This window comes from Leiobunum rupestre, chromosome 10 (assembly GCF_980474605.1).
Source record: "Leiobunum rupestre chromosome 10, qqLeiRupe1.1.hap1, whole genome shotgun sequence".
NCBI lineage: Eukaryota > Metazoa > Arthropoda > Arachnida > Opiliones > Sclerosomatidae > Leiobunum > Leiobunum rupestre.
Window position 1 is genome coordinate 33,019,005 of NC_143393.1, and position 144,179 is coordinate 33,163,183.

The 144,179-nt window shown below is 37.5% G+C and overlaps 4 protein-coding genes across 5 annotated transcripts; 1 reads left to right on the plus strand and 3 right to left on the minus strand.

Moving 5' to 3' along the window:
• Positions 1-42,384: 42,384 nt before the first annotated feature.
• LOC149925441 (cytochrome P450 4V2-like) lies at positions 42,385-103,331 on the minus strand. The gene is made up of 10 exons (XM_090161755.1): positions 103,050-103,331; positions 68,513-68,601; positions 68,172-68,362; positions 68,039-68,108; positions 66,170-66,302; positions 56,182-56,364; positions 54,460-54,633; positions 54,304-54,370; positions 43,665-43,844; positions 42,385-42,572 (listed from the first exon to the last, which is right to left on the minus strand). The coding sequence occupies exons 1-10, from the start codon at positions 103,329-103,331 to the stop codon at positions 42,385-42,387; spliced, it is 1,557 nt and encodes a 518-aa protein (XP_090017881.1).
• Positions 103,332-110,614: 7,283 nt separating this feature from the next.
• On the minus strand, positions 110,615-120,061 carry LOC149925442 (alpha-N-acetylgalactosaminidase-like). 2 transcript variants are annotated; one of them, XM_090159918.1, is made up of 10 exons: positions 119,992-120,061; positions 116,428-116,548; positions 115,504-115,551; positions 115,259-115,433; positions 114,135-114,309; positions 112,622-112,716; positions 112,431-112,550; positions 112,313-112,354; positions 111,968-112,165; positions 110,615-110,973 (listed from the first exon to the last, which is right to left on the minus strand). In XM_090159918.1, exons 2-10 carry the CDS (start codon positions 116,535-116,537, stop codon positions 110,689-110,691), a joined length of 1,248 nt encoding a protein of 415 aa, XP_090016044.1. In that variant the 5' UTR covers positions 116,538-116,548; positions 119,992-120,061; the 3' UTR covers positions 110,615-110,688. The 2 variants fall into 2 exon arrangements, with proteins under 2 accessions (XP_090016044.1, XP_090016045.1); XM_090159919.1 differs by lacking the exon at positions 119,992-120,061 and adding an exon at positions 117,794-118,052.
• Positions 120,062-124,062: 4,001 nt separating this feature from the next.
• On the plus strand, positions 124,063-125,106 carry LOC149925443 (uncharacterized). The gene is made up of 2 exons (XM_090161756.1): positions 124,063-124,733; positions 124,812-125,106. The coding sequence occupies exons 1-2, from the start codon at positions 124,063-124,065 to the stop codon at positions 125,104-125,106; spliced, it is 966 nt and encodes a 321-aa protein (XP_090017882.1).
• Positions 125,107-127,466: 2,360 nt separating this feature from the next.
• LOC149925444 (uncharacterized) lies at positions 127,467-138,850 on the minus strand. Its single transcript, XM_090161757.1, has 4 exons — positions 138,714-138,850; positions 135,106-135,218; positions 133,117-133,529; positions 127,467-127,821 (listed from the first exon to the last, which is right to left on the minus strand). The coding sequence occupies exons 3-4, from the start codon at positions 133,515-133,517 to the stop codon at positions 127,467-127,469; spliced, it is 756 nt and encodes a 251-aa protein (XP_090017883.1). The 5' UTR covers positions 133,518-133,529; positions 135,106-135,218; positions 138,714-138,850.
• Positions 138,851-144,179: the final 5,329 nt, after the last annotated feature.

Genomic DNA, 144,179 nt, shown 5'->3' on the forward strand with positions numbered 1-144,179 from the left:
TCTGGCGGCGTTTCTCGGCATTACCAACAAACTGAGTCAAGGGGATAATGAAATCGTTGGAAGGGGAAGGAAAAAAAGTTGAGAAACGTCAAACGTGTGAAAAATGTATCCCCTTAGTCCATGCCTTAATTAAGCTGCCGTGATTCAAGTTATTTCATGGAGTAATTTTTTTAAATAATGAATTTTTCGTCCCATACATTTGAAGCTTTGTTAAAATATCCCCGAAAAAAAAGAGGAGTAAAAACGATGAATTAACTGACTCTGATAATTGTAAGTGAATATTTAAACCAAGGCTTAGTTCACTTTGTAAAGTTTCTATATTTTAAATTTATTGTACCCATAGCAGTGTTATAAAAGGCCATCTTAACGCTTAGGTAACATTGATTTAAAGTATAATAAACTGCTGTTGTCTTAGTTATTTATATTGTAACTCAATTTTAAAGAAAGCCAGCCTAAAAAAGCCGTTAGAACTCGACTATTTGTCTCGACTTAAAAAAAATATATATTTTTGCCGCGGAAAGATGGCAGTACCTTTTTCCGTTTTGCCTCGGCTACCTTCAGTCGCGGAGGGGTAAAAAGGGGATGGTTTCGGTAAAGCGAAAAGCCTTGATCTTGAGGGCGACTTCTGAGAGTCCGAGGCCCCCGGAGTATTTGGCAAGGTAGAGACCACCGACCAAAGACGTTATGAAGACGAGTTAGAAGATCTGGCCAGTTCGTGGCTTCGACTATTTAGAGTTTCCTAAGTTAGTCCCTAGAAACCGCCATCCGAACGAGACGGGATACCGAGGGGAGTATCGAGACGCCCCTTCCACGAACCGCACCAAAGGGTGAGAGATTTGTTGAAATTAACCACCGCGCCCGAAGCGTCGCAGTATTTATCCAAACAGTCCTTGATCGTAACGAATTCTTCGTCATTTCGTAGAAAATTGTTGGAGTCATCAGCAAACGTACCATTGATAATTCGAAAATGATTAGGCCCAATCCGACCTCCAATTCGGGAATGAAGAAGACTCAAAAGGGGTTCCAATGCCAGGGCGAAAAGCAACCCGGACAAGGGACAACCTTGGCGAATTCCTCGATGAAACGGTATAAGGTCGGTCACAGTATTTTTGAAACACACGCGAAAAACCGAGTTAGTGTAGATCACCTTCAGCGAGTCAATAAAACACTTCGGAAAACCGAAGCGATTTTGTATCGTCACTTTTGTCTTGCCCTGCAAGTTCAGCAGGTATTGAAAGATTGTTCTCTATGTATGGACTTGCTTGGACCAATTTGAGAAATAGATTAGGATATGTAAAAGTAGAAAAACTTGTGAAGATAAAGAGGTATCTTAATACTCAGAATACTGAAAAATTAATATTGATTACTGACACAATTAGCGATAGTTCCATAGACTAAACTGTTTGTTTCCCCCAATAAAAAGCTTTTTTTGGCGTAATATAGAAAAGTTTATAGGTGATTTTTTAAAACAATGATTTTTTCATTGATTTTTCAACGTGGATTAATCCGGTTTAAATCACGTGGCTAAATCTTGACTGGTTACCACCGTGCCAACCCTGCTTGTTGTTGACCTAAATACGTAATCAAAGACCCGATGACAAAAACAATAAAGAAAGAAACATGAAAGATGTGTAAATACTACGATAAACTTTTTATATCGGCAAACAACTAATTATGTAACTAATAGTATACCTCTTCATAAGTAAATAAACCATTAGTTTAATGTCATATGTAAACTAGTCCCTTTCAATTACCGATAACCCTCAAGCACAATAAATGGCTACGGAGATGGGATAGAAAATTAATGTTTAAAAGGTATTCCTCTATCACCACGATACGGGTACGACTGAACATATCAACTCATTTATTGGCATCAACTCTGATGACCAATTCGTCAACCGTCGAGTTATGGCGACAATTGGGATTACTTCCTTGCGAATGGCGTTACTGATCTTGTGAATCGACCTACATTCCTGACGGTAATTGGAAAATAGACTTACGGGTTACAAACAAATATTTTAAATACAAAACTGATTGAAGTCTTAACGAATCATCCGAGCCCAACACCATCTGAAATCATGGAGACCTACCGGTTCCATAAACGAGACCAGAAACCGGGAGAGTCAGTTACGGCTTACATCGACGAACTTAGGAAGATGAATGAAGGTGCCTGAACATTGCAATTTTCATGCTGCGCTGGAACGAATGCCCCGGTATAGACCTGTCTGTGGTATCAGATGCGAAGCGACACAGAAGATTCTTCTGGAAGAAGAAACCTTAACTCTGAAAACGGCTATTTCAACAGCAGTCTATGGAAACGGCATCGAGAAACGCTACGGACTTGAAAGGTCAGCAAATACCTTGTACCGATTGTTGAACGTCTGCAAATATGTTTTTGTTCATTGCTGTAACGGTTCACTGGGTGGAGGAGCTTTGGCATTAACATGACGCCTTGTTAGGTTTTATATATTTTCCCGGACGTCATACAGGGTTAAATATTGGTAACGAATTTTACTACTAAGCGACCGTGAAATAAAAAAGTAATATCCTAAAAAACATTTTCCACTTACAAAATGATCTATTATTGTCACTTATCACTATTTCTATGCTAGCCGTGACCACGGATAATGCGGCGAATAAAGACACGTTTACCACAGAATTATCAACCCGATCCATTGAGTTGGGTTTCCGATTTACGTCTGAAAATAGCATTCGATGTTTCGCACACGTGTTGAACATAGTCGTTCAAGACATTCAAAAATTCTTGAAGTCCGATGCCAAACACGACACCGACTTCGATTCGTCGTTGACAGACTCGAATGAACCACCTAAAGCCCCTGACAATTCACAATTTTTTAAAGGGGCGATCGTAGCTAAAGTAATGAATTACTTTTTTTACTCAACATGCAGGTCTCCCACCAGGAAAAAAACCTCGTGAGGTGGAATAGTTTCATGTGAGAAGCCAAGAATGTAACAATGTCTGTAAACGTATTCCACGGAAGAACTACGCGAGATGTAGACTCAACGTTAGCCACAACTGTTCGAGTACCACAAGTTAGAGTCGAGAAAATTGCCTTTACGACAATGTCTGTATCCTGTAATTCATCTGCCACTTCCACTGGAAGAGGATGACGGGAGTCAAGAATAGCAAGAAGGGCACCACCTCCACGCGTAGGATAGTCGCAACGAAAATAACATAGTCTGAATAAAATATTTCTGAGTCCAGAACAGAAGCTTCTTGTTGCAGCATTTGCAGAGTGAGGTCGAAAAAGTTTGCATAGAGGAAATACTGCATGGTCTACAGACAGATAGCAATGATCTTTCGACGTTCGACGAGTTTAAACTTGGATAAAATCCATTTACGTCCACAAAGCGTCGGCCCTTTCCCTACGTACAATTTGAAGAAGAATATATATATTTTTTAAATATACGGTTACTTGCGCTTGCCCTATCATCTGGATTTAGTCCCGAGAACGAGGTTAAGCGTTGCTGAAACGGATTTAGAGTTGTGGCATTTTTCATTTTTGAAAACGTTGTTGTTGGCATCAGCGAAAACGCCGAACCAGTATCTAGTTCCATTCGTGTTGCTTCCCCATTGATGGTGCAATATACGTGAATCGTTTTCGTGCTTTTTCGTTCTCCGTTCTGGATATGGAATAGCCTGTATTCAGACTGGCAACTCGGATCAAAAAATAGCCAAAAATCTTAAATCAGTAGGTCTCGATCCTATTTATCTCCCACCACCCAAATTGTCAGCTTTATTATGTAATAACAAAGAACCAACTGCCCTCCTCGATAAGGCCATCATTTATAAAATCTCCTGTGAATGTGGTGATTTTTACATTGGGCAATGCCGTCGCCCATTTTATCAAAGGCTTAAAGAACACAAAAATATAAACAACCCGTACAATAATTCTCCCCTTAGCGAACACATCCGTGTTTTTGGCCATAATACTAGGTGGGACTCAATAGACATACTAGCTCAACCTAAATTACATAAGACTCATTTTAATGTACGCGAATCTATCGAAATTTAAAAAAATAAATCTGCGCTATGTTTAAACCGTGACGATGGTCCCTTTAGCTTATCCACGTTATCTCCACTTTTTAAATGTTTTTATGGTCCTCACTAGAGTTCTTAAATTACGGTAATTTAGGAAATCAGTAAATTACGCGGTAATTTACCGTGTTGCAGTAAATTACCGTAATTTTCTTTTTTTTTAAGTTTTTTTTTACAATTAAAACAAGGAATAAAAAGAAGAAACCGTTTGTTGCTCAAAATATTTCTGAATAACTAGGTCTACTTTCTTTTTTTTACCCATTTTTACCAAATAAAACTTTAATTACTTATTTAAATGATATGAAATTATAGAAAGAATACTATATTCTTTCGCTAGACTACTTCGAAGTAACGCTAAACCAACGCAGATGTTCGGAATAACCAAGTAAAAAAAAAACTAACATTTTAGCAGAGGACAGATGAATAATGAATGTGATTTTTCTTAAACAGGGCTAGACATAAGTATTCTTCCTATTAAACGTATCAAAATATTCTAAGTCGGCCTTCAACTCTTTGGAAATTCGCAACCAAAACGAATCGAGGTGGCGCAGCGGTGACTAGCTCTTCGAGTTAGTGCGTAACGCCTATGACCTAGTGTTTGCTGGAGTTAAATTACATTCTTAAAAGATGCAAAAATACACTTAAACGCGAATAACGTTAGGTTTTGAGTTTTGTAATCTTGTGCGACGTATTTTAGGTACATTTTAGTCCGAAAGATCAAAGAAAATTGAGAAAGTGAAACACGAGTACGATGGTAAATTACCATGGTAATATACCATTTTCGTAATTTACCTGAGAAAATTGTAAATTACTGTTACCAGGGTAATTTACCGCGTAAATTACCAGGGTAAATTACCGATTCGTATCTCTAGTCCTCACCCTCTCCCACACAACAAACCAATTCCTCCTCTCGCAGAATCCCCCATTCCGACAATAGTAGCCTCGCGCGCGAACGAAGATATCGAGCGCGTTGCTCATATAACCCTTCGACGGTCGACTCGCCTTCGGGAAAAACGCTCACGGCTAAAGAACAGTAGCCACTATATGTATAAAGCGCATAAATGTTTTTTCGTTCCAAAATTTTACCAGTATACTGTAAGACTTGTAAAAATCCCTGAAGAAGGAGGAAGAGTTCCTCCGAAACGTTGTATTTTTAAATAAATAAATTGTGAATTTTAAAACCGTTTTAAGTCTATTTTCATTTAGTTTTTCACAATGTGCTTCTCTTCTTTTCCATAAACAAACAAACAATATTCACGACTATGATTTTATAGGTTTACAACTGGGGGTTTTAATTGTTTATATTATTTAAATAGGATATATATATCTATACTATATTCCTAAGTGTCTTCTGTCTCTCTGTCTGTCTTGCGTCTGTTTCTCTATAGACGTCCGAGCCGTTCAACTTAGGACTTCCAAATTTCTCACAGCTATTTATTATGGCGCAAAGGCAGCGAGTCGCGCTATTTTCATCGATTTCCAATTTGGGTTAAGTTAATTAATTAAATAATGTTAAAAAGCAAGTCGAAATCTATGTATTTTTGCCCCTGGAAAGGTGCCGTGAATCCTGCAACCTACATACACATAAACAACCAATATTTTTCTGCCTCAGTCAATTTCGCGGCTGCGTCATTGTCACTTGGAGAATGGAGACTGGGGGGGGGATAGGGTTTTGTTTATGACGCAGTCTTCACGAGATTTTAGTTCTATCGATTTCCAATTAAGTTAAGTAATTAAATAATGTATTTTTGTGTATTTTTCCCCCTGGATAGGTGACGTTAATTCTGCAACCTACATACACCTATACAACCAATATTTTTCTGCCTTAGTCAATTTCGCGGGGGGGGGGGAGGAGAAGGGTTTTGTTTATGGCTCAGTCTTCACGAGATTTTAGTTCTAGCTGGTGTAACATTTAAATTTCATGCATAACTTAACTTGCGCCATCTACTTTCAAATATTTAGATCATGTGACTTCCGAAATATAACCTATACACTATGGCAATCAGAGTGCGGGTTATGGAACGGACCAAGTATAATTTTTGTAACCAAGCTAATAAAAAGAATTTGTTTATCGTTGCACCGTAGACCTTTTTAATTGAAGTAAGACATTACATTAATGGCGACGGATTTGTGAACCGATCTCACTTTTGTTTATGGAACCGACCGTGTTTCTTTGACCGTATTTTATTTGTACAACTATCGCGCTCGACCGAGGCTTAGCTTGAAACAATGGCTACGACGTCGCTCGTTTCTCTCCCTCACTATGAGCCATTTCTTTTTTATGGCGCATCACCTGAAACTGCCTCACGTTGAAAAAAATGGTTACGGCGATTTGAGAATCTATTAACAGCTATGGCTGTCACCGACGACGCCAGAAAAAAAGCTTTATTGCTACATTATGCTGGGGCTGATGTAGAGGAAATTTTTGAAAACATCAACGTTTCAACCGACCCGCAAACCTACGATCATGCCAAATTAAAGCTAAGTAACCATTTTGCTCCTGCGTGTAATACCGATCACGAAACTTTGGTTTTTCGCGATGCCAACAAAGGGTGGAAGAAACTATGCACTCGACTTCATCGCTTGTCCTCAACTTGTGGTTTTTTGGATGCCGACAAGGAAATTAAAATACACAATCATTCATGGCTGTTTATCTTCTTCACTTAACCTGTTAGTAGGCCAACGACCAACCTGATATTAGATTTGGAAAGTGAGAGCAGCTCCTTAGCTCTCTGCCTAGAGGGGCCCGAGATTAACTCTTTAGCCTGCCTTTGGCCATCCATCTCAAGTCAAAGCTTGAGTTGACGTTCAGTCATGGAGTTAGAGATAAGGCCGCGAACTATGCTAGAGGGGATAGGAACGGCAGGTTCAGGACCAAAGAACCCAGCCTCTGCCCCCTTCTTGGCTAAGACATCGGCCCTCTCATAACCATAGTACCCCCGATGGCCAGGAACCCAATAGAGCTGAACTTTATTGTTGGTGCCTAGCTCCGAGAGGAGGTTCAAACAGCTGTAAACCAGTTTAGAAGAGACCTGAAACTGGTTGAGAGCCTTTAGGGCTGCTTGACTATCCGAATAAATTTGGATAACCTTGCCATGAAGCTTCTTTTTAAGACAAAAGTCAACACTAGCATAGACACCAAGGCTTTCAGAGAAGCCGAGATTGCTAGTAAGACAATATATCCCCGAACCAGAGCCAGAGCGGGTCTTAGACCCATCGGTAAACCAGACGATTTATCCTCTGGCCCCGAGGGTACTATGATTGGCCCACTCTGTACGGCTTGGAAAATAAGTATTGAAAGACTTACTAAAATGGATAGTTTCGTAGTCATCATATCAGAACCCATTAGGTAGACAGGTAACTGACTTGAAATTTCCCGAAAGATCTTGGTGTGGCTATTATCCCAAGTATTTGCCTTCCACCAACCATTCTGGTTGAGCCTATAGGCAATGTTCGGTTGTACACATCGTAATTTTGTATAGTACATGTACCTATATTCGTTTTCAAATGTTTATATAGCGCACGCGCGCGTGAAAGTGAGTTTTTGGTTGCTGTTAAAAAAGGTGTTATTTTTTGCGCGTGTAAAAATAAATTAACGGCCAGTTCTGTTTTGAAATAAGAGGAAAAAGGTTTACCGGTTTTTATGTCGGAAAAGTTCGCGTCTTTTATTTCGCTGTACACGACATTTTTTGGTCCGTCGAGCCGGATACATTCGTCAACTTGATTATGTTCCTCAACTAATCATCGAATCGGCTATCTTTCCGTGAGAGACAGTGAAAATTAGCGTGGATTCTCCGTTGGAAACCGTTTAAACCATCTATCATATCCCGATCGTAAACGAATCAACATAAGTCATCATGGATGTTCTGGTGAGAAGAAGAGCAGCTATCAAGGGACAGATCACCAAGATTGAAAATGCGGTGGGTCAAACAGCAACGAATCTATCTGACGTCGCCTTGAAGCTGTATGTAGACAAGGTGGAAAAACTTTCGAAAGACTTGGATGAGGTTCACGATGCCGTAGTTGCAAATGTCGATCTCGACGACGACGATTTCGCGGATCACGAAGATGAATACAACCCCCTAATCGCTCGACTCGAAGATCTGACAATCCTACTCGTCACTGAATCGAATGAAAGAGCAGCAAACATTCCAGTGAGACAAGTCAGACCAGCTAGTGATGTACGTTTACCTAAGCTGGAACTTCCATCATTCAGCGGTGGTTACGTCGATTGGCTTCCATTTCATGATCTCTTCACGGCCACCGTACACAACAACGAATCGCTCACCGGAGCTCAGAAGTTTCAGTATTTGAAGTCATCATTACGAAACGAAGCAGCGCTCCTAGTTCAATCTATTCCGGTAACTGACGCTAATTATCTGGAAGCTTGGGATATCTTAAACAATCGGTTCAACAATACCCGGGAAATCATCGATGCACACGTAAAACGTCTCTTCAGTCAAACTAACGTCATCCAAGAATATTCATCCGCTTTACGAACGCTCATCGATACCACCGCCGAATGCATAAGGGCGCTCAAGGTTCTCAAAGAACCAGTACAACATTGGGACTCCATACTACTTCATCTTGTAAAGGAAAAACTGGATTCAGAATCTCGCCGACAATGGGAACTTTCCCTGAGGGGGACCGAAAGACCAACTTTCGAGGATCTCGTTACATTTCTTGAACAACGGGCCAGAGCCTTAGCAGCAGCTCCGCCTACAACTACTGCAATCAAGTCGAAGCCTCCATTACATCAGAGACCGAGTACAAAGGCTCATCATGGTGCTCTGAGCGAGACGTGTCACTTTTGCAACGAAACACACTCTGTATACAAATGTACCAATTTTCTGAATGCATCTTCGGACGAGCGTTGGAACATGGTCAAGAGGAGTGCCATGTGTTTCAATTGCTTACGAACCGGTCATCAAAGCAATGACTGCAAATCTGGTCATTGTAGGAAATGCAACGCACGACATAACACACTTCTACATCAAGAAAAGGAATTAACGAAGACGAAGGCAACCTCCGGTGTAGTTTCATGCCCATCTCGTGAAATAATTGGATCAACCCAAGTTATCTTGGCAACCGCAATGGTCCAAGTCAAGGGACTTGACGAGCAACTTTATCCAGCCCGAGCGCTTCTGGACTCGGGTTCTCAAGCCAGTTTCATCACGGAACAATTCACGAGGAAACTAAGATTGAAGCGAACACGTTTCAACGTCTCAGTTGACGGAATTGGAGCAACCGGAATGAACACCTCTCAAGGCAGTGTCATGGTGAATATTCAGTCAAATATCATTAACACGTCGGAGGTCATCGTCGAGGCAATCGTCCTGAAAAAGGTCACGGATTATTTACCTAACAGTCCGTTCGATCCTGGAAATTGTCTACACTTGAAAGGCTTAACACTTGCTGATCCAACTTTTCATAGCCCTGGACAAGTGGATATTTTACTAGGTGCTGACGTGTATCTAGAGCTCTTACAAGATGGCCTTTAATTCAACTTGGTCTACGGATACATTATGGATTAGCTCAAGTATTTCAGGGCACGGGGTCGTAGGCTAAGTCGATGGTCACCGCCTTTCACTGGTTCACTTTAAAAAGATCCTTATTTCCCACCCTGTAAAGGGGCTCACTTTATTTTCCGTCTGCTTGAGATTCAAACCTCGCCTTTAAAGTTCCAAATTCAAGCCAACGCCGGGAGAAGTGGCTCACTCCTGTAATCCCAAGTGTCAGGGAGGCAGAGTTTGTGGATGGCCGTGTGAGGACGACCACCAACGGGTGGTCGGCATACTTCCGCCACTGGTGTCCCCACCCTTGTTTCCACATATCCCCCGTTGGCGTGGCCGTTACACATACCTAGCCCTGATTAATCAAATGGACGAGAGGACTGAAGTAGAAGGAAAGTAAGGGCGAGGCTCCGATCCTAGGATCGAGGATCGAGGATCCAGGATTTTAGGGGTGAAATGGGGGTAAAATCGTTGAAAAGTCAATGTATTTCTGATATTTTTCGCGACGATTTGTTTTCTCATATCAACATATTATGTTCAGGCCAACTTGTTTGTTTATATCCGCTTATCTCGAAGAGTACACTTATATGGTACTTGAACGTACGGCTTGTTTATCTCGTGTTTTATCATATGGAATAAGTTGAAATTATGTAAAAAGTGATAACCTAGGCGGGAGATAGCGCGCGCGCGTGCGGATTACCTGGGACGCGGTTAATTTGAATTTAAAACATGGAGTGTTTTGACGTCATGGAATATTCGTTGTTAAAGTGACGTAGAATGGAAATATTTTTAAACTTCATTTTAATAGCATTGTAGTACTTAAATATGCATAACACTTGAACCTATATCACGAGTATTACTTAAAACGAATATCTAAAGTTTAAGTATGAGAAACTTTCGTTCTCAAATGATACTTGAACATGCTACAAAAGGGGTTGTATAGGGTTGTGGGATGTCATTCCACGGTTAACTGCGGTAGCTATATTCAATATGCCTAAAGCTCAGTATACATGTCCTACGTGCGCGAAAAGTTTTTCTATCAAATCAAATTTAAATCGGCATGTTAGAGAAGTACACGGCGATAGACATAAGTTTGTCTGTGAAGTATGTGGTAAGACTGTTGCTAGATTGGAATATTTTAAGAAACATCAACGAACTCATGACTTGAACGCACCCGGCCCTTCTGAACCCATGGACCTGTCTCGCACACCGTCACCAGCATCTTCCCGTACACCATCACCTAGTCTGCTTCAAGACATTCAACTGCAATCTATCCAACCATCTGCATCAGCTTTACCCAACAGCCCAACACCATCACCTGTTCATGCCTCACCAATACTTGATGAAACGCCGCCAGCATCCCCAAGTATGGTCCAGGCCCTAAATGATACGCTAGCGTCTATCTGTTACAATGCCGAGGTCTATGATATTGATGCCTCGCACACCGTCACCAGCATCTTCCCGTACACCATCACCTAGTCTGCTTCAAGACATTCAACTGCAATCTATCCAACCATCTGCATCAGCTTTACCCAACAGCCCAACACCATCACCTGTTCATGCCTCACCAATACTTGATGAAACGCCGCCAGCATCCCCAAGTATGGTCCAGGCCCTAAATGATACGCTAGCGTCTATCTGTTACAATGCCGAGGTCTATGATATTGATGCGGCTATGTTTATTAGACGTTATCGAGCTGCTTTTCGTAAATTTCTAATGGAAAGACTTGCTAGTAAACGTGGAATTAAGTGGTTCTTACTCGTAAGATCGATTTATATGAGACCTTTGGGAGGTGAAGAGCAAAGTGCGGAAGTGAGACCCTATTTCCGGAGCACTATGCAAACAACATTAACGCTCGATGTAATTGAAGACCAGCTGAATGACTGTATTGAAACAATACAGTCAGCAGCGGAAAACTTTGAAGCGACAGGTATGTACTAAAATTTATATTTAAGTTATATTTTGAACTAAAACATTATATTTTTGATAGGATCGGGTTGTGTAATTAACCTTGTTCTGTATGTAGAATTAAATGTAGCATCTTACCAACCGTTGCGGGGGTCATCGTATATGGAACTACCTGAAAAACTATCTCGACGTCACGCGATTCTTAATATTAGAAACGAAAATGATGAGAAATGTTTTCTCTGGTCAATTCTAGCTAAACTTCACCCAGTTTCTAAGTTTCATCACCCTAACAGTGTTTCCAAATATACACCTTATGAAAATGAACTTGATACCAGTGATATAAATTGCCCTTTCAAATTAAACGCTACGGAACTTCAAAAATTTGAATTAATTAATAATTTATCAATATCTGTGTTCGGCTTCTCGGGAGATATATTCCCTCTTTGCGTAAGCGTTAACAAGTGTGGTAAGGAAAGGGAGGTTGATTTGCTATACATCACCGATGAAACTAAAGATATTGACGATGGGAATAGACATTACTGTCTTATACGAGACCTAGGAAAACTGCTACAGCATCTAATAAAAAACAGAAGCACAAGTTATTATTGCAGGTATTTTAGTTTCCAATATATTAGTTTGCAATCTACTAATTATTTTCTGTATTAGAATGTGTCTTCACCGATTCAGTGGAAACAACGCGGAACAGCGACGTGATGCGCATATTGAAGAATGCGCCACCCACGGCGTCCAAAAAACAGTTTTCCCTACCAAGAAGAAGACGGTTTATTTTGATAAATATGAGTGGACGGAAAAAGTAAAAATAAAAATTATTTAATTTAACTCTTAATGAAATGAAATTATTAGGTGCAGTATGTATTTTACGCCAATTTTGAAGCAATCCTACCGAGAGTTCAAGGATGTGATCTAGATCCCGATTTAAATACCAGCAAAGTAAACATGCACATCAGCTGCGCGTATTCGTGGGTGCTTGTTGGGCCTAACGGTAAGTTATTTGATAAAATTCCCTTTAGATATATTACAATAGGATACTTATAGGTGTACCTGTTCGAACCGATTGCTATCGAGGACAAGATGTAACTCGAAGATTTCTGGAGTCTATTATGGAATTAGAGAAGGAGTTGATGGAACTCATTGAGACAAATGTACCAATGATTATTACCCCGGAGGAGGAGGAACAGTTTCAAGCTGCTACGCATTGCTACATTTGTCAGAAGCAGCTAAATCAGGGAAATATGCCCGCTGTTCGAGATCATTGTCATTTCAGCGGCAAATATAGGGGGCCAGCGCATAACGTCTGTAATCTTCAAAAGAAAGTTCCAGAATTTATCCCTATTTTCCTTCATAACCTTAGCAGGTGAATTTATTAAGTTAATTAACCAGGAAATAAACCTAATAATAATAAATATTCATAGGTACGATTTACATCTTATATGTCAGGAGATTGGTCATTTTAAGGAACAGACACTTGACTGTATTCCTTCCACTAGCGAAAATTATATTTCGCTGAAACTAGGTAAAATATATTTAATTATGAATTTAACCTTAACATTAATTTTATTGTTTTTTAGGGAGATTTCGGTTTTTAGACTCTTATCGATTTCTAAGTGATAGCCTCGATGCTCTAGTATCTAATCTCGTTTTGGAAGGAGCCAGTAAATTCCAGATTGTTAAGAAATATTTTGAAAGTGAGAAAGTTCAACTGCTTTTGCGGAAGGGGTCTACCCGTACGAGTATATGGACGATGAAAAGAAATTTGACGAGACGATGCTGCCACCTAGAGAAGCGTTTTTCAGTTCATTGAAAAATCAAAATATTTTAGAATCTGATTATTTACACGCCCAAAATGTTTGGACAGCGTTTAATATTCAAACATTAGGTAAAATTACAATAGTATAAATATTTCAAACTCGGTTTTCGTAGGAGAATACACCGACCTCTATGTGAAAAGCGATGCGTTGCTCTTAGCCGACGTTTTTGAAAATTTTAGAACATTATCTATAACTCATTATAAACTAGATCCCGCTCACGCTTACACCGCACCAGGTTTAGCCTGGCAAGCAGCTTTGAAGATGACCGATGTTCGCCTCGATCTCATACTTGATATAGATCAACACTTATTTATTGAAAAGGGTAACGCTTTTGTGATATTTTAAATATTATTGTATTTACATTGAATTTTTAATTATTTTAATTTTAATTATATTAATTAACTTAATTTAACTTAATTGAAGATGCTAATAATTTGTACGGTGCTGTTATGTGTGAACCACTACCGCTAGGCGACTTCCAGTGGGTTCAGCGAATCCATTAATTACTGTAATCGAAAATCACGGTTCGATTTTTATCAATTTCAATCAAATTTTGAAACTCAGCGTAAATTAGAATGGAAATCGTCTCCGGTAACGGTTTTGCAAATTTTAATTCGAATCTCAGGTTACTGTTTTTTACAAGATGCAAGTGATTAGCGTTGTTATTAAGATCCGAGGTTAAATTGTACGCGAATAAACAATTTCCGTTAGGGTAATCTTCCCGACTCATCTGATTCCCTTCATCTACGTTCCACTGATTAGTTTGAATGAAAAGATTGCAATACGCTTGAATATATTGATTTTCCTCAAAGTTTAGAGATAACGCCTTATGAGGTACGCTGCTACCGTCAATGTACAATCCAATGCTTGATAAATCGAAATGTTGAAAGTTGTACGGTGATTTTTTCAAATCTCCTAGAAACGCTTTTTGTTCCACAAACCCGATAACAACTTTCTTGGGTGCTTGTCCGGTAAATAAATGATCTTGCACACTAGCCATAAGACCAGCGGGTATAGAAAATGAGGTGCACTCCGAACGAGTTACAGGATATTTAGCGGTTCCATATTGTAGCGCCTTGGCTTGAGCGAGCGATAGTTCCGGTATCACTTTAACTTTCCTCAGATAAAGGGAAGCTGATAAAATCTCCACTTTACATTTTACGTCGGAGTGAACGCAAAAAGCTGCTCTATTTTTATCGAATTTAAATTTCAAATCAACCATATTTAATAAAAAACGTGGTTGTTGACATAAATCAGTATGGACTACGCCTAACAAGTCAATCGCCCCTTTTTGCGCTAAACTCGCTCGTTTAGAGAAACCATCGTTATCGAAAAATTAATCGAACTTCCCAGGCGTACACGATAGAAAAGTGAACTCGTTAAATAACTTTTCTTCGCAGAATCTCCGAACGTTAATAAAGTTTGTATCATACTTTTATAAGCGTAATTTTGACTGGAAGGTGTTACTGATCTTTCATTAAGAAATACGTGGACGTCGCTAAAAAGCGAATGAAGAAACAAATTCTCGGGGGCGATATTGTCGGCTGGAGTTCCGGCGGCCCCACCCGCAACACCTGGAACCGCGGGTTGCGGTAGTTGACCATTATCTTTAGTTACCTTAACTCGAACGTGCAGCAAAGTTTGTGAAAGGTCTATATACGTTTCAGAGTTACCGTTGATAGAAAATGTAATTGATGCGTTATCAACTATATTCGATATTGGATTATACTCAACCCATTCTCCACCAATAATCGAAGATTGTGTCATAGGTACTTGAAACAAATCTAGCTCGGAATTTATACACTCAACTGAGTGCGGGTGTAAAAGGGACATTATGAGAATATATCGGAACGCTTAGGGAACCGTCCTTTCGCTATCCTGCCTGCTGTTGAAATGGCGCTTTTCGACTGAGTTCGTTTCCTTTTATTTCCGGAACCCGTCATTCTTTTAATATGATCCGTAGCTGAAGATGTAAGCCTCATGGCTTCATCAGCTGCTGAAGCTAATGTTTCCCTTCCAGCGTTAATAGAATGCGATTTAAGCGCTGTTTTAATTGGGACTCCGCTAACAACATCGGTCGCTACTTTCGCTCCGGTACTTAAAAGTTTTTTTTCCCAAGTAAGAAGCGCCTTTCTTCAGTAAAGGTACCGCGAATCTAAACGCTGAAGATTATATATTTCCTAGTCCATGTCCTCTTTGCACAGCTAAACCTCTATATACAGGTATTCCACCGAAACCAACCTGGTTTAAATAGTAACTTTCATAATCAGTTCTTGAAGGTGAATATTCAGACCTCATGATGTTAACTGTTCGCTCTCTTAAGCTAGAATGAGGGTGTGTCCTGAATGATTAAAGGTTTATAGTGAAGTCCACATTTTACGGGGTTTAAAATGTAATACAACGTGAGCTTTTCCACTATGAAACTGTATTGGCTCACCTAAATCATCTGTTATATTAATCTCTATAGTCTTAATATTATTACACACGACTGGTAGGTAATGAGGTTGTGAAAATATTTTTGTAGCTGTTTTCCCATTAGACTCGGCTTTCTCTTCGACGCTTATGATTCTTAATGGAGGTGCTAAACTATCCCCAACAACGCTATTTTCAACCAGATCTGAATAAACGAATAAGGAATGTAGCCCAGCGTTCATATCAACTGGGTAGGGGTTTATCATTGAATTTAAAATGGTGAAATCATTATCTCTTCTATCCTTAAAACCTAGTAAAATCGATAGATCGGGACCAATTACAACTCTGATTTTCGGTTGCAATTTAACTTTAATTCGATTAGAATAATTTAAATAAGCGAATGTAACTTGTTCTTCTTGGTTGTGGACGTTCATAACATAGTAATAGTTCTTCCGGAGTTTTATAAAAACCCGCGGGAACTTCAATTATTTTATCATATTCGAGAGGGTCTTTAACTAGAGGGTTATCAGTCATTTTATCATATTCGAGAGGGTCTTTAATAACCAATAGATTAGATTTTCGAACGTTATGCCATGTCCGAGGATAGCTTATTTCCGCTAACCCAACTTCGTACTGTTCCTCAAATCTTAACGGTTCAGCTAAATACGTTCGAAATTTACCAACGCTATTATCTTAGTAATATAATGACGAGGAATCTGAAGGTAGCGTTACGTAAAAACTCATTTTAAATCCACTTCTTGTATCCAAGAATTAAATGTAGGGTCGTAATCTTGCCACTTGACATACAGTTCTACCCGGCCGTCCGATTTTTTCCTCTTTTTTATTACTTTTTCGATTATGAAGTAACAGTCTTTTAAATCTCGACCAACAATCTGAACCTCCTCTCGATAGAATACTCCTAAAATGGGGTTAGAATTTAAATCCATCAGCTTATATACAGGTGGGTCACGTGGTAGTCTCTCAGCTATTTTAAACAATTCTGTAGTAAAATTCGGGTTATATTTCTTAACGAAAATTGATAAATTTCTACTTATTCTACAAATATCTCCAATTTCAAACGCGTATGTTAACAGAGGAGAAAAATTTACCGAACCGTAAAGATTTTTCCATATTTTAGCAGAGTTATCTAGAGTAACTTCCGCGGGTTTACATTTAATTGATCTGTGATAACTATTGTTATAAGCGTTTATAATATCATCTAAAACGTCGATATATTTAAGGGTGTTATTCTGCGTGAAATAGCGATATAAACGAGATTTAAAACTTCTAATGAATCTTTCAATAATGGACGCTTTCATTTCCGATCGGGTAGCGAAAAATTTAATGTTCCTTCTTTCTAATTCACTCTGCACTTCTTGACAGACAAATTCGTTTCAATGATCACTAGAATTCTTTTCGGTTGGCGGCCTTTTTCAAAAATGTTACGTAACGCTTCTAAAATTGTTCCACCTTTCTTATTTTTAACCGCTACAGCCATAGCGTATTTGCTAAATATGTCAATAATACATAATACGTAGCGGAATCCTGAATTATATTTAGACAGCTTCTGAAAATCTGCCAAGTCCGCTTGCCACTGTTCGTCAATTCCATAAACAATAGTTCGATTTCGTTTGAATCGTCTTCTAGCAGGTTTATGCAGCGTATATGTATCCTGCTTTATTAGAAATTGTTTTACTTTTTCCAATGAAACCTTTAAACCTTTATGTCGAGCTGAATTATAGAGCGTTCGAACTCCAGCGAATGACCCTGGGTCTGCGGGATTAGTATAGATTTTCTCAAGTTCTTTCTCCATATCGGGTAATATTTTGATGTAATGGCATGTAACGCCAAAAAAGGAAATTAAATAATTATAATATTATAATAACTATGATAATTAATACAGCTGTGATAATTTTCGGTGATTTTGAAAATGATTGTGATAAATAGGCTAAAAGTCCCAAAGAGACCGTTTCTGTACAACCTTCCATTGTAGGCTTATACTATGAAATGAGAACAACATTATCAGGTTAATATATTTTATTTAGTATGTATCCAAGGTCTTAGAGGACTAGGTGAAGATGATGATAACATTGAACTACTTGGTGGTGTATGAAATACAGCGAATGTTTTTAACAGTGTCAATCTTACAGGATTTTTAATTAAACGTTTTGAAATATTTGACTTTGAATGCCCTCGTAAAACTCAGTAACTCCTATAGGATCAATCACTGTTCCAAGCGTTTTTCTCACAGCGTCATACAAAAGATCGATTATATTAGATCCTCCAATCACCTGCCCTCGAATAGAAAGCTCTCCTGAGTTAGTCCATCTAATATATCTCGGATCTTCCGTAGTCGCTCGGTATAATGAAATCTATCTGTGTTTAAAATTAAGTAAAAAAAATTGATTGACCCATGGTGACATGAGTGGTTGAAATCGTATGGAATGACCCTACTTGAAAATGGCCTTCTTTAGTTAACGGCCAATAACTCTAAAACTATTAACCAAATTTTTTCATAAAGGTGTCATTCTTTTTCGATTTGCAAAATCCACGGTATAATCCTAAACTCAAAACGAAGATATTGTTAAAAAGGCAAACGCCAAGGAGTAAATAAGCTAATTTTTTTTTTTTATCAAGCATTATAATGGCATTTTCCGGCATTTAGATGGTGAAATCAGCTTATTTACTTATCGGTGTTTGACCTTTTTACAATATCTTCAGTTTATAGCATGGGTAACGTAGACCTGGAATTACTCTATACCGAAACGTGAATTTGTCGTGAAGAAACCGCCGAATACATTAGTTCTATGGGAGAGTCTAACTTATTAAAATTATTAGCTTACAATATTAATCAAAACGAATTAAATTGGATAAAGCGACCAAATTCAATAGTCGGGAATATTAAAATTAGTACTCGGAATTGATTATTCAGTATTGACGAATTTTCCGATAAATAAATTAAGAACATATATATATATATATATATATATATATATATATATATATCAGAGAATATAACCTGGACATAGATAAGCAGATGATAGACCTCTAGTATGGATAAGTAGAATTATAGATACTTATCCATAATCCTCATATCCTTAACCGACGTATTTATAGATCCAAAAATTATGGAGCCCTGAATTTATAAATCCAAAACTATGGAGCCCTCTAACCTCGTTTGCCTTTTCACACCGCGAATTTTATCCGTATTAACTTCGCCTCTCTTACCTTTCTCTAGTGATGTAAATTTACCGGTAAAAATAAAAACGGTAAATTTACTGGTAAAATTACCGGGAAATTTACCATTAGCTTTTATATTTAATCAAAATAATGGTTTGATGTCACAATAATTATAAAAATAGTATTTTAATCTTACCAGAGTCTTAGGTTACGTTAAACTTAGAGAAACCTCCTAGATAACCCCTTAGAAATACATTTAAATGTATGGAACGTAAATCACTGTGCCGGGAATTCGGAGTCCTTAACGGGGCCGCTGAATAGTCTCGCAAATGAGTAGTCTCGAATGTGAATAACACCGAAAGATTGTAAAAAGTGTCCTAGCCTCGAATCGGAATAGTCTCGAAAATGAATAACCATGAAACTGATTAGCGTCGAAACTGACTAGTCTCGAAAGCTCAATGTGCGGTACTGGAATAGACTCGAAACTGAACAGATCGATTCTAATCTGAATAGTTTCGAAACTGATCAGATCCACTCTAATCTGAATAGTTTCGAAACTCATTTAACACGAATCTGACTTCACTCGAAACTGAACAGACTTGAATCGGAATAGTTTCGAAACTGATTTTAGTCGAATCGGAATAGTTCCGCCACATGCACATAAGGAACAGGGCTGAGGGGCGCCGGTCCACCCAAGTGAAAATTATCACTCCCGACAATACTTGGTGCGTAAGGCTAGGTACTGTTTCCCTTCCAACAGATTCGATTGAAATCAGTTTCTAAACTATTCTGATTCGTGAAAAGTCAGATTCGAGTGAAGTTATTTTCGAGGGAAGTCAGTTTCGATGCTAAACAGTTTCATGTTTAATCTTATTCGACATTATTCAGATTTGAGACTAGTACACTTTGTACAATATTTCGGTGTTATTCACATTCGAGACTAATCATTTTCGGGACTATTCAGGCGTCTCTCTTTAACAGGAAAATGATTTGGTTTTCTGGTCCAATGTAAAATGCAATTATTTCTTTTTTATTTGAAGTTTAACAAAATATTTTTGGGTGTTTTTGCTTTATGAAAATAATTGGTAAATTTACCGTAATTTTACCATTACCGGTAAATTTACCGGCTCACATCTCTACCTATCTCATTATATGGATACCTTGATCTTCACTTACCTATCGAGATAGTAGACAAAGAGGCAAGGAATTAGTGTTAAAAATGGATGCGGCGGTTATAGCGCATGGCGCGGAAATGAAGAATGAGTCGAAAAGGCGTAGGCACTGCGAAACTCGAAAACAGATAACCTTTTCCGGCAAGGAGACGAGCGCGAGACCCCCGGTCTCGCGAGGCAGGACGCAAGTGTCTCGCGCGACCGAATGCACCAGGTCCCAAAAGAAATCGGTTAGGAGACGTTGGCAGCGACGGATAAAAGAAATTGGCGGTTCGAGTACTTGGAGCCGGTGCCAAAGCACGGATGCGGCGAGGCTATTGGCGATTAGAACTCTGCCAAATAGGGAGCAGTGAACTTTTAATGGGCGCCATCTAGCTAACACTCGAGAAAGCTTTTCCTCAAGGTCGGTCCAGTTGCGATTCAAGAATGCCGCGTTATTTCCCAGAAAAACACCGAGAAAGCGAGAGCCGTCTGAGTTGAAAGTTAGGCCGAGTGGAGAATCGCTCCTGCCGATCCATGAACCGCACCGCAGTCCGGTGGACTTGGTATTATTGACGCGCGCACCCGAAACTCGGGAATAAGCATTGACGAATTCTCGTAAAACGGCGAATTCGGGGTCCGACGTGATTAAGGCGGTGAGGTCGTCGGCGAAGGTGGAATTGGTTAAATCGTGATGCGGTTTGGGAGAGGGAGGTCGTGAGAGGCGTCTATCTAAAAGACGGAGAAGAGGTTCCAACGCTATAACGTAGAGTAGGCTCGACAGGGGGCAACCTTGTCGAATGCCTCGTCCGAAAAGGACGGCAGTTTTGAGGCAGTCATTAACGCGAACGTGAACGCGGGAATTCGTGTAAAGCGTGGTAATCACGTGTATGAAAAAAGAATGGAACCCCATTGTAGAGAGCTCGCGGTGGAAATAGGCGTGATCGACGCAATCGAACGCTTTTTCCTGATCGATATTGACCAAAGCCAATGGTTCGTCATTGGAGGCGACCAAATCAATGACATCGCGTAGGACGTGGATATTATCGGAAATGCGACGACCTGGTATGGAGCACGTTTGTTAGGGGGAAATAACTTCTTGGAGAGTCGGTCCTAAACGGATGGAAAAACATTAATTTATATTCGGAGTTAGGCAGCGATATGGGGCGTTTGTTGCGAAGAGATCGCTGATCGCCCGTTTTCGGAAGAAGGCACACTACCGAGATTGTAACAAGGTAACGACGGTCTTCGGAATTTCAAAGCAGTTCGCGATAAATTGAAACAAAACTGGGCCGATGAGGTCTCATAACTTTGAGTAAAACTCTGTGAGGATTCCGTCCATGCTGGGGGCGCGACCATGCGGCAGCGTGGATAGAGCGTGGGTAATTTCATCGAGTGGTAAGGCTTGGCCGCGAGAATCGACCGAAGCTTCCGAAAGTCGGGATAAATTGTCGAGAATTTCGCTGATTAGGGTGGGTGGCGAGTCGACGGTAGGGCAGTGGCGTAGCTGAGAACTCAGAGGCCCCCCCCCCGCAAAAATCTCTATGAGGGCCCCCCTTTTTAATTTTTTTATGGTTAGTGGGGCCCCCCGAAGCTCGAGGCCCCTATTGAAGCTCGAGGCCCCCCGCACCGCGGGCCCTGCGGACTATCAGCTACGCCACTGCGATAGGGCTGTAAAGGTCCTCGTAATAAGAGGCGACAATGCCGCGCGTGGCCGCTGGGGACGTCGTAAAGCGAGTCGATCGTCGTAGATTGTGCCGAGCGGGAGCACCAGCGAAAAAATTCTTCCGATGACGAATCGACGTGACGCGTGAAAAATACCCTGGAGTTGAGAAGGGCTAAGCGCTCTCTGCAATCGACGATATCGGCGAGCTCGCGACGTAAAACAGCTGAGCGAGCGGGGTTTGAATCAGAAATGATGACTAATTCGCGTTCGAGGGAGCGAAAATGACTCCGCTCAGTCGCGACGCGGACGGACCAATATTCTTTAGCAAAAACGCATATTCTGCGTGGGGATCGGGACCGACCTTGAGAGAGGTGATAAGTTCGCTGATGAAATTGCGCGTGTCGTTGATGAAGGCCTCGTCTTCGAGGGATGAAACGTTGAGTTTCCAGTAGGCAGGGCGGGGCTTACCTACTCGGACTGAGGTTTGAAATTTCGCGAAGATGGCGTCGTGATCAGAAAAACCGCACGGAACGTGAGTAACGGAACGAAGGGTGGTAAGGGCGTCGAAGTATATCCGATCAAGACGGGCGTGTTATCGAGACGAGGCATCGCCCGAGTGCCACGTGAATGGTGCTAGAATGCGGAAACCATCGCGAGGGTTGGATGAATTGACGAGATTGCGCAAGGAGCGGACAAATGCGACGCGGCGCTCTCCGCAACCGGAACGGTCGATAGAGGGATCGAGAGTGCAATTGAAATCTCCCGCTAGGGCTACCTGATCCGTGCATGGAATGTTGGCAAGATGGGTTGAAATCCACGAAAACAAATCGAGGGCGGCTTGGTCGTGACGAGCGGGGACGTAAATGTTAAATATGTGAATGAAAGAGTGGGAAGGGAGAACCAATTTGACGTAAATGCCGTTTGAGGCGAACGTGTCTCTGAGAACGATACTTGAGAATAAAGATGGGGAAAAACCGATTGATACGCCCGACCCGGAAGGGGTCGGACATGGTAGGTGAATAAATTGTAGAGACCAATCGGACCAAAGAGGAGATTTTAATAACGCGTCGTGAATATTGGTTTCCTGCAAGCAGAGGATGTCGGGAGCCAAATCCCGAACAAAGAGGTGGGCAGCCGTGTTTGGGGTTGGGGTGCCAACACCATGAGCGTTAAGCGATAAAACCGAAAACATTAAAAATACAAATTTTGAAGAAAAAAAACATGCGAGTTCCAAGGAAAACAGATAGCAAATAGCAAACAAAAAGAATATTAATTTGTAGAGGGGTGCTGCGTGCTGGGCCCGTTCCGCCCTGAGGGCAGCGGTGACCTTGCGTCCCCAGTGGTAGATGGCGCCTGGGGTGAAATTGGAGAGGCCGCGGTTCGCGTGTGTGGGGCCGTGGCGTCGAATGGCGTCCAGTTGATTTATTAAAGCCGGAATGTTATTCGTGTAGGTGCGAACGTGTTCCAGAATCGGAGTTTTGGAACGACAAGATATATCGAAAAGAGAGGCGAGGTCGGATTGCTAAAGGTGGTTGGCGGTCGGGTCGAGATCGCTGGCACCCACGAAATTATCCATGTTGATATCGGAGTATTGACTAACCACGGAATGCCCGTCGGATTGGGCCTGGGCTTTAGGTGTGAGGACAGTGAATTCGGATGGAGCGGATTTCTTGTGCGACGGACTGTCGGACTGGCAGTTTTGAAGAATTTTTTTAGTGGAATTGGTCGGAGAGTCGACGATCATTGGTTTTCAAAGTATGGTGGAACGTCCGAAACGGTCAGGCGCGCGCGCGACAGAGAGAGGGAGAGAGAGAGAGAGAGAGGGAGAGAGAGAGAGAGAGAGAGAGAGAGAGAGTTTTTTTGTTTTCAAACATGGCCTTTATTATGGCGGCAACAGCATTTACATTAAATCAAATACTACACATACAATTGTTAAATTTTACACAAAAAATCGTTCACTTTACATTTTGGGTACGTCCCATAAAGATTTAAAAAAAGTTTATTTGTTCATTAAAATCGCAAAAGCTTTCTGCGACCGGTATCGGACAAGTACATACTCTTATTTTACATTTATAAAATAGCCATTTACAAAAGAAATTATAGATATTACATGGACTAACAAAACGTAAGGACGATTTCCAGAGCAAAGTTTGCGGCTTACGATCGTTAAATGTGCGCTCTGGCGGCGTTTCTCGGCATTACCAACAAACTGAGTCAAGGGGATAATGAAATCGTTGGAAGGGGAAGGAAAAAAAGTTGAGAAACGTCAAACGTGTGAAAAATGTATCCCCTTAGTCCATGCCTTAATTAAGCTGCCGTGATTCAAGTTATTTCATGGAGTAATTTTTTTAAATAATGAATTTTTCGTCCCATACATTTGAAGCTTTGTTAAAATATCCCCGAAAAAAAAGAGGAGTAAAAACGATGAATTAACTGACTCTGATAATTGTAAGTGAATATTTAAACCAAGGCTTAGTTCACTTTGTAAAGTTTCTATATTTTAAATTTATTGTACCCATAGCAGTGTTATAAAAGGCCATCTTAACGCTTAGGTAACATTGATTTAAAGTATAATAAACTGCTGTTGTCTTAGTTATTTATATTGTAACTCAATTTTAAAGAAAGCCAGCCTAAAAAAGCCGTTAGAACTCGACTATTTGTCTCGACTTAAAAAAAATATATATTTTTGCCGCGGAAAGATGGCAGTACCTTTTTCCGTTTTGCCTCGGCTACCTTCAGTCGCGGAGGGGTAAAAAGGGGATGGTTTCGGTAAAGCGAAAAGCCTTGATCTTGAGGGCGACTTCTGAGAGTCCGAGGCCCCCGGAGTATTTGGCAAGGTAGAGACCACCGACCAAAGACGTTATGAAGACGAGTTAGAAGATCTGGCCAGTTCGTGGCTTCGACTATTTAGAGTTTCCTAAGTTAGTCCCTAGAAACCGCCATCCGAACGAGACGGGATACCGAGGGGAGTATCGAGACGCCCCTTCCACGAACCGCACCAAAGGGTGAGAGATTTGTTGAAATTAACCACCGCGCCCGAAGCGTCGCAGTATTTATCCAAACAGTCCTTGATCGTAACGAATTCTTCGTCATTTCGTAGAAAATTGTTGGAGTCATCAGCAAACGTACCATTGATAATTCGAAAATGATTAGGCCCAATCCGACCTCCAATTCGGGAATGAAGAAGACTCAAAAGGGGTTCCAATGCCAGGGCGAAAAGCAACCCGGACAAGGGACAACCTTGGCGAATTCCTCGATGAAACGGTATAAGGTCGGTCACAGTATTTTTGAAACACACGCGAAAAACCGAGTTAGTGTAGATCACCTTCAGCGAGTCAATAAAACACTTCGGAAAACCGAAGCGATTTTGTATCGTCACTTTTGTCTTGCCCTGCAAGTTCAGCAGGTATTGAAAGATTGTTCTCTATGTATGGACTTGCTTGGACCAATTTGAGAAATAGATTAGGATATGTAAAAGTAGAAAAACTTGTGAAGATAAAGAGGTATCTTAATACTCAGAATACTGAAAAATTAATATTGATTACTGACACAATTAGCGATAGTTCCATAGACTAAACTGTTTGTTTCCCCCAATAAAAAGCTTTTTTTGGCGTAATATAGAAAAGTTTATAGGTGATTTTTTAAAACAATGATTTTTTCATTGATTTTTCAACGTGGATTAATCCGGTTTAAATCACGTGGCTAAATCTTGACTGGTTACCACCGTGCCAACCCTGCTTGTTGTTGACCTAAATACGTAATCAAAGACCCGATGACAAAAACAATAAAGAAAGAAACATGAAAGATGTGTAAATACTACGATAAACTTTTTATATCGGCAAACAACTAATTATGTAACTAATAGTATACCTCTTCATAAGTAAATAAACCATTAGTTTAATGTCATATGTAAACTAGTCCCTTTCAATTACCGATAACCCTCAAGCACAATAAATGGCTACGGAGATGGGATAGAAAATTAATGTTTAAAAGGTATTCCTCTATCACCACGATACGGGTACGACTGAACATATCAACTCATTTATTGGCATCAACTCTGATGACCAATTCGTCAACCGTCGAGTTATGGCGACAATTGGGATTACTTCCTTGCGAATGGCGTTACTGATCTTGTGAATCGACCTACATTCCTGACGGTAATTGGAAAATAGACTTACGGGTTACAAACAAATATTTTAAATACAAAACTGATTGAAGTCTTAACGAATCATCCGAGCCCAACACCATCTGAAATCATGGAGACCTACCGGTTCCATAAACGAGACCAGAAACCGGGAGAGTCAGTTACGGCTTACATCGACGAACTTAGGAAGATGAATGAAGGTGCCTGAACATTGCAATTTTCATGCTGCGCTGGAACGAATGCCCCGGTATAGACCTGTCTGTGGTATCAGATGCGAAGCGACACAGAAGATTCTTCTGGAAGAAGAAACCTTAACTCTGAAAACGGCTATTTCAACAGCAGTCTATGGAAACGGCATCGAGAAACGCTACGGACTTGAAAGGTCAGCAAATACCTTGTACCGATTGTTGAACGTCTGCAAATATGTTTTTGTTCATTGCTGTAACGGTTCACTGGGTGGAGGAGCTTTGGCATTAACATGACGCCTTGTTAGGTTTTATATATTTTCCCGGACGTCATACAGGGTTAAATATTGGTAACGAATTTTACTACTAAGCGACCGTGAAATAAAAAAGTAATATCCTAAAAAACATTTTCCACTTACAAAATGATCTATTATTGTCACTTATCACTATTTCTATGCTAGCCGTGACCACGGATAATGCGGCGAATAAAGACACGTTTACCACAGAATTATCAACCCGATCCATTGAGTTGGGTTTCCGATTTACGTCTGAAAATAGCATTCGATGTTTCGCACACGTGTTGAACATAGTCGTTCAAGACATTCAAAAATTCTTGAAGTCCGATGCCAAACACGACACCGACTTCGATTCGTCGTTGACAGACTCGAATGAACCACCTAAAGCCCCTGACAATTCACAATTTTTTAAAGGGGCGATCGTAGCTAAAGTAATGAATTACTTTTTTTACTCAACATGCAGGTCTCCCACCAGGAAAAAAACCTCGTGAGGTGGAATAGTTTCATGTGAGAAGCCAAGAATGTAACAATGTCTGTAAACGTATTCCACGGAAGAACTACGCGAGATGTAGACTCAACGTTAGCCACAACTGTTCGAGTACCACAAGTTAGAGTCGAGAAAATTGCCTTTACGACAATGTCTGTATCCTGTAATTCATCTGCCACTTCCACTGGAAGAGGATGACGGGAGTCAAGAATAGCAAGAAGGGCACCACCTCCACGCGTAGGATAGTCGCAACGAAAATAACATAGTCTGAATAAAATATTTCTGAGTCCAGAACAGAAGCTTCTTGTTGCAGCATTTGCAGAGTGAGGTCGAAAAAGTTTGCATAGAGGAAATACTGCATGGTCTACAGACAGATAGCAATGATCTTTCGACGTTCGACGAGTTTAAACTTGGATAAAATCCATTTACGTCCACAAAGCGTCGGCCCTTTCCCTACGTACAATTTGAAGAAGAATATATATATTTTTTAAATATACGGTTACTTGCGCTTGCCCTATCATCTGGATTTAGTCCCGAGAACGAGGTTAAGCGTTGCTGAAACGGATTTAGAGTTGTGGCATTTTTCATTTTTGAAAACGTTGTTGTTGGCATCAGCGAAAACGCCGAACCAGTATCTAGTTCCATTCGTGTTGCTTCCCCATTGATGGTGCAATATACGTGAATCGTTTTCGTGCTTTTTCGTTCTCCGTTCTGGATATGGAATAGCCTGTATTCAGACTGGCAACTCGGATCAAAAAATAGCCAAAAATCTTAAATCAGTAGGTCTCGATCCTATTTATCTCCCACCACCCAAATTGTCAGCTTTATTATGTAATAACAAAGAACCAACTGCCCTCCTCGATAAGGCCATCATTTATAAAATCTCCTGTGAATGTGGTGATTTTTACATTGGGCAATGCCGTCGCCCATTTTATCAAAGGCTTAAAGAACACAAAAATATAAACAACCCGTACAATAATTCTCCCCTTAGCGAACACATCCGTGTTTTTGGCCATAATACTAGGTGGGACTCAATAGACATACTAGCTCAACCTAAATTACATAAGACTCATTTTAATGTACGCGAATCTATCGAAATTTAAAAAAATAAATCTGCGCTATGTTTAAACCGTGACGATGGTCCCTTTAGCTTATCCACGTTATCTCCACTTTTTAAATGTTTTTATGGTCCTCACTAGAGTTCTTAAATTACGGTAATTTAGGAAATCAGTAAATTACGCGGTAATTTACCGTGTTGCAGTAAATTACCGTAATTTTCTTTTTTTTTAAGTTTTTTTTTACAATTAAAACAAGGAATAAAAAGAAGAAACCGTTTGTTGCTCAAAATATTTCTGAATAACTAGGTCTACTTTCTTTTTTTTACCCATTTTTACCAAATAAAACTTTAATTACTTATTTAAATGATATGAAATTATAGAAAGAATACTATATTCTTTCGCTAGACTACTTCGAAGTAACGCTAAACCAACGCAGATGTTCGGAATAACCAAGTAAAAAAAAAACTAACATTTTAGCAGAGGACAGATGAATAATGAATGTGATTTTTCTTAAACAGGGCTAGACATAAGTATTCTTCCTATTAAACGTATCAAAATATTCTAAGTCGGCCTTCAACTCTTTGGAAATTCGCAACCAAAACGAATCGAGGTGGCGCAGCGGTGACTAGCTCTTCGAGTTAGTGCGTAACGCCTATGACCTAGTGTTTGCTGGAGTTAAATTACATTCTTAAAAGATGCAAAAATACACTTAAACGCGAATAACGTTAGGTTTTGAGTTTTGTAATCTTGTGCGACGTATTTTAGGTACATTTTAGTCCGAAAGATCAAAGAAAATTGAGAAAGTGAAACACGAGTACGATGGTAAATTACCATGGTAATATACCATTTTCGTAATTTACCTGAGAAAATTGTAAATTACTGTTACCAGGGTAATTTACCGCGTAAATTACCAGGGTAAATTACCGATTCGTATCTCTAGTCCTCACCCTCTCCCACACAACAAACCAATTCCTCCTCTCGCAGAATCCCCCATTCCGACAATAGTAGCCTCGCGCGCGAACGAAGATATCGAGCGCGTTGCTCATATAACCCTTCGACGGTCGACTCGCCTTCGGGAAAAACGCTCACGGCTAAAGAACAGTAGCCACTATATGTATAAAGCGCATAAATGTTTTTTCGTTCCAAAATTTTACCAGTATACTGTAAGACTTGTAAAAATCCCTGAAGAAGGAGGAAGAGTTCCTCCGAAACGTTGTATTTTTAAATAAATAAATTGTGAATTTTAAAACCGTTTTAAGTCTATTTTCATTTAGTTTTTCACAATGTGCTTCTCTTCTTTTCCATAAACAAACAAACAATATTCACGACTATGATTTTATAGGTTTACAACTGGGGGTTTTAATTGTTTATATTATTTAAATAGGATATATATATCTATACTATATTCCTAAGTGTCTTCTGTCTCTCTGTCTGTCTTGCGTCTGTTTCTCTATAGACGTCCGAGCCGTTCAACTTAGGACTTCCAAATTTCTCACAGCTATTTATTATGGCGCAAAGGCAGCGAGTCGCGCTATTTTCATCGATTTCCAATTTGGGTTAAGTTAATTAATTAAATAATGTTAAAAAGCAAGTCGAAATCTATGTATTTTTGCCCCTGGAAAGGTGCCGTGAATCCTGCAACCTACATACACATAAACAACCAATATTTTTCTGCCTCAGTCAATTTCGCGGCTGCGTCATTGTCACTTGGAGAATGGAGACTGGGGGGGGGATAGGGTTTTGTTTATGACGCAGTCTTCACGAGATTTTAGTTCTATCGATTTCCAATTAAGTTAAGTAATTAAATAATGTATTTTTGTGTATTTTTCCCCCTGGATAGGTGACGTTAATTCTGCAACCTACATACACCTATACAACCAATATTTTTCTGCCTTAGTCAATTTCGCGGGGGGGGGGAGGAGAAGGGTTTTGTTTATGGCTCAGTCTTCACGAGATTTTAGTTCTAGCTGGTGTAACATTTAAATTTCATGCATAACTTAACTTGCGCCATCTACTTTCAAATATTTAGATCATGTGACTTCCGAAATATAACCTATACACTATGGCAATCAGAGTGCGGGTTATGGAACGGACCAAGTATAATTTTTGTAACCAAGCTAATAAAAAGAATTTGTTTATCGTTGCACCGTAGACCTTTTTAATTGAAGTAAGACATTACATTAATGGCGACGGATTTGTGAACCGATCTCACTTTTGTTTATGGAACCGACCGTGTTTCTTTGACCGTATTTTATTTGTACAACTATCGCGCTCGACCGAGGCTTAGCTTGAAACAATGGCTACGACGTCGCTCGTTTCTCTCCCTCACTATGAGCCATTTCTTTTTTATGGCGCATCACCTGAAACTGCCTCACGTTGAAAAAAATGGTTACGGCGATTTGAGAATCTATTAACAGCTATGGCTGTCACCGACGACGCCAGAAAAAAAGCTTTATTGCTACATTATGCTGGGGCTGATGTAGAGGAAATTTTTGAAAACATCAACGTTTCAACCGACCCGCAAACCTACGATCATGCCAAATTAAAGCTAAGTAACCATTTTGCTCCTGCGTGTAATACCGATCACGAAACTTTGGTTTTTCGCGATGCCAACAAAGGGTGGAAGAAACTATGCACTCGACTTCATCGCTTGTCCTCAACTTGTGGTTTTTTGGATGCCGACAAGGAAATTAAAATACACAATCATTCATGGCTGTTTATCTTCTTCACTTAACCTGTTAGTAGGCCAACGACCAACCTGATATTAGATTTGGAAAGTGAGAGCAGCTCCTTAGCTCTCTGCCTAGAGGGGCCCGAGATTAACTCTTTAGCCTGCCTTTGGCCATCCATCTCAAGTCAAAGCTTGAGTTGACGTTCAGTCATGGAGTTAGAGATAAGGCCGCGAACTATGCTAGAGGGGATAGGAACGGCAGGTTCAGGACCAAAGAACCCAGCCTCTGCCCCCTTCTTGGCTAAGACATCGGCCCTCTCATAACCATAGTACCCCCGATGGCCAGGAACCCAATAGAGCTGAACTTTATTGTTGGTGCCTAGCTCCGAGAGGAGGTTCAAACAGCTGTAAACCAGTTTAGAAGAGACCTGAAACTGGTTGAGAGCCTTTAGGGCTGCTTGACTATCCGAATAAATTTGGATAACCTTGCCATGAAGCTTCTTTTTAAGACAAAAGTCAACACTAGCATAGACACCAAGGCTTTCAGAGAAGCCGAGATTGCTAGTAAGACAATATATCCCCGAACCAGAGCCAGAGCGGGTCTTAGACCCATCGGTAAACCAGACGATTTATCCTCTGGCCCCGAGGGTACTATGATTGGCCCACTCTGTACGGCTTGGAAAATAAGTATTGAAAGACTTACTAAAATGGATAGTTTCGTAGTCATCATATCAGAACCCATTAGGTAGACAGGTAACTGACTTGAAATTTCCCGAAAGATCTTGGTGTGGCTATTATCCCAAGTATTTGCCTTCCACCAACCATTCTGGTTGAGCCTATAGGCAATGTTCGGTTGTACACATCGTAATTTTGTATAGTACATGTACCTATATTCGTTTTCAAATGTTTATATAGCGCACGCGCGCGTGAAAGTGAGTTTTTGGTTGCTGTTAAAAAAGGTGTTATTTTTTGCGCGTGTAAAAATAAATTAACGGCCAGTTCTGTTTTGAAATAAGAGGAAAAAGGTTTACCGGTTTTTATGTCGGAAAAGTTCGCGTCTTTTATTTCGCTGTACACGACATTTTTTGGTCCGTCGAGCCGGATACATTCGTCAACTTGATTATGTTCCTCAACTAATCATCGAATCGGCTATCTTTCCGTGAGAGACAGTGAAAATTAGCGTGGATTCTCCGTTGGAAACCGTTTAAACCATCTATCATATCCCGATCGTAAACGAATCAACATAAGTCATCATGGATGTTCTGGTGAGAAGAAGAGCAGCTATCAAGGGACAGATCACCAAGATTGAAAATGCGGTGGGTCAAACAGCAACGAATCTATCTGACGTCGCCTTGAAGCTGTATGTAGACAAGGTGGAAAAACTTTCGAAAGACTTGGATGAGGTTCACGATGCCGTAGTTGCAAATGTCGATCTCGACGACGACGATTTCGCGGATCACGAAGATGAATACAACCCCCTAATCGCTCGACTCGAAGATCTGACAATCCTACTCGTCACTGAATCGAATGAAAGAGCAGCAAACATTCCAGTGAGACAAGTCAGACCAGCTAGTGATGTACGTTTACCTAAGCTGGAACTTCCATCATTCAGCGGTGGTTACGTCGATTGGCTTCCATTTCATGATCTCTTCACGGCCACCGTACACAACAACGAATCGCTCACCGGAGCTCAGAAGTTTCAGTATTTGAAGTCATCATTACGAAACGAAGCAGCGCTCCTAGTTCAATCTATTCCGGTAACTGACGCTAATTATCTGGAAGCTTGGGATATCTTAAACAATCGGTTCAACAATACCCGGGAAATCATCGATGCACACGTAAAACGTCTCTTCAGTCAAACTAACGTCATCCAAGAATATTCATCCGCTTTACGAACGCTCATCGATACCACCGCCGAATGCATAAGGGCGCTCAAGGTTCTCAAAGAACCAGTACAACATTGGGACTCCATACTACTTCATCTTGTAAAGGAAAAACTGGATTCAGAATCTCGCCGACAATGGGAACTTTCCCTGAGGGGGACCGAAAGACCAACTTTCGAGGATCTCGTTACATTTCTTGAACAACGGGCCAGAGCCTTAGCAGCAGCTCCGCCTACAACTACTGCAATCAAGTCGAAGCCTCCATTACATCAGAGACCGAGTACAAAGGCTCATCATGGTGCTCTGAGCGAGACGTGTCACTTTTGCAACGAAACACACTCTGTATACAAATGTACCAATTTTCTGAATGCATCTTCGGACGAGCGTTGGAACATGGTCAAGAGGAGTGCCATGTGTTTCAATTGCTTACGAACCGGTCATCAAAGCAATGACTGCAAATCTGGTCATTGTAGGAAATGCAACGCACGACATAACACACTTCTACATCAAGAAAAGGAATTAACGAAGACGAAGGCAACCTCCGGTGTAGTTTCATGCCCATCTCGTGAAATAATTGGATCAACCCAAGTTATCTTGGCAACCGCAATGGTCCAAGTCAAGGGACTTGACGAGCAACTTTATCCAGCCCGAGCGCTTCTGGACTCGGGTTCTCAAGCCAGTTTCATCACGGAACAATTCACGAGGAAACTAAGATTGAAGCGAACACGTTTCAACGTCTCAGTTGACGGAATTGGAGCAACCGGAATGAACACCTCTCAAGGCAGTGTCATGGTGAATATTCAGTCAAATATCATTAACACGTCGGAGGTCATCGTCGAGGCAATCGTCCTGAAAAAGGTCACGGATTATTTACCTAACAGTCCGTTCGATCCTGGAAATTGTCTACACTTGAAAGGCTTAACACTTGCTGATCCAACTTTTCATAGCCCTGGACAAGTGGATATTTTACTAGGTGCTGACGTGTATCTAGAGCTCTTACAAGATGGCATTTGCAAGGGGAAAGAAGGTCTTCCAGGTGCCTTTAATACTCTTTTCGGATGGGCAGTTTCCGGTCCATTGCTGATGGCCGGAAGAAGTTCGAAAATAAAGGTCCACCATTGTACATTGGAAGCAGATTTGAAACATCTTTGGGAGCTAGAAGACATCCAGCCTCGAAGAATACTATCTCCAACAGAAATTCAATGTGAAAAGAACTTTGAAGAATCACATACACGTGACTCTACAGGAAGATTCACTGTGCGATTACCAAAGATAAACGATGCACCAAAACTTGGAGATTCTAAACAAATGGCAATCCGTCGATTCTCTCACTTAGAACGACGTCTACGTGTTAACCCGAATCTCTATGAGGAGTACCGCAAGTTCATGGGGGAATACATTGCCCTTGGACATATGGAACTCATTCCCTCGAATGAAATAAAAATCGAAACCAATCCATCTTACTACGTGCCTCATCATGCGGTATTCAAAGAAGACAGTACCACCACGAGAGTTCGTGTGGTGTTCGACGCCTCTGCCAAATCTACAACTGGAGTTTCCCTAAACGATCATCTGCTAGTGGGGCCAAAACTTCAAGATAATTTGGTCAACCTCCTTATTCGCTTTCGTCAACATTGCATTGTAATGAAAGCAGACCTTGCCAAAATGTTTCGTCAAATTAGAGTACATCCAGACGACTCCGATCTTCAAAGAATTGTTTGGCGAAACAACTCACACGAACCCTTGCTCGAATACCGTTTGCTAACGGTTACATATGGAACCGCATCAGCGCCATACCTAGCAACTAAAGTCTTGAAGCAACTCGGCCATGACGTGAAAGAGACACTTCCGTTGGCATCTTCGGCTTTACAAAATGACTTCTACATGGACGATCTAATGACAGGAGACGAAACGATTGAGAACGTTTTAAGACTTCAGTCAGAAATCATTCAAGCTACATCTCAAGCAGGATTTGAAATAAGGAAATGGGCGTCGAATGAAGCTGCATTATTGGATACACTACCAGCCAACATGAAGGATTTACAAAAGCCACTATGCATCGAGAACGACGAATCAGTCAAGACTCTCGGCCTATATTGGACTCCTTCGGCTGATAATTTCTCGTTTATGGTTACTTCTCCAGCGTCAAGAAGTTCAATCACTAAACGTACGATTCTTTCGGATACAGCAAGGATATTCGATCCTCTGGGACTGTTGGCACCAGTAACCGTTCGAGCGAAACTGATGTTACAGGAAATGTGGCAGCTAAAATTGAATTGGGATGAGCAACTTCCCCAACCACTTGAAGCTAAATGGAGGTCGTTTCGAACCGATTTACCAGAAATTGAAAACATTACGGTTCAACGGCACATTTCGCAAGCTAATGCTACAGACATTAGCCTGCATGGATTTTGTGACGCATCGGAGAAAGCGTACGCAGCTGCCGTATACCTGAAGACGGTGAATAACAACGGACAAATCAAAATACAACTGATCGCTGCGAAAACAAGAGTCGCTCCGCTCAAACAAATCACACTTCCGAGACTGGAATTATCTGGTGCATTACTTTTGGCTTCTCTGATTCAACTGATCAGGGAGTCATTGAGATTGGATATAGCTGATGTTCATTGCTGGTCGGACTCAACAATCGTCCTAGCTTGGTTGAAAGCTCCACCGCAACGTTGGAAAACGTTCGTAGCCAATCGAGTGTCAGAAATCCACGAGAAACTACCGAGAGCGCAATGGCATCACATTTCAGGAGACAGCAACCCTGCAGATTGCGCTTCTCGAGGAATATCCGCTAGCGAACTGGGAAATCATGGTCTCTGGTGGCATGGACCGCAGTGCCTTATTTTCGCCGCAACAACGCAAGAACTACATGAACTCTCAGAGCCAAATGAATGTTTATCCGAGGAAAGACGAATTATTTCGTTAGTAACACATCATCAAATGGATTTCACGCTCCTTTCCAAATTTTCAGCGCGTAAAAAACTCATTCATATCACCGCCTACATTCTACGTTTTGTCTTCAATTCGCGAAATGCGACAGAATTGAGGATTACTGGACCTTTATCGAAGGAAGAGAACGAAAAGGCGCTATCCCATTGGATTCGGGTCGTCCAAAGCAATAGTTTTAACGAAGAGATAGCTTGCCTTAAACAAAACAAGGAATTACCACGGAAAAGTAAAATCCTTTCGATGCGTCCGTACATCGATCAAGATGGGATTCTTAGAGTTGGTGGCAGACTTTGCCACTCCAACTTACCATACGAACAAAGGCATCCGGCACTGTTACCGAGACAGAGCAAATTAACAGAACTTCTAATACAACACGAGCACGAGAAACATTTTCACGGAGGTGCTCAACTACTAACTTCTGTCTTACAGAAACGTTATTGGATCGTCGGTCTTCGTGATGCCATACGTTTCCATATCAGAAGATGTGTTTCATGTGTACGACAGCAGGCAGTCACTGTAAAGCAACTTATGGGCGATTTACCACCAGCGTGAGTAAATCCTGCTCGGCCATTTTTGAAGTGTGGAGTCGACTACGCAGGACCATTTACCCTTAAACTAATGAAGGGACGAAGTCACCTCAGGTTTAAGGGATACATTGCCGTCTTCGCTTGCTTTACCACAAGATCAATTCATCTTGAACTTGTCAGTGACATGACCACCGAAGCATTTCTGGCAGCATTGAAACGCTTTGTTGCTCGACGAGGAAAATGCGCCGACATTTACAGCGACTGTGGAACCAACTTTACAGGAGCCGATCGAGAGATGAAAACATTCATCAAATTCATAGTCTCTACAAACAATAACGATCAAGTATCACGATGGCTCGCAGACGAAAGAATTAATTGGCACTTCAACCCGCCTGCAGCGCCACATTTTGGAGGCCTCTGGGAAGCCGGGGTGAAGTCCGTCAAGTATCATCTGAAACGAGTTCTTGGCACCATGGTTCTAAACTTTGAAGAAATGCAAACGCTTCTTTGCCAAATCGAAGCTTGCTTAAATTCACGTCCTTTAACGGCGTTAAGCTCGGATCCAAACGACTTCAATGCGTTGACACCTGGACATTTCCTAATCGGAGATGCACTCACCGCAATACCCGAACCCGATCTCACTTCTGAAAACGTCAACCGCCTGTCACGTTGGCAATTGGGCCAACAAGTACTGCAGCACTTTTGGAACCGTTGGCGAAATGAATTCCTCTCTCGCCTTCTACAACGTCCAAAGTGGACTACACCAAAACCGAATCTACGAGTCGGCGACTTGGTCTTGCTCAAAGATGAAGATTTACCTCCAACCAAGTGGAGAATGGCAAGAATCACTGAACTTCATCCAGGACAAGACAATCAAGTTCGCGTCGTAACTGTCAGAACCTCTGACAAATCACTGAAAAGACCCGTAGTTAAATTATGCCAGTTACCACTAGACTGATTTTAATTGTATTCAAACTGTTTACTAAGGGTTATTTATGTATGCAAATGTAACTTTTCGGACTTTTACTATCTCATTTGAAATTCGTTATTTCAAGGCGGGCGGAATGTTCGGTTGTACACATCGTAATTTTGTATAGTACATGTACCTATATTCGTTTTCAAATGTTTATATAGCGCACGCGCGCGTGAAAGTGAGTTTTTGGTTGCTGTTAAAAAAGGTGTTATTTTTTGCGCGTGTAAAAATAAATTAACGGCCAGTTCTGTTTTGAAATAAGAGGAAAAAGGTTTACCGGTTTTTATGTCGGAAAAGTTCGCGTCTTTTATTTCGCTGTACACGACAGGCTCCCATAGCAGCAGCTTCCTCTATGAAAAGATGACGATGAAGAATGTTCAAGAGAATATCTAGAGAAGCTGACACAAGATAAGTAAGTGCCACACTTTTTTTTTAACCATACACGGTTTCGATAAGAAAGTGCCACACTTATTTGTTACTTCTGACCATACACGGTTTCGATAAGAAAGTGCCACACTTATTTATTACTTCTGACCACACACGGTTTCGATAAGAAAAATTGCCACAATCCACCTAAGAAGAATCTATTTCCGTTTGATTAATCCATGATAGATCCTTCTTAGGTGAAAGTTGAACATGGATCTATCACCTGCAGCTTTAGCCAGTTCAAATTTTTATCATGAGTAAACAGTAAACACGATAAAGAAAATCTTTACGCCCAGGAACTAGCATTTTGTAAAAATATTTTTGTTTAAAGAAGGCCATTGTTCTAGGGTAAAAGTTCAAGCATGAAATTCGAAGAGGATGGCGTAACTCGGTTGGTAAAGGCGTCGGTTTTGGAGGTTACGGGGCCAGCAGCTATCTGGGTTCGAATCCTGGCGTCGCCAATAATATAAATATATATAAATTGTTATATTAATTACTTTTCGCAGCTCCATCTACCATGTCGTCGCTTTCCACGACAAACAAACAAACTACAACACTTAACGACATTCCGTCCATAGCAATAATCCCACTTCGATATATATATATAAAATCTGGTAGCCCTGTTAAAAAATATTATAAACCATCAGCGGCGTACCGTGCAAAATTGTTCGGCGGCGGCGCAAAAAAACGTACGGGGTCGGAGTCTATTAAACGCACAGTTGGTGTCACGTGTTAATCGGAACGTGCCACCGAGGGTGTGTCTCGCGCTGATATTATCGAGAAAGTCGCTAGTGTACTGTAGCGCATAGTCACGGTCCCTGGAGATTGCTCGCGCTGCTGCTCGCGCCCGTAGCGGCCGGGACAAAGAATTCCTTTCCCGTGTATTTCGCCGACCACCGCTTCATGCCGCTAGAGGCACTCGCAGCACCGGCGTTTCTGTGAGTAAAGGCGGGAAAATTTAAATATTTTTAAACTGAAAAGACGGCGGTACAGTGAGGCATTTCGAAACGTTTTTCAATTCTTTTTCTAATAATTTTATGTAGTTTACCAAACAAAACGTAGGATTTCACCACGAATATGTTTTCACTTTTTACATTTTTTATTACAGAAATATTGCTTATATTTGTAGTATCAGTATCTTAATAATAAGCCTAGGCTTAAAATCTAAGTCAACAAGTGTTATCCATTGTTAGCCCATATTTTTTTTTTAATATCACCTTATTTCATTTTTAGATATAGACGCTTGGATTTCATCAACTTTGGAAATCATTGGCAGTTAAATTGCGGAATATTTGTTGTGTTCCAGTCTGTCCATCTGTTACTGGTCAAAAGAACAATGTACCATTTCATAAATTTCCATCCGACAAGAATTTATGCAAATTTTGGCTTAAGATCATTTCTAGGAAAGACTTTGACACTAAAGAAGCTTACAAAACAAGCAAAGTATTGGTTTGTAGTTTACATTTTCAAGAATCCGTTTACTCCGAAGATCTCAAAATTCGTAAGCTAAAAAACGGAGCGATTCCCACCATATTCACTGGTTATCTAAAATATATGCAACCGAAACAATCGCATACCAGGAAGACTAACAGAGACAAATATGTAGAAACTCCCCCATCTAAGATCTTTAAAGGGGCATCGACTTCAACTTTAAAAGAAGCCAGAGATTATCACAATACTTCTAACAATGAAGATCATTTAGTACACGATGAATCCTTAGCAGAAAGAGACGAGGAAGTTTCGGCAAACGAAAAGGACAATCAACAGGTTAAGCTGTCAAGTGTACCGTCAAAATAGTAAACGGCAGGATCTCCAAGACAAAATAAACTCTCTGCAGACAGAACTTAAGGAGCTCAAGAATTAATGGCTTATGCTGATGAAGAAATCAAAGAGGCTATTTTCTTGATAAACATAATATATAATTACCGGAAAAATCATCCTTCGTGGAGTGATGCTGTTGTGAGACAATGGGCTTTATGGAACTTTTCATCTCCTAAAGGGTATAACTATCCCCGAAGAAATGGAATCCTTTTTTGCGGAGATTTGTAGGAGGTATCAACGGTCCAACAGGTGTCTCGCCACCCATAAAAGAACGACTCAGATTAGAAGCGAGCCATCTTGATACTCATCAAAGATTTGTCTCCTTGATTATTGATGAAATGTCTACCAAGCCCCAACTTATTCTTTACAGAAAGTTAGAAAGAATCTTTGGCTTGAAAGATACTACAAAACACAGCGAAGCGACAACTTCTGCAGCTGCTTGTACATCCGATGATCTCCAGATAAAGAAACCAACTAACCCCGTGGTTGCAAATCAACTGTTGTGTTTCTTAATAAGTGTTTTGTCAATCTCCTTTAATATATCAGCGGCGTATTTTTTTCAAAACAACTCACAGGTGATGATTTCCACAAATTAACCCTTTTGGTCATCAAAGAAGTTGAAAATTGCGGTTTTTTTATCATCAGAGTTGTAACTGACAACCACAAGACGAACTGCACAATGACGCGTTTAATGGGTGATGGCTCACGTGCCAAACTTAAGCCAGTAGTACCACACCCTTATGATGAAAACAGAGTCTTGCATCTGAGTTTCGACGCTAGTTATATATTAAAGAATAACAAAAACAAGTTTCTAGAAACTGAGAGTGCAGAAGGTTCCTCAGACGTCTCTGGGAAATACGTCTTGTACCTGTACGAGCTTCAAAAGAATGAAAAAATTAAACCAGTTCGATGCTGTTTACCCAAGAAATATTGAGAAGATTAGCGTAAGCCGGGCCAAATTGTTTTTTTTTACCTCAAATTATAGCAGCTCTGGAATATCTAATGACCTATTAAGGAAGTCATCCAGCAACACACAAATTTAAAACCGGCGGACCAACGATCACGTATATGAAGGCAATTCAAAAGTGGTACGACGTTCACAATATGTAGCAACGATGATTCTTGAATATGAGTCCAGAAATACCAACAAGTACCCGTTATTCTCCGAAGACGATGAGCGATTAGACTGGCTTAAAAATTATTCTCTACAGTATCTGAAAATCGTTCAGTTGGAAAGCAAAACACAAGTTTTGACAGCGGAAACTTATGAAGCTATCAAAATTACATCCCTTTCAACAGTATCTTGCGTCATACCTCCTTGATAATGGTATTCAATTTGTATTGACAAGAAAGTTAACAAGCGATTCCATCGAAATGTTTTTCAGAATTTTGAGGCAAATGTCTGGAGCCAATGATTTAAAAGATGCCAGAGCGACAATTTTCAGCTTGCAATCAATCCTTAAGAAAGTCATTCTTGAGTTCAGAAAACCAAAAACTTCCAACGTGCCACAAGACAGCATCGTTGATCTACTAGCCAGCGCTGATGCAAACCTAGACGACTTTACAAATATTTTAAATACAAACAAAATACAACTACCGTCTGAAGTTACCGATATATTAAACGCTCTAGATGAGCGCTCAGAAACACGGAGGACAACCTTACGGCTAGCAAGCATCGCGTACTTGGCTGGTTACGTCGTGCAAAACCTGGACGAAAATACATTTTGTCAGCAATGTTTGGAAAATGGGTCACAAGGCGAGCCTAATTCACCCTTAGTCGGACTAAAAAAGTTGGCAGACAGAGGAAACCTGATGTATCCCCAGCAAGACTAATGGCAAAAGTAGTTACATTTGTTGAAAGAACAGGGTGACCATTCTTCCTTTATTTTACAATTTTTCCTATATTTAGTTAATATTTTGTATTTCGCGCGGTTTTTTAGAATTTCCGGCGTACCTAATTAACTTTTCGTAATACAGATGGCGCTCAATGTACTAAATCCCTTTGATGAAATGTAAACTGCTACTACAAAGAACTGCACTGAACTGAATTAAGAATATCATCGTCTGCTTATTGATCTGACTTCACTATATTGAAACAAATATAAATTTTATTTATGCAAATTTTCCTATATGTTCCTATATTATCAAAGATAATACTCCTATATTTTTTCCTATAAATCGACTGTTGAATTTCCTTTATTCCTATAAATTTTTTGGGGTTTTTTCCGGGATTCACCTGGGATATGTAAAAACCTCGTAAATCACTTGTTTCCCAAAATTGCCCCGTGCCCTTACATCCAGTGCGATTTTAGTAACGACCACTCCGATCAGCTTGCCGAAATAATTTGCCGAAAGGTTGTGCCTCCAATTATTTCTAAATTCTAATATATGAAACACTCAATCCACGCGATTTGAGAAGGTGAAAGAACTTGTTCACAAGTCTTTATCTCGAATGGTTTTAATATTTTAAGGGGCACCGTTTTTTTCTGCACCTTTTTAAGTCATGAAACATTTCAATTCCAATTAATTTCATTCCATGTTTTTTAAATGTAACATTTCAATTCCAATTAATTTCATTCCATGTTTGTTAAATGTATCAAATCAATTTAATTTATGAATTCAATATGCATCAAACAATAATTTTACTTAGATGGCGCCACGTGCTTCATAATTTATTTGTTTCTCGGCGACCGGTGAATACGGTGTCTGCGCGCACTCAAATACAAACAATCAGCTGTTCAGCTAGAAGCGACGGTTAAAAATTGCAAATCCATTTTTTTTACCGTCTAAAGACCTTTTCACACGAGCCAACTTTTCAAATCAAAATGCTGAGTCAGCAAAAATGGATCAGTGTTCCATTTTTTTCTCGCGTACTTTTTTGGTGGATCAACTCATCGAACTTTTATTCACACGAACCAACTAGTTTACTCAACTCAAAGTTGACTCATCTAGTTGGGTCAAAAAGTTGGCTCGTGTGAATAGACCTTAATTACAACTTCGCGAGAGTACAGAATTTACAGTTATAGTTTAAAGTTGATTACGTCTGTCGTCACACCTTGGAAAATGGAACGTCAATTATCGGGTTGTTAATATTTATTAGATCCGTTTATGCAAATAAAGCAATAACAAAGACTGGCGCACCATCTACAATCATTAAAGAGTAATTGCAATTTGATTTGTCTACAAAACTGAAATAGTAGGCGCCCCAATACATAACGAAGCGGTGGTTTTCAAACTAGCTTCCCGTTGTTGTATTTCTGCGTCGTGCTCTTTCGGTGAATTTCAGCCGCAGCGGGATCGAAGTGGACGACGTGATGCCCAAGGAGAACACCAGCTTGTCTCTCTGGTCCAAGGATTCGATCCAATAAACTCGCAATATTGCGCTGATCATGGTCAACATAGCTTTCATGGCGTAAGCAGACCCTGTAACAATATAATATTCATTAATAATTATATGAATCAGGAATCCATACCTCTACTTGGAATGCTTTTCCCGGCAGATTTTCGTCTCGATGTGGCCGATGGTTTTTTTTGACGTCATTATGTTAACTTAACAAACTACTACGTGTGGAGGGTAGCGCGCAGACGGGATTTTTTTCTTTCGTAGGCCAGGCCAAAGCCAAGTAGATGTATGGATTCCTGCATGAATCAATTTAACCCATGAATAATCAACTGGAATACACTAGGTCACCTCCAGCGAGGCACTGGGCGGGGTCAATTTAGTGGAAATAGAACTCAGTTTTTATTTATAAGCAGTCGAAGCGTTAGTTCCTAAAATATGGTTAGGTTTCCTTTTTGCAGTATTTATTTAATTAAATAGATACATGTATTTATTTAATATTATTCTTAGAATAGTTATATTATTATTATTATAATAAAATTATAACAGAGCATTTATTATTAGCCCTTCAGACATAATTATTATGTTTAATTTGTTAAAAACCTCACAGGCACTCGATAGAATCGCTTTCAAAAGATGGGAGTTACATTCCTTAATTTTTTTTATTCTAGAAATATTTATAATTGTAAACCATATATTTAATAAAACAATGAGCAATCATTTCGGAGTAATTCTGCTCTCGTAAACTATCTTGCCCTAAAATGACATCATTTCCGAATTCGTTCTTGTTGGCTTAAAAAGTAAATCACTCGTGTGGCGCGAAAATAGTTTCGCCCCACACTCTCTCAGAGTATAACGTAGCTAATGATTATAATAAAAATCAATTAAGCTAATACCCAAGGAACTACAAGTTAATCGCGAGAAAGGGACACATATGGTATACGATCCTACAATGGCGTTTGAATTATAACAGTGGCTTCCCACCAATGTGGCGCCATCCCAATGTTCATTGCTGAACAATTAATAAGAAAAAGCTAGCGAGATTTTAGGAATTGTCGTTTCCCTACTTACATAGTGGTCTAATCGCCAAATTTCGTCTACTACGACAGGAAATTACCGTAGGCTGAATCTTACCATAGATTGGTAGTGGGACATATGTCGTAAGCATTTCTTACCAAGGCAATTTCTGGGACCGCTGGCAAACGGTATAAAGGCGTAAGGATGCATGTTCTTCCGGTTTTCGGGGAGAAATCTTTCAGGAATGAATTTCTCTGGCTCTGGGTGGTGCTTTGGGTTCTTGTGGATGGCCGAGATGATAATGGCCACTTCCGTTCCTTTCGGCAAACGGTGACCTTCTACAATATTTAATTGAAACATTTTCAACATCGTTAACCTCAATTTGACTAGCTATTAGCAAGTAGGTCTTTATTTCTACTTCAGGAGGATGACTTTGTTGAGACCATTTTTAGCTTTGCTCCTAATTGCCCCTCATGCTCCCAGAGTAAGCTCCTTCTCTCATTGGCTCCCTAAATCCTAGGAATATGAATGTCCCCTGGTACGGAAAAATGTATTCCCCCAACACGGGCTCTAAGTTCTAGCTATGACAGCGCGTAATGCTATACAACCTTAGACATACGTCTTAGCGCCACCTTGTAAGAAACCGATAAACTACATTTATACATTTTTTTCGTAGGCTAGAAACAGTAGCAAAGGTTTTTTACGTTCAAACTTAGTTGCATAAAAAATATTTTTACTAATTTGAGTTCATTCAATATGTTTCTTAATTTGTGAGATGGGGAAATATTGTTGTTACGACAATTGCCGAAGAAATTCCAGGTGTCATAAAAATAACTTTCTATCCAATTCCTAAACCTGGTAAGAATAACCAAAATTTTTATATTATCCAAAAATTGTTTGAAACCATCAAACGCGATACCATTACTGTGGCAAATTTAAAACAGCATCACAATTTTTGTAATTTGCATTTCGTGGATGGCCAACTAAGGAAAATCCTTTTAATTCGCGATTGTCCAACGAACTAGTGCGGGAACCTCTGTATTTAATAAATTTTAACAAAACTGGTAGAAAAAAACTATTTAAAACAGCAACCTATGGTTGATGATGCATTGTTATCGACACGAGTGGAAAACAGTGACGAATTTGAACTGATACCAACAACCGACTCCACCAAATTTGTAGATCACACGGAAATACCTGTTAGAGTAAGTATCAACCTTTTTTTTCGATTGCGGCTAATGCTAGATAATTGAATTATCTCATTTACATTTAGGAGGAAATTAATGTAGTACCATTTGAATCCAACTTCCAAGACAACGATTCTAGTCCGACAGGCCCGTAGCCAGCGAGGGGGCCTGAGGGGGCCTGGCCCCCTTAAAAATAATTTGTGCCCCCTCAAAAAATCTGAGAGTGCCCCGTGGTGCCCCCTCAAAAAGTCTCGGTACCCCCTTAAAATATTATTGTGCCCCTAGAAAAATTTCAAAGTAAGTAAACAAAATCAATAAAATATGTCCTATTTACATATTATATTTAGTTCAGTCCAACTGTACAAAATATATTATTACCTTTCGTGTACCTCGCTTTATTATATTAGTTCCCTTCCACGTGCTCCAAGTTGAAAGTTTAAGCTGTAGTAGAAACAATAATATGGGACGTAATCTGGTACAAATATTGATTTGACTATACTAACTAAGGTTAATTTCCAAAAGCACTGTAGTCTAACTGCTAATGGTCGTCGTCGTCGTGTATTCAGTTGTATCCAAGTTATCCAACTTTAAATGGCGGGGTAATTCACTTTATTCCCTCCGCGTAGTTCTCAGTTTACAACGGCTTTAAAAAAACACTGTCGAAGAACGGACTTATCTTTATTCGATCTCGTTGGCAATTTAATCAGTATATAATATTAAATTATCGGTAGAACAGAACCAACGACGTAAGAAGTAAGGATGAAAAGCAACTTGTTTGTTGTGAAATTAGTCCAAATCGTCAATTTAGAATGTAGTCTATATCGAAAAGCCATTGTGGAGATTTCTAGTTGTTTAACAGACTTTAACAGAAGGAGTCTCTTACTTTTATAAAGAATTTTATCAAGAATTCAGAAGATAATTATAGGTACTAATCTATTAGGTGTCAGTTTCTGTTACTTAATATTTTTAAAGTTCGTAACAAACCATCAAAACAAAATCCAAATTGGGGCAATCGATTGAAAAGTAAGTTTATATTTGTGCTATTGTTACATGATTATCGTTTATTATAAAAGTTATGATAGCAAAACTATTCAATGTGCCTAACATATTAGCATATGTAACATAATTACTCATAAGTATGCCTCTGTATAACATTTCCATTGAAAAAAATTCAATGAGACCTTGTTTCAAGCGGAACATACATTAAGCGGACCCAAAAATGCAAAAATGCTTATAATCCTTGCGCTATTGAAAAGGTTACCATGTGATCGCGAGGCACGAACTAAACTTGACATGGGCAAAGCCAGAAACGCGCGAGGAATTCTCACTAACTTCCGTTTCCCATCAGTAAAGTTGATGACGCGTATTTCGTCACGGAATTGTAAGTGACGTAATTTACGTCATATCCCGTGAACAAGGTTTCATTAACGAAAATGATTTTATGGCATACTTATGAGTGATTATGTTACATATGATATTAGTAATAAAAAAAACTAAGCATTTCACGTTAGTTTTGGTAAAATACAACAAACGGTAAAAGTTAGGAACAGTGTCAGTAATAGTCCTATTTATAAAACAAAGTTACAATTTTTAAAAACAGGACTATTATTGACACAGTTCCTATCTTTAAATAAAAGTGTTTTAGTAGAAAATGTCTTAACGTAAAGCAAATGGCGATTATTATCGGAAAAGGAAAAGAGATGCCGATGTAGAGGCTTCTAAATCCCGTAAATTCATCGTGTTTAAATCATTTATATTTCAATATAATTAAAGTAGTGTGTAAGAATACTTGTTCCTAATTTACTTTAATTCGGGGCGCCATATACACATTTTGAACTGGGCGCCACAACCCTCGGTACGCTACTGAGCGTGCCCCCTAAGGAATTTTTCAGGCCCCCTCAACTGAAAAATCCAGTTTCCGAGCGATAAATTGATCAACCTATTCTTAATACTCTACATACTACATAAATATCTCTTACAAGGAGAGTACCCGAGGTGTTTATTGCCGATTTAGTTCAAAGTCGGCCGTAATGTGGACCTATATGAGATATGAAATTTCCCAAAAGGAGACGTTGCACTACCCATTCGATTTGCCGTGGCAACCGAACCGAAAATGTTTTTGACCACTTACAACCAAAATAAGATTTTTCCCTTATTTTACCCAGAATTTGTTACAAATTTACCCTAAAAATGTTTCAATTTACTCAAACTTGATGAAATTTACCTAAATGTGGTCCAAATTACACATTTCGTGATTTTAAAATTTTTCCAAATTTTCGTAGCTAGGATCCTGTGAAACCGAGAAAATCCCATGCTTTTTTAAATGGAGATCTTATTGTTTTAAGTGATCAAAAACATTTTCGGTTGCTATAGCAAATCGAATGGGTAGTGCAACGTCTCCTTTTGGGAAATTTCATATCTCATATAGGTCTACATTACGCCCGACTTTGAACAAAATCGCCAATAAACACCTCGGGTACTCTCCTTGTTAGTCATCTTAAAAAGAATAGCGTTACATCAAGAATAACATAAGGATACATTTTTCTGGACCATTGCCGTGTTATTATTGTCAAAACGTAACGGAAGTCTTTTGTCAGTTAGGATTGAAATTAATGAATTATTGGATGTCGAGATGTTTATACTGGAAAAGAGATTAGAGAAGACACACCAAATTTTTTCTAATGGTTGGTTAATTAATTCTTCCGTTGACTTATTAAATATTATATCGAATTTTGATTCTAACTGGAGCGTGTGCTGAGGTGTATCCGAAACTACGTTTGATATATTTTTCAATCAGTCGCACAAGTCTGCTAAGTACTGTTCAAAATCAAATTTCCTAAGACTAAATGCTAGTATATCAAGAAAAAGAACAGTGAATGGTGCATAAATCGTAATATAATATCCAGAAGACTTACACGAAAAAAAGCAAAGTGTAATTTCTCCCAAACAAACCACTTTGTGCAATCTAGATTTAGGACAAATAAGATTAAAAAAATTTAGCTTTAACCAGGAAAAATAAAGCTCTTAAGAAACAAATTGACAATCTAATTGCCACCAATGTTGTTCAGCTAACTAATGAAGAAAACGCCGAAGTATCTCAAATACTACACGACAATCCATTTGAAACACCAATGAAATTTCGAAATTTTTTACGGCATCAACAGCTTCAAATAGCGAATTCACACGCATCACGTCGAAAGAAATGGCACACGGCCATCATCCACTGGTGCCTTCATATCAAAAGTAAATCGAGGTCTGCTTATGAAGCCTTGAGAGTAGCTATGCCGCTACCAACAACGAGAACCTTGAACAATTATTCTAAGGACATAAGAAGTGAGAGTGGTTTCCAACCTGGAACAATTGAAGAAATGAGAATTGCAATTAATTATGACAAGCTTGAACCACATCAAAAGTACATTTCTCTAATGATCTAAATTATCGTCACAGTACAGGTGAGGTTGTTGGAGTAATTAATTCAAATGACTACCAAAATGAAATTATAAATTTAGTTGAAAGTGTTGAAGGAAAACAAGTAGTTCCGCAGCTTGCAACACACATCAAGCTGTTAATGATTCGCAGCTCGAACGGTAATTTTAAATTCCCCTATGCATTTTTTCCATGCGACAAAATGAAATCAGAAGAGCTTTACAGTATTTTGTGGGAAGCCGTTGAGAATATCCAGTTGGAAGGGTTCAAAGTATTAACAGTCGTTTGCGATAAAGCTGGAATCAACCAAAAATTCGTCAAAATATGTTGTCAAGATGAAGAAAATATAGCTGGTGTTGGCTACAAAACAAAAAACCTATTTTCTTCCGGAGACCACATTTATTTTGTGTCCGACGTACCACATTTGGTTCAAACACTTGGGAATGGACTAGAGAGTAGTGGAAATGATAAAAACACGCGCCTTCTGGAAAAAAATAGCAAGCATCTATTATGGTCCCACATTAAAGACACTTTTACGCTGGACAGTGAAAATGAGTTTGGTTTAAAATTAGCCCCTAAGATTACGTGGGACCATGTCAATTTATCATCATTTTCACGAATGAATGTAAATTATGCTGCACAAATCCTAAGCCATACGATGGCCAAAGCAGTTGATCATCTTGTAGGTCCGGAGGCATCCGAAACTGTGCACTTTCTCAACAATATGAATAATTTCTTCGATGCTTTAAATGTAAGACAATTGACAGCTGGAAAACACAAGCGAAACCCTTTGCTGGACCCTTATAGGAGTGTGGACGATTGGTGCTTCAAAGTAAATCAAATGAACAAAAACTTGCATCATTAAAAAATTTAAAGGTGTATTTTTGTTTGTAGTGGCTGAAAGAAACCTTTCTAGGCTACCTAGACGAATGGGAAGTCGAAGTGGAAAATGTTGTTGAAGAAAACGGCTTTGATAAGTCAAAGATGCTACTTAGCCACGAGACAAGGGAAGGATTGCGAATCAATAGTATCGTTTATCCGTACTTTTCAAATTCAAATAAATTGTTTTGTATTTTATTTTATTTTTAAATTAAATGGAATTTACTATATAACTTTTTTTTAAATATTATAGTACATTCCATCACAGAAGCAACTCCGGTGCTTTTGAAAGCTGGAGCAAAATTTGTCTTAACAGAACGTTTTAATCAAGACCCATTAGAGAGGTACTTTGGGAAGCACAGAGCAGTGACTGGAAGTAACGATAACCCCAATGTAATGAACAATCAACAAAGTTTACCTAAAATTAAATGTTAACAAAAAGTAATAGTACCTTCCCGTAACGGAAACATCACGTTAAAATCTAAAAGAATTAAGAGACTAAGAAGATTAATTTTAGAAAATGAAACGTAATGAATTTCTTCCACAAAAGGTTTTATTCGATTAAAAAATATAACAGCTCAACTGTTTTAGTTAAATAGTGTAGTATTTTTCATTTTGTACTTTGGCATCGCTTTCACGTACGCTTAGAAATATCACATATTTATTCCAGGAAGCCTTTTGCTGGTTTCCGGATTCGTTTTGTGTTTTGGGATTTTCTTTGCATTTTCAGCATGGTTTTTGAGTTTTCATTTCTTTTCACATGGCTGCCGATCGAGGGATGCCCTCTTGTGTTCCCGAATTTCCGTCTTGACTTTCCCAATGACTCCCTTGCCCATGCAGTTCATCGTGACTTTGCATGCTTTGCGTAGGGATTTTTTGGCAACTTCACACTCGGAACCCCACAATTCAAACCTAGCATTAATTTAAAAAAAAAAACCTTCAAGACGAGCCTGCTTCCAAACTGTTATTTGTTTTTTATCAAAGAACTTTTTTTGCTTCACTGTGTAGTTGCGAAATGAAGGAAAATGCTTATGGTTTAAGTCTTAATAAACCGCCCTTCTTGAGGTCTTCGGTCCACTTCGCATAATCAGCTGTTTCCCCTTGTTTACGTTGAACAGTATTCTTTATGAAAAGTTTTAGAATCGGAACCAAACTGCAAGATTATCTGCCGGGCAATATACCCTCCAATGTGGTGAATAACGATCCTTTCTTTTTTCAGACTCTGATTTCCAGTCAGTAGCCGTTGCGTTGGCTCCGTCGAGTCTTGCGTAGATGTACTTTCTTCTAGTTCATTGCTGGAAGAAGCCATTTCCACAACTTTCATAAATGCGTTATTAAAGAATCTTCTCAAGAAGCATTGGTATAACTGGTATTTTTCACGTTCTTCTAATAGATGATATTCCTGAACAATTGAAAATAATTGTTAAAATAAATCTGAATATATTAGTAAATGAATAGATTCATTACTTTAATCTCGAAACATTTTCCAAATTCATTTAAAAACTGGTCGTTTGTCATCAGCTTATGAATGCGTATAATGAAATCAGATCTGCTCGTAATACTATTGTTGGAAAACATTTTCAGGGTGTCAGACACATTTTCGGATAAAATTATTTTTTCTGGATGGTTTTTCACTTCATTTAAGCTAGCCTGAAATTTAAATATGCATTTACAATAAACTGACTGCAGACAGTTGATAGCGTTAATGAATAACCACCACCAGCTAGGCTAATAACCTAAGGAAATGTGTACCTTATATTGAGGAGACAAACTGGTAGTTATCTCAATTCCCATTTCATTTGCGGTGCTTCCGATGAGTTTTTCAGAACAATCAGAAAAAAACGAAGATCTCATTACACTTTTACTGGCTTAGTTATACTTTTATCATCATCATTACTACCTTTTTTAGTTTTGTTAGGCTTGAATTCTAATTTTCAAAACATTTCTGTTAAAACTTATACAAAATAAAGAAAAACCGAATATATACCTTATTCCTTTCCATCCTCAATGGGATTCAAGGGCTTCGACACTATAGCTGTGTTCTTTTAAAAAGTGATAAATTTTAGCTAAATTGGCAGTCCGCTTAATTTTCTTATAACATTTATTTTCTAAATTGATAAGCGTTTTAAATCTTTCAACACCCATTTTTACTAAAACACGAAAAACATTCAGTTCAGTGAAGTACAACCGAGGGGCAGGTCACTTCCTTGATTAACGACGCACCCCTCAAAAGATTAAAACCAATTTAATCGTGATTATTTTGATTAAATTCAATTTAATCACGATTAAGTTGATTAAATCACGTTTAATCATGATTAGAATGTTTAAATCTGATTAAAATGATTAAATCTGTTTAAAATCATTAAATCCTGATTAAAAAATTATATCGTGATTAGTATGATTAAATCGTACTTTAGTTTTAGTTTTGATTTTAATGATAAATTCTCGATACGACCGATTATATTGATTAAATCTAATTAAAATGATTAAATCTAATTAAAATGATTAAATCTAATTAAAATGATTAAATCTAATTAAAATGATTAAATCTAATTAAAATTATTAAATCTAATTAAAATGATTAAATCTAATTAAAATGATTAAATCTAATTAAAATGATTAAATCTAATTAAAATGATTAAATCTAATTAAAATGATTAAATATAATTAAAATGATTAAATCTAATTAAAATGATTAAATCTAATTGAAATGATTAAATCTAATTAAAATGATTAAATCTAATTAAAATGATTAAATCTAATTAAAATGATTAAATCTAATTAAAATGATTAAATCTAATTAAAATGATTAAATCTAATTAAAATGATTAAATCTAATTAAAATTATGAAATCTAATTAAAATGATTAAATCTAATTAAAATGATTAAATCTAATTAAAATGATTAAATCTAATTAAAATTATGAAATCTAATTAAAATGATGAAATCTAATTAAAATGATGAAATCTAATTAAAATGATTAAATCTAATTAAAATTATTAAATCTAATTAAAATGATTAAATCTAATTAAAATGATTAAATCTAATTAAAATGATTAAATCTAATTAAAATGATTAAATCTAATTAAAATGATTAAATCTAATTAAAATTATTAAATCTAATTAAAATGATTAAATCTAATTAAAATGATTAAATCTAATTAAAATGATTAAATCTAATTAAAATGATTAAATCTAATTAAAATGATTAAATCTAATTAAAATGATTAAATCTAATTAAAATGATTAAATCTAATTAAAATGATTAAATCTAATTAAAATGATTAAATCTAATTAAAATGATTAAATCTAATTAAAATGATTAAATCTAATTGAAATGATTAAATCTAATTAAAATGATTAAATCTAATTAAAATGATGAAATCTAATTAAAATGATGAAATCTAATTAAAATGATGAAATCTAATTAAAATGATTAAATCTAATTAAAATTATTAAATCTAATTAAAATGATTAAATCTAATTAAAATGATTAAATCTAATTAAAATGATGAAATCTAATTAAAATGATGAAATCTAATTAAAATGATGAAATCTAATTAAAATGATTAAATCTAATTAAAATGATTAAATCTAATTAAAATGATTAAATCTAATTAAAATGATTAAATCTAATTAAAATGGTTAAATCTAATTAAAATGATTAAATCTAATTAAAATGATTAAATCTAATTAAAATGATTAAATCTAATTAAAATGATTAAATCTAATTAAAATTATTAAATCTAATTAAAATGATTAAATATAATTAAAATGATTAAATCTAATTAAAATGATTAAATCTAATTAAAATGATTAAATCTAATTAAAATGATTAAATCATGTGTTTAGAAATTAGCAGACGAAATCTACTGGAAATCTATTCAGAGCTTCCAATTTAATCCGCTAGTGGCCTCTAGCGTATTGTGTCCAAGGTCATTGTGCTGCTGCGCATCTCCCTCATAATTCCCCTCCAGTTAACATTCATGATTTATCCTCCTAACTAAAGCCGTTTTCTAAAGCGATTGAAGCGCACGCCAGTGACGTTTTCCCTTCGCCCCTTTTCGTGTTGGGGGTAAATTCAACCATTATTCTTGCTAAATAAAATTTGTACGAATTTCAGTCTAATTCAAAACGTGTGTTAAGACAAATACTAATCCAAATGTTCCATCATCAATTATTAATTATATTTTATAAGTGTGTTAGTTAGTCGAAATATTTTCCGGTTGCATAACATAATCACTCTTAATTTTTCCATAGAAAATATTTCAATGAGACCTTGTTTCACACTAAAGTTGTTAATTTTCCAGAAAAAACATAATGCGAAAAATAGGCCGGAAATCGGAAAAATAAAAAATTTAAACATATTTGTATTTTAGACTAGTCTTGATGTTTAGTTTTACTTTTGGATTCGAAAAAATTCCTCGAAATTTAAATTGGAGAACAATATTTGACTAATCATGGAATGAAAACCTTTTTTTTTTCCTTTTTTCGGAAAAATACTGAAAATATTCCGGAAAAAAGGCCTCGCTAAATTACAAATAGTGGACCGTAAATGAAAAATTCAGATATTCCTTGTGCTATTGAAATATCGTGATCGCTAAATACGAGCAAAAATAATATATAGGCCTAACTCCGTATCCTATAAACACGAATTCTGAAAGCTTTCTGATTGAAGGTTTTGTAACGAAGCGTTTACCCACTTCTGGCACGTGACCTGTATTGTTCTCAAAGTTGGCCGTCGCCTTATCTATAGATGGTTAACATGGTAATTATGAAGTTCATTTTCTCGGAATTCAGGCAGGAAGTGGGTAAACCCTATTGGCTACGCGCGAAGCAGTTATTTCAAGAGTACAAGGTTTATATTATCTTTGATCCGAGCTAAAGTACAGATTACAAAGAACGCTCGAGGAATTTTTCACTGTTTCTGAAAACACATTTTTCGCTACGGAGTTCAAAGTGACGTAATTTACGTCATATTCCGCGAACAAGGTTCCAATAAAGAAAATTCTTATGGTAACAATGTGTAGAGTGACGTTAAATTGACATTTGTTATGATACCCAAAAAGGTAAACGCCTCTAGCGAGAATAATACGCCAATTCCAAACTATCACGACGAGACAAGCAGCGCGTATTAGGCCTTATGACCAATGAAGTCCACCCAAAAACGTCTGGTTATTCTAGAAATGGTTCATCAATACCGGTGGAGGACAATGAACTGACACAATTATACGTGAAATGTAATTACAAACTTATGATTAAAGGATTTGAAGAAATTCTAACAAATAAATGATTATGTACTAACTTATTTCAAAATCAGATTTTAATTTCCTGGCGATCATTGGAATGACGGGGTAAATTCGCATGGATTCCTAAGCAATGACGCAAAAAATTAGTGTCATTTTCAATAAACTCGAAAATAAAGGAGATGCTGAAAGCCGAAATGGAAAATAAATTTGACCTTCACGACGCAAGAAAGATAAGTCATTCTCGAAACATCTTCCGAAGTAATTTGCCTGTCCTTCTCCAGGCCAAAGATCTCGTCCAGTTCTTCGTGGATCTTGTTTTGCACCTCGGGGTGATGGCCGATCAGAAACAGCGCTCCAGATGCAGCCACGGCCGTCGTTTCGTATCCCTGGAAACAGGTTACAAGGATAAACATTTCACGTGCTAAGCCCTATTGGAATTAGGCCATTCTGGAGGTCAACATGTCAATATATTTTTACCGCTGCGTTTTCACAATAACGGTATCTTCACACTGCGTGAATTTTTTCGGGCAACTCGTCTGGCAACCTTGTCTTACAGCTTATTGCATAGTGTGCCTTGATTGCCCCTATTTCTATCATTGCAACGTTTTTATAACTTACAACTTATCGAAGTGCCAACAAAATGCAATTTTAAGAACCTTATTGGCTAAATTAATTAAATTATTCCGCAATCTGATGAATAATCAAATAACTAACAGAAATAAGTTGTCTCGATCAGTTCCGTTAACTGATCTGGTTATTCATGTAGTAATTTTCAAATATCTGAAGGTAACCAGTCAGTTCAGACTAATAATTAATATTCCTTTCACCCAGCAATCTGATTTCAAATGTATCTGTTTCATTATCTTAAGTATATATCTGGCCAAATCATCTATAATAAATATCGTCAGAAGTTAGCTGAACAGTTATCTGAAATCTACATGTAGTATACATACAATTTCGTAAGGAACTTGATTGAGGGATATGTAAAATCGATAACTACCTGGCATATAAAAAATGGTCATGTTCTGTCTTTCGGATTACGTTGAATTCAGATAATTAGTTTCGGTTTTAAGCTATCTGGTTGGCATCTTGACCAGTATCAACTGATCTGATAAAATCGGAGTGTAAACGCGGACCCGCTGATATCTGATCTATCGTAAAGATTAACCTGGCACAAACAACGCTTTTGTTATCTGAGAAGCGTTTGGAAGCGGGGGTCGGAATTAAGTTTTAAAAGTTTTTGGTGGATATAGCGGGGGCCTTCACACCAGGCGCGCAATTTAAAAACAAACAAAACAAAAAAGAATAACAATAAAAAGCCCGAAGAACACTGTACAAATGGTAGAATTACACCAAAAACAAGGGAAAACAAAATAAGGAAACCGATCAGAATGTCAATGCACCGCACGTCGCAGAATAGCACAGGTGGCAATAATAATGTCCATATGACCTCCATGTACGGCTTTAAGAACCCCCACGAGAGTGTTCGGAAGATTGCGCTTCTGGAGCGCTGAAATCAGCGCTGGGCGACGCCCAGTAGCGTTTGGAAGCTCTAACTTAAACCGAAAGAAATTCCCGAAATCTTTCCAGAAGGCGGTAACAGTCTGACACGTAAATATTTTTAATTTTAAAATATTATTTTGGTTTCTTTTCATTTCGAATTTTCTACGAGGTTGACTTTCGTTTATAGTTTTTACATAAAACAACGCTTAACAATAGTTTTGGAAGTATTTTTTTTAATTATTTATTCTTTACCCGCTCAATAGGTTAAATTGGTGCCATCTAGTGTAAATAAAAGTATTAAATGTAACCTCTAAGGGCTCCCTATTGATGTTTGTTTCCCTGTACGATATTTGTTCCAGTCGACAAATATTACGTAGTGTGAACGTAGCTTTAGACTGCAGAAATAAAATATTTGAGTTTCTTAATCCTACCGCCGTGATGACTGTGAAAGCTTCGCCGTAGATTTCTTTGTCCGTGAATGAGCCTTTGTTGATCATTTGCTGATGGAGTAGAGCTTCGATCAGACACGGCCGTTCCGAGCAATCCTCGTAAATCTCGCCAGACTTGGTGCGCTCGATTCGGTCGAGAACCACTTTTCTCCGCTCATTCAGCGCCTAAGGAAAATACCGTATCTTCTTCAAAATTGGTTCAGTATTAATATACCCGCGCACCTGGGATATCAATCATCCTACATCGACCAGAACCATGCCAACCACGGGGGCAGCGGGGGTGACTTGCCCCAGCTACTTTTTTCCCAGGGCAGACTTTGCGCAGAGTTGTAGTTCACCCCATGTTTACGGCATTGTTCATGCGAGAAGAAAATTAACGTAAGACGATATTGCAGTAGCGACATCTTTTTCAAAATTTCTACATTTAAAATATTATCTTACTTGGTAGAGCAGCCACGCTCGACTTAAAAAATGCCACACAAAACGCGTCTAAATCTCAAATTTGAAAAATAAATACCTTCAGAAACGCGACTCTTATTTCTAATAGCCGGTTTTAGGTTCTGATGAATCATTTTGCAACGATAGGTAAGTGTTAATTTTAAGTTTGAAAGTGAAAAAATTGTGAATAAGCCTTGGCTACGGTGCTAAGGGCTCGCGGCGGAGATTTCTCCCGCGTGGTTCTAACAAGGGAAGGTCTTGGACTGTAAGTCTGGGATTCGAGAAAAAGTTATGGCAACCTTTAGACCATGTCCCAGGAAGGTACCAGAAGGGCGGATTTTTAAGCAGAGTCAAAAGGTCAAGTTTTATGACCTGTCGAAATTTTGACCTTGGTCAAGCCGGAAATTCCTTTGCAAAATTTTGAAATTTTGACTTTTGTGATGCTCATGTCAAACATGCATAAAAGTGGTCATTCAAAGTTAAAATGAGGAAAATGGTGGTAAATCAGCAGTCTCGAACCTGGATGGTTATTATAAAAAAAATAAAAAGTGAAAGAATGAACCGGCGAACGATATAAGTTTACCGCGATATGCTGTTTTCAAGAAGTGGTGCTAAGTTAGTAAAGGACGAAAGATCCCATGACGTTCCAGAAAGAACTTGAATATTCCGAAAGGAGAAGGCCACAGTGCCGTCAAAGTGACCAGGACTCACCGCCAAGGAGTCCATGAGCGTCGATCCAACCGGTGCCTCCGAAGAATCGAAAATTCTTGTTCCGACGATGCGCGCCAACGTCTCAATCTGACCATTTTGAAACATCCTGACCACTTCCATAGAAAACTGACCATTTTGGACCATATTGACCACTCCCATTGCAAACTGACCATTTTGGACCATATTGACCACTCCTGATTCAAACTGACCATTTTTGGCCATAATGATCACTCCTGATTCAAACTGACCATTTTGGACCATATTGACCACTCCCATCGCAAACTGAGCATTTTTGACCATATTGCCCACTCCCATCGCAAACTGACCTTTTTTAACCATATTGACCTCTCCTGATTCAACTGCCCATGAAATTAGCATATAAAATCCCATGAGGAATTTCCGGCTCGACCAAGGTTAAAATTTCGAAAGGTCATAAATCTTGACATTTTGACTCTGCTTAGATACCTTCCTGGGCTATGGTCTAAAGGTTGCCATAACTTTTTCTCGGATCCCAGACTTACAGTCCAAGACCTTCCCTTGTAAGTTTAAAAACGTTCGAGCACGGCGTTTACGCATTCATAATGCATTTCGCGAAATTTAATTCAGAAATGCATAGTTGAGGACATAGCCACTAGGAGGTGCAGATTTTGCATATCTACCTCTTATAACTGGTATGTGATCGTCCAAAATTTGACTTAGTCCTTGGCTTATGGGGACCTTATGATAGGCTTATGGGGACCTTATGATAGGCTTATGGGGACCTTATGATAGGCTTAAGAGGATACTCATTTGCCACGGGCGGAATGCAGTTCAAAAGGAGAAAAAGTGTCGCCCAGTGAGAGTTTCGAGAACTAAGGAAGCACTGGAGAAGGTTAGTAGTTTTATTGATTTTTTAGCCACTCGACGGAAACGCTACCGCCACCTATCTACGTTTTAATACCAAACCAGGAAAGCGTGCATCGTTAATCCCATTCTAGCCTTTATGTGGTCTATCTTGATAACAGACTTCAGTAAATCTTTAGCAATTGGAAAGTTTAGGAGCTTGTAAACTTTTGGTTATTATGTAACTTTTGATCATCTTTAGTCCTATCATAATGCCACACGAATGACCAACAGCCATGACCTGTAAGAGAACCCTACCGCTGACAGTGGCACCTTGACGCGAGCGAAAGGCGCAGCAATAAGACAACCACTCCCCACTTTGCGCACAGCCGTGGGATGAGGATAGATAGGACCACCGACAAACACCCAACAAACAAAAGAACGGGAGTCAACCCCCGGAAGTGAAGGTAGCAATAGGTGGACAACTGACACACGGCGTCCCAGCGCACGTCACACAGCTGGAGTATTGTAATCAACTCCGCCAGATCGCCGGCAATGCCAAGTCGGACGGGGTATCATCTCCCAGTGCGCCACCGAGCTTATGGGTTACAAGTGCCGGACCCCGACACCCCGGTATATATCCACCAGTTATTGCGCCCCTTGGCACGTTAAAAGCCCTCTTGTTTAAAATATAAATACTTTACTCTTGGACGAATTAACTACTGGACTCTAATCTAGATTGGTTTTTTTAGAGCAGCGCCACGGTGTCCGATATTGGAACGAATTCCACCCACGCGATATTGTGTTTATCTCGTTCTAGCATTTTTTCTTCTGCGAATATAGACTCTTAAACGCGCCTTCGCAATCGACCGCCATTACCTTACAGTCTTCTCCTCCAAGATTCAACGATTCTTTAAATTCCTAGATTTTAAAGCGTTTTGGATAACGTGGGGCTGATGACGAAAAAGAAAAATGTGGACATGCAAAACATAACTAACTTACTATTTTCGGTATTTTCGTGGTATTTCAACGAATTTTAGGGGTTTTGGTGCGGAAAATAGGTTAGGTTATTTATATTATTAGGTTAGTTGTATTAATATCGGGTTGACGATACTTGATGCGTCAGGCTTGGTGCTGTCCTCTAGGTTGCGTTATAGATTACCCATAGCTTTTTTTAGTATGGGGTTGGGGAGGCGCCGCGCGCCCCCAGCGCGCGAGCGAAGCTAGTGCGCGGCGCCGTCAGGCGCCATTACTTAGAATACATTACGTTGTATAAGTCAACATCACACAGAAGACATATAATATGACATAGTATGATTAAAAAAGCCTTAAATGCGTTGAAATCCGGGGGAAAATCCCAACCCTTAAAAGGTAGTACTGTTTTGCATTTCAGCCTTCTTCTTTTTCGTCATCAGTCCTACGTTGTCCAAAAGGTATTAAATTCTAGGAATTTAAAGAATCGTCCACGTCATCAGTCCTAACTCATCCAACACCAGTGCGCGGCGCCGTCAGCCGCCAAGGTATAGTCTTTGGGCATTTTTTAATTAACTTTTTAAATAATGCTTTGCGGGGAATAATTTTCGCACCATTGGAATCTCCTTAAAAAGTACTTTAAGGGGGGTCGAGAAAGGGGGCAAAGGGGGTGGCGGGGCTATTGTTCCATTTTACCCAAAAACGTTTTAACGTTTGGGTGGAAACGTTTCGTGATTCTGGAGCATTAACGGGTGATGCCATTTGAAGAATGTGAGTTTTGCTTTTGATTCGGCTGATTAGCAGTGATGGGCGCGCTCGTATCTTTGGATACTTTTAGGATACGAGATGATACTTTATCCGAAAAAAAAAAATAAAATTATACGATTTTGATATGATCTTCTACATTGCAAAATGATCGCGATAGAATTTTAAAGGAAATAAATCGGGAGCGAACTATATTTGAAAAGATTCTTCTCTTACCTAGCCTAGCGAAAAAAAGAGCGGAATAGAGCTAGTGCTTCCATTTGTTGTATTAGAAATTACATGATAGATTTTTTCTGGTTTCTCTTTAATTTTTTTTTGTATTTGAGAGGAAATATTTTAGCGCCATCTAGATATGCCGATATACACTATTTAAGCGGCGAACCTATCTCACGTGATACTGAAATATAGCCAAACCCGAAACACTGTTAAGTGATAGAAGGGATAGGAGCGGTCAAAGGTCGCACAGTTTTTATCGCTGTTTTTTAACGTAGGGGTGGCGGTGGGGGTGGGGGGGGCGAATAGGCGAAGGCAAGGGGGGGGCGGAAAGCGGAGACTTTGATTCTGCGCCGCGCAGCCTGAAAGGCGATTTCAAAACTAAAACCAAAACTCCCAAAAGTTATTTTTCCCACCGTCCCACGCAGACGCCGTTAGAGTCATGTGTGTTGCAAACTGGCGGTGTGGGCTGTGGCGATGCAATAGCTTTATTTATTTTCCATAATTTGGTTTTTGAAAATACTAAAATTAAAATCGATTCTAATCCATAAAATCAAAATCAAATGTTGAAGCATTTACTACTGAATCAATAATCAAAAGATAAAAATTGAAATATTCATTTTAATACTTAGAACTTTTGATATGAAAAAAATTTGATTCTACTTTATCGTGGAACGTTTTTGAAATATTTTGAAATATACGTTTCATAATAATTAAAACTAAAGAATTATTTGAAATGATACTTATCCAAATCATTAAAGATTTCTATTGATATTTTTCAGGCAAGGGCAAAAAAGAATTGAAATTAATTGAAACTCATATCTTTAAAGAAATTTGAAAGATCGTGAAAAAATCAAAGGGCCAAAACTAAATAAAATGAAAGATTGTGAATGATTTTGTCGCCATCTTTGCTCAAAAATATCAAAAATAAAATGATATTTTATAGAAATTTCAGAGGGAAAAATTGATAGTATAGTATAGCTGCTGCCATCTATGTAAAAAGATACGAAAAAGATAGATAGAAATTTTTTTGTGCATCACTGCTGATTAGTTTATTCGTCCAAGGTTATATGGCGGACATGTTTTAAAATGACCCAAAGAGCCAATAGAATTGCTGGAAACTCGTGTTATTTTATAAAATACTCTAGCCTTCTAGAGGCTTTTTGGGAAGAATATTCAAGAATTTGAGGCCTGATAGATATTTTTTTTTAAACAATTTTGTAGTTTGATTAGTTTTAAAAAGTATATATCCGGGTTAGCACAGAATATGCAGCCGCAACTCTAGCTGCTATATTCATGATTCCAGGAAGATAATCTCCGCCTAAAAAGAGCTTGTGCGCCCCCACCCCCCCCCCCTTACCGGGAAAAAGGGAAAATGATTATAAGGCGAAAGGCGAAGGGGCATAGCTTTTCTTCGGGGAATTCTGTTGGAAGCACTAGGCTAGAGTTGCGGCTTCACATTCTTTGTTAACCCGATTTTAATAATGGATAGAAATAACTGTGTAAAAAATGAAAGGTAATTTGGTTTTGCCTTACTAATGACTACTTTCTATCGCGACGGAATACACGTTTTCAGAGGCGTACCGAGGGTATATGGTGCCCCTGCACCCGGTTACAAATTTTCAAAATGGTGCCGCACTATATACCAAAATAATTATAAATAGCTTTGATTTTTTATAGATATAGTGTTTTAGGCGCCCCCTACACGAAAGAGAGCTTAGCGCCCGGTTCAAAATAAACCCCATGAACCCTGGTCGGTACGCCTCTGCACGTTTTAATGAACACGAAAAATAGTTTTCCCCACAAAAAAGCTCGTCCAATTTCAGTGATCAGCTTTCGAGAAACTGCCGTAGATGGCGCTACAATTAACACTAAAGTGGTGTATACGGGATTTACCACGTATTTTCGAAGGGCGCTGCCATTTTATGTCGGCACTCATAGGGCGACTGTGGTGCCATCTGCCACCGGTTGAAGAAACTTTATAAGATCGGTTGTTATTTTTGTTTGGTTCGTTCTTGGAGTAGATAAACTCCAAGGTTCGTTAACGAGTTAGACGTAGGGCTTTTAACACTTTAAATTAATTTACATCGTAATTATCATTAGTATATAACATGAGAAATATAAATTCTGGAAGGTATTGTGCAGTTATAGGCTGTGAAAGTTCGGATTTTAAATTGAGATGTTGGAAAAGCTCCGAATGTAATCTTCATCCTGACTGGCAAGGCTTATTTGTAAATAAAAGAGATTGCCCCTGCCTAGTACCTTACAGTTTTCATGGTTTTCCTCGGGAAGAAGCTGATAGACTAAAATGGATCTGTGCCCTACAGAGGAAGGATTTTATTCCAGGGAAAAGAGCTGTGGTAATTATCAAGTTTAGTGTACACTTTGGTTTAATAAGATTTCTATTTACTTAATTTATACTTAGATTTGTTCCCTGCATTTTGTGGAAGGACGGCCAACGAAGAATTACCCATATCCAAGCCAACATCTTGGTCGCGGTTATAAGTTTTCACCTGGAAGGCGAATTTTGAAAAGAAAGGCATCTACACCTCTAAATTCATCGGAAATAGAAGCTAAACTTTGCGCGTAGAATCTATCCGGAATTCAGATAGAGATCATACGTATAGTATGAGTAACGAAGAAGAATTGAGTGAAAATTCAAGTTCTGGTAAAGGAAAAAGTTTTCATTTAAATAATGAAATGCAAGTAGACATTGAAACCTGTTTTAACACAAGCACGGACAATGAAATCAGTTTTATCGCAAGCACGGACAATGAAATCAGTTTTTTATCAAGCACAGACATTGGAACTACTTTAAACTCAAATAGCAATGTGGAACTAGTGTTCAAGAGATAACCACCGGAACTTGTGAAATTGAAGAAAATTTACTTAACAATTCAACAGAAGCCATAGTTGTATGCGAATGCAAAAAAAGAGGGAAGTACGTAACCATTGGTACACAATGGGAAGATCCAACTTTGTTCGATCACGGTTATTTCAAAATTAAGCCTAGTAATCATCAAATACGTAAATGCACTCAGAGTACCCAGATTGATATGCACAATTACGAAGCTCGCCTGACTATCAAGGATTGCAAATTTTTCACTGGGCTAGATTTGACTCGTTTTACTTTGTTAGTCGGTGTTTTAACTAACCTAAACTTAAAGCCACCCTGTTCTATGAACATCACTGACCAAATCCTTCTCGTGCTGATGAAACTGAGGCTCAACCTGCTATTTCAGGATTTGGGTAGAAGATTCTATATTTCTGGGTCATTGGCTGGAAGAATTTTTAAATTTTGGATAAACATTATGTATGAGAACCTTGCCGATATTGTTTGTTGGTTACCAAGGGAGACTATTAAAAGTACTCCTCCTGCTGCATTTAAAACTAACTACCCGAGGACAACTTGCATCATAGATTGCACAGAAGTGTTCGTGCAAAGGCCCAGAAAACTCAGAGCTCGGGCTTTAACATACAGCAACTATAAAAGCCACAACACATTAAAATTTAGTACCATCATCGCACCTTCAGGCTATATTATGCATGTTTCTCGATGCTATGGGGGTCGTGCAAGCGATAACTTCATTACAAGAGATTCCGGTGTGCTTAGTCTACTTAGGCCTGGTGATGAGGTAATTAAACATTTCAAAATACTAATTTTAGTAACTAATTATTCTATTTTTGGGGAAACATAGGTGATGGCTGATCGTGGTTTCACAATTTCAGACGACTTGGACTTCATAAAGGTAAAATTAAACATTCCTGCATTTACTCATAAAAAACAACATTTGGAAGAAGGGGAAGTTACTCGAACAAGAAGAATTGCAACGGTCAGAATAGAAGTAGAAAGAGTAATTGGTAAACTTAAAACCTTCAATATTTTAAAGTCAATCCTACCATTGCATTTCTACAAAAAAGTTGATAAAATTGTAACTGTTTGTGCGGCATTATGCAATTTACAACCAACTATTAGCAAAAAACAAGACATTTAGAATTTTAATTTAAAATTTATTACCTGTATTGTTAAGTCGTCATATTAAATGTTTTAAAATTTGTACTAAATTTATTGACAACATTTTTAACTGTTTAGGAACTTTCAGACACAACAAAATTAATATATTGCGCTATTTAAGAACTTTATTAGGGTGTGTAAATGTAATTTACCTCTAGCTTTTGAGTCAACCAGGTATGGCAACATGTGATTGGTGTAAACTTTGCGCATTTTTTTTAAATGTTCCAATATAAATGCTTCATTGTAGGGGACGATCACTCTGACATTTTCTGTCATTGTATAAACAAAAAAATTGCATATGGTTCTTTTCGTACAATATAGCTGAATTTGGGCCTGAAGATAGTAACCATTTTTGCCAGTTGGATGTAAAATATATTCGCCATTTACATTTTTCCTTACATCGTATTTATTACCCTCAATTAATTTTCCCAATTCATTAGTCATAGGGCATTTAATTTCAATTAATTCGTCAGTTCCTATATAACCATCAGGGCTGGCGGACAGCCATGGGTCGTCCTTAGAAATTATTGTTCCAGCAAGACCAACTCTAACTCCATAAATATCTTGATAAATATTTCTAGCAAGAGGTTCTAGATCAGACCCATGCCTCGTTGCTTTATTTCCTTTAAATTTTGAAAAAACATGATTTCTCATAAAATTTTCAGGTGAAGTGGTGTTACGTTTTGGAATATTTTTGGCAGTAGATGCTGTAATACGCACTACACGACAGTCTTTCCATAAGAAACTATCACTCTGAGAAACTGTTTATTTTTCTACCAAATTAATTTTTTCTTTATCCATTTCAATGAACTTCTTGAAGAAACCTTTACAAGATTCACATTCGAGCGAGTTGGAAGTTATAGATGTATCACAATTGACAGAATGATTTCCATGCTGGATCTCTTGACTAGATTTATTTAAAAAATTGCTATTTTCACTTAAGCCAAGAACCCTAGAGGGTCGTGGGGGAGATGGTGGTAATATCTTTGCGGTTAGTGTGTTACTGATGATAGTTCCTGGCGCAAATACTAATGGTGCTAAAATTGAATTTTTAAATTTCAATTGGAAGCTTTCATGTGTTTCAAAATAAACTGGTATCTTAATAGGTGGAACTGTATCTTTGATAAAATTTCTGTCACTGAAGAAAGGAATTTCAACAAACTTTTCTGGTTCAATTTTCGTTTTAGTAGTATTATTCCACTCATTGGCAAGGCTAGTGCATGCTGGCCCCTTTCTCTCTTCACTCTTCCAAAATTCAACTTTGAACAAAAGGGCCGCAACGTGACTGCAGACTCTAGCTAGTCCAGCGGTGCAAGTGCAATAGCCAAAAACAATATCTCCATCAATGGTACAAACAAATAAAGCTTGATGATCTTTTTCCGAGAGAGTCTGGGATCTAGCAACTTCTCCGCGACAAGCTACCAAAACATCATCCAATTTTGCGGTATAAATGGTTCCAACCCATCCACTTTCGAAGTAATTGCCTGCTTCCATACTTTTCCGTGCGTCAGCAGCTTGATTATCGCTTGCGATGGAATCTATGAGATAGCTTTTAATTTTTTGCTTTCGACACATTTGGCCAGTTAATAGTTTTGTCTTCCCACTCTTTGGCTGGTAATAAACTAGGATTTCGAAACTTCCATTCTCCTAGAAATAATTATAGACTTATAATGGAGTTGTTAGTAAGTTGATTAGCTAAAAGCATAATGGGAAATTCTAAGCCTTGTTGTTCGCTAATCAAAAAATGAAATTTATAAACTCTCTGTTATGATTTAAGAAATTTTTAACTTACCGCAAGTTATAACGTCTTTATCCATTGTTTTGTCCACTTGTCCTAATCTCAGTGTCTTTTAACCATTAAGTAAGAAATTAAACTCCTCGATATATCACAGTAAAAACGATGCCCTACGGATGAAACCATTAGAAAACTAAAAATCGTCTGAATTCGTGCCGACAATCAATGTCGCTCTAAGATTTCTGTGACGTCACACCAAAAGGGGTGGGAACCTCGTAAATCGCGTATAGGTAACTCACTTCTCGATAGTAATTCCTGAGATCCGTCACGGTATTTTTCAATTCTTTTCCTACTTTGGTCAGGGGTGTCAAAAATGCCATGTCCATTTTAAGCCAGACGTCGAACATACTCTCGACCCACATTTCCAGAAAACTGTCAAATACGAAAGACAATTAATTACGGCTTTATTCGTGACCAAATGTAACATGATCACTCGTAAGTACGCCTTTAATGTATTTTTTAACGAAACCTTGTTCGCAGGATATGAAGAAAATTACGTCACTTCCGACTCCGTGACGAAATCGCGTCATTAACTTTGCAGATGGGAAACGGAAGTTAGTGAAGCGGATTTTGAAAACGCCCAGAATTCATCGCGAGTTTCTGACTTTGATAATCCATAGCTTAGCTCTTCCCTCGCTGTCACTAGATTTTGTTTTATGGTAACCTTTCCAATAGCGCAATGATTGTAAGAATTTTCCATTAACGGTCCACTATTTCTATGTTCCGTGTGAAACAAGCGCGGTCTCATTGAATGTGGAAATGTTATTCAGAGGAATACTTATGAAATTGAATGTATTCATTTTAACCATGAATATTGAACTACATTAGGTATTCTGGCCTCAGTCGCTAGGATGAGAGGGGCTTAGTTATTATGACGTTGGTCACGCGCCACCGCCCTAAATTGTATTGAAGGGCAAGGTTTTGAAACTTGACTAGATTTCAGTGCCAAGGCTTAGCTCGAAATTTAGTTTCTAAAATTTTAAAACACATCTTTTTGATTGAACGAAAATAAAATAAGTAAATTTTGTGATAACTCTCTCATTCCCATTTCTAAAATTTTAAACTCAAACTCATCTCCTCTAACCACCGCAAATTAACTTTTTATCTCATCTCCTCTCATCGAATTTCGCTAATTAATCTAACCTCGCGCACACTCCCGCTAGTTTTGCTGTAAAATCTGATCTCATCTCACGCTCTTTTTCGTTTATGGAAGTCATAAGATATCTCCTTTCAATCTCCTCTCTCTGAAACGCGTACTTTGTGAAACTCCTCTCACGCTCCTCTCCTTTTGAAGTTTCGCGCATCTCACCTCTCAGATTCTAACACTGTTCTCACAGGGGTAGAACAACGACCATCACTGGCCGGTGGCCACGTTAGATTTACTGTCTTTAGTTTCTTTATAGCTTTCTAACATCAGCGGCTTCGGATATTACGTTATTGTACGTTTGGTCTTTGTTATTGGCTAAAGTTAGATAATTATTTCCAAGAAGGTCATGTTTTTATATTTCCTTTGTTTTGGTTTTCGTACATCTAAACTCAAACTCACCTCCTCTCCCCACCGCGAACTAACTTTTTAGCTAATCTCCTCTCATCGCATTTCACTAATTAAATTAACCTCGCTCACACTCCAAATACATTCTTTGAAAAATCTTATTTCCACTCACTCTCCTCTCACTTAAATTCATAGCTTGGAAACGCATCTCACTCTCCTCTCCATTTGAAGCTTGAAGCATCTCACCTCCTCTCAATTGCTCTCACTATTCTCACGGTGAGAGGAAAGTACCCATCAGTGGGTGAACGAGACCGATTCCCTCGTCTTACCAGACGTTTCAGACCGAAATCCGAAGTACATGTTTCTATCATTGGTGTTTACGTCGCTCTTATAAAGGGAATATAACTTCCGGTATTCGGTTTGGAACGCCAACGTTTGCAGCTTTGGCTTTAGAAATGTTTCGCACCACTGTACAGGGTAGTTTGAAAAATTGAAGGGGTCTTCCATAAAGATTGCTTTGCGGGTTATATTCCCTTTAAAAATATTATTACAAACTTTTGATAGTATGAAATAATACCAAAAGTTATTTTGTGAATAATAAAATAATAATAATTACCGTTTGGAAGATCGAATAAATTTCAAGTTTGGATTTTTTTGGGCGTTTAAATTCGTTCCATTAATTGATTCTGTAACGAAAATGAGCGTTAATGAAATAGGAAATAAATGAAAGAATAAAATAAATACGTCACCCATCGAGACGTCGAACGAGCATAGATCAATGTAAGGCGATATTAAAAAAGGTTGATCTTTGTCAACGGAAGACAATATTTCGCACAAGACCGCCGCCTTTTCAGCCATGATGACCTGATATCGGTCCAACATTTTCCCGCTGAAATTTGGTCCGATGACTTTACGATGAAATTTCCACACCGAGTCCCCACTAAATCGAAAAATTGTCGTCATTCGATTAATTTCATCCCCAAAACAATTGCTAGGTAGATTAAAAGCTGTTTTATCTCGAGTAAAAATGCAACTACGACGAGTTGACGCTTAAATTCCAGTTAGGCCTAATGCCTGTCATGAAACGCACTCTGAGGTGACGAGACCATTTCCACCCATCAATTTGCCGGTTTCGTAAACAGACGATTTTTTCAGTTCATGTTTATCGGACAAAATTACCTGAAAAAAAATATATATTATTCACGACCAAAATCTATCGCTACGACTTCTTTTGGTTGCCGTAGGATAGGTATAGCAGTAGCTATTAGGCATTTTTACGCTACCCAATTCCGTATTAGAGGGCTATGGTGCGTGAAATAGAAGCTATAGATGGTTAATATTTGCATTTTATTATAATTTTACCCTGTTTTGAATTTTATTATAATTTTACCCTGTTTTGAATTTCCTCCGTGGTAACGCAGAGCAATGGAATTTATTCCTATTTCCTCCAAGTGACGGATTTTGGAAGCTGATGAATAGAATTTCGAAAGCTGACGATATTTAAACAAGTTTACATGCATTTTTTGCTCTAATTTACTTAATTAACACTGAACATTTTAAGGTCATTGAAGAATAGCCAGTGGCGTAGCTAGTATGGGTGACACCCGGGGCGGATATCATGGTGTGCTACTTACTAGTCAAAACGCATTATCACGAGTTTCATCGTCAATAACAGAGTAAAAGCCACCGATTTCTTAACTTCTTGGACGATGGTTTTCCTAGCTTAACTATAATTAATATAAATTAGTTCGTTCTGAATAGTACTATGCATATATTTGGCATACTCTCGCACTTAGTCTTTAAATCAAGACATTTCATTTTCAATAATTCTAAAATTTCAGCCAAATTCTCTTTATTTTCATTTTTGTAGCTAGCATGGGTGGCACCCGATGCGGGTACCGTGGGGTGCTACTTACTAGTCAAAACGCGTAAAAAAGTTGTTTCGTATTTCTCTAGATTGTGTAAGTTTTTATTTTTTTCACGGTCGGGTGTCACCCCCAAATCACGCCCAAACGGGTTGCACCCGGGGCGCCCCCGTCCTAGCTACGCCACTGAGAATAGCATCATTTCGTGTTGAAGTGCATGGAAACCCTGTTAATAATTCAGTGGCGGCGCCAGGAGTTTTCGCGACCGTAGGCAAACCAAATAAATGGGCCCCCGACCCGGGACCACCTTTTCTCAACGAAATACTTCAATAAAATAAAGTAGTGATGTACATGACGAACAAAAAAGTTCTAACAACAGTAAAACGAGTCCAAATATAACAGAACGGGTTTTATTTACTAGGAGATACCTCAAAAATTTCTAAATACATTATCAACATTTGTTTCATTGTTATTTATAAATAATTTTATCTCTTGGGACAATTTTGAGACCCTTTCTAGATCAATTTGGGGCCCCTTATAGGGTGATTTTGGGGCCCCTCAAAATTTTAAGGTAGGCAGTGGCCTACCTGGCCTACAGCCACTGGTTAAAATATCGTCTACTTCGCGAATTCCATTCATCAGCTTCCAAAATCTGCCACTTGAAGGAAATACGAATGACGTCCATTACGACGCGCAGATTTAGATATTTTTCTCTAATTTGACGGTAGCAGATGCCAGTTCATAGGTGGACCTCGTAAGAGTATGTCGCCGCAGCACCACCACCACCTACACTCATTTCGGTTGAGAATAAATTTTTTTAACAAGCACTTGTTAAAGATAATGAATGCGCTAACTCCGAGGCTAGCTCCTTCCTAGGTACTAACGTACATGTATATAACCCATGGCTCGTAAGACTAATCCTATTTTCCCAATGATAATTAACGTATTGACACGCTTTTTACTTCATATTTATCACAAAAACCGATTGTTCTTCAAAACATGTCCAACAAAATTCACACGGAGCCAAACGGTTTGCAAATCGTGGTTACCAATAATGTTTTGCAAAAATGTTTGGTCATGCGAATAGACGGTAAACTAAATTCGAATGGCTTCCCGGATTACAGGGCCTAGGACGGTTTTTTGAAGTTGGGGTAGAAACAAGTCGGACCAGGCCATAATATTAGTTCCACATCAGTGTATTCGAGTGGGCAAACCCATACACCATTAGTAGACACAGGTAGGCAAACTAATACAAAAACTGTTGAGGCTACGTGATTTCTTATCGTTTGATATATAAATTGCCATCCTAAGTTAAAGAGTGGGTGCCGCCCACCCTCAGGATACCCGGGTGGGCAAACCAATTTAAAAGCTGTTGAGGCCATGTGATTTCCTATCGTTTGATATATAATTTACCATCCTATGTTAAAGAGTAGCCACCGCCCACCCTCAGGATACACGGGTGGGCAAACCAATACAAAAGCTGTTCAGGCCATGTGATTTTATATTATCTCGGTGATTAAATTAGTATTTTCTTAGAGCAGATATTTAAAATGGATTATTAACAACTGCATAAATCATATTATTGCAAGAATGTATTTATGTACTAAGAATATGGCAAGACGGAGATTCTGTCCCCATGGTCGCATACTTTTCAGCTTAAGGGCCTGTGGCCAAAGCCCTAGCCAAAGTGCTAGCCCATTGAATTTAACATGTTTGATTCTAGCAAAGCAGACTTTTGCAACACGCCCTAAGTTCGACTGCTTTGGATTTTTCGGTCTCACTCTTTCAAGTAGACGCTAGCGTAGACGATTCCAATCTTTTACTTTTATTGTTCTATGAGACCAAATTGTTTTTTTCGATAACTCTCCCTTTAAGGGGGTTGGTCGGAGGGGGCGGAAATTAACGGCACTGCGTGCGCGTCAAAGAGTTCTATCGTATGAGACCAACTTGTTTTTTTCGGTCACTTTCCCTTTAAGGGGGTTGGTCGGAGGGGGCGGAAATTAACGGCACTGCGTGCGCGTCAAAGAGCTCTATCGAATGAGACCAACTTGTTTTTTTCGGTCACTTTCCCTTTAAGGGGGTTGTTCGTAGGGGGCGGAAATTAACGGCACTGCGTGCGCGTCAAAGAGTTCTATCGAATGAGACTAAATCTCTGGACCAACTATACAAACTTTACAAGTTCGCCAAGAAGGCGATAATATTATTTTGTGCCACATCTAAACGACTTATTATTACTTCTGACCATACACGGTTTCGATAAGAAGGTGCCACACTCATATATTACTTCTGACCATACACGGTTTCGATAAGAAGGTGCCACACTCATATATTACTTCTGACCATACACGGTTTCGATAAGCAAGTGCCACACTTATTTATTACTCCTGACCATACACGGTTTCGATAAGAAAGTGCCACACTTATTACTTCTGACCAAACACGGTTTCGATAAGAAAGTGCCACACTTATTACTTCTGACCAAACACGGTTTCGATAAGAAAGTGCCACACTTATTATTATTATATAATATTATATGCTCTCTGCTGCAATGTCCAACGGATCTATCTCTCCTGCCTTTACGGGCACTACTAGTTAACAATCTACTTGTACCGCTATAGAAAGTGCCACACTTATTTATTACTTCTGACCATACACGGTTTCCATAAGAAAGTGCCACACTTATTACTTCTGACCATACACGGTATCGATAATAAGGTGACACACTTATTTATTACTTCTGACCATACACGGTTTCGATAAGAAAGTGCCACACTTATTACTTCTGACCAAACACGGTTTCGATAAGAAAGTGCCACACTTATTACTTCTGACCAAACACGGTTTCGATAAGAAAGTGCCACACTTATTATTATTATATAATATTATATGCTCTCTGCTGCAATGTCTAACGGATCTATCTCTCCTGCCTTTACGGGCACTACTAGTTAACAATCTACTTGTACCGCTATAGAAAGTGCCACACTTATTTAATACTTCTGACCATACACGGTTTCGATAAGAAAGTGCCTCACTTCTTACTTTTGTCCAAACACGGTTTCGATAAGAAAGTGCCACACTTATTATCCCCAGTCCGACCCGCAGACCGCACCGTCAGCGGGGGCTCGCGATTCAGGGGCGAGGGAGAAAATTGACCGGCGAAAAAGCCTATGTGATACGAAAAGAGAACGGAATATGGTTGTCCGCAAATCCCCAGTCCGACCCGCAGACCGCACCGTCAGCGGGGCTTCGCGATTCAGGGGCGAGGGAGAAAATTGACGGGCGAAAAAGCCTATGTGATACGAAAAGAGAACGGAATTTGGTTGTCCGCAAATCTCCAGTCCGACCCGCAGACCGCACCGTCAGCGGGGCTTCGCGATTCAGGGGCGAGGGAGAAAATTGACGGGCGAAAAAGCCTATGTGATACGAAAAGAGAACGGAATATGGTTGTCCGCAAATCCCCAGTCCGACCCGCAGACCGCACCGTCAGCGGGGCTTTGCGATTCAGGGGCGAGGGAGAAAATTGACCGGCGAAAAAGCCTATGTGATACGAAAAGAGAACGGAATATGGTTGTCCGCAAATCCCCAGTCCGACCCGCAGACCGCACCGTCAGCGGGGCTTCGCGATTCAGGGGCGAGGGAGAAAATTGACGGGCGAAAAAGCCTATGTGATACGAAAAGAGAACGGAATATGGTTGTCCGCAAATCCCCAGCCCGACCCGCAGACCGCACCGTCAGCGGGGCTTCGCGATTCAGGGGCGAGGGAGAAAATTGACGGGCGAAAAAACCTATGTGATACGAAAAGAGAACGGAATATGGCTGTCCGCAAATCCTCAGTTCGATCCGCAGACTGCACCGTCAGCGGCGCGCTCTCCTGCCTTTACGGGCACTACTAGTTAACAATCCACTTGTCCCGCTTTTGAGTAGACGCAAAATTTCGTCCAGCCGCCAATGGAAGAAAAAAACTGTTCAACGGTAAAATTTCAAGCCGATATTTATTGAAGACGGCGTGGCTAGGTTGGTAGGCCGTGGGGTTATTTAGAGATTGCGCGGCGAGCGGCTGTCTGTGTTCGAGCCCCGACCAGGCCAGCAATTTAAATTATATTAATAAATTATTTTTCGCAGCTCAATCTACCGTGTCGTCGCTTTTCCACAACAAACACACTAACACACAAACACACAAACAACAACACTTAACGACAATTCGTCCATAGCAATAGTCCCACTTCGATATATATATCTCGATGTGGAAATAACAAGTCGGCCCAGGCCGTAATATTAGTTCCACATCAGTGTATTAGAGTGGACAAATATATACACCCTTAGTAGACACAGGTAGGCAAACTAATACAAAAGCTAATGAGGCTACGTGATTTATTATCTTTTTATAAATAAATTGCCACCCTTCGTTAAAGAGTGGATGCCGCCCACCATCAGCTGACCCGGGTGGGCAAACTAATAAAAAATCTGTTGGGCCCAGGTGATTTCCTATTGTTTGAAATAAAATTCACCATCCTATGTTAAAGAGTGGCCACCGCCCACCCTCATGAAATCAACTTTTTTCCCGGTAACTCTCCCTTTAAGGGGGTTGGTCGGAGGGGGCGGAAATTAACGGCACTGCGTGCGCGTTAAAGAGTTCTATCGAATGAGACCAACTGTTTTTTTTCGGTCACTCTCCCTTTAATAAGAAAGTGCCACACTTATTTATTACTTCTGACCATACACGGTTTCGATAAGAAAGTGCCACACTTATTTATTACTTCTGACCATACACGGTTTCCTTAAGAAAGTGCCACACTTATTTATTACTTCTGACCATACACGGTTTCGATAAGAAAGTGCCACACTTATTTATTTCTTCTGACCATACACGGTTTCGATAAGAAAGTGCCACACTTATTTATTTCTTCTGACCATACACGGTTTCGATAAGAAAGTGCCACACTTATTTATTACTTCTGACCATACACGGTTTCCATAAGAAAGTGCCACACTTATTTATTACTTCTGACCATACACGGTTTCCATAAGAAAGTGCCACACTTATTACTTCTGACCATACACGGTTTCGATAAGAAAGTGACACACTTATTTATTACTTCTGACCATACACGGTTTCGATAAGAAAGTGCCACATTTATTACTTCTGACCAAGCACGGTTTCGATAAGAAAGTGCCACACTTATTATTATTATATAATATTATATGCTCTCTGCTGCAATGTCTAACGGATCTATCTCTCCTGCCTTTACGGGCACTACTAGTTAACAATCTACTTGTACCGCTATAGAAAGTGCCACACTTATTTATTACTTCTGACCATACACGGTTTCGATAAGAAAGTGCCACACTTCTTACTTTTGACCAAACACGGTTTCGATAAGAAAGTGCCACACTTATTATCCCCAGTCCGACCCGCAGACCGCACCGTCAGCGGGGCCTCGCGATTCAGGGGCGAGGGAGAAAATTGACGGGCGAAAAAGCCTATGTGATACGAAAAGAGAACGGAATTTGGTTGTCCGCAAATCTCCAGTCCGACCCGCAGACCGCACCGTCAGCGGGGCTTCGCGATTCAGGGGCGAGGGAGAAAATTGTCGGGTGAAAAAGCCTATGTGATACGAAAAGAGAACGGAATATGGCTGTCCGCAAATCCTCAGTTCGATCCGCAGACTGCACCGTCAGCGGCGCGCTCTCCTGCCTTTACGGGCACTACTAGTTAACAATCCTCCGCAAATCCTCAGTTCGATCCGCAGACTGCACCGCCAGCGGGGCTTCGCGATTCAGGGGCGAGGGAGAAAATTGACGGGCGAAAAAGCCTATGTGATACGAAAAGAGAACGGAATATGGTTGTCCGCAAATCCCCAGCCCGACCCGCAGACCGCACCGTCAGTGGGGCTTCGCGATTCAGGGGCGAGGGAGAAAATTGACGGGCGAAAAAACCTATGTGATACGAAAAGAGAACGGAATATGGCTGTCCGCAAATCCTCAGTCCGATCCGCAGACTGCACCGTCAGCGGCGCGCTCTCCTGCCATTACGGGCACTACTAGTTATCAATCTACTTGTTCCGCTTTTGAGTAAACGCAAAATTTCGTCCCGCCCCCAATGGAAGAAAAAAACTGTTCAACGGTAAAATTTCAAGCGACTGCTTATTGAAAACGGCGTGGCTAGGTTGGTAGGCCGTGGGGTTAATTCTAGATTACGCGGCGAGCGGCTGTTGTGTTCGAGCCCCGGCCAGGCCAGCAATATAAATTATATTAATAAATTATTTTTCGCAGCTCCATCTACCGTGTCGTCGCTTTTCCACAACAAACACACAAACAACAACACTTAACGACAATCCGTCCATATATATATATCTCTCGATGTGGAACTAACAAGTCGGCCCAGGCCGTATTATTAGTTCCACATCAGTGTATTAGAGTGGACAAATATATACACCCTTAGTAGACACAGGTAGGCAAACTAATACAAAAGCTAATGAGGCTACGTGATTTATTATCTTTTTATAAATAAATTGCCACCCTTAGTTAAAGAGTGGATGCCGCCCACCATCAGCTGACCCGGGTGGGCAAACTAATAAAAAATCTGTTGGGCCCATGTGATTTCCTATTGTTTGAATTAAAATTCACCATCCTATGTTAAAGAGTGGCCACCGCCCACCCTCATGAAATCAACTTTTTTTTCCGGTAACTCTCCCTTTAAGGGGGTTGGTCGGAGGGGGCGGAAATTAACGGCACTGCGTGCGCGTTAAAGAGTTCTATCGAATGAGACCAACTGTTTTTTTTTCGATCACTCTCCCTTTAATAAGAAAGTGCCACACTTATTATCCCCAGTCCGACCCGCAGACCGCACCGTCAGCGGGGCCTCGCGATTCAGGGGCGAGGGAGAAAATTGACGGGCGAAAAAGCCTATGTGATTCGAAAAGAGAACGGAATATGGCTGTCCGCAAATCCCCAGTCCGACCCGCAGACCGCACCGTCAGCGGGGCCTCGCGATTCAGGGGCGAGGGAGAAAATTGACGGGCGAAAAAGCCTATGTGATTCGAAAAGAGAACGGAATATGGCTGTCCGCAAATCCTCAGTCCGATCCGGAGACTACACCGTCAGCGCTCTCCTGCCTTTACGGGCACTACTAGTTCACAATCTACTTGCCCCACTTTTGAGTAAACGCAAAATTTCGTCCCGCCCCCAATGGAAGAAAAAAACTGTTCAACGGTAAAATTTCAAGCGGATGTATATTGCAGACGGCGTGGCTAGGTTGGTAGGCCGTGGGGTATTTTAGAGATTACGCGGCGAGCGGCTGTCTGTGTTCGTGCCCCGGCCAGGCCAACAATATAAAATATATTAATAAATTATTTTTCGCAGCTCCATCTACCGTGTCGTCGCTTTTCCACAACGAACACACGAACACACGAACACACGAACACACGAACACACGAACACATAAACAACAACACTTAACGACAATCCGTCCATAGCAATAGTCCCACTTCGATATATATATCTCGATCTGGAACTAAAAAGGGAACATTTCGTGACAGCAGGGCTGCCAGGCTCAGCGCTTCACGACTTCCAATGTCAATGAGGTCATTTCTATCATTTTCACGTCTATGACGATTCATTTGAAAAATTAATTTACGTTTTAATTCAACGAATTAATAGCTATAGCTAAATATACAGTTAAACGACCATTTAGTCAAGTTTTTTTTGCCTGAAATATAATTATCAGTTTACTTCGATGGCGCCACGTGGGCCATGAGTTTTGAAAACTAAAACCAAAACGCACTTGTAGGGAGAGCTTAAATTAACTGGCGATTAAAGCGGACTGAAACACTCCAATCGCTGATTTCTTGACCTGACACGATGGGTTACGTGAGAATTAAAATGAATTGAAACCAAACTTCTTTAAAACAAAACAACTACTTTATTTAAACTGATTTTACTAAGTTTTTTTACTAGTTGCCCTGACACAAGGGGCGCTTATTTAGGAGATGGCCGCAGTCGCTCCTTTCTGGACTAAAACTCTTCTGCTGTCTTTTTCGCGAAAACCTTTTTCTTTCTTAACAATGACCCTAACGGCCATTAATCCCTGTTTTTAGGTTTTTCCAACACGTGACCATCCCGCGGATGGTCGACACTTTATTCCCTTTCATTTCTCAACATGAGGAAACAACTCCCTCTAGCTACTTGGGAAATTTCCACAGTACACTTTTTTCGCTTCCCTTCATAGGGGGCTATTAGCTATTTCTTTGACAAAAGGTATTGGCCCAAATGGCGCCTACCAAATACGTGGGGAAATACCGATAACTAAATTGACAAAACATACATACAATACACCACCGAGATTAAAAATATTACATAATTAAATTCAACATAACAATACACTTATTTACCTATAAACATTAAAATTATTAGTTTAAATTTAATTAATTAATTAAATTTAAAAACAATTTCATAGAATCGAGATTTAACAATGAGGAAACACGATTTAGTCATTTGTTTCTCAGCGACAGGCAAAAATCGTACTCTACGCACCAAAGACTATATATACGCTGCGCTTACTAGACAGGCGTCTCCATACAAAAAACCTGTTAACACTTTCGAAACACGAGAGAAGCCTTTGACCCCCCGTTAGAGGCGCCACTAGTAGCACTGCTGAAGCGCGGTGAAAATTTTGACCAGCGTCTGCTATCGTATGCAAGTTAAGCCATTGAACACGCCAGTCTATTTAGCGAAGCGTATATATAGTCTTTACTACGCACCAACCATTCCAGTGTTCCTTCCCTAACTAATATTCAGTTTTAAAGTGGCAGTGACGGTTAAGAATTCCACCCACATTTATTTTACCGTCTTCGTGGAAGCTAGCACACTTATGTGAAATGATATTGCTCACCTCGGCTGTCTCGGGCGAATGGACGAGCACGATGTCTGTGAAGAAGATCTTGGTGTAAACCAATCCTTCTTTGGAGAAGAGCACTGATAGTCCTTCGGCAGCGGCGAATATGTCTGAAATTTAAAATCATCAAATGCCCTTTAAGTTTTAGGTATTTCTGAAATAGAGTTATTTTTGCTCGATTAAAAGTAAACAAACCCTTCGCAGAGATTATAATTACTTTAGAAGGACCTGCAACTGGGATCACGTGTGATTTAAAAAAAAGCCAATCTTTTGGGTTTCCTAGCTGGGGCGCGTCAAAATTAAAAAAAGGAATTCTACTCTTGAGAAGCGTTCTTCGTGAAATTTTTCTCTCCGTGAGAACTCGCTGAAAAGCTTCAAATGTAAAAATGTTCTTCTAAAGATGGCGGCTTACGAGAATGCCAAATATAATGTCTATTTCCATGAACTACTAATTAATTGAAATCAGCCCAATAACTAACGGAATTTGGGAAAAAGTCCTAAACTTTACGAAATTAAGACAATTAATAATATAATGTAGAATAAAGATACAAATCAAAGTATTTCTTGATAAACAAAATGCCACGTTTAAGTGACTGTGCGAAAACACTGGTTCCGATAAGTAAATACCAACGTTATTGAGCTTCTGAGCCTTGTTAATTGTTCTGAGATTTTAGGAAAACGAAAGAGGCTTACATCCAGGGGTGCGTTTACATCACTGGATGCCCTAGTATCCTAATTAAGTAAATTTTAACTAATTTTGAGTAATCGCAATTTCACAAATGAAAACGGAGCAAACGTTTATTTTGCCATCCATTCTCTGCGTAAGCGTGAAGCTCTATTTCGCCAATGATTAGACTTATTTTTATTACGTTATTTAATGTTACACTTAATTTGATTATTTATAACGAAACCCTATTTTGCCAATAGAGCGTACTTATTTCACTAGGCTACTTATGGTAACACTCAATTTGACATTTTAAACAATGGAATGATAAGGACTCGCGAAGCGATGTTTCGCCTTTTGAAATATGCGGGGTTCGTATACGCTGGCAAAAAAACCTTACTTCAAATAAAAATTAAGTTACGCCAATTCAAATCTAGGTTATATTTAGCCACAGCTAATCAAAATAGAAATTTCATGAAAATTGGACCTAATTTAAGGTTATGTAGAGTTTTACTCAAAAAGGGAAAATCTCGAAAATGGGGGTCCCGTGAGTTTGCCCCAAAACCTTACTTAAAATTAATATTTACCGATATAATCGAAGATTTAAGTAGCGATGGTCCTGACCTACCAAAAATATATTTATCGGACGTGAAAACAATTCACACAAATCCCCTGGATTGTGTGTAAAAACCTGTACACACGATAAAGTTTTTTATTCAACATTTTAATTCAGAATTTGTATTAGGAAATAATTTAGGTTTAAATCTAGTAGTCACAAGCAAAAATGCCAAAATACTAAAAATACAAGTTGATCCATCCGCCATTTATCTTTCTTTTTGACCAATGGAATCGCCCGGAGCCAATGTTTTCAAAAACGTGACGTCATTATCGAGTTATCTTGCTAAACTACCACGCAAAATTTAGCTAACATCCACAATCCTAATATTTATCTTCGATAGATTTTATATGAAAATTCAAAACAGACAACCCAGGATTTAAAAAAATCTAGATTTCCCTTCTTATAGATATTAAATGGATTATAAAAAAAATTCGTTTTTTCAAAATTCAAAATCTTAAAATATACCCTTCCACAGATTTTATAAATTAAAGAACCGAAAATCCTAGATTTTACTTCCTCAGATGTTTTAATTACATTTTTTAAAAAAGGAAAATTTCCTTAAAAAAGTCAAAAATCTTAGTATTGTGTGCGCGCACCATAATCAAATAATATTGAATACGACGCATTCAATGAGCGATCAGACTGTCAAATTGAACACAAAACCCAGTATCTAAAATTGAACACAAATCCGTGGATCTAAAATTGAACAGAAAACACTGCATCTAAAATTGAACACAAATCCGTGGATCTGAAATTGAACACAAACCGTGGATCTAAAATTTAACATAAAACACTGCATCTGAAATTGAACACAAAACCTTGGATCTAAAATTGATCACAAAACTCTAAATCTAAAATTGAACACCAAACAATGGATTGAAAATTGAACATAAAATCCTGTATCTAATATTGAACCTTACACCTTGGATCTAAAATAGAATCTAACACCCTGGATATAAATTGAAAATAAGACCCGGTATCTAAAATTGCAAATAAACCCTGTATCTAAAATTGAACCTAACAACTTGATCAAAAATTTAACATAAGACCCTGTAACTAAAATCTGAAGAATTGCTTAAAGAAATAAAGATTAAGCGACTTCAAGATCAAATTACTTACAAACTCTAATCGGCAAGACGAATTTGAAGATGTTATTGTAGTTCAAGAGCCCCAGAGGGAACACTATCCCGAACGAAGGGACACCTTTAATGAGCGTCGACTTCCATTTGGCGTAAGCGAACAAAATAGCCGAGAGAATGGCGAACAGCAATAGCAACGGCGTTAACCACAAATTCATCGGAAATAAATGATTTGCGAACCTCTTCACAAACTCGTCTAGCGTCTTATGTTTCACGGATACTTTTTTCTTCACTTATATATCTTTGATAACCTTGAAATAATTTCAATTTTTACCAGGAACCGTAATTAGCCATCGAATAATAACCCATTTTAGCAGGACACTTTCCTCGTGTTTTTATCGTAATTTCTAAACGGTGCTTGCGCCAACTATCCTGGGCTCATTTCCAGGGCCGTAGCGAGGCAGGGGCGGGCACCATTGGCACGTTAGGGTCTAGGGGCGCCAAAATATCATTTTTCTATACGCGATTTTAGCTTATTAGGGGCGCCAAATTTTCACTCACCCCAGGCGCCATTTTTGCTAGCTAAGGCCCTGCTCATTTCAATTTGTGATCGAGCGTGTTTAGTCAGGGACATCCGCGGAGTAATGGTAAATCAAATCTGCTGGTTCAAATAGAAAATTAATTACTTCAAATTGTTTCGTGTTGACATTTTAGCAATCCCAAAAGTGTCTGATACGAGAGAAGTATGAATCCCCTTATCCTGCTAATGTTATTCGCACGAAACGTTGAAACCGAGGGGCTGACCACTATCTGTAATCGGCAGGGTTGTTTAAAATGCATTGAAAATGCAAAATGCAAAATACCATGTTTGTATTTTGCGTTAGAAAAAGTATTTTGCATTTTGATTTTCTACGAAACTATTTTGCATTTTGTGGGTTTGATATGAGGAAAAACATTTTCAAAATGTTTTTACTCTGGTACCATTATCGCAGCTCTTGTGGAGAAAGATTGTCTGCTATTTACTTCCAAGTGATACTAGAGGGCGATACTCAGCTACTCACTTACTCAGAAGCAGACGAACATTCGTACAGTGCCACCGCTTTATTTCCCACGCTGGCTGCGAGGATGGTTTTGAAATATCTACGTAATTATTATTAATTACTAATTATTATTATTATTATTATTACTGCGCTGGTTAAGCAGCTACCTAATTAACCGTGCGAATGTGCTGAAGTGTAACGGTGTTGTCACCGATGTCAGTTACGGTGCAAATTGCGGAGTACCCCAGGGCATTTCCCTGGGACCCCTTTAATTCAACGTATACATCTATGACCTCCAATTTATTATTAATCATTCTAGTCTTTATCAGTTTGCAGACGACAACAAACTATGCAGGCCCATTAACAGTGTCATTGACTGACTGAAAGTCCAAGAAGATTTAAACAAAATTTCACTTTGGTGCTCCAATAACAATTTACCTATTAATAATTAACCCAACTAAATCGGTTGTCATTTCTTTCAGTAGGAAAACTGAATTAATTAGGTTTGATTACAAAATTAACGGAGATACTGCCCCCCGCAAAGATTCCATTAAAGACCTCGGAGTTTATGTACGGTTCATTGGCGTGGGGAGGCTGTAGCGCCTATTTAAGATTAATTGTCGAAACAGTTCAAAAGAAATTTATAGAATACTTACACACTAATTTTTTTAAATGCTATATTTACAACTACAATAAATTACTAAAAGACTCGCAAATTGATCAATTATCTGTTACTCGCGAAAAATACGAGCTTATTTTCCTATATAAATTGTTTAAAAATCTGATCCCCAGTGAGGATTTACTTTGCAAGATCAACTTTTTTGTCCCTAACTATTATATAAGACATTTCTAACTATTCAAAAACCTCTAAAAGTAATCTTAACCCAATTAACAGAATTTTAAAAACCGCAAACAATTATTCAAATGTTGTTGATATATTTAACTGTAAAATATCTGATCTGAAAACATTACCGGCCCTTACCATATAGGCCATTCACTTTAATAACATTTCACTTACATTTCCCTATTCTTATATCATTACCTAATGTTATATAATTTATACCGATTAACCAATTATTTAATGTGTATCGACTAGCTGATACTGTAACAGTTGTTGTTTCTTTGCACAATAAACAGATTTTTCATTTCATTTCATTTCATTTCATTTCAATATTATTATTATTATTATTAATTACTAATTAATAATAATAATAAATAAGTAATTAATTAATAATAATAAAATAAAAATAATTAAAAGTAAACCGAGTGCATTTGTAAAAACATATTGCATTTTGAAAAACCATTTTCAAAATGTATTTTGTATTTAATTTTGAGCTGCAAAAACATTTTGCATTTAGAAAAACGAATTTTATTTTGCATTTTACATTTTGCATTTTGAGTTATGGAGAAAGTATTTGGCATTTTACATTTTGCATTTTGAGTTATGGAAAAAGTATTTTGCATTTTACATTTTGCATTTTGAGAAAAAAAGCATTTTCAACAACCCTAGTAATCGGTGTACCAGCCCTTAGCTTTGACTGTACTAAAGTGATTAAGTAATCGATTACAGATTTAGCGCTACCAAAGGCTGTACTCGCTGTAGTCGGTGAACAAAATTTAGGGAAGCGTCTAGCCTCTCGCTCGAAACGTCTACCTTTCAAGCATGGGCAACTTGCCCATGTTCCCATCCTCATTTTTCTGAAGACTTTTCGAAAGAAAACGAAGTGCGGGGCGGATAGCGAGATTCTTAAACTAGGGTTGGACATAGGGGATTTTTTTTAGAAGTCAGCCTGACTAGTGGGGGTAAAAAGGGAGGTATAAAAACAAGGACAGCCAACATTTTGCTTTACCCGTCAGAATAGGCGCTTAAATAAAACATCTTAAATAGATCAGAGAGCCATGATCTGTAAGTTACTGTTTATATGGTGCTTGTTGAAATAATGGAGGCCCTAAATGGGTTAGAGTGTGCAATAACTGGTGGTTTTACCGGGGAGTAGGGGTCCAGCTCTTGTAACCCATAAGGGCGGTGGCGCACTGGGAGATGTTAGCTCTGATCAAATGGTCCTATCTACACCTCCGACTTCGGTCAGGTTTGGGCTGGATACTGAGCTTCGGCTTAGGCTAACGGAGAGGGTCCGTGAAAACTGGCCGCCTCGGCGGATTGTGTAGCCTGCTGTGGGGCGGCCGGCCTCCGTATGAGGGCACGGCGGTCCTGTTTCCCGGCCTTTTGGAGCCACACCGGGATCTCCGGTGCCAGCTGTGCCGGGTTACTTGGGCTGCTGTGTGCTCGTCGTTCCCCTTTAGGAGCTCTGTCCAAAGGGTTTAACTCTTAACCTACGTAGGTAGGGTGTTGGCTGGATTTGCTACAGCATCCACTCTTAATCCCACTGCTGTGTGCGAAGTGGGAATTGGTCCACCCATTGCTGCACCTTCTGCTGGGTTGGGTGGCTTGCGTCAAAGGTGCGACCAGCAGTAGTAGGGTACTACTACCCATGCTGGGTTTGTCACCTATCCGGGCTAGGTGGACGCTGGCGTAGGGCACTATTATGATAGGCCTCCGGTGGTATGGTCTCTGTTACTAGGTACACTGGGCTATAAATTCTGACACACTGTTGAAATAATGGAAATTTTTCACCTGTTAAAGCGTCTATCCAATGAAAACTGTAAACAAGAAAATCCACGACTTTTGACGGGTTGCGTTCTCCTTGTGTGGGGTGCTGTGTTTGTTGCACCTAGAAAAAAGCTACCTGGCTAAAAGAAAACACTTGTTGCATAACGAACAGGTGAAAAGTTTCCATTATTTCAACAAGCACTATAATAACAGTAACTTGTAGGTCGTGGATCTCGGAAACACTACTTCGTGGTGATTTCCTTGAAGATGTTTTATTGAAGCGTCTATTAAAATAGGAGTATATTATCACTTGAATAGGCTCTTAAATAAATCATCCTCCAAGGAAATAGCTAAGAAGTAATATTTCCGAGAGCCAGGACCCGCAAGTTATTGTTTATATAGTGCTTGTGGACATAATGGTAACTTTTCACCTGTAAACAGGACGTCGTGTTTTTGCCAAGCCTTAATATGTCAAAAAAGCTTTTTGGTTAAAAGGGAACGCTTGTTGCTGCCGTATAAAGTGAAAAATTTCCATTATTTTAACAAGCAGTGACTTGCAGGTCCTGGATCTCGAAAATCTTATTTCTTGTCGATTTTCTTTTAGGATGATTTATTGAAGCGTCTATTACATGACTTTGCCCGATCACAATGTTTCTTAAATAAAATGGGATTGATGAATTTATGATACGCCATATCGTCATTATTTATGAATATTTAGGTAAATTAGATTAATTTTTGTAGTCAGAGCATGTATTTCAGTAGTCAAATGCCGTGACTAGTGCCTTGTGTCCCACCCTGCTCCGAGGTAGCGCCTATGATCAAGCGTCTGCTACAGACCAATTAAAAACGATTTTTCTTGAATAAACTTATCAAAATATAAGCAAACGATGAAAACATTATATTAAAATGCCAGTCTCATTATTTTTAAAGTCAAATAACCATAAGGAAAAACTAATAGCGTCTGCTTTAGCCGCTACCTATCTAGGTTTCAATGGCGAACGAAATGGGGTGTAGCGATAGTTTTCGGTCGCGAATAGAATTAAATAGGTTGATTTTTAACTTCAGCCGCTGGCCATTCTGTACAGTCGGCTATTATAATAGTCGTAATCAATGTCGTATTGCGTCATATGAAGCCAGCACTCCATTAATGACTGATTTTCAACTAACAGAATTGTTGGCCTTGTTTTGTCGAAAGAAAAACACCAAAACATCAGATGAATAATATATTTCCTGCATTTTTCTTAGAAGTAACTGATTATATGCTGGGGTGTAAAGCAACTTTGCCGTAACATATATTATACATAAACCAGTTCTTTGAACTGAAAAAAAAACCGAAGTTTATTCTTTTAAATAGTAAGTGCTCTAAAGGGCCGGCGTTAGGGGGGAGGTAAGCAGGGAAAATTTTGGAGTAAAAAGATTCGGAGGGTTGGCCGGGGCCTGAAAACGCTTACCTAGGGCCCGAAATCCCTAGCGCCGGCCCTGCTGCTAAAGGCTTAGAAAAGATAGCACCATCGGCCTTAATAACCGTCAACTAAATGTGTGAAGAAATAGCAGACGACTTTTGAATTTCTAGGTTTTTCGGTTGAGCTTTCTGCTGTTGTGCAGAGAGAATTTTGAACGAGCAGACAGCTTTCATACATTCAATTTAAAACTCGGTCGGTAGGCGGCGATACTTATGACCAAAATTGAAACTACGCACGAAGCCTATCAAGGATATTGAAATTATTATATATAAATATTTCTTGAAATATAGAAAAGGCGGAGGATTGAAGTGTCAGGATTCCGATGGTGGTTTCAGAATAAGTCTTCGATGAGTAGGTTTTTCTCTAGATCCGCGGGATTAAATGAGTGTAAAAATCTTTGAAAATCACAAAAATCGTCGAAAATTCGAGCTTACGGATCCAGTATAGGTCAAAGCCACGGGATCCATAACAGTTTTCGTTCTTTAACCCATAGGCTTACAGAAGGTAAGAATCGGGTCTAGGAATAAACCGTTAACATATCGGTTTACTTGAATATCTATAGTGCTTTCATTTTGAAATAAGATTTTGTTGGTTGGAACCAGTGGCGTAGACAAGGGGAGGGTTTCCGTGTTCAACCCCCCTTTGGCTATACTAAAATTAAATCCCCTTCTCGACCTCTCTCAGGTTTTTCACATAGTTCGACCCCCCCCCCTCGAAGGATTTCTGGCTACGCCACTGGTTAGAACACGAACTACAAAGTGCACTCTAGGTTTTTAGGGGTTAAATACTAAATACAACAATATTAGTTAATTTTACGAACAACTTTTTGAGAGACTAGTCTAAGATAAAATGTTGGGTTTCGTTTGTTTTGCTAAATGTTATGTTTTTATAGCTTTCAAACATCTGTAAACACGTTCCAATCATTTCATTGAATGGAATTTCTATACTAATTCTCTGTCAATTAATGAATAGTTGAAGTTTCAGAATCGTACAGGCTTTTATTCGGCTGCCTCTGCACAGTGTTTTAAAATCGACTTTTTGCGGCCAAAATTAAATACCGATAAAATGTAACATAACATTATATATTCTTATGTGATTTTGTGCGTAGAATCTGAAAACATTTATCGTTTTTTTCTAAGTGACACCAGGAGGCCAAACGTTTTCTTTATGGAATTTTTCAGGCTTTGTTAGCGGAATTTGTGTTCAGGGTGGTCATAGACGTTACTTGAAAGTTTGGTAAGTCTATCATAAATACAACCGCTGAAAATTGAATATAACGCTTCAAATTTCATCAAAATGTGGCATTTTCAAATGGCTTTTTTGTAAAAGAGTGCAAGTGAATGCAAGTAATTTTTGAATTATCTCGTAGATAAATTTGTGTAGAATACAATGCAAAAACTATGCGAGGTAAACGTCGTCAAGGTGTGTAGATACAGCAATTTTATAACATGCAAAAAATCATATTTTCATCGGGAATTTTATCGTGTCTTTGATCATCTTGTTTTCTTTTAAACTACTACAAAACACACTATAGGAGGATAACATTTAACTTTTCCCATCATCTGTTCTTATCTGTCGGTTTATCTAAAACATTATATACGAACATAGTTAAAATAATACCTGTAAATAGTTAGCGGGATTTCTAACTTGGACCGCTTACGTTTACATTTTTATGTCGACCGCCGCGCCTTATCTTAATTCGAGTAAATGACGTATATTTAAAAAACAATTGGTGACAATTAAAAAAATATTGAATATTAGAGCCCTTTGAAGCCATTTTTTTACTATGTTCGTATATAATGTTTTAGATAAACCGACAGATAACAACAGATGGTGGGAAAAGTTATATGTTATCCTCCTATAGTGCGTTTTGTAGAAGTTTAAAAGAAAACAAGATGACCAAAGACACGATAAAATTCCCGATGAAAATATGATTTTTTGCATGTTATAAAAGTTGCTGTATACACACACCTTGACGACGTTTACCTCGCATAGTTTTTGAATTGTATTCTACACAAATTTATTCACGAGATAATTCAAAAATTACTTGCATTCACTTGCACTCTTTTCAAAAAAGCCATTGGAAAACGTCACATTTTGATGAAATTTGAAGCTTTATATTCAATTTTCAGCGGTTGTATTTATTATAGACTTACCAAACTTTCAAGTAACGTCTAGGACCACCCTTAACATAAATTGCGCTAAAAAATTCTGAAAAATTCCGTAAAGAAAACGTTTGGCCTCCTGGTGTTTTCAGATTCTACGCACAAAATCACATAAGAATATATAATGTTATGTTACGTTTTATCGGTATTTAATTTTGGCCACAAAAAGTCGATTTTAAAACACTGTGCTCTGGTGGGACAGATTTTCATTCTTCCAAAAAATCGAAAACATAGAAAACAAAACATTTAGTTTAGTAAAAAAGAAAATAAATTAATCCCAGACGATAAATGTTAAGATCTACTGCGTAATCCTTATACTTTTTGTATAAATTATATTTTATCCTACTAAATTATGAAAACGAAAACCGCCTCTAACATTTCGTACGAATTTCATTAGCATTCATTTCTTCGTGTTAATCTGTTGGTCATAAATATTAAATATATTAACGTTCCCTGATAATATCACTCGTGTATGCTTATTCATTTATTGCATTTTAATTTCTAGATCATAAATGTCATTGAGGTTTACATTCGAATTTCTTCCAGTAATTTGACGAAACACCTTTAACGACCACCTCATCAGCACTTAACCGGTTTCCTTAATGAAAAATTAAGCTCGACAAAAGTTCGCGTAGGGACAACGCGTATTTTCGTTTTATTGTTTTATTACAAATATATCTTTTATGGTAATCTCTTTTAAAGTAATATCTTTTATAGTCATCTCTTTTAAAGTAATATCTTTTATAGTCATCTCTTTTAAAGTAATATCTTTTATAGTAATCTCTTTTAAAGTAATATCTTTTATAGTTATCTCTTTTAAAGTAATATCTTTTATAGTTATCTCTTTTAAAGTAATATCTTTTATAGTAATCTCTTTTAAAGTAATATCTTTTATCGTAATCTCTTTTAAAGTAATATCTTTTATAGTAATCTCTTTTAAAGTAATATCTTTTATAGTAATCTCTTTTAAAGTAATATCTTTTATAGTAATATCTTTTAAAGTAATATCTTTTATAGTAATCTCTTTTAAAGTAATATCTTTTATAGTTATTTCTTTTAAAGTAATATCTTTTATAGTAATCTCTTTTAAAGTAATATCTTTTATAGTCATCTCTTTTAAAGTAATATCTTTTATATTAATATCTTTTATAGTAATATCTTTTATAGTAATATCTTTTATAGTAATATCTTTTATAGTAATATCTTCAAGTCGATGTCATCTCCCTCGACTTGTCCGAAGCTTTCGATCGGGTTTCACACCCTCTGTTATTACAAAAGATTCGCCTATATGGCCTTCAGGGTTCGGCCTTGAACTGGATCGGGGACAACCTTGATGGACGGAGCAACGTCCTAAAAGTTAACGGCCAAGTAACGTCGATATCATACGCCACCACCTGCGGAGTTCCCCAAGGAAGTTCCCTGGGGCCGCTTCTTTACAAAATATACTCCAATGATTTACCATCAGTTATCGAAACTTCTAAATTAAAACAATTCGCAGACGATAATAAAATTTACCATTCTATATCAAAACGAGAGGACTGTCTGGCCCTACAAACCGATCTACGGCGCTTAGTGTCATGGTGTGAAAGAAATAACTTACTGCTAAACGAAGCCAAGAGCCTAATTATATCACTCACGCAGAAAACAAACTCTATCATGTACAATTACGCTTCAAATGACACCATTATACCTAGGACTAATCTCCTAAAAGACCTAGGCGTCCTTTTTGATGACAAACTACTTTTTAGGGAACAGGTCTCCTCTGTCGTTGGGCGTTGTTGGCGTACCTTATACGGCATCTTGCGTCTCGCAAAGGAGCTACGTAATGTTAAATGTTTTAAAATGCTCTACGTTAGTCTTGTTCGTTCTAAACTTACCTATGGCATACTTTCGTGGGGGGGTTGTGCAGACTATTTGATGGATAGAGTTGAAGGCGTGCAAAAAAAGTTTGTCGAACTTGCACACACTTACTTTTTATATAAAAAACCGTATGTCTACCCATTTCTCTTAAACTTCTTTCATCTCGACCAAATTCAACATTTAAATTGCAAACGTGAATTAATATTCCTCTGGAAAACGATTAATTCATACCACATTCCTGAGCTAACTAATGCTATAAACATTCTAGTACCTGATAGAATAGTCGCACTCGCTACCAAAAGCTCTTCGCGTCCAGGAGGACTATTTCGCCATTACTTAAGATACAAAACACTTGTAATCTAGTTAGTGATAAAATTGACATTTTTGACTGTAAACTCAGTAATATTATAAATCTTCAATGTACAATATAATTCTTTAGATATTTGATCTCATTTTCAACATTGTATTTGCCGTGTTTTAACAGCTTGTATTTTTTTTCCCTCTTGTCCCTCCCCCCGTGTTTAACCTTGTAGGTACTTCGGTACTGTTGTTCAACACGATAATAAAGATTTCATTTCATTTCATTTATAGTAATATCTTTTATATTAATATCTTTTATAGTAATATCTTTTATAGTAATATCTTTTATAGTAATATCTTTTATAGTAATATCTATTATAGTAATATCTTTTATAGTAATATCTTTTATAGTAAAATCTTTTATAGTAAAATCTTTTATAGTAAAATCTTTTATAAAAATATCTTTTATAATAATATCTTTTATGGTAATTTCTTGTATAGTAATATCTTTTATATTAATATCTTTTATAGTAATATCTTTTATAGTAATATCTTTTATATTAATATCTTTTATAGTAATATCTTTTATATTAATATCTTTTATAATAATATCTTTTATAGTAATATCTTTTATATTAATATCTTTTATAGTAATATCTTTTATAGTAATATCTTTTATAGTAATATCTTTTATAGTAATATCTTTTATAGTAATATCTTTTATAGTAATATCTTTTATAGTAATATCTATTATAGTAATATCTTTTATAGTAATATCTTTTATAGTAAAATCTTTTATAGTAAAATCTTTTATAGTAAAATCTTTTATAGAAATATCTTTTATAATAATATCTTTTATGGTAATTTATTGTATAGTATTATCTTTTAAAGTAATTTATTTGTGTAACTTATTTTAAAGTAATTTCTTTTATAGTAATTTCTTTTATAGTAATTTCTTTTATATTAATTTCTTTTATAGAAATTTATTTTATTGTAATTTATTTTATAGTAATTTATTTTATTTTAATTTATTTATAGTAATTTACAATAATTTTTTTACAATAATTTGATTTATAGTAATTTCTTTTACAGTAATTTATTTTATAGTAATTTCTTTTACAGTAATTTATTTTATAGAAATTTCTTTTATAGTAATTTCTTTTATAGTAATTTCTTTTTTAATAATATCTTGTATAGTAATATCTTGTATAGTAATTTCTTGTATAGTAATTTATTTAATGTAACTTATTTTAAAGTAATTTATTTTATAGTAATTTCTTGTATAGTAATTTATTTAATGTAACTTATTTTAAAGTAATTTATTTTATAGTAATTTCTTGTATAGTAATTTATTTAATGTAACTTATTTTAAAGTAATTAATTTTATAGTAATTTCTTGTATAGTAATTTATTTTATAGTAATTTCTTGTATAGTAATTTATTTTATAGTAATTTCTTGTATAGTAATTTATTTTATAGTAATTTCTTGTATAGTAATTTATTTTATAGTAATTTCTTGTATAGTAATTTATTTTATAGTAGTTTGTTTTATAAATTTTTATAGTAATTTGTTTGACAGTAATTTATTTCATAGTAATTTATTTCATTGTAATTAATTTTATACTAATTTATTTTAAAGTAATTTATTTCATAGTAATTTTTGGAGTAAATTATTTAATAGTAATTTATTTCATTGTAATTAATTTTATACTAATTTATTTTAAAGTAATTTATTTCATAGTAATTTTTGGAGTAAATTATTTAATAGTAATTTATTTCATTGTAATTAATTTTATACTAATTTATTTTATAGTCATTTATTTTATAATAATTTATTTTATATTAATTTATTTTTAGTAAATTTTTTTACAATAATTTGATTTAAAGAAATTTATTTTATAGTAATTTCTTTAACAGTAATTTCTTTTATAGTAATTTATTTTACAGTAATTTCTTAAACAGTAATTTATTTTATAGTAATTTCTTTAATAGTAATTTATTTTATAGTTATTTATTATTTTGTAATTTATTTTATTGTAATTTATTTTATAGAAATTTTTATATAGTAATTGATTTTATAGTTATTTATTATTTTGTAATTTATTTTATAGTTATTTATTATTTTGTAATTTATTTTATAGTTATTTATTATTTTGTAATTTATTTTATAGTTATTTATTATTTTGTAATTTATTTTATAGTTATTTATTATTTTGTAATTTATTTTATAGTTATTTATTATTTTGTAATTTATTTTATTTTAATATATTTTATAGTAATATATTTTACAGTAATTTATTTAATAGTAATATATTAAATAGTAATTTATTTTATAGTAATTTATTTATTATTAATTTATTATTAATTAATTTATTATAAAGTAATTTATAGGGGTGTTAGAAATATTAGGTTACACCAAATAATTCGATCGAATATCAAATCGAATAGAGCCGAAAATTATTCGCGAATAACCGATTTTCCTGTTCAAATAGTCGAATATTCTAAAATGGAGGTATTACTATTTGGAATAGTTTGAAAACTGGTCGAATAACCGGCGAATTGTTTGTTATTTTTCAGGTTCAGGGCCATCAAAGGAGAACTCGATGTAATTTTCCAAAAAAATGACGCAAGGTATGGCGCTGCAATCGCTAAAAATATAGTACCGGTATTCAGTTTCCTTTTTGAAGCAGATGGCTGTACCTGTATACAATCAGCTGTTAGGTCTCTTATTGGCTTTACCAGGAAACTATATAGGTATACACTTGGAATGACTAAGGAAGATTTTTACGGCCGTGATGAAGCTCGTAGAAATGGGCGTGTCTTAAAGCGGGAAAACCCACGAGAATAACTCTCGCGCCTCGCTACCCTAATTCGACGAAAACTCGTTATTAAGCGTAGTCATGGTTATTATATTATTAGCTTACCTGATTATCTCTTATATAGCCATACAAATACCTGACATTAGGTATCACTACACTTCTTTCGCGAAGGGCATGATAATTACTTTAAAATATTAAGTACGATATTATTATTATTGAGTGGGGTGGCAAGCCAAAACACTTCGACCTAAGGTCCATTGTGCATCCCCAAACTGGGTGGCTTAAATAAGTCCTATTGCCGACACAAAGTTTAAAATCTGCCTGGCCGAGATGTTAGAGACGTCATACGTCTCCAACCGATGCATACCCAAATGCTCAAACCTCTGGGCTGCATAGTAATCGCAGCTACAGAGTACATGTGAGGCAGTTTCCTCCTCAGCTAGACAAGCTCTGCAAATCGGGTCATCACTGACCCCAATGAGAGTTAAATGTCTATTCAGATGGCAGTGGCCTGTAAGTAGGCCAATAACAATCCTAATACTAGCCCTAGAGAGCGAGAGTAATTCTCTGGCTCTCTCCTTAGAAGGGCCTGCCTTTGACCCTCAACCTCAGACCATCGTCTGAGTTGACGATCTGACATAAACTTGGAGATCAAGCCGCGCACAAGTCCCCGGGAGATGGGGAGAGCAGGTTCTGGCCCAATGAACCCAGCCCTCGCACCTTCCATGGCCAAGGCGTCGGCCCTTTCGTTCCCCAGATGCCCCTTATGTCCAGGAACCCAACAAAGTTGAACTTTATTGTGCAACCCAAGAGCACAGAGGAGATCTAAGCAGCTAAGAACCAGTTTAGAAAGAATACTATACTGGCTGAGAGCTCTAAGAGCGGCTTGGCTATCCGAATAAATCTGGATAACCTGCCCATGATACCCCTGATTTAAACAGTAAGCAACACAGGAGCAAATGGCAAAACTTTCCGCCTGGAATACACTAGTGTGTATCCCTAGGCTTTCATAAAAGCCAAAATTTTTAGTAAGGCAATACATCCCCGCGCCAGACGATCTCTCCTCTGGTACCGAGGGTCAGGTTACTCCACTCAGCACGGCTAGGAAAGTTGACCTCAAAAGGTTTACTAAATTGAAGTTTAGTAACCATCATATCAGATAACATTGTCATAATCGGCATCTGATTGGAAATGTCCCGATAAAGCTTGGTGTGGCTATGTTCCCAATTATTAGCCTTCCACCAGCCATTTTGGTTAAGCCTATAGGCTCCTAAAAAGGCAGCTTCCTCAATAAAAATGTGGAGAGAAAGCATATTCAGGAGAATTTCCAGAGAAGCGCTTGGGGCTGTTCTCATGGCTCCTGTAATGCCGACACAAGCCAGCCTTTGTAGAGTGCGCAGATTAAATTGCCACCAGACCACAGCTGCATAAGACAGGATAGGTCTGATGATCATGGTGTAGAGCTAGTACACAGCTCTGGGGCTTAGGCCCCAGGTCTTGCTAACTGTACTTCTGGTTCTCCAAAATAACATTTTGCCCTTCTTGACTATATAGTCAAGGTGTGGCTTCCATGTTAGTTTGCTATCCAGGATGACCCCGAGGTACTTCACCTCGGTGCTCTCCACTAGGTCCTTTCCAAATAAGGAAATAAATATACTACAAAATAATTAAAATAACTATACTACAAAATAATTAAAATAAATATACTACAAAATAATTAAAATAAATATGCTACAAAATAATTAAAATAAATATATTACAAAATAATTAAAATAAATATACTACAAAATAATTAAAATAAATATACTACAAAATAATTCAAATAAATATACTACAAAATAAATAAAATAAATATACTACAAAATAATTAAAATAAATATACTACAAAATAATTAAAATAAATATACTTCAAAATAATTAAAATAGATATACTACAAAATAATTCAAATAAATATACTACAAAATAATTCAAATAAATCTACTACAAAATAATTAAAATAGATATACTACAAAATAATTCAAATAAATATACTACAAAATAATTAAAATAAATATACTACAAAATAATTAAAATAGATATACTACAAAATAATTCAAATAAATATACTACAAAATAATTCAAATAGATATACTACTAAATAATTCAAATAAATATACTACAAAATAATTAAAATAAATATACTACAAAATAATTAAAATAGATATACTACAAAATAATTAAAATAGATATACTACAAAATAATTCAAATAAATATACTACAAAATAATTCAAATAAATATACTACAAAATAATTCAAATAGATATACTACAAAATAATTCAAATAAATATACTACAAAATAATTAAAATAAATATACTGCAAAATAATTCAAATAAATATATTACAAAATAATTAAAATAAATATACTACAAAATAATTAAAATAAATATACTACAAAATAATTAAAATAAATATACTACAAAATAATTAAAATAAATATACTACAAAATAATTAAAATAAATATACTACAAAATAATTAAAATAAATATACTTCAAAATAATTAAAATAGATATACTACAAAATAATTCAAATAAATATACTACAAAATAATTCAAATAAATATACTACAAAATAATTAAAATAAATATACTGCAAAATAATTCAAATAAATATACTAGAAAATAATTAAATTAGATATACTACAAAATAATTAAAATAAATATACTACAAAATAATTAAAATAAATATACTACAAAATAATTAAAATAGATATACTACAAAATAATTCAAATAAATATACTACAAAATAATTCAAATAAATCTACTACAAAATAATTAAAATAGATATACTACAAAATAATTCAAATAAATATACTACAAAATAATTCAAATAAATATACTACAAAATAATTAAAATAAATATACTACAAAATAATTAAAATAGATATACTACAAAATAATTCAAATAAATATACTACAAAATAATTCAAATAAATCTACTACAAATTAATTCAAATAGATATACTACTAAATAATTCAAATAAATATACTACAAAATAATTCAAATAAATATACTACAAAATAATTAAAATAAATCTACTACAAAATAATTAAAATAGATATACTACAAAATAATTCAAATAAATATACTACAAAATAATTCAAATAAATATACTACAAAATAATTCAAATAGATATACTACAAAATAATTCAAATAAATATACTACAAAATAATTCAAATAAATCTACTACAAAATAATTAAAATAAATATACTGCAAAATAATTCAAATAAATATACTAGAAAATAATTAAATTAGATATACTACAAAATAATTAAAATAAATATACTACAAAATAATTAAAATAAATATACTACAAAATAATTAAAATAAATATACTAGAAAATAATTAAATTAGATATACTACAAAATAATTAAAATAAATATACTAGAAAATAATTAAAATAGATATACTACAAAATAATTGAAATAGATATACTACAAATTAATTAAAATAGATATACTACAAAATAATTAAAACCAATAAACTATAAAAATTATATAATTTGCTTCACTCCATGCTTCTAAATCTTTGTCTATTTTCCTTCAAATCCTGAACAAAAGCCTATCTTTACGGACCATTATTATCGCTCTTTTCTTTGAAGCTTGGATTGCAAACTACTGTTTTTTCTAAATCATTAATTGGTTTTAATGACTCATTAATAGCGGATTCTAATACCGGAAAAACATCAAAATTAACTACATGTATGCCGATGGTTTCTGCCATTTTTTCCCGATAATGAAAATTACAGCCGTCTAACAATAACGTGTAAATTTTTAAAAACGAATCAAACGCGAGAGCTTGCACGTCACCGAATTTTACGTCATTTAAGTCGGTATAAGCGTTTTTGGCCCAACCAGTGATGGATTTCCCATAAACACTCTAAGCAATTGCTTAGGGCGGCCAATTTTAGGGGGCGGAAATTTTTCCCAAAAGAAATCAATTACATCTTCCAAATTTTTAACGAGTACGGTGTACCGCTGTACCAGTTGTAGCTTATATACTTTAGCTTAATAAACGTCGGTATTAAGATACAGACTACTTCCAAGTAAATTATAGTCTATATTTACTTGGAAGTAGTCAATGACGCACCCACCATAATCATATCCGTCCGTAGAAAATCGACCTCTTTCGTCGATCCTCGTAGATTTTGAAATGTGACTAACACTGACTATGTGAGTCATGTGACAAAGTCGCAGTTTTAGTTTTAGTTGACCAAATTCATTTCAACAGAGGCTGAGAGGCGATTGTAAATTTGTAACGAAGCCGGGAGTTGTGGCGTACTCCTGTAATCCCAAGCGTCTGGGAGGCAGAGTTTGTGGTTGGCCGTGTGAGGACGACCGCCAATCCCCCAACGGGTGGTCGGAATACTTCCGCCACGGGTGTCCCCACCCCTGTCCCCACGTATCTCCCCGTTGGCGTGGCCGTTACACATATCTCGCCCTGATTAATCAGATGGACGAGCGAATTGAATTTGTTCCACACGTTACAATCCCGAATTTCTTAAACGAAATTATATAATCTAAAACTAAAAAGGCTAAAATGTTAAAATGAATAAAGGTAAATTAAGTGGTGCTAAATAACATGCTGAAGCGAAAAGGAATTTAGAAAATCTTAGGAAAGTTGTGGAACAATCTGCAAAAATAGAGCCTTATTTTGTGCAGACGCCGACTAGCCCGAGAGCGACAGTCCCGACCCATAGCCATAGCTTTGAAATATTGAAAAAGAATTCTGTTGAAATAGAAATAGAATTACAAAATAAAAAATATAGAAATTGAAGAAAAAAATTTAGCTGATTCTTCAGAAGAACAACAACAGTTTCAACAAATTGAGCTAGTAGCGTCAGAAGACAGTGACTCAAAACTGTCAATAAGCAACGATCCAGGAGAGTGGAATATAAACGAAACCACGATTGATTTGGTTGTAAAATTTGGATTTAAATCAAACAAGGATCTGGATTTAAATAAATCAAAGAAACTATTTGGAAATACTTACCGTTATTTAGGTGCACTGCAAATTTGAGGTACATTTAAAGAACACAATAAAAACACATTAAGATCACCTAAAACGGTATCGATTTAAGAACACATACACTTCCGGAATGTTTGAAGAACACATACAAAGTTTCCTAAAAGTGCTCTAATCATGTTCTTAGCACTTTTCAACGTTCTTAAAACGTTCTCATTATATGAACTAAAAATGTTCTTATGATCTAAAAGTGTGCTATTAAAGTGAACTTAATATGTTCTGAAAGTGTATGGTGCTCTTAAATTCCCAATTTAAGAGCACCTAAAGTGTTCTAGAGATGTTGTTTTGGGAAGTGTACTTAAAATGTTCCAGGAAAAATAAAAAATCAATTTAATGGAATTTTATTTACATTTAATTACAAATAAATAAAAATCAATTTAAAGGAATTTTATTTACATTTAATTACCAATAAAAATGAAAATGAATTTAATGAAATTATAATTTTATTTGTTTAAATAAAAAACCCATTTTAATTTGAAATAGAGATTAATTTAAGAAAATGTTAATTATATTTGTTTGAATAAAAAAACCTATTTTAATTTGATCCAGAAAGGAATTTTAGTAGGAAATAAAACTTCACCAATAATTCTAAGATACAGTCGACTCGGTTCAAATAATACCCCCCCCCCCCCATGGTCAAACAGAAGTTACCCAAGGTACAGCAAATTAACCTAAAAAGACCCACCAAAATAATCTAATACAGCTGCCAGTGGATTACACAAAAATCTAGGAAGTCTGGTACTGCAATAGAAATAGTACCTGGTGGCAGTACTTGACCATTACAAACCAGATTTCTGTTTTTTTCTCATACTTTTGTTATCCACTGGCAGCAGTATTAGATTATTTTGCTGCTTCACACTTTGAATAGTTGAGAAATAACACCTGGTGGCAGTACTTGACCATTACAAACCAGATTTGTGTTTATTTCTCATACTTTTGTTATCCACTGGCAGCTTTATTAGATTATTTTGGTCACTGGCACTTTGAATAGTTGAGAAATAGTACCTGGTGGCAGTACTTGACCATTACAAACCAGATTTGTGTTTTTTTCTCATACTTTTTTTTATCCACTGGTAGCAGTAATAGATTATTTTGGTGTTTTGCACTTGGAATAGTTGAGAAATAACACCTGGTGGCAGTACTTGACCATTACAAACTAAATTGTTTTTTCCTTTACTTTTTGTTATCAACTGCAAGCAATATTAGATTATTTTGGTCGCTCTCAGCCTCACACTGAGTAGTTAAGAAATAGCACCCATTACGAATGGTCAAGTACTGTAAACTAGGTGCTATTTCTCAACTAATTTTAGATCAAAACACCCAAATAATGTAATAGAGCTGCCAGTGGTTTAAATTTTAAGTATTTAAAATGAAAAATCTAATATTCTGAATCAAAAAGTTTTGAACATTAAAATGTGTTCAAAACCTTAAGACGTTATGCCTGTGTAATATGAAAAACTAGAGACATCTCAAGATCACTTTGAAAGAATAGTGTTCTTGATATGCGAACCAAACGTTCTTGAAATGTAAAGTGTTCTGAAAATTTTAATTCTACAATTTTAGAACACTTGAACACTTTAATAACACCATGGTTTACAAGAAGAACACATAATGATTTTTAAGAACATTGTGACTTCACATAGACACATTACAAGATCACATGGGAGCACATAAGTGTTGTCGACATGTTCTCTAAATGTACCTCAAATTTGCAGTGTGCATAATTTTACAAAAAAACTAAAAAACGGAGAAAACTTGTGAAAGATATTATTTGTCTTATTCAGAGTCACACAAGACTGTGGGCTGTGTATTGCATTCCCTGTTACTTGTTTAAAGGTTCCGGTGTTTTTGCAGAAAAGGGGGGATGTTGAGATTGGAGAAACATTTCGAAGTTGTTAGAGGGCCATGAAAGTTCTACTACAAAGAAATACTCAATTAAGTGGCAATTTAAAAAATAGTTTTTTGAAAGGTTTCACAAACCAAGTCGGATATTGGAAAAATGTTTTAGCAAGAGTTGTTTTTGTGATAAAAAAATTGTGTAGTCGCGGATTACCGTTTCGAGGGAGCAGTGAAACATTTTATGATAATCACAATGGAAATTATATGATGTCATTAGAGATGATTGCGCAATATGACCCTTTTTTAAAAGAACACATACAGAAATATGGTAACTGTGGGTCTGGAAAAACATCGTATTTGTCGAAAACAATTTGCGATGAATTTATTTAAATAATGGGAACAGAAGTTAGAAATAAAATAATCTGTGATATAAAAAGTGCTAAGTACTTTTCCATAATTGTTGATTCGACTCCAGACATATCACACACGGATCAATTATCTCTAATAATTCGATATGTTGACCGTAGCAACGGAAAAATTAATGAATGATTTTTAAATTTTTTTGACAACGTCGGCCATAAAGCAAATGATATGTACGAAGTAATTTTGAACTTCTTAGACGAATTCGAATTAAATGTAAACGACTGTAGACGACAATCGTACGATAATGCTAGTAATATGTCCGGTATCTACAACGGCTTAAACGCAAAGATTTTAGAAAAAAATCAACTTGCGACTTTTGTTCCTTGGCTGCGCGTTTGTCATTCTCTAAACCTAGTTGGTGAATGTGCTGCTGAAAGTTGTACAGAAGCTAAGCATTTTTTCATGCTTATTCAGAAAATTTACGCTTTTTTTCTGCGTCAACGAAGCGCTGCGATCTCTTAACATCTAAATTAGGATCAACAAAAAAAGTTCCTAAAGCATTATCCGGGTACGCGGTGGTCAGCTAGATCAGATGCTTCTACAGCTTTATTTCAAAATTGGATAGATATAATTGATGTGCTAAAACAAATTGAAAATTATAATTTGGAAAAAAAAGTGTTAATCGAGTTGAAGCGGGAGGATTAGTAAAAAAAATGATAAAATTAGCAACGGCATTGCTTCTCACTATATATGGCTAACCGTTTTAGAAAGAATTGACAAAGTGAATAAGAAAATGCAGTCCGTTGATATGGACCTTAGGTCTGCTGTTCAGCTTTACGAGTCGTTAATAAACTACTTGTTGGATATTAAAGGTAATTTTCCAAGATTTGAAGAGCAAGCTTTGAAAATTTCGGAAAATTCAAGTTATGAACCAATTAGAAAACAGAAACGGAAAAGGCATTTTGATGAAGATCCCGAGAGTCTCGATAGCCAAGTTCTACCACAGCCTATAGCAGAGACTCCATTGCAGTTATTTCTAAGAAATGTTTTCGAAAAAATTATTTCGGTGTGGATTAGAGAGTTAGAAAAACGAAAGAAATCCTACACCTTTTTGAACGAAATGTTTGGTTACTTTGAAAATATTTGTGATCTAGATACCCAAACTATTATTCAAAATACCACCAATTTGTGTAAATTTTACGAATGTGATTTGGATAAAGAGTTACTAATAGAAGAAATTTTTCATTTTAAAGAAATTTTATGTAAAAGTGACAAAATTAAATCGGACAAAAGTATCGCAAATCAATATAATTTCGTGAATAAGAATGGTTATAGCAGCGTGTTTCCCAATTTGGAAATTATTTTTAGAATATATTTATCTCTAGCTGTAGCAAACTGTTCTGCTGAACGATCGTTTTCGTCTCTAAAAAGAATGAAGAATTATCTGCGATCAACCCTTGGAGATAATAAATTAAATAATGCATATTGAAAACGACGTTTTAGACGAAATTTAATTTAGTGATATTATTATATTTGTTACGAAAAAACTAAGAAAGATTTTTTTTGTGAAGAAATAATTTCATTTATTTCTTTCTCTGGTCAAATCAAGATAGTGAGCATTCGGTTTTTAGTACTGTTTCATACATTTTTCTTTAATGCGTCACGTACACATTTTACCTCAATAGCTCAATTTCTCTTAAAATATTGGGTTATAATGTTCCGCCACAAAATACCACAGGGGTAACTTATGGGAAGATATTCAGAATAAGTAGAGTTATGGATTCCTCATGTCGCATATAACACCGCGAAAAAGCGAAGAGGTACACCATTTTTATATTTTCTTTATCTATTCCAACCGCAGTTTTCAACACGTACGAAGCTAAGCTACCCAATATCAGTATGACGTAGAGAGAGCGTCGGCTTCAGCATGCTGAAACTTACGGTGATTAAGAACATAAAGTCACGCCTCCGAAGTCGTCTAGGAATTATTGGATCGTGTTTAAACAGGACTGGATAGGTTCTTGCCAACCCTGCTCAACATATTAGGCCAAAACTATTCGCTCACTTTGGGACGAAAGAGTACACCTTTTACCCCAAACTACCAACTTCTTCCGTAGAATAACACCCAAACTGTATTTTGAAGTTGCTCGCTGTTTCCTAAAAATTACTCCAAAACTAGCGAATAGTTTTCGCCTAGTACTGGCTTAAGTATAAATTAATACATTCTTGATTAAACAATCAGTATCTTACTGTCCTCGACATTTCTCATTGTGTCGTTCAAGCACACTAATATTTTGAGGTACAAAATTCAAATTTTACTTTGTCACATGTAGGGTCTCCCGAATTTTTCTTAAAATTTTAAAATTAAATAATTTTTTTTGTAACAATAGAAATAGGTAAAATTGGGCTCAGACCTATAAAAAACTACAATTTTTCTTTAAAATAGAAATTAATTTAAGAAATTTAAAGATATTTCAGACCAAATTTCATAAACTGGCAACTTTTCATTCGTCAAATTAATATTTGGAATGAGAGGTCCTTTTATCGTTTAGCTATTCGACGCTAATAGTTCTTGAGAAGCCAAAGTAAATTATAGCTAGGAGCAACAAACAAAGCACCCACCACAAGGAGAACGCAACCCGTCAAAAGTCGTAGTTTTTTTTGTGTACAATTTTCATTGGTTAGACGCTTTAGCGGCTACTGCCGTCGGAAGGGAAAAATTCGGAAATTGTTTCCCCCCTCGCCCATAAAACGTTCAGCGTAAAGGTTCGTCCCTTGAAAAAATTTACCAAATTTCATAATTTCAATGAAATTCTTCAAATTTTAATCATTCTAATTAAAAAGAATAAAATATTAATATACATAAAATTCTAGGCGCTTTTTCGAATATACGCGACATAAAAATTAATTTGATGATAAAATATTTAACAGTTTCAAAATTTTCTCAAGTTCCTATAAAACGCCATGGCTCGTACTCCGGCTCCAACAGCGTGACGCGCCAATTCCTCGGGGAATACCAGTCTGGTGGCCGTTTGGATGTCTCTGGCGGTTATCACCGACCTTTTGTTGAGCACGGCCAGCTTCGAAGAGGTAGAAGCGATCTTTTTAAAGTAGTATTGCAGCATGCCCAGCACGATCGACACGGCTTGCTCAGATATCCCCATGTCGACACCTTGCACTTCGCGTAGCACAGATAAAACGAACCGCATTCCTTCGAACTTCAAGGCCTCTTTCGGCCGCCTTTTACTTTCAGTCATACCGGATTTCATTTAAAACTCGAGTTTCAGTTCGATGAATAGACTATCACGAACATATACTGAACTATACTGACCGAGAAACGCAAATCGAAGCCACGGAGTCTAGAGCAATCGACTGTATTGACTACACCTACACTCCGGGTAACCAATTAGCCTAATTAGTAGTTTTTTAAAGAAAAACTCTGATGGTAAGACGTAGGTCTATTAAAATTAAGTCGTGTCTCGTAAAACCCTAAAATAAAAAATGATAACTGAAGGATATGAACACATTTTTTATTAAAAACGCCTCGAATGGAAGCCGTGATGGGGATAATGAGCTAATTTTTCCGCCACCCATGAAACAACGTTTTGAGACACTTTATGGCAATGGGGACAATTTTTTTCATACTCGTTTGGGGCCCCCTTATAATTGTGCCCACAAGCGCCAAGGGCCTGTTATTTAGGCCACTGGATGGTCCAGTACGTGGTCCGCAAGGGCGTATTTAAGGGGGGGGGGGGAGTTGAGGGTTCAAAATGAAAAAAAAATTCTAAAAGTAATAGAACTACAGAAATTTATCTCAATGTACCGAAAGTCCTTCATCGCCATATAGATTAAATACATTACGAAATTGCGTGAAATTGTAAGGCTCAGAGTTGGCGCCAAACTAACAGACTCGAGATCTAGTAGCTCCAGATAATTTCGTTTTACCAAAGTTTTTAATATCATCGTGATACCGTTGATATATTGTTCCGACAAGCGAAAGTCTTCGGAATATGAGGCATCTGCTTTCGACCCGCTGGAGGTCGTTCGCGTCGCCTGCTATTGTTCATAACGGTAGTGCTTCCTTCGCTGGAATCCGGAAGGACCGAAATTGGTGTTTTTTATTGGAGGTAATTTTATTTTATTAAAATTTATCAGAAACAGTTGTAATATATACATGTAGTTTTAATTTTAGCAAGCAATTTCATGCGAATGCGATCTCCTGAACGTGGAAGCATTAAAGCATTAGGCAGGGTAACGTGCCAAAACTTAAAGGTAAATTGTCCGAGACTAGTCTGTTGAAAGCTGATCTTGAGCTCTAAAGCTCAAATTTAGCGGCCCGGGTTGCAGTTAGTACCATAGAAATAGAAATTAGACTAAAAGCACTGCCCTTTCCGCCAATCCCAAGGCGAGCTAGAAGGCTGACATTAGGGTGGAATCGCGATGTACGCGCCATCTGACAAACGCATTAAACATTGTCGCCATGGCTACGACGCGAATTTCGAAGAGGGAAAAAAAAGGTGATCCACTGCGCATCACGTCGTGCGCAGCGGCGGTCTTCCTGTTTAAACTTTTGCGTCTAAAAGCATATCCGCAAAAATTGTTACAAACTTCCCTTTTTCACATGGTAAAGATAGATCTGGGAAAGAAATAAAATTATCATTTCATAAGTATGTAATATTATAGTAAATATTTTATAATAATCTCGGAATAAGAGATTTTTTTTACACTAAGATTTCCTCTGAGAAATGCTGAATTACTAGGAAATGGGTTTTAGCGGTAAATCGCGAAAATTGGACTCCATTTTCAATTACTTCATATGACTTTGTGTGTAGTAAACATTTTCTGCCGGATGAAATTTACTTTCAAAATGGAAGGCACCATTTGAAAGCAAGTAAGTAAAAATTACCCTATACATTCTGAAATGAAAAAACTAACTGAAATATGAATAATTCTTTATTAAAACAAGAATTTGAAAGAGCTCCCAAAAATATCTATTCCAGAACAAAGCATATCCCTATTTATCCGAGGTTATTTCAGAAAACTTACGGAAAAAGTGAAATACCGGAAACCACTCAATTTGACTTGACTAATACTGATGATAGTTTAAAAGACTCTGAAAGCTAGGAGCAACAAACACAAGGAGAACGCCGCTAGCCTTTAAACACGCTAACGAAGGGTTGTGTACGAATTTCATTTAACGAGCGTCACGAGCCTTTACTCTGAACGTTTTACGGGCGGGCGGGGGGAAGATAATTTCCGAATTTTCCACTTCCGACGGCAGCAGGCGCTAATGCGTTTAGCCAATGAAAAACGTACACAAGAAAATCCACGACTTTTGACGGGTTGCGTTCTCCTTGTGTGGGGTGTTGTGTTTGTTGCTCCTAACTGAAACCAAGATTTTGGAATCTCATGTAGGCATATTTTAAACCACACTGAAATAATTAAAATTTAGTTATTAACTGTGATGATTTGTGGTATTTCAGACTTACAATGATTGCGCAAAGTTAAGGTGGGACTTTAAGGGAGACACGGTAGATATAGTAGATTCTTGAGATTTTTATGATTTTCCTAAAGCTGTTTAAATAACTTAATATAATGTCAGATAAATAAAAAAAGTTTTTAATACGTTGCCTACGATCTGTTTTATGTTATTCCACGTGACCATATTTACTTATTTAGTTTAAATTGTTTCTATGAGATGGCGCGACTATTGCGATTCCACTCTGATGGCAGCCTTCTAGCTGGTACGTCCCCGCCCAATCCAATCGTGCTTCTAGTCTAATTTCTATTTCTATGGTTAGTACACGCGTAAATAAGATTTCTAATTCTACTATTTTCTAAGAGAAAGTCTTATTCTGCTGCCCATAATAAGATGTAGATAAAGCAGGGTACGTTAAAACGAAATAATTCTTTGGACACTACTAATAACCTTTTTGCGTTGATAAAGTTTAGATATTTTGCATAAATTTTCTCAAAATGAATTCAGTTATTACTTTACAATAACCTATTTCAGTGTGACCACAGTTCCTATATTTCTTATTTTTTCCTTTAATTTAACGTCTTTCCTTTTTCTCCTATAATTTCATTACATTTCCTATAATACCCTTGATTTTAACTCAAACGTCTGAAGAAATTAAAATAGTTGATATTTTACCCTTAGAAGTCTTTAAAACATCCTAGTTTTTAAAGGTACTTATTTCCAACACTGTTCGCCGATAGTTTTCGACTATTTATATCGGTTATCAACTTTATTTTGGATGTTATTCCACTTTTAAATAATTTTGACAACCGTTTTCTCTTATTGTATAATTAATTTTCTCCTATTTCTACCTTTTTTCCCCAATATTTTATTGATAAATTTCCTATAATTCCTTTAAAGTAATTAAAAATATTCTGTGGTCACCCTGCTATTTTGAATTGTTTTTCGATTACGATGTAAATGATTCGCTTTAGAATGCTTAGAAGCAATGAACGTTGTTGATTTAAATAGAGCGACTTTAAATCTAGCCAAAACATATAAAGATTTAAATGTTTGCATGCGACTTTCAAATTTCTAAGTTTGAAGCTCCTACACTAATATAAAATATTAAAACGGCAACTCGGCTAGATATAATCGTAAATTTTAACAAGTTGGCAAGCCAAAATATACCTTTCCTCGGAAGAGTATCCGTGGTTCTGTGGTAGAACGCTCACCTGTCGTGCAGGAGGGCTCAGGCTCGAATCGCGGCCGGTACTAACGCAAAATGAAAAATATTTTAATTACACCTAATGACAAAAAGAGGATTCTCTCGGAAAAACCTTTTCCCTAGTTCTAAGAAACTGCGTAAGCAGCGATTACACTTTGCCCCGAAAATGCGTACACACACACACACGCACGCACGCACGCACGCACACACACACACACGCACGCACGCACACACGCACACACACACAAATTTAGCGTAAATACGGTATATAGTATTTAGTCCAATTTGTTTTTACAATATACTTAAAATTCAAATTGTTTCGTACATAGTGTTTTCCTTGGATTTCCTATTCTCCTAGTTTAAACGGCTCTTTCTGTAGATAATTTTTCATGGCCAATGCGTAGGAAAAGGTGACCATCAGTAACCAGGATGGTCACGAAACTATTTAACAAGTGGAAGGATTCCATCGAAATATTTAACATCCATCGAGACAACGAATTCCATCAGAAAGCCGCTATATCTGATAATGGAAGGGAAACAAGTAAACGTTATATCTCAAATTAACACCGAATGACAGAAACAGATTGAGGAAAACAGAAAAAGACTGGTTCCAATTGTTGAAACAATTCTATTATGTGGACGTCAAGAACTTTCATTACGTGGAAAAGTAGACTCTGGATCAATTATTTTGAGTGAATCTGATTCAATGAAGAATGAAGGGAATTTTAGAGCGTTGTTGCGCTTTCGACTAGGAAGCGATACCGCGCTTAAAACTCACCTTGAAACCTGTCGAGGAAATGAAATGTACACTAGTCCACTCATCCAGAATTCATTAATCGAGATTTGCGGAAACATTGTTATTGAAAAAATTGTGCAACGTGTAAACAAATCGAAGTTATTTTCAATTCTTGCAGACGAGACCACTGACATTAGCGGAATAGAGCAAATGTCCTTGTGTGTTCGTTATGTTGATGTCGACACAAATATCTTGGGCAAAGACTTGCTTCAAAGATAACTGCAACTTTAGTGAAATGTGGTATAGCTATGGAGTGTATGATAGGCCAAGGCTACGACGATGCTTCGGCAATGAGTGGTCATTTTGAATGGAGTTAGAGCCGCAATTCAAGAAGTATACCCTAAAGCTGTATACGTTCACTGTGCGATGCATTCTAGCTGATTATTATTATTATTCTTTGAATCTTTTTCTTGCCAAATCCTGCACTGTGCCATTAATAAGAAATAGTTTTGAAATTTTTAATGAAACAATTAAGTTTTTCCGTTGCTCAGCTCAACGTACCGCCGTGTTAACTGAAAAAATTAAAAGTTATTTTACAGATTCGCGACGCAAGAAATTAATATCAATGTGTGAAACTCGATTTGTGGAGAAACACGAATCTATTAACCGATTCAACGAGTTATACATCACTATTGCGCAGGCCCTCGAGCATTTGGAGAATTCTACCAATGTAGAAACTGCTAGGAGTGTGCATCAATTTTTAGGAACAATTTCGAAAGGCTCATTTATTCTTTGTATGTTGATACTTGATAAAGTTTTTACATACACACTTTCACTTTGTTAAGCTCTTCAAAAAATTGATGGTGACCTAGTGTCCAGTTGTTTGTACATCAAAGATGTGTTGAAAATCTACACGGAAATGCGTAACAACTGCGATACGACGTTTCTCTCACTCTATTTAAAAGGTGAAGAAATTGAATAAACGTAGGAGTCGAATTTCAAACTCCCAGAATTTGTGAACGTCAAACAAAACGATCGAACGTTCCAGCTGACAACGCTGATGAGTACTTCAAACGTTCCGTCTTCATTCCTATTTTAGATTTTATGATTTTAGAGCTAACTACACGTTACACCGCGCATAATGAAGTTATTACACATTTGCAGTACTTTTTACCGAAAACGTGTAATCAAGTTGAATACGAAATTGTTAAGTCCTCTGCAGATTTCTACGATGATTTACTTCCAAATGGGAAGGCACTCTCTGTCGAATTAAAAATGTGGCAATTAAAATGGAAAAATAATTCAACTACGTCGGAAATGTCAGACGTTCCTGTTTCTGCCGTAGATGCATTCGCTACGTTTTTCCCTAACATTAGTGTTCTTCTTCAAATTTTAGCGACCTCACCTGTTTCAACCGCTTCTCCAGAAAGATCGTTTTCAGCATTGAAACGGATTACAAATTATCTACGAAATACCATGGGAAGCACAAGACTGACAGGACTTGTTCTATTAAGTGTTCAAAGAGAAATAAATGTTGACCCTCTGTATGTGATAGATAGATTTGCTAAAGGACCGATACGTCTAGATCTCACAATATAGCTAAAAAGTGCAGTTGCTCTAAGCAACTTTGTTTGGGAATAAATATTTGAAACAAAATTAAATTTTAATAAATAATTATTTACATTCAGTACTAGCTTCAACATTCAACTATGAAATAAAATTAAAGGCCATACAAAGCTAAGCTTACGTTCTATGAAAATTTACACCCCCCCCCCCCCCCCGAAATGAAATGCTACATATGCCCTTGGTGGTCCATCTGAGGGAATCCATTTCACCATTTCGTCAACAATTTCAAATTCATTGTGTGTCCGTCTGTTATAGCATATCTTTGTTCTTAGTCGGCCTTATAAAAAGGTAGACTCGTGTAGCCACTATCGAAATAATAACGCTAGTGACATGGTGTAGATTTCTAGGCCAAATTCCAGGAGTTCCCAATGCCCACCCGCAATTACATACCCACCCGAGGCGCACTGAAAATTCTCTAACCGAACCCGACTTTTTTTTTTTTTTTTAGAGTCACACGGTATAGTGTCGGCTAGCGCCTAACCGAACCCGACTTGGGACTCAAATCTATTTATTACTATATATTTTCTACCGTTCGCTCAGATTAGATATAAAGTGTGTTTAGATGAATCGTGCTGACGTCACACCTATTTGAAGCTCAGATAATACCTCCAAAACGTCTGTAGATCCACAAACCCATTTTTTGGCCAAAATTTAATAATAGTCAGGTTAAAGTAATATTTAGATTAAGGAAAGGACAATGAGTTAAGTAGCGCAAGCATTATCCAGAGCGTTCCCTAACGGGGAAGTTAGCTCCCCTTTAGCAACACAGGGTTTCTTGGTGCAATCGATAGGCCTTAGTGACGTCAGTGTGTGAGAAAAAATAATTTTCATAAGTTACTTTAAATACGGTTTAAAAGTAGTTATAAGGTTCCAAAAGGAAATTATATAATAATTATAATTATAATAATGATCAGCAATGCTAATACCAAAGGCACCACCGCCCCAGTCATCTAGTGACGTTTAATGCCTTTAAATCAGGTGGACGGGTTAAGTTGCGTAGGAAGCTGGTGGCAAGCCCTTCATGCCCAGCGAACCAACAGCTCTATACACTAACTATTACCGTTAACCTCTACACGTTTTATGGAAAGGGGAAGCACTCGGGGAAAAACCCCATTAACCGTTGGGGAGAGGACTTGCAAACTCAACGTGGAAGGAGCTATTCCGTGTTTTCACCCAGTGTCACAAGCTGTGATCGAACCCGACTCCTCTCGCTGCGAGACGAAAGCGCTAACAACTCTGCCCTCCCATCTACATCAGGCAAGTGGATATCCACCTTTTTTTGGAAAAATTCACTAGAAAACTCCACAGTGACTCCATTTTGTAAGTATCATAAGTTTCCCTTCGCATCAGTTTTAAAATTTGTTCAAGTAATAGTATAGGTGAATGCTTTTCGCCAGCCCCAGGCGTTGGGAAGCTGTCTAGTTGGCCACCGTCTCAAAATTTGACAGACAATTTTCAGGAAACGTTCGTAAGCTTCTCAAATGAAATCACATTATAGAAAAAAACTTTTAATTAAAAATACGTGTACATATATTTATTCCATGTATGTGTGGCTGAGTTGACTAATTAGTTTCGTGTGTGGACAACTTCGGCTCTGAGAAGGACGACGCCTGTGGGGTTAATTCGAACCACGAGTGGGTCGTCGGGGTGAACCAGTCCGAGATCTCGATTGGCGTAGATGTCCTTGACTTTGTAGCCTTGTCCGGCGGTGAGTCCCAAACTGCGCAGTCGGACAGTGACGTTGACGGCGTTTCCAATCTCTCGACGGTTGACGAAAGCTAAACCGAACGAGTTCTGTTGGCCTCCTGCAACAGCTTTGATAGGTCTGGCCCAGAACTCGACACTATTGACCTGAATGGCAAAAGTTAAAAAAGGTTTTACTTATTTTATTCCAACCGTTGAATATTGCGCATTAACATTCGCCTGCGGAACTACCCTCGCGCACTTCGTTGTGACAGTTCACCTGATTTTTAATCGAGAAACGTAAGCGCAGATGTTGATCGTCTGTGCCACAAAAAAATCGAAAGCTGGTGAACTTTCATTACGAAGTAACCAATCATTGAAAGTTCATGATGCGATTGTAGGGTTTAGAATCTCCGCCGTCAGAGGTATCTGAATTATTTTTTCTCCTTTCCGTCATTTCATTCCTCGAAAGCACTTTTTTTTTAAATTTTGCGCATTAATTTTTGCAAATTTGACAATTAGGCCTACCACAAATATTTGTTACGTTGGGCAGTAATACGAAACATTGTCTTGTTAATTCTGTTCTATTTTTATTCAATTTTGGAGGTTTGGTTTTCTATTTCCGTTTTTAAATGGGATATTTCTATGAATCTTTAAATACGTGTTTGTGAAACGAATACTCTAGCCCAGGGGCTCCTAACTATCTATTTTTACCAAATGCCGATCACGGCCCTGAAAAAATGTAATACATCATTCAACTTAAATTTAATAGTAAAAACAAGATACATGAACTATATCTCGCGTACTAATCCCCGGGTTTTTATCCCCCAATTGGGATTATGGTTAAAAATCTGCACGCCATTGTATTGAAATCGCCCTGTTACTCTAGAGAATTCAAAGATATAAAATAATTTAATGTACCTATATGTCATTAAGAATTTTTGCTAAAAATATTAGAATCAGAATCGTAAAACATAGCACGTAGAACTATATATATATATATAACTCGGCCACGTGTTTAAAGGCATTAAAATTCGCTCGATGACTAGGGCCTAATGTGGTGCCTAGGGTATTAGACTTGCTGATTATTTATTTATTTATTTAAACAAATACAAAATAATTTCGTATGTTACTGAGTCAATGCAAAAATCAGTGATCTTACTTCAGTGACTCTCCTTCCCTGGATTCCCAGCTCGTCCTGATTAATAGCGATAATTTCCTTGTTCAATAGAATGTCTTTAAATTCCGGACGGATATCTCTCAAATCGTTAGACATCAAAAGAGGAGCCGCCAGTATCGCCCACAAGGCCATCTGCGTCCTAGCTTGGTCCAAACTCAGGCCAAAGTTGCCAATGATCAACTGAAATTCGACATACCCATTGGATTAAGGAGATTACTGACTGTGGTTCCCACTACACCTTTGACTTTTTAACAACTTGTGTTAAGGGAAACTTAACAGAAACCCCAACGGATGAAGCCTCGAAATTAATTATTTGAAATATCTCACCATGTCAGGGTCGTTCCAACGTCCAGGTCCAGCCGCGGGTATCTGTAGCAAAAACCGTATTCTCAAAGCCAATAAGAAAAGTGAGATAAACAGTTTGTGGTGGGAAAAAAAAACTTACCAGAATGTCCTGAACACTAGTGTAATAATCGACGATGCCTTTCACGCTGTCCCACGAATCATCAATGTCGTCGTAGTTACGCCACAAATTGCAGAATTGACCAATGCGAATGTAGTCGGGCTTTTAAAGAAAAAGACGAAGGAACGTTAACATATCTCGCTAATTCGGGAAATCTCCAGTATGACGCTCACGTTAATTTTGGTGGCCCGCTGGTAGTCTGGCCAACTGCAAGAGAACACCATGGGTCTGCCCGTTAGGTTCAACGCCACAGACATGGAAGGATACACTGAAATAATCATGATAATAATAAAATTATTGACTGGGGGTTAATTTGATTGTACTAGTTAATGCCTGTCCAAACTTCAAAAGTCAATTAACGTGATCAACCCGAGTGGTCGGAATCAAAGTGATTTAAGAAATCGGAAAACTGATTTTGAGATTTCTGAGTACAATTTTTGTGTTGATTTCTGGTACGTTAGGATGATTCGAGATTTTGTAACAGATTTTCGTCTGGATTTTGGGATTTCACGGTTGATTTCAAGATTTTTAAAATAATTTTCCCAAAGAATGTCGGACCCCTCGGTTCAACCCCGATTTTATTACACAGAATCATGGTTTAACAATAGGAGGAGTGATCCACTCCCGAAAATAGGTGGAAAAGTGTTATTGTAGGAGATTAAATATACATTTGGAATGATAAGCTAAGCTCGGTTCCTAGTCGAAATTAAGCCTTCTCTCGAAATTGACCTTCAATTACCTACTTAGCTTTATATAAAGTATCGAAATACGTGATTTTATACGGAAATAGTTCAGTTTCGTGAAGAACGTAACAAATTCTCAAAGGTTTTCAGCAGGGATGCCATTTGGGTGGAGCAGTGGGGGGTCATTTCCCCCCCCCTCCTAAATTTTTTGAGCTAAAAAAGCTTACGAATTTTTTGAATACGAACTCAGAATCGGATGAAGTACAAGGAATATTTTGGGAAAATGTTTGGTTCTGTCCAATGCCTAAAATAGTAGGCAGTTCTAAAATCGGATTTGGGAAGCGCTATTTATCGCCAAAAAGTACGAACAATTTAAAATAACTGATTACCTCTATGGGAGATGTACATATCGACAAACGCAGCCAATTTTGCGGAATTAAGTTACTTATTTACAGCCCTTTTTTCCCTCTTAATTTTGTTAAAATATTCGTCTGCTACAAATTCTGAATTCGGCGCTTTTATAGCTCATTGAAATTAGGTTTTGGGGGTTCAGTTTGTATTTGGGCAGTTATAAAAAATTCTTATTTTAGCCGCTGGTTCTGTCTATTATCCTGAAAATCACTAGAAATTATGCAAATGCTATTTTGATTAAAAATCCTACAAATATTAAATTTGATGCATTTTTGCACTTTAAACAAATAGTGTTCCGGAGCTCAAGTTCTGCCCCTCCTGAAAAATCCTGAAATGACGTCCCTGGTTTTCAGTGTATTCTTAAATTTAATTTGCTATTCGTTCTATTTTCCGAGTGAGTGTTTTTAATTTTCATTCTTATCAGCGACGGCAGCCAGCCAATGCATTTGTAAAAACGCGTTCCGTCCTGCATTCAACGTAGTTTAAGCCCCGGCTTTTTCTCAAGCCGCTTTCGCAGCATGATGGCAATGGATCCATACACATTCCAAGTGTATACGTATAGTTTCCTGGTTATTGGAATTAAAGAACGTACTACTGTCCATGTCTTTGGGCTCCGCGTAGCAACCATCTAGCTTCAGCATATCAACACCCCAATCCGCGTAGGTTTCGGCGTCCACTTGGTAAAAGCCTTGGCTTCCTGGATATCCTCCACATGTTTTGCTTCCACAATCTTGGTAAATTCCTAATTTCAAACCTTTACTATGCATCTACAAGTATATCAATATTTCAATTCGGCTATTGATAAAAACTCATTCATCTCGATTTCAGCTAGAGCTCGACATTTTTCTATTCATTATCCACAAATCGGGAGATTATTTAAAAACATCATGATTGCAGATAATTTATCCATTTTATTTATCCATATTTCTTGTGGATAAAACAATTATCCACGAAATTTGGTGATTATTTAAAAAAAAATAATAATTTTATTGAATAAATCAGTTATTTTATTAAAAATTTATTCATTTATCCCCTACGTAAACTTTAATTAAACAAAAAATTGTTTAAAGAAATTATGTGAGTTTTATCAATGGATAATGAATATCCGAACTCTGAACTTCGACCTCTAATTTCAACACCAGTTCTATTAGTTCAAACCTGGAAACTATATATTTAAACACTTGGAAAGTCCACCATGCTGAGAATGTATTTGGAGAAAGGGGAGGGGCTTAAACCACGTCGAATGTAAGACGTTGCACTAATTTTAAATTTATTTGGCGGGCTGCCGTCGCTAATTAAATGAAGGACACTCACTCGGAAAATAGACTGACCAGCAAATTAATTTAAGCTCTCCCACTGAAGATCGTTGAGAATTTGTCACGGTTCTCCGCGAAGGTGCTCTAGTTCCACGTTAAACCACGTGTATATAGATTTTTTTTTTAAAAAGAGCACATCACAAGTTAAAAAAAAATAAAAACCGTTGTTTTATTTTTTTTAACTCGTATTTTATGCATAAGTAGCCACAACCAATTTTATTTAAAGAGCACATCAGCAGGTTAATGTGTACTAGGAGCCGAGTCTAGCTTAGCACGTTGCGAGTGGAATAATCGGCTGTAAACCACGCCACGATAATCATCTGGGCCATCATAGTCTTCCATAGATTTTCCAAGTGTATATAATTTCCTGTTCAAACTGAAAGTACTGGTAGTAACGTACGTAATCGGCTAGGGCTTTAATTCCACTGGGAAATCGCGTTGGATCTGGTTGAAGTCGTCCGCTGGAATCTCTGTCTTGGGACATCCAACAGTCATCGATATTGACGTACTCGTAACCGGCGTCCAAGTAACCATCCGCCACCAATCGATCGGCCATGTCCTTGTACAGCTGTTCGCTACAAACAGGGCCAATTAGTCAGTCAATTGTAAAACATTTGCAGAAAAGGAAACTTTATTCTATGGTACCTGATACAGTTTTTGGGATCATTTTTACAGTCGACGTTGCAAAGGAACCTAAAATTCATCAAAATATAGAACCAGTTTGGCTACTGAATTTTCTAAATGGCTGAGCGAGCAAAGATATTCGAAATATTTTTGTGTGTTTTGTCTAACCTTAATTTGTAGATAGGCATCACTAAAATATTTTGTTTTGTACGTAATAGCATAAGTCAAATGGGGGTATTTTAATAATTTGGTTAAATATATTATATCGTTGATAAGTAAAGGGTCCATTTCAATTACGCTGCTGCATGACAACACTGCTAAAGGTAGCATAAAGTTAATTTCTAGTGTGGGTGTTAATTTTGTCAGTTTAGGGAATATTTTACTGAGAGCTAGTAACGGAGTGACATCATCACAAGAAGAAAATCTCCCCCTAGCGAGGCGCTGTCAAAGACTACGTGTGACGCGTTAGCAAGCGGACGCAAAACGGTGCCGAAGCCGGTAATGCAGTCTGTCTTCTGAATAGCTCTCAGTAAATCTGTTGCATAGGAAGCATCACACTTATGTAACAATATTATACACTTATGGTAATAGGCATGACTTCGTTTAAAGCTATGATTAAGCTTTTTCTCCGGCTTTACTGACGATGGCGCTACGCAACACTAGGGGGCTTCCCCGCTTCTACTTAATAGAAGCACGAGTTCTGTCACGTGTTTATAGGAACGTGCCACCGAGCGTGCGTCGCGCTCCGTTATGAAATAGATGTGAGAAAGCCTCCTAGTGTCGCGTAGCGCCATCTTTAGCATAGTCGGAGCCAAAATCTTCCTCGCGGTTTGAAACTTCTTCGTCGATTCGTTAAGATCAAAGTGTAGTATATTTTCGGGTTTACTGTTAATTGGATGGATCTTTGCTCGCTCGGCCCAATACTTTAATGGTAGATGCGATTACCGTTCCCAGGAGAGCCAGCCCATCGGCGGAGTACGCGCTAGACCATTGTCCAAGGCCCACGCTGCTCCCGCCAACAGAAGAATCGTCGAAATCACCGACAGTGAGTTCATGATTTTTACTCCTATTTAACAGTACAAAATTTATCTTTGAAGGAGGCACAGACATTGTAGATGCGTTCGATTAGAGAAGTTAAGTGCCATAGCAAAAACCGGTAGCGAGAACGTGTGTCTAACACGCGCTACGAATTGTTTTAACGTAACGGACGCTTGAAACCGAATTTAAAGACCTTTAAGTCTTCCTAACATAAAGTGGCTAAGTTCACACTTGACGGAAACTATATCGCTATCTACCCCGGAGAATTGTTTACACCAAACCCAGAATGTCTATTGTTATTTCTGCTTGGGGAGAATAGCTATGTTGAGACGATTAATGGCGTTTCTTTCAATCTGACGATATCCAGGGTTGGCCAAATACCCGGATAAATTAGATTTACAGGATTTTTCCAATAACCAAATTGTTTAGCCGTTTGACTACTTCTTATTTCAATATGTCTAGCTCTTATCTGAGGCAGGTCCGCTATGGGCTTAATGTTATCTGCTTGTAGGACTGCTAAAAACTGTTAACCAATTATTTCCAGATTCTTAAATATTAAGGTGAAGAAATCACTAATAAAAAATTTTTAATCATTATTTCTTTTGTTGTTTTCCTTTACTAGTAATTCTTAAATTTGGTAATTTTCAGTGAAATTTAATCACATAGAGTGGTGTTTTTTCAGTTATAACTAACCCGGATTTCTTTAAGTGGTTTATAGGCGTTTCGATAAAATAAGCTACGCTTTCTGAACTTGTTTTTATGTAGCTCATTCGTCACGAAATGCGTAGAAGTTCAGTTCAGTTGGTGTTTAAAAACAGGGCGGCTCGTCGAATTTACTCTTATGCAGTGGCGTAGACAAGGGGAGGTTCTCTGTACTGAAATTTAACCCCCTTCTCAGGTATTTTACATAGTTTGAACCCCTCCTTCGAAGGAATTCTGGCTACGCCACTGCTCAGTCCAGTACTTTTCGTAGCAAAACGTCATCGATACGTCACCCGTGACGTAGCAGCAACATCAAAACAAGAAGGTCAATGTTACTTTATAGAAAGGCCTATTCCGGATAAAACCAGTTGATTTATACTGGACAGGATAGGCTCTTGCCAAACCTGTCTATATCTCATTGGTTCCCTAAAACTGACGTTTTCGGATGCGAGCATGATGCCCTCAGACAATCTCGAGATAGTCATTCTGCATAAGTAGGAAGAAATTCATTCTTGGGCAATTTTACGCCGCTAATTCTGCGTATACGCGTTAAAAATAAAAGGTTTCTTACGTTATATTATTTTTCTAAACACGGGTTATCCTTGAAATTAAATGAATTCTGCCCCAATGGCTGTTGCAGTTGGCTCCGCTTCTCGCGAACAAACGCGTATACTCAATGCAACTGAAGCTTCATCGTCTCAACGCCCCTATCGAAGTCCTCTCGAACTTGCGTCCTTCACACCACGTACGCGTACACCAAATGCTATCGCTGATTTAAATCGGGCGACTGATTTTTGAAGAATATTGGCAATCGACCATTTATATCGGCCCTTATACATGTAGGGGTCAAACACCCTCCCGACAGATTGAAGGAACGCTTTTTTCCGAAGATCTTTATTTCTTTGCTTAGCTTACATTGATACAATGAGATTATTGTTGTTGTATGAATGGGTTATTGACCAGTTCTATAAATGTATTTAAAATTTATCGAACTAACACGTAAGAAGCAGTTCGCGTAGGAAGAAATAGTGTTACCAAAAGTAGACAAAATATGTATCCATCTCTTCGTGCGTAGTTTAAATTTTTGTCATAAGTATCGCCGACTACCGACTGAGTTTTAAATTGAATATATGAAAGCTGTCTACACATTCAAAATAATCTCTGCACAACAGATAAACATTGAAATTCAAAAGTCGTCGTCTATTTCTTCACATGTTTAGTTGACAGATATCAAGGCGCTATATTTCCTTATATATTACCTTTTTCGATACAGTCCTCCCCCTCGTAACGAAGAGTCACAATTGGAAAGATTCACACTCCCGGAAATTACGTCACAAATACTCAACACCCTCCTCTCAATTAAAATAACACCGTAAAAATTAAAATTATACTAATTCTGTCCAAATTAGGGCTATTTAATTATTGTTTGACTAGAACACTAATCATAGCAATTAAATCATTGTTCAATTTCAACTTAAGTTGAAATATCTAAAAATTTAAGTTCCGTTAATAAACTACGATATGTGACGTATGGATGTGAGTCGGGCCTGGCTTTTTTAAAACCCACCCAACCCAGGCGCAAGCCCGAAAATTTCAAAGCCCACCCGAGCCTGGGCCCACCCGAGCCTGGGCCCGCCCGAAATCAACTTTCTAAAACCCACCCGGTTAACCGGTTCAGACTTTCCATAATGTAATGATTTTGAAATTTATTTTACTTAGGTCAATTGGCTGTGTTACTAGAATATTTACCGTGGGCAAGTGGGTAGCTTATGAGCCAACCTTGGAGTGACTTACTAAAAGGTGAAACTATAAAGTAAATTTGGTCTTAACCAACTTGTTAAAATGGGAAAACAAAATCACGTGACTACCATTTCACAGCCAACTTCGATTCGGTAACTCGTGTTCATAGTTGGCCGTGCGACGGTGAATAAAAAAGTTATTCCTTCCAGATACCGCAGACAGCTAATTAACTTACACCTTTCTATTACAAAATGTTTTATATAATAATAATAATAAGATAATTTAGATTAATTGATCAAAATTTAAAACGCCATTAGCAAAATAAAACGAATAATAGTTCGTATTTCTTAGGATAGATGGCGCTGCAGTTCTCGACACAAAGTCACGTGACTACCATCTTTTCAGCCCCCCTGGACTTTATAGTCTCGCCTTTTCGAAATCCAGAATCGGGAAACCGCAAGTTCCGCAACTGACTTTAAAATTATAAACTACAGCCAAGTGAAAATCAGCCTTAACAGATGACACTTTTACAATTATTTTGCAAAGAAAAAGCTTTGCGGCCCTTTCCTTAATACGAGTAAAAGAATTTGCGAATGAGTTGGGCCCACTGGGCTTTTACAGACAAAATTCCAAGCCAGGCAATGTTAAAACATGGACTAATTGTTCGTTAGTCCATGGTTAAAACCTGCCCGAATCCGAGCCCACCCGAAAAGCGACTTTATACATGGTTTGCACCGAAGGGAAGGGCCTATGGTCTCCATGGAAACCGGGAGGGGGGTCAAAAACTTAAACATTTCGCCGATAGCTACTAAATAGGTATATCCATTTTGTTGGTTATCTCATTGAAGCGACAAAATCAAGTAATTTTCATTATATTACAAAATCAAGTAATTTTCAAAATATTACTAAGTCAAGTCTTATTAAAAATTTTACGAAATTAATTAATTTAGTAAGATTAATAAGATTCAAAAGCTAAATTATCTGATTTTCATGGACACTAATGAGATCTCGTTATTTGAGTTCGCTTACCCTGTTTCGAATTGTGTTGCTTCTACGGATGAAGTTCCGCTAAACAACTAAATATCAGCCAGAAATTAGTTCATCCTTATATTTCATTTCGCGTTATCGAGATAACGCGTTTGATATAAAACAATTAAGTTATTGTTTTCTATTTGAAAAACATTCTGTCATTGTCGTCATTGTGGTAACTTACAGTCGATAAGAATTATGCTATCTTTCGAAATTCAGTCCAATCTAAATCATATCGGTACAAAATCACTATAAATTCTTTATTTCAATGCAGTGATAGGCACTTCGAATAAAAATCCGCTCAGCTCACCTACCGCTGGCTCTCGCTATGTTTTGAGCGGCAAAATCTCAGTTTCTCTTTCACTCCCTTTAAACGAAAAAAAAACAGAGCAGTTCTCTATTTCGCTACTTTTAAGCGGCGAAATCTCAGCTTCTCTTTCACTCCCTTTAAATGGCAAGAACAGAGCAGTTCTCTTTTCGCTACTTTTGAGCGGCCAAATCATAGCTTCTCTTTCGCTTATTTTGAGCGGCAAACTCGCAGCTTCTCTTTCGCTCCTTTTAAGCGACAAAATCGGAGCTGTTACTCTTTTCGCTTATTTTGAGCGGCAAACTCGCAGCTTCTCTTTCGCTCCTTTTAAGCGGCAAAATCGGAGCTGTTACTCTTTTCGCTTATTTTGAGCGGCAAACTCGCAGCTTCTCTTTCGCTCCTAAATCCTAATTCGGAGTCGATTCTAAACCTTTTTGATTTTAACTTTTAGTTTTTAAATATAGGAAGGGGCACTTCAATCGCGTCAGAATTGGGAACCAATGAGAGACCAGGCTGATTTGACTTTTATTTGGGGGAATTATCTAAAGCCCCGTTTTCAATTACGATATTTTTCAGGCTTTTCGCTTTTGCTTTTTTGACGCGCTTTTATTTCAAAACAAGCCTATATCAAATCCATTTAGATATCTGCTTCCTGTGACAAAAAAGCCGATAGAGAAGTTTCTCGCGGTTGCTTTTGACGCAAAAGCGTGATTTTTGTTCGGAAAAATAGTGATTGAAAACGGGGCTTTACTCTTCGAGTATGAGGATAAAAATCGTTTCAACCATGGATTAAATAACTAAATTGTTGATACATTAAATAGGGAAAATCACTAAGTCAATTAATTTAAGTAAATAGTTACTTAATACAATGATATGAAGCATGACGTCACGCCGTACTCTTGGCTTTGGCAGCCATGCTGGTATGCTTTTTTCCCAATTGGAAAGAGCATGGGTGAAGTATTATCTACCTCATTCTGCCAAGTCCCAATACAGCGAATTTTCGGCAGAGCAAGCCCCCCCCCCCCCCCCATAAGTATCATATTTCTTATTTCTACGAATAATGATATTATTAGAAATAACGGATAACGAATATGGCACGTAAATCATATTATTTATTCTTTCTACATTTTACGCGTTAACTTACGTTATTCATAAGGTCCCTATAAGTAAAGGGCTAGCGTAGAGCCCCATGCGAGAAGAAAATTAACGTACGACGATTGGGCAGTAGCGACATCTTCTTTTTACAAATTTCTACATCTAAAATATTCTCTTACTTGGTAGCAAAGACTATATAACGCTACGCTTACTTGACAGGCGTGTTCTATGGGGCCTCATGCGTGCAAGACCGCAGTGCCATCTCCACGCTGGACCAAATGAAATTCACAAGGGAAGACAGTATAATCACTGTAAAATATAATATATAGCTCACGTGGAATTTATATTTTTCTGATCAACAATAGTTCTTTCTATAAATTTTTTACGCTTATCCAATTTGTTAAAAGTAGAAGTATAACATGTTGCTCTTACGTCACAAGACTTTGCTTTGGCAAAATTATCTTAGCACGCGCGATTAGCACGAGCGTTAGAAAATAGGAAGCTCCTCGTGATTCGAGCGCGCGCTCGTAGTGTAGGAAAAGGTAAATATAATGACGTAAGAGCTACATTAAAACAAGAAGGCCATGTTACTTTATAGAAAGAACTATACTCGTTACTAGTCCTAATTTTCATTTTCGAAATATTTTTAAATTAAGAATCTTAGAATAATTAAGTCAGCATAATTTCCGTGGGGAAATAACTTTTAATAACTTGAGAGTTATAACGTAAATTAAGTTTAAAAAGATTCGACACTCGATTTGGTCATCCAAAAATAAATTTCTTTAAGCCTTGGATTGTGCTAGCATGCAACTATTAGTTTTTAAAACTCGTTAAGTGCTTTATCATGGTGAAAATTGATGCCTCACAAAATTGTTCTGGTCCAAACTGCTTTAACAAACAAGGAAAAACGTGTGATATTTCTTCTTTTCGTTTTCCGAACGGTAATGGACGGTATGTTTGAATTATTTGAATATATATTTTAAATGCCAACAATGGGTGCTAAATTGTGGGAACAGTAATCTCTATGGATTGAGCCCTACTATATTGAACAATAATCATAGGATCTGCTCCTAACATTTTACACCAGACCAATTTATGAATCCTCTTAAAAAGAATTTAATCAAAAAAGCTATTTGAACTATTTTTCAAGCAGAAGTTGAGCTACTGCTCAGTCCTATTTCCACACCAAAGAATGAAGAAACTACAGATTGTTCACCACGAAGGGTAATAACGCCTATTTTGCCGCATACCCACGTAGTAGTTGTGCCGTGGCGAGTAAGGATTTGGCTTGCAGTAAAACTCGCATTTGGGAAATTTTACATAGGCATAAGTACCATCCTTACAGAGCAACGCTTCACCACGGTTTACAGATGGAGACGCTCAACAACGGCTGGATTTTGGCAACTGGCTGCTAAATTCCGTGCACGACGACCCACAATTCCTCCGCAACATGCTATTCTCGGATGAATCCTCGTTTGCAAGAGACGGCCCTTACAATCACCAAAATAATCATGTTTGGGAAGACACAAATTCACACCGTCACCAATTCAATTTGGGCGCTTGAATGTTTGGATTGGTCTTGTTGGAAACCGGTTAATTGGTCCTGTATTCTTACCGCAAAATCTAAATGGCCAGAGTTATTTAGATTTCTTGAGAAATGAGCTAGAACAACAACTGGACGAACTGCCGTTGGCGCAACAAGCAAGACTGTGGTTTCAGCAAGACGGTGCCCCGCCTCATTACCACAGAGCCGTGAGAGAATACCTAAACAACGAATTTCCACAACGATGGATAGGGAGAAACGGTCCCGTACACTGGCCAGCAAGGTCGCCCGATCTGACTCCGTTGGATTTCTTTCTTTGGGGCTTCGTCAAGGACAAGGTGTACGCCACTCCGGTTGAGACCCTTGATGAGCTGCGTCATTGAATTGTAAGCCCTTGCCGGGAAGTAACCCCGGAAATCTTTCAAGCTGCCTTCGGCAATGATTGTTCGCGCCCAAGCCTGCATCGCAGCCGAAGGTGGTATTTTCGAAACGTACTTATAAATTTAGTTTGTAAGTAGATAAATAAAATGTCTCTTTGTTTTTCAAAAAATTTGCATTTTTCATCCTACGAAATAAATCGTGTAATACCTTCTTCGCCATTGTCTCCTCGATTTTTAAGCGGTGTTTATTGCATTAAACACCAGATTAACAAATTTCTGACTTTCATATAGTTACACTACTCTCCCAATGGAATTCAAAAAACGATATTTTAGCTTGCCCAACTTGTCATTTTTTCAAGTCGTATTTTGTCAGTGAAAAAGAAGTCAATTTTTTTTCGCGTCAACGCTATTTGTACGTTTTCGGTGACGCTCTACAATTTTCTCATTGACAATTTTCTTATAGCACCTAGCGGTTAAAATTAAAATTTTCAAAAAACGTGAAAATATTTTTCGATTTAGATGCAATTTTGGTAGAAAGTGTCCCCCGGCACGTATAATGTACAGCACAAAACATAGTTTTTGAAAAAAAAATCACTTTTACGAGCAAAAAAAAACACCCTGTATTGGCAGTGAGGGAATTGCTTGGTTTAGTTCAAGCAATCTACAATTTCCAAAGCAATTCGGTTATTTGAAGCCAATGTTTTAAGGAATTCCAGAAAGACTTGGGCTATGACGTCGTCCTTAAAATGCCTCAAAGTTGCGATACAAGATGGTGGAGTAAAAAGAAACGGATTCATTATTTTAGAAATAGGTTCAATTCTTTTGTTTTAGCATTAGAAAATTTGGTTGAGAGAGGTAAACCTGAGGAAGCAGCTGAATGTCGAGGATATATTTCTAAATTACAGAATTTTAACAAATTAATTTTGATTGTCGCGTTAGATGAAGTTTTAGGTGTTACAAATTCGCTGTCGGAATACTTACAAAGTTCGAAAGTTGTTTATACGGAAGCCTTTGCCATTTGCTCCGCTACTGTAACTACCTTAGAGGAAATTAGGAGCTCTGAACGCTGCGACTCAATTTGGGAAGAAGCTTCGAAGTTGGCGGAGTGCGTTTTTATCACGGAACCGGATCGCAACAGTGAACTTTTAGCTTTAAGAAAACGAAAAATAATCCCCAACAAAAGGCTAAAACATAGTATAATCACATGCACGACGGGAAGTAGAGAATCGGAAGCAAATACCATAAACAATCAGTTGAGATCCACCTATTACCAATTAATCGATACATTTCTATCGGAAATGAAAACTCGACTACTGGAAAACAGTGGGTTATTAAAGAATGTAATGGCTTCTGATCCCGAGTCAGAAAACTTTCTTAACGAAAATGACGTCTTAGCCCATTGCCAAACATACAGCCGGTTTAACTTTGACCTAGATTCCTTAAAGGGTCAAATTAAAATAGCTAGAAATTTGATTAAATCTAAAAATTTAAACAGCGTAATAGAGTGCTTTAATTATTTGATGACGATGGATAATGGATTTCTTGACCTAGCCAAGTACTTAAAAGTGGTTTCGCGCATTCCCGTGGCCAATACCATTTCAGAAAGGAGTTTCAGTTCCCTTAAAAGAATTGAAACTCGTCTACGCTCAGCAATGGGAGAATCTAGACTTTCTAGTCTGGCCACATTGTCGATTAATCGTGATATATCTAATTATTTGAAAACTAACCCAATGTTAGAGGTTGATGAATTTGGAAAACGGTCAAATCGAAGAGTGTCCTTCTTCGTTTAGATTTCAAACTTCTATTACAGTTCTCTGGATGTTTACAGATTTTTTTTGTTTATGAAGTATAATTATTTTAAACGACCGGTCATAAAACTCGCGAACTAAAAAAAAATCTAATTTAAATTAAAAATATATAGGGGGGCGTCAATATAAACTAGTGCCTACCCTTAAAAAAATTCTGGCGGCGCTACTGGGATCTATGGGTTAAGTCAGGAATCCATACCTCTACTTGGAATGCTCATCCTGCCGTATCGCGTATGGTAAGATCAATCTGACGGCTTTGGCCCCGCCTACGAGAAAAAATCCCGTCTGCGCGAGCTCCCCTCCACACGTAGTAGTTTTTTAAGTTAACATAGTGACGTCTAAAAAACCGTCAGCCACATCGAGACGAAAATCTGCCGCGATAAGCATTCCAAGTAGAAGTATGGATTCCTGGTTAAGTTTTTAAATACAATATAATATAACGGTGAAATGATAATAATAATAATAATAATAATAATAATAATAATAATCAGCTAGGTTAATACCCAAAGCACAACCTTAGGCCCAAGTCATCAAGCGACTTTTAAAGCCATTTATTCAGGTGGCCGGGTTACAATGAGTAGGAGGGTGTTGGAAAGCCTTCATGCCACGCGCGCCAACAGCTCCCTACACTAACTATTACCTCTAACCTCAACAAGGTTTTATGGAAAGGGGAAAACGAAGAGCTCGGGGAAAGCCCCTTAAACCAGTGGGGAGAGAATTGGCAAACTCAACGTAGAAGGAGTGGTTCCGAGTATTCACAAGAAGTATTTTACAGAATACTTCCAGGTGAGACAGAATCACATCGATAGTCCATTCTTGTGAATTGAATTCTTTTGTCATTGCCAGAAAAAGTTGTTTTTAATATAGACTTTTTTAGCAAGAACGTATTTATTTATACTTAGATTAAACGAGTATGTTGAGACAATTTTGAGTGTTGCTTCCAATCTCCCTCAAGCTCTAATTGTAAGCTCCTTCTCCTTAAAAAATCTAACTAACCCGGTATCTCATTGGTTCCCTAAAATTGACGTCTTCCTACGTGATTGAAGGTTTTCCTCCCCCTCATTCGCTTCGTGAAAATACGAATACGATGCCCTCGGTTCGTCCCAAGATAATCATTTTCCCACAGTAACAATTAATACATTCTCTTCCCTAACTTCAATTTCCCGTCTAAAAAAATGAAGACACGAATTTTGTCACATCCCTCGAATAAGATCTCATGAAGTATCGCATATTTAGCAGCGTTGTTTAAAATGCAAAATACAAAATACTTTCTCCATAACCCAAAATGCAAAATGTATAATTCAAAATACGTTCTCCATAACTCAAAATGCAAAATACAAAATACTTTCTCCATAACCCAAAATGCAAAATGTATAATTCAAAATACGTTCTCCATAACTCAAAATGCAAAATGCAAAATACTTTCTCCATAACCCAAAATGCAAAATGTATAATGCAAAATACGTTCTCCATAACTCAAAATGCAAAATGTAAAATGCAAAATGCAAAATACTTTCTCCATAACCCAAAATGCAAAATGTATAATGCAAAATACGTTCTCCATAACTCAAAATGCAAAATGTAAAATGCAAAATACTTTCTCCATAACTCAAAATGCAAAATGCCAAATACTTTCTCCATAACCCAAAATGCAAAATGTATAATGCAAAATACGTTCTCCATAACTCAAAATGCAAAATGTAAAATGCAAAATACTTTCTCCATAACTCAAAATGTAAAATGCAAAATACTTTCTCCATAACTCAAAATGTAAAATGCAAAATACATTCTCCATAACTCAAAATGCAAAATTCAAAATGCATTTTGAAAATTGGTTTTTCTAAATGCAAAATGTTTTAAAATGCACTCTGTTTACTTTTAATTATTTCTATTTAAATTGTTAATAATTAATTACTAATTAATTATTTTTTAATAAGTAATTAATAAAGCGGTGGCACTGTACTGCTTCGGAGTAAGTGAGTAACTGAGTATCGCCATCTATGATTACTTGGGAGTAGATAGCAGACAAACGTTTTCTACAAGAGCTGCGATGATGGTACGTGGAAAATAACCTTTTGAAAAAGCATTTTTCCACATATCAAACCCACAAAATGCAAAATGTCAAATTCAAAATAGTTTCTTAGAAACTCAAAATGCCAAATACTTTTTCCAACTCAAAATTCAAAATGCAAATTTACCTTATATTTACGATTATATTACATAAGCGTACACCTTCTAATTCGAATCGAACGAATTTCGCATATTTGTAAAAAAAACGTTGGGACACCAGTCCTTAGTTTAAAATACACGTTTATGTGAAAATAAAGAATTTAATCAACGTTCTAGTTACAAGCGTCAATCCTGAAACAGTCTAGTTCGTCAAAATTAATGTATCGGTAGTAATCGCAATCGCGCGAGGAATCCCCGTCGAAAGAGGCCTCTAGTTCGTGGCGCGTGGGGTCGCCATTGACCTTCTCCTCCGCTTGCAAAGAGGAAAAGTCGAATCTAGATGGCTCTGGTCGAAGGCCCGTGTCCGAGGATCCGTTCACGATCTGCTTCCAGCTCGGCGAAGTCAGTAGATTTTCCAAGGGCGAACTCGGGCTCAAATAGTCGACTAGTGAAGGAACTAGTTCGTCCCCTTGGTGATTTTCCAACGCGCAGCTTACGACAGATTCCGTACTCGTTGATTCTTCAAATCTGAAATTATTTTGTCTCTGTTAGCCAAAAAAGTGTCTTTGCATCATCAAAGTTTCTTCTAGTTAGTGTTTGCAAGAATGAATTTATTTATAATTTGGGAAATTAGGGAGAATGACTACATGTGGAGAACCATTAACAGTAAGCTAATTCCCACTCAACAAAATCAAATCAGCCATAGTAATTCTCCCTCGGTAGAAATAAAGAAATTCTTGGCGCTTCCACGGACCAGCTGATCAGATTATTCAGGTCGTAATTTCCAGATATATGAAGCTAATCAGTTAGTCGGATCCGTTAATATTATCTTCGCCCAGCAATGTAATTTCAAATTGTATCGGATTCATTATCTCAAGTAACCGATCTAAACTGATATGCTATAATTTACCTAAACCATATTCAGTTATTTTGTAAAATTCAAAAAAATCGGAAAAGTTTAAATGCCAAACTTGAAGAGCCTACTCGAAAACCTACTATTAACGTTGGTTCGGTCGGAAAAGGCCAATTTTTCACTAAGATATGAGGTTTTGAAAAAAAAAAAACCAAGATGGTAGAAGAAGACAATATTTAGCTATTTTCTCAGAATACTCTATAGAACTAGTTAGTTCTTCAGAATGATAGTTTGAAAAGTAAATGGTTGTTTATTGTTAAATGTTGTTTATTTCTAAGCTTTGAAATAATTAAATAATTGTAAACCTCTTTTAAGACAGCGATAAAAACACTTTAACGTTTTAGACCTCGATTCTAATGCAGCGTTTAAATTACTGATTTCTTACAAACAAAGCGATACCTTCCATATTTTCAACCATACTTGAAGTTGTTAATGCTATTCTATTATTCCTTACTCTCACAATCCGCGCGCCTTCATGGTGGAGTTATTCTATGGTCAAGGTAATCGTAACGCTAATTTAATTAGCCAGTTATTTAGAAGGCGGTATCCAAAGAGCTGTTCGCGATTAACCCGATTAACGGGAGAAGGTCGTCACTATATCGACAATGAAGATACGATCCTTGTGTACTTCGTTGCGTACCCCCGGGCGAGCATCAATAATAATAATAATCAGCTAGTCTAATACCCTAGTCATCGAGCGACTTTTAATGCCTTTAAACAGGTGGCTGGATTACAATGCGTAGGAGGGTGGTGGCAAGCCCTTCATACCACGCGAGCCAACAGCTCCCTACACTTACTAATACCGTTAGTCTCTATAAGTTTTTATGGGAAGGGGAAATCGAAGAACTCAGACGTGCAAGTATCGACCCGGGTCTAGCAACGACTTATATCTGGAGAGTTCTACACCGTAACAGTTTTTATGACGAAGTAATGGAACGCCGATTAGGGTTCTGCAACTGGATTATGGATATGTCCGACGAATGCCCTGATTTTCATCGTCTACTCTTGGTGTCTGACGAACTTCCATTTTCGAGGTACGAGCCAATTAATAATCAAAACAACCACGTATGGAATGACAGAAACCCTCATTGGAGATTTCCCCATCACCACCAGCAGCAATTTTGATTAAATGTTTGGGCAGGTCGGGTAGCCGATAGACTTATTGATCCATTAGTTCTTCCAAATAACGTAAATGGCTAAAATTACTTAGCCTTTCTTAAAAAGGAGCTAGCGGAGGAATTGGACAACATCATTACGTTGGCTGAATTCAGACGCCTATGGTTCCAGCATGATGGTGCACCAACTCAAGTGTTGTGAATTATCTAAACTCCGAATTTCTAGATCGATGGATTGGAAGAAATGGTCCATTGGTCCTGTTAGACGGCCTCCACGTTCACCTGACCTAACACCACTCGACTTTTTGCTTTGGGATTTCATAAAGGCTCAAGTATAACAGACCCCTGTGACAACTTAGGAAGAATTACGACGGTCAATTGAGGACGTATGACGTCGATAAAATTCAGACATGATCCAAAGAACCACTTGTAACATGATTCATCGTGCAGCGATTTGTATGGCAGCTGACGGCGGAATAATTGAACCATTTTGGGGATTTGTTTTCAATTTTAAACATTATTTATTTGTAACAATTATTTCATTATTTCAAAGCTTAGAAATAAGCAACATCGTTTACCTCAATTTAATTTTTTCAAACAATCATTCTTAATAGCTATTGCCTTCTTCTACCAACCGTGAAAAAGTTTCCGATTTTTCTGAAATTTACCTAATAACGCGTTCTCTACGTAAAAAGTAAATCCTCAAAATTTTATTTTTTTTTATAGTAAATGGCTTTCGAGAACAATACCCGTATCATGCGATTTGAAACACCCTGAATAATCTTGTAAAATGCAAATGAAAATAAACAGTTATTAAAATTTCGAGGGATGTATAAAATTGATAACTGTGAGGCATCTGGAATCTGTTCATCCGGTTTTGTATTGACAAGGGTTTATCGGTTTGGCATTTGGATCCATATCGGGTGGTCAATTTCAAAAATGGGAGGGGCTTCGCTCTTGTGACTTTGGTTACGCGCACTTACTCAACAACCTTTTTGGTGGAATTTATTTTAAAACTTGTCAAATTGGCAAATATTTTTGATTCAACAACTATTAGTAAATTATTAATAACCAATCACCTTTATTTATGAATATCGACAGATTTTGAAATAGAACAGGCAGTGGAATCATAGGTATTTTGTAACCGCAAATGGGGCTCAAAAATATTTAAAACGTTCGTGAATGAAGTGTTATTTTACATAAAACAGGGCACTAGTTCACTAAATCCGGCTCCAACCCCTTTAATTTCACTACCTGTTGAACTCCATTCCTTCTCTATTTAGACACCAGTGTGTCAGAATTTATAGCCCGGTGTACCGGTAAGATTAAAACCACACCACCGGAGCAGTGGCGGTGGAATAGGGGGTACAGGGGTATATTGTACCCCCACAAATTGCAATGTACCCCTCAAATTAACGTCTTTCTTATACTACGCTTGTGATTTTTTGTAGTTTGTACCCCTGAAAAACGAACCTTCCGCCGCTACTGCACCGGAGGTCTATCATCATAGTGCTCTACGCCGGCGTCCACAGCCCGGACCGGTGACAAATCTAGCATGGGTGGTAGTACCCTACTACTGATGGTCTCACCTTAGACGCAAGCCACTCAACCCAGCAGAAGGTGCAACAATAGGATGACCAACCCCTCACTTCGCACACAGCAGTAGGAATAACTCCAGCCGACACCCTACCTACGTAGGTAGAGAGTCATACGCTTCAGAAAGAGGTCCTAAAGGGGAACGACGGGCACACAGCGGTCCACATAACCCGGCACAGCTGGCACTGGAGATCCCGGTGTGCTCCAAAAGGCCGGGAAACAGGTCCACTGCGCCTCATACGGAGACCCGCAGCCCCAGAACAGGCTACCCAATCCTCCGAGGTGGCCAGTTTGCCTGGACCCTATCCATTAGCCTGAGCCGAAGCTCAGTTTCCAGCTCAAACCTGACCGAAGTCGGACGTGGAGATTGAGAAAAGGTGTTTGTCTAAATGTTTGTAGTTATTTTCTTTCAACTATTCGTAGATTCCTCGCCGGTGTAGCTTATTTTCGTTGCCATGGTAGCGCGTTTGTGTCGGTCATGAAATTACGACGCCCATGGTGAGGATCGTGCGTTATTTTGCTTTGTGCTTGGTGACTTAGAATAATGACATGGCGATTTTTTATGGTGCAAGCACCGAATGAAAGAGCTACCAAATCACGATGTTTTGGGGATGAGGGAAGGTTTGACTAAGTCACGTGCTGGAAGAGAAGCTACTTGGACTTGATAGTCTAAAGCGATTACGTAAAACCAGAAGTACATAAATTACCTTTAACGAGATAAGTTTCTATCTAGGTTGTGGAAATGAATCATGAGCATTCTCAAGGATTGATTCCACGAGCGCGCTTTCTTCAAAACACCGCATTTGCGTGAATTTATGTCGCGGTTTTTATCCATACTGCCACGTTTGAAATGGATAACTCAGCTAGCTATTGTTGTTTTTATAATAAAACGCTTGAAAATGAAGCTACTCTGGCGGTTAAGTATTGAGAGGAACGATGGGAAAATCGAATTAATGTGCAATGTAACTTCAATTAAAGTCCATATAGAGTACCGTAAGGATTACATCGGCCAGACTAATATGAAACTCGATATTGCGCAAACACGATGAACCAAAATCGTGAAAAACAGACTCCAGTGCGTAATGACAAATTCACGCGATTTCGAAGGAGAGCGGCGGCCGCGTTTTTATTCAAGAAAGACGCCAAATCGTAAAACGCGTTTCGGGTACAACGTTCAATCTGCGAATGCGCCAAAACGATGGCTCGTACCGAAATATTGCATACAACCGCTTTGTATGCAATACCCGGGCCCTAATTATCGTAATTGTATCTATAGCCGTAAATACAATACGAACGGAGATACTAGCCAAACCCAATTTTGTGCGCCTATTTCCCGCCATAAAAAATTGTGCTCACAACCAAATGATGGGGACTTTTGACATAACAGGATAAAATGATTAGACATTATAATGCTCATATCCGTTTATTATTGAAATATTTTAAAAACAACTTGGACAAACAACGATATTTACAATGTAGTTTTTTATTTTTAATTCTTGCACTAAAAAAAATCCGGACCAAAAAAAACAGCAATAAGAAATACTAATTTAGCGACAGAGTTCGGACAAGTGATGCTACCGATTCGGACGAATGAAGCAAACAAGTTGTCCAATTCGAACAATTGAAACATTTGTTAATTCGGCGGTTCGGACGAACGAAATTCGAACATTTGTTACACCGTTCGGACTTCGGACGATTGAAATTTGAACAAATGTGCCCGTATACCCCAAATTTTTAATACAGAGATGTTAAACAGTGGCACACTTATGAGTAATTATGTTACATATGATATGACTAATTGAAGGTGACTGCCAAAATTCAGCCCGGTCACCATTTTTCCGAAGTGAAATCCTAAAGTTAGTGGACTAAATAGATATTAAATTAAAATCTCTCAAGATTGGCCTCCATACCCGTTTGGTAAATCGATTTCTCAGAAGGCACTTTGGCGACAATTATAAATGATACATCAATAGATACCGAATGAAAGGATTTCACGGTCACAATTTCAATTTGGGCAAATAGGGATTCAGATATTTGGTCACACCATAAGTATATAATTTTTTCCATCAGAAAAGTAACACGTACATGTACCTTTGAAAGTTGCATCGCGATTCACACAATATTAATAATATCTTATATACTGCTGGCGAGAGTAAATTCCAGAATATTCAAGAGGTCAAAGACAAAGGTAATACTCACAGCTTGGATTCTTGAGTGTCGCTGCTAGCGTGGTACAATTCAACAGACACGCGCGCGTTTGAATTATCGTATTCCGGCACCGCGTGTTCGTTAGGAAATGCCCCTTCGTACGAAGTTAAAAAGTCATTTGGAAAGGCATCTTTTGGAACGAGTGACTGGCAAACCTGCTGCGTATTTCCGGTGCCTTTCCGCCACGTCTTCGTTTTCGAAATGGCGCGTCGTTGTTTGACTCGGCGTCCTGATTTCATCTCTTGATGGCGGACCGAGCGTAGCTTCTCCAAATACTTGCGATGGTTGAGTCGCCTGGTGGGTTTGGGAGAATGCGTCAAGGCGGATTTGATGCTGCTCGACGCGGCGTCCAGAAATGACAGCAACTCTTCGGCGCTACAGTTTCTTTCCATATTTCTTTCTTTCTATACAAATAGAACAGAAAGAATCGACCATAAATTCTAGTCAAGATGTCGGCCATGGCTCAACTATGAGCGAGCGTCTGCTATTGAAAAACTATAGAGAAATGGTTAAATCTGACGTCGTAATAGTTCCGTGTTATCATGGAGGAAACGCAAAACCGTGTAGAATTATAATAAAATGTAAATATTAACTTTTTATATCTTCTATTTTATCCATCATAACATTATAATACCCGCAATTGCCCACAATATAGAGTCAGATGACCTGTACACCGATTACGCGTACTCAACACTGATAAAGGTACAGATTTTAAAGATTACGCGTAATCGCATTATAGTACAGTCAAAGGTACGGGCTTGTACACCGATTACGGGTACTCAACACTGATAAAGGTACAGATTTTAAAGATTACGGGTAATCTCATTATAGTACAGTCAAAGGTATGGGCTTGTACACCGATTACGGGCAGGGCCGTGCTTAGAGGTATCACGGCCCCGGGCGAAATGCATGGGCGAATCTGACATTGTGAGTGTAGCGGCCCTCCGGTATATACATCCCTATGGGAAAATTTTAGCGGCCCTGGGCGACCGCCCGGCTCGCCTCCCCCTAAGCACGGCCCTGATTACGGGTACTCAACACTGATAAAGGTACAGCTTTTAAAGATTACGCGTAATTGCATTATAGTACAGTCAAAGGTACGGGCTTGTACACCGATTACGCAGTGTGACTAGCCTCTCAGTCAAAGGCTAATAGTGTCGCCAGCTAGGCTAGGCTAATACCCTCAGCACCACCTTAGGCCCAAGTCACCTAGCGACTTTTAATGCCTTACACAGGTGGCCGGGTTACAATGCGTAGGAGGCTGGTGTCTGCTAGTACGCTGCCTATCTAGTTTTCGACGGCAAACAAAATATGGATATGGCGTCACACGAAAAATATCACGGCTTGCTTTAAACGTAACTAGCACCAATCATCTAAAGCTTCAATTACACCTCGTGACAGAAATGTGAAATTCATCGATCCAACATAAATATGGTAAAAGTTCATACTCCCTTTAATAGTTCAACGCGCCAGCTCAGGAAATAAGGCTTCCAAAAAGCAAAAGATGATTTACCCTAGGATTAATCGGAAATGCTATCACGAGGTACGGAAGATAAGGGGTTACTCGATTTTTACCCAGATTTTTCAAGCACCTTTAAAACGAATTAGGAACTAATTCCCTTCAAATTTAATTACATAAGTAACGTAATAAAAATAGGTATGACACGTCCTATTGTTTTAACCGTAATTTTCTTACCGAACCTTTTTTCGACACACGACACTCTCAAATATAGCTACGACATAAACTAGCAACCAAACTGACGACGTGAGTAGAATATTATCGTCCTTTGTAGTAGTATATTTGGCCTTGGACATATTTTGACTCTAGGAGGTCAAACTAAACCTTGATTTCGTAATAACTACGAAAATCAGTTCAATGATATTTGCTAATTGTCATACTTATTATTATTATGTTAATTATGATACTAATATTTTCTTTTTCAATTCTTATTTAGTTTAAAAACGCAAAAAAATGATTACATTTAGACGCTAGGGGCCTCTTTGTGAATCAAACTGTGATTGCGCAGTAACTTTGAAAATCACCAGTGGCGGATTATCCAATATCCTAGGGGCTCGTCGTCTCGGGGTGGGGGCTACAAAAATTACATAGCAATAAAAAATAAAGAAACACTTTTACTTAAAAGAGCCTTATGAAAAAATTGAGCCTTTGGCCTCACACGAATATAAACTTTTGCTATTTGTCATACATAGAGTAAATCATTCACCAGTGGCGTCGCCAGGGATTTCATTTTGGGGGGCCAATCTGGGCCAAATATTTCTAGTAGAAGTTAGATAGGATGAAATTCCGAATATATATTTTTCCCTTCGAACGGTTTTACAAAGCAACCTGATTCCCTAAGATAAGCAGTGGCGTACCTAGAGGGGCGGTCCGCCCCGGGCGGCATTTTCTATGGGCGGCATTGTTCATTCAATTACGAAAAATTGCGATTTTAGTAATGGTTACGTTGCACAATAATACGTTTATTTAGAAACGTTACAGCTGTTTCGGGACGTCAGTAAAGGTATTATTGTGCAACAGTGGTGTGATTATTTGTTAATTGAGTACTATGCACATGTTAGCCAGTAAATAGTTAAAAATAGTATTATAGTTTTACTGCTTTTAACTTTTAAACGATTGCTCTTTTGGAAATTCGGAGGAGCGGCAAATAGGTGATCCGCCCCGAGCGTCAAAGGGTCTAGGTACGCCACTGAAGATGTGCTGCTTGATCGATACGAAAGTATTATCTTAGTAGTCTATACATTTTTTTGCAGTTGGGGGAGCTACGGCATAGGCCTTTGCAAACATTTGGGGGGGGGCGGGCAATTTGGAATTTGGAGGGGGCATGGCCCCCCAAAAAGGGTCTGGCGACGCCACTTCCATTCACATAGAGTAGAAGGTCCTATGGAAGCGCGTGAAACATTAATCCTAACGGGCCAACCTGTTTTCGAGACGTGAATAAATATAGTCCGAAGGGCGATGGTGTTGTTTTTACATGTTTTGGATAAATATTTACGATTAATTTCAAATTTTAAAATAGAAAGATAGCGTAACTTTTTTTACCTCTCCGAGGGGACAAAGTCCCCTAGGAGGGGTTATACAACGACCGTGTCTGTCTGTGGGTGGGTCTGTGGGTGGGTCTGTGGGTGTGTCTGTCTGTCAGGACTGCGAACGCGTTCGCATTTTCGGTGCAAAGTGTAATCACTGCGTACGCAGTTTCTCAAAGGGTTGGCAAAACCACCGGGTGACGGTGAGCGTTAACGGATGCATTTGCGGTTTGGTTTGGATGGTGTTTTTTCGCTCACCGTCGTGACGGTTTGGTGTATTACGTTTTTGTAATGTTTATGCGTAGGTTGTGAGTGTTGAATTTGTTGTGTTTGTGTTCTGATGGTTGTGCATGTTGAGTCTGTTGTGTTTATATGGGCGTTTTCTCTCCAACTTCTTTTTAATGACTTTGGGACGGACCGAGTGCTGAGTGTAATGCTACCTCTCAACGTCCAATGGCAGGGTTTCCACCAGTTGTACACGGTATTCGTCTTAGTATCAATTTGCGATCGCATCGGGCGGGATTTGAACCCGAGACCTCCTGCTTGACAGGCGGACGTTCTACCACAGAACCACCGACACTTGTTACGCCTTATTGAAAATTAGACCTTCAGCTTTATCGGAAGCTTATTTAATAGAGTACGAAATTTTGGTTTAATTGAAATAGAATTGAAATTGAAATTATTGCATCGAAGAAATTCTAATTTAGCGTTTCTCTATTGATTAAAAACAAATGCGCCACCAAGGTTTCGAACCCAGACCATTCGGCTTGGCAGTCGAGCGCTCTACCACAGAACCACCGATAGCTGCTTAGATTCACTGAAAATAAGACAGGCATCGTAAGCATAGTAGGTAATAAAGTCTTTTTTTATTAATGAATTTATGAAGGCCTAATCTGGTATTTTTTAAAGGTTAAATCTTGTTTTAGCGCAGTCAGCCGAGATTAGAGGGTTAAAGGGTAGACCCTGTGGGTGGTCCACTTTCTTAACGACCTATATATAGTTCTGTTAATTCAAAGGAGATAATTTAACGTTAATTGCTTTAAGAGGTGGCGGTTAGTCAAGTGGCTCTCTGTGCTTTGTTGATGGTAAGGTTTTTGCTTCTTGTAAATACATTTGGTGTGGATATTTGGATATCTACGATTTCTAACGCAGTCAATGATTTCTTGGGTGTGCGAGTCATTATATGATATTGGAAATTGGACGGCATTGGTCTTTTTCATGTGGTATGCGTCACAACGTCAACAGGAAGTGAACGAGTCGTCCACAACCAGATATCTACGGTATCTTCATCAAGGGCGAGTGTTGAAATAAAATGAGCGTTAAAGATGCGGCAAGTATTTCGTAAGCGAGTAATTCCGAAAAGCCTCTGTAGATATTTCTTTCATTAAAATTTGCTTCGTATTATATTTAACTGATAAACTTGTTCTGTAAAAGGGTTTAATTCAATTGTGCATTGTTATAGTACGTCTAACTTACTGTTGTAACTACTTAACTTATGATATTCTGAATAAATTAAAATTGGTCGTTTCGTCTCAATTATTTTAATTATAATTAAGATTTTATACCGGGCGGGATAGAAATGGGTTAATATTTTTAACAAATAACTCTAAATCGCTTTCTTTTGATCCGAGTTTCCCGCTTTCGCACGCTTTAAGACCCTCATTCGATGGAAAGTAATGGAAAGATAAGCCACTTTTGTTGTTATTATTACTGCAGGAAGGAACTGCGCAATACACTGTGGCGCCCACGGTCTTCGGTGCTTTCGGTGGCATCTTTCCGTAGAATATAAATATTGTTATAATGACTACGTATAAGAAATAATGATATAACTTATAAACAATACCTTGTTTTCGATTTTTTCTTCAGTTTCTACTTTGAAAATAATTTATTTACACGTAGCCGGTTCGTGAAGTCGTGATTCGAGCATCTCGAACCGCGTGGTCCTCGAGAAGAAAGTCAAAAAACGCGCTTACAAATCCTCTACGCGATAGTAGAAAAGGACTACTGGAAATTCCCCGCCGCTCGAGCGCGCCGAAATCAACCAAACTCATGACGTCAACAATCTGTGAATTTTTGCGCGGCTATTGAAATACCATTATTTTACATTAAAATATAAAACTAAATACTAATTGAAAGTGCTAATATGTTTATATATTCTGATTCAGGACTTCAAAAACTATCATAAAGTGTAAGCCAAAAAACAAAATTTTAAATTAATCTGAGTTGGCACTATCTCTTTAAATCAAACTTCGAACACACGGTTGCGGCGATACCCGCGAAACCATTTGTAGTACTCTAATAACACCGCCAATATATAGCCTTGGGATTTTTCTCGACTCAATCGATCATTTCTGAAGGGTAAGAAGGTCTGTCGTGATAGACGTCGAATTTAAGGAATTCATATTATAAGAAAAACTATTAATTACAGATTGATACAAGGCTGTTATTTTTTATTAGTTCGTAAACAGATAAATACCAAAAACATTAACTCCATTTAAATTGTATTACGATATACGGACCCGTTTCTTAAATAAATAACTTACCTGGTAAAAACGAAATATTTCTTTCTGTAAAAGTTGTAGATCTGACGCGAATGAAAGCTGTTTTTTTATCTTTTTCTAACTTCAAAGGAAAGCGACTACGAGCCTTTAGGCGTTACTGTACACCGGGAAACCAAAGTCCAGTTATAGACGAAGATTTTTATGGCTCCACTCTTCAATCGATGCCCAGCTCGCTATAATTGGTGAATCGAAGGGAAAACATTGTCGGTTTTTCCCAAAACGTATTTTCACGTACTCACTGAGTAAATATCGTTATCGCGTTTGGGTGGATTGCATTTCCGATGACATAATTGTATTATTATGTCTCCGCCGGTAGAGACAGCCTGGCTCCGACACTCTAACCTCGCTATAGTGCGCTACCTAAGAGATAAACTCAAGCGACTCTAAAAACACCATTTTGAGGGGCAAAAAGTAGCTTATTGTCTTAGATATAAAAAAAACTACGATAATAATCTAATGAAAAGAAGGTTGAAGTAACATTTAAAATAAATTAGTAAATTAGTCATACTTAGAAATACTACAGCATTCGTATTTCGAATTTCTTTCAAAAGTCACGTATATCGATTTACTTGACTTTGGTTCTCAGGAAGCGAGAATTTGTTAACCTATATTCCATAGAAAATGTATTAGAGGAAAATTAACTCTGATGATTTAACGTTTCGGGGTATTTTAAGAATGACTGTGGAATAGGGGTACAGGAGTACATTGTAGCACCCCCAGATCTCAGCCAAGGGGTACAATATATGTACACCTTCCAAAATTGCATTTTATAATTTGACAAATACATTCCAATTATAGAAAATGTGGGTAAAGGAGGGAACGCGAAAGCCATGAGAAAAAATAATTGTTAAAACCAAGGAATATAAGCGATATTAGTTATTGTTTGGTAAAGCAGGGTACACGAAGACAAAGAGTATCTGTTTCAACACCATTAACAAATTAATTTTAGTTATTTTTCGGTTAACCAAATATTCGATTTGAAATATTCATTAACAGGAAGTTAAAATATCGAAATTTTTAAAGCCTGGTCATAATTGGAGTTGCTATTCCTCTTTTATATTTTCAGTGGATATTCGAGCCGTTTGCAAACCTGAGTTTAAAGGGAGTATAAATTAGAACGGGCGACGGTGAAATGATGAATTTGATGTTTTTGCCGTTAGGAACGCTGCTGATTTTTGTGTGTAGGAGCTACTATACCCCTACTACTGTACGCAAAATTGGGACACGTGTGCCCATGGTATCGGAGTAAAGAAATTACAGGCTTTAAAAATAAATTGGATTTTTAGGATTATTCCCAAGATTTGCGTACTTTTAATAATCCAATTGTGTTTATAAAAAGATTAACGAATTGGTATTTTTTGGACGTTTTCCGAACTTTTGCCGAGGATTTGTGGATCTTTATTTTGAATTTTATGAAATTCCTAAAGGCCACAATGCTGAAATGTTATTGTGTAAAAAAACGGTCATCCGAAAATGAAAAATAGTTTAATACTTTTTTCGAGAGTTACATTTAAACAAATTTCCTAAACATGGGTTTTGAGTGAAACGCGTAATTTTAGAATTTTAAAAGTAAGATATAAAGCGTTAGTGTTTTCTATACCTCATTTAAATTCGATTAATGAAAACCAGGGCTGGAACGTTTTTGATTTTTTGAATAAAAATCGTATCAATTTATTTAAATCGAATTTTTTTTATTTTTATTTAATTAATGGCTCTTTTCCTGTATAAATAACGGATATTTTACTTTTATCAGTTAGCTAATCTTGAATTAAACGAAATCTTAATTGAATTTAGTGGTTTTTAATATTTTAGTTTGCTCAGATTTTCATTTTATAAGAAATTATTTTTGTAATTTTTTATTATTAAAATACATTGTACGATTTAAATTAATGATTTTTTCCTTAACATCAGTTGTCTGTTTCAGGAAATAATAATAATTAAAAATTTAATCATTATTTAATAATTTTTCATCTTTGTACAGCCAAAGCTACAGTTTTAATTTTAATCTAATTTCATCATGATTTAATCATACGAATAATTATTGGAGTGAACTGCCCCTCGGGGCCGTAATTAAAATTTCTGGGGCCCCAAACAAAATATAAGTAAAGGCCCCATGCGAGCCCCCTTCGAACTATTTTAATTTTTACCCGCGACGGTTCGTTTTCAAGGGAATCACGTGAAGAGGTAGATTAATCCGATTGGAGGCCCCTGGCGGTAACAATTTCAAGGCAGCTTTGTTATAGTCGTTTACATTTCTATTACGTGAATAATATTGAATATTACATCTTTCGCTTTTTCTGTTATGACAGTTTTCAAATAGGAATCTATCGAGCTGGGGGGGGGGGGTGGTGGAGCTTCGGGGCCCCGAACGGCCAGCAGGCCCGCCAGCCACTTAATCCGCCCCTGCTTCAGTAACTACTTTTTCCTTGTTTCCAAACGTCATTAATATTATATTTCAGTCGAGGTAGGAGCGTGTGTTTCACTCCTGACCTTAACTGGAAACTGCAACTTTTTTAGGATTTGACATTGATGGTGACCGATACATCTTTATTTAATAATTAAATTTCGCTTCGTAATAATAGGTTACAAGTATTAACGCTTGTATGAACGTTTTTACCGAGAGGCAAAATACGTTATGAATAAAACAAATCTGATAACTATTATTGTTAGCCTCAAAATTGGAGGGGGGCAATTCTGGGAGGCGACACTAACGTTATTGCCCCCTCCAACTTTTTGGTCAGGTGAAATCTTTCAAAGGCTCAAATTATCATTTTAAAAGCATATAAAGCTTATAGAACCTCAATCTGTGTTTAAATTTCAGTCTTTTCCCGAAAATTTACATGGTCGTAAAAAGCACACATGCATTCGGAGAAGCTACACTCCAATAAAAATTCAAAACCATTCTCCAGAGAGTCCAGACTCCTTTTCGTTTTACTTTGCCCAATCCAACTTCTAGAACGTTCCTACGCCCCTCGCTTTAATTCCAACAAACGTACATTTTTGTTATTTGCTTATTTTGGTTTCAAAAAATAATAAGCGAATAACGCGAGCGATTGATAGTATTTTTAATTTCGGAGGTGGTGTAGCCTTGTAGGGAAAAATGACAAAATTGAAAATCGGGACTATACATGTATAAGCGGATTGGGCCTCTGAAGTGTATGTCGATTGTTCCGTGCAGCTGCGTAGCAACGGCCACTTGGCACTGTGCCGATTCAGTTGATGCTTGTTGTTAGTTGCGTAAACGCACTCTGCGCACTTGAATTTATTTTCTTCTCGGCCACTCATTTTGCTAGAATCATGCTTCAATATTCGCTCATTATTTTGTTAACGGCAACTTTCTTACCACACTAGTTTTAATGTAATATTAATTTTTAATAATATTTTAAAAGTAATATATTAATAATAATTTTTTCCCTACCCCAAGTACAGAAAGCGGCTGGAGTGAGGATGGGAATATTATGTATTCTTGATAAAAAAAGCTTTTTCAGGGAAGTTTATGTCTTCTGCAAGAACTTCTTCATAATGTATTAGGAAACCCCGTCCCCGTGTTTAGGTTTATTTCTATATTACATCTGAATTTGTTATATATATATACATACAAATTATATTACTATTTTTATATTAATAAGAACCTCAAAATTGATAATGTTTCTAATCCTTCAATTTAAACGCAAGACACGTTGATGGACAACCGACAAGCGACAGGACCCACCAAGGCTTAGACTTTTAGCATACCTTTTTATAACTAAGAATGGATGTATCCCAAAATATTTCATTAATTGTCAAGCTTTAGATTATTTAATATAATTATTACTCTGTTTATTCCATTATCTGATTGAATGGTAAATTAATTATTTAATTCTTTGAGCTGGTGGTTTTTCCCCGAATCAGTATTTAATCCATGCCTTGACCAAGAAATACCTCTTCACTGTGGTGCTGAATTGATGTAGCAAAAATTATTTAATTAATTTAATCAATAATCTATTTAACCCATGAAAATTCAGCTCTATCATTAGCCACGGTAATATCGAGTGTTGAATAGCACAAGTCTGCAGAAAAAATCCTGTTTATTAATTGCTCGAACCAATTTATGAATTGAAAATCTAGGGGTCACAAGCCCTTGGTACCTGTTAATTAATTGTGAAATTTCCAAAAAATTAAGTAGATGTCCAGTTCAATATTTAAGAGTTTCAAACCCGAGAGTTCTCTCCCTCAAAGCAAAGCAGAGTTAGCTTCTCCTAGGTAGCTCATATGATCTAGCGTCTGCTACAGACAAATTAAAAAGTCATAAGAACGAATTTTTCAAAAAAAAACTTATCAAAATATAAGAAAACGATGCCAAAATTATATTTAAATGTAAGTATCATTATTGTTAAAGTAAAATTTACGAATAACGATGAAGAAAAACTAATGGCGTCTGCTTTAGCCGCTAGCTATCTAGGTTTCAATGACGAATCAAACGAGGCGTAGCGATCGTTTTCGGTCGCTAATTGTGGTTGCGATTCTTTAAGACTAATAGCCAAAGACTAAAATTAAAATTTATATTTTTTATCTCAATTTTATTTGCATATCTATCACATAAATTAAAATGTGATAATTCCAGTGATAATTGAATGTAAATAGTACCTGAGGTTTTGATAATACCGTATAGGAAAGTAATACCTTTGATACAGGTATGAAAATAAATTTTCTATTTTAAACATAAACATCAAATTAATTGTTTTTCTGTAGTCTATTGCGTACCATTCCATTATCCATACAAAAACATAACCCTGTGCTATTAATCTATCCATAAAACAAAAAAGTAATTTAATACAGGACCTGTAAATAAATAAATTATACAAAAACCAGTTCTACGAACTGAAAAAAAAACAGTGTTTATTCTTGTAAGTGTTACGGCTAAGAAGGGACAGACATTAAAATAAATTTAGAATTCATGTTCTTACGAAACATCATAACAAAAAAATGTACGCAAAGTTTATCCAGAATAAACTCTATAAACGTTAAGAGATTATATGTATACAAAATTAAAGAGTGGAAAAACAATTATGATGTGCGATTCGAAAATCGCTCTTGTCTACGTCACTCCGTAGTCGAAGTCGACCAAACAGAATGGTCTAAAACTAGAAAAGTTTTATTTTTCATAATTTTCGAAGAGTCTCCGTGACAATTTTCTGAATTTCTCACAATGTGAGAATGAAAATTGTTCTCTATGAAATCTCCAACAAGCCAAAGTGTGTTAAGGTGGTTTATTTTCTTTAACGTTAACGACATTTCGTAAGTTTCGGCGGTGAACCTTTTGACCTTCAGTTTAGGTAAACCATTAGTGGGAGGTGTAGTGTATTGAAGCACAGGAATACTTCCAAATTCTCCGATATCACTCGATTTAATGTTGGTTTTAGGTCTTGGAATATTGGAAGCTATCTTTACCGAATTTTCTGGGCTCGC

What these genes read in the sequence shown, in the direction of transcription:
- LOC149925442 (XM_090159918.1), bottom strand. Translation starts at nt 116,537, where the DNA reads ATGAACTCACTGTCGGTGATTTCGACGATTCTTCTGTTGGCGGGAGCA. An exon ending in TTAAAGCCCTAGCCGATTAC is followed by an intron (nt 114,310 to 115,258) that starts GTACGTTACTAC and finishes ATATACTTGTAG; the next exon opens with ATGCATAGTAAAGGTTTGAA. An exon ending in GCCCAAAGACATGGACAGTA is followed by an intron (nt 112,717 to 114,134) that starts GTACGTTCTTTA and finishes TGATTATTTCAG; the next exon opens with TGTATCCTTCCATGTCTGTG.
- LOC149925443 (XM_090161756.1), top strand. Translation starts at nt 124,063, where the DNA reads ATGCCTCAAAGTTGCGATACAAGATGGTGGAGTAAAAAGAAACGGATT. An exon ending in CATTGCCAAACATACAGCCG is followed by an intron (nt 124,734 to 124,811) that starts GTTTAACTTTGA and finishes AAATTTAAACAG; the next exon opens with CGTAATAGAGTGCTTTAATT.
- LOC149925444 (XM_090161757.1), bottom strand. Translation starts at nt 133,517, where the DNA reads ATGGAAAGAAACTGTAGCGCCGAAGAGTTGCTGTCATTTCTGGACGCC. An exon ending in GACACTCAAGAATCCAAGCT is followed by an intron (nt 127,822 to 133,116) that starts GTGAGTATTACC and finishes AAATAATTTCAG; the next exon opens with ATTTGAAGAATCAACGAGTA.
- LOC149925441 (XM_090161755.1), bottom strand. Translation starts at nt 103,331, where the DNA reads ATGACTGAAAGTAAAAGGCGGCCGAAAGAGGCCTTGAAGTTCGAAGGA. An exon ending in GTCACGCTGTTGGAGCCGGA is followed by an intron (nt 68,602 to 103,049) that starts GTACGAGCCATG and finishes ATTTTTTTTCAG; the next exon opens with GTAATTTTGTCCGATAAACA. An exon ending in CTCGTTCGACGTCTCGATGG is followed by an intron (nt 68,109 to 68,171) that starts GTGACGTATTTA and finishes TTTTCGTTACAG; the next exon opens with AATCAATTAATGGAACGAAT.